The sequence below is a fragment of the Dinoponera quadriceps genome, unplaced genomic scaffold (assembly GCF_001313825.1).
Source record: "Dinoponera quadriceps isolate SergipeBrazil2010 unplaced genomic scaffold, ASM131382v1 scaffold1070, whole genome shotgun sequence".
Lineage (NCBI taxonomy): Eukaryota > Metazoa > Arthropoda > Insecta > Hymenoptera > Formicidae > Dinoponera > Dinoponera quadriceps.
Genome location: NW_014555341.1, coordinates 1254599 through 1398777, shown reverse-complemented (window position 1 = coordinate 1398777; position 144179 = coordinate 1254599). Strand labels below are relative to the sequence as shown.

The following is a 144179-nucleotide window of genomic DNA, read 5'->3' as shown; positions in this document are numbered from 1 at the left end:
CACGGCTAAGTTCAAAAAGCCCAGATAATTTTTTCCGTCCAATATCTGAACTAAATCTTAGAATAAATTACGTGGAACTTACGTAGAAGAAATTCTTACGTTGAAGACACATCGAGGTTTTATTTTATTCTAATTTCATTTTTTCCATTAGTGCGATTATTGATAACCTTACTGATCGACTGTAGCTTCGATTAGCGTACGAAAATATTAGTCTATCAGTGATTACACTACAAGCATCTTATCTCGAAAATGTTTCATATAAAACAGCAGAAGAATAATCTGAATTATAACAGGATACCGAATTGCTTGACTATATGTGTCTTTCAATAACGGAGCCTTTCGCTGAATGAAATGATTGAAATTCTGACATCAACACGTAAGGACATGGTAATGGCACAGTAGGGACAATAGATGTCCAACATCCTCGTCTTAGGTTTAAAGGTCATCGTTGCGGCTATAACGTTCAATTGTGCATATTTGTTTCATATCATTAATTTTTGGCTTGGATTTTGTGTGAAGAGAATCTTAGTCATAATTGAAAATCTCATAAGGACGAATTTTTGTGTTATGACATAACAATCAAGAATAACCTATGTAAGCGAATATTTACATCTGCTGGCTGTCAATAATCCAATGAAGAAAAACAAATGGAAGAAGTACTAAAACATGTTCTTTTCAATTATAGATTTGGAAGGGAGCACTCTGGAGTTATGCAATTGAATGTAACTCTTTCTGCATTTAACTTGTGTGACATTATAAAATTTTCAGAAACCATCAGTTATATCGGTGAGACATCGCAGCTCAAGTCACCGTCTAGAATGTGCCGGCGATGTTTGTTTATCGTGCCATTTCTTCGTGATAGAATTACAAAAATATTTTCTTCGCGGTCGCGTGGAGAAATAATTGCAGCTGCGATTCGGGTTGACGGGTCGTGGCCAAACAAGCAGATGCTCGTAAAAGGAGCATACAAGTCACAACAATGCCGCGGCAAGGCCGAAAACACGCTGTAGCGGACCCAAACCCCTTCGATTTTTAATTCAGTCCCTCTTCTCGCAGCGTTTTGTTTAATGGCGAAGGCGGTAACCGTGCACAGACCTGCCGACCAATGGCAGACCGGCTGGAAATCATACACGGGATCGCCGGCCGTGCAGAGGCCTCCGAGAGTGGAAGTGAGGTAAGGTTAGACGAAGTTGTGCTCGCTCCCCGCGTATCCTTAACTTTCGACGGGCCTGTCCCGGCACGGCATTGCTCTCACAAGAGGTGGGGCTCCCTCTCTTCGATCGGCGTTAGGTATTTCTTCTCCTTCTTCTACCAACTTCTTTGCCTCCCCCTCCTTCTGAACCGCGCTTTCTTTCTTGTCCTTCTCTTGCAGACGAACGTCTTCGAGCTCGTCGTCGCTTTCTCGCACTCGACTAAGCTCGTGTTCTAGGTTGCTGTCTTCGGCACACGCTGGGGAACTTATGTGAGGTGAAAATTATTATTTTAAGCAGAGAGAACAAATTTAAGCTTGGATCTTTTACATGATTTTGAAGGTAATTTGCAGATGTGAAAATTAATAGATGCAGCAGGAAAGAAAGATAATAGAATTTGTTTTATAATTAAAGGATTATATTAAAGAAGGAAACAAAAAGAAGAAATCTTCGAATTACGAGAATTTATGAAAAAAACGTCAAATTGGAATTTATATTTATTATTATAGATGTAAATAATTGATGGTTGCTTTAGTAATATCAATCTGAATACATGAGTAGTGCTCGTGAATTTGAATAACAAGCAGATATTCGGGTTAGATAGTCGGGTAGATATTCAGGTTGATATTCAGGGTACATAGTCGATCAGTTATTCAGATTCAGGGTAGATAGGTAGATATTCGAGTTGGTATTCAGGTTAATAGTCGAATAGGTGTTCGCATAACTACATAGGCAGGTACTCTCGGTTGGATACTTGAGTAAGTAGTCGGGCAGGTATTGAGATTAGGTATTCAATTCTCTCAGAGAATACTCAGATATACTCAGAAGAGACACTCGGGCAAATATTCATATAAAAACTCGGGTAGGTATTCATATATCAAAACTCATTCATATATTACTATTTGATTTATAACAGCACTGACGGTTGTTAGCGAGTTTTTTTGATTCTCAAGCCGAGAATCAGATATTTCATAATTTCCCCCCCGTGTTGAATTTCGAAATATTTTTGTTCAATATTGCCGCAAATGACGGTTATAGCTAAACTAGGTAATTAAAGTGCTATGTGGTAACATCAGCGGCCGATAAACTAATCGTTAATGTCGTACGGAACGTAACATTTAAACGACTAGCTAACAGAAGCTAACCGAGCTTCCTTCCGTTAATCCGTTCATACAACTCTTGACTATAGGATAATTGTGGCAGACATGTGCGATAAAAAGGGTTTTTCTCCGTGAGGGTAACATAAGACTGCTTTTTTAGCCTGCAGTTGAATAGATCACTGTCGATTATAATCGTACCGTATATTAGAATTACACACGTCACCACCTTTCGATCAGAAGTCGTTTCTGACGTAGTGCAGCGCGACTTAGATCGATCGTACTTAGAGCAGCAGTGATTTAACCTACTATAGGTTCTCTTGGTACATTTCAAACGGAGTTACACGGTTCGTGATGAGCAATTATCAGTTTGAGCCCAACAATATTATTACGGCGGTAATTCACTGGTTCGGTATCTTGGATACGGAATCTGGCAATTTAAATTATTCAATACACCTGTATCTTTATTTTGCGGTGATTCAATAAAAAGAGCGCGAAGTAATCGAAATAATAATACATCATCTAAATTATAGACGTTGCACAGTGTTGACTATTTAATGGTGATTGATGACCGACAATGTATTTATCAGCAATTTTTCACTAACACGAATAATATAAAATTGTATATACTGCAGTACGAGCACAGAGGAAAGCAACATCAGATTTTTGCCGCAGATCGCGTGATTTGCGTATCAAGTAAGCAATAATCATGTGACAATGCGTTGCTCGCGTGGCCCATCCCCGCGGCTCGATCAAGTCGCAATTCGATGAAAAGTCGCACTTTCGTCTGGCCTATCATCGAGTTGAATCATAAATTGTTCATGAGGATAAAATACTACTTCGATTAACTCCTCGTGGGTATTGGATTGATGATTTATCGCTTCCACGTAGTTGCGAAAATCATGAGCGTACTCGTGGCCGTGAAGGATTTTATCGGGCCGCGCGGAGTCCCATAACTTACGCGGAAAGCTTCAATCAGAAATTAAAAGAAGTGTTGTCATTGCCCCACGCTATCGGGACATACAATTATCGCGGATTAAGGATCGACCTGTGTGTAATCGTTAAATTAGGGAGGGCGTTAATTCATCACTCATTTATGCATTAACGCGCGGCGGAGCGGCCGGGGATAATAAATTCCACAGACGGTTTGTTTAATTATTAAAGTGCGCTCTTTGCGTGTCGTTCCACCGCGCTAAAACATTCTAACCGCGATTCTCATCGGAGGAATAAAGAGTAGGGCGGTTTATCGGCGGTCATTATAAATCTACAAAAAAGTGATGCGTCGCGTATATTATAAGGGCACACGCACGCGTTGAGGTCGAGTTTCGCTAGTTTCAATTATTTCGCCGCGGAATCTTTTTTTCGGTTCTTTTCCGGACGAGGGGAGAGGCGACACACGCATATACACGTAAGGTTTCTCGATCTCTCGGCGAAATGCGAGAGACGTCGTGTGAGCGAGTACTGAAAATTAGCATTGCCGCCATTGATGCGCCTGTCCCTGCTGCCCCTTTGTCGATTCTTTCATGTATTGATCGATGTCACCGTAATTTTCATATCGCGTGCCACATCACCTGCCACCTTTCCTTCCAGTGTAAACCATATCGTCTCGGACGATTTTTCCCTCAAAGTTGCATTTTCTTTTTGCCGCATGGCCGGCACGAGAGCCTTTGAACGCGCGCGCGCGCACCTTCGGGCGCGTACGATAATTTTCTCCCGACGTGGACGTGGACGCAAGACCGTTTTTTTCCCGAAACTACTTATATGCAACGTAGGATCTGATTAATTGCCCTGCGTCTCGAAGATAAAGAAATGTGCAATTATGGAGAGAAATTGCACTTAATTACCGCGCTGAGTGGCACGAGATATTAGGATGGTTCCTGAAACAATAACAATGTAACTATTTTTAAATACGCACATATGTATACCGTATAAAATATGTGTAATTTCACGTGATGAGGCATTCGTGGGAGATACACTTTCAGCAGAAGCGAACGAATTAATTTGATCCTCAGCCAGATAATTTGTACTCAAATTCCACATCCGTCGGATTCTCGGAAACAGGTACACATGCTCTACAGTTGCAACACATATCAAGAGATCCACGGTTATATATCTTTACTTAAATACAGCTATCCTTTTTGCGACCGCCCTATCGCCGGTATCTTCTTCTTTCCACCTTCTTTGCGTTTTGCGCCCGCTCTCATTCGGGGTCGGGCGTGCGCAGCGCCGGCATCATAATCACATTTCCGTGTTCTTTTATGTCGCAGGTGCAACGCGAGACAAAATAAGGACAGAATGGGAACCTTGAACCAATCGTAAATGGCGCGGAGTGAAAGCGGTCACCACGGTTTTCCCTGAAGAGTGCGCGAGTCACGAAATTATCGACTTGCAAATCGAACCGAATCTCGCTCCTTTTGCGGCAAAAATGAACAGTCGTTCATTCGCTAGTCCGGTAGCGATTCGAACACACGAAACGCCGAAAGCGATGAGCGTTCTCCGCATCCCACATCACAAAATCCCACATTACAAAACTGTTCGACAGATAATCTACGCCGTGTAGTTTATTCGTCGCTTACGTTATCGCGAAAATATTACTTTGTCATAATGTTTTCGCGAAATTTAAGATAACCCTTCTATTTCATCGAGCGTGTCGATTACCTAAATGAAAAAAGTCGGTTGCATCCACGTGAGATACTTTGAGGAGAAACTGCGGACGACACGTCACACTTTCGTCCGAGAGACGAGACAACACGGTGACACTGCACGGACAATACTACGTGACTCGCACGATTATACGCGAGCACAGCTTAATCACCGTAATAGGGCGGACATAATGGCTGATACGATCTGTATTTGCTTGTTAGATTCGAACTATATTTCCTCCTCCCGCTCGACTCGTACGAAAGAACGTGTATCGTCTTGTCTGCCCACGTGCAAATGAAAATTCAGCTATATATTTGTTTTGTGTTCGTATGATAAACTTGTGTAAGCATTTTTGTACCATGATATATCGTAATAATGAAGCGACATGTGAATTAAACGTTATAGTTAATATCAGTATGTATTCACATACATTCATTTACTCTTCCATTCTTATCCCGATTATTTAAAGGACTGGTGGTTTAACATTCGAAAAATTGCATAATATCGATGAAATATATACATCACTCGCACTTAATTGGAATATAAGAATATAAAACTTTCCAAACGGAGGGAAAGAAGTTTCAAGGTAAAGGGTAAAAAGTAAAGGTGTTACGCAAACACAAAGAATATCGTTATTTTAACACTCCCATTAATATTTTACATATTGATACTGTGAAATAATAATTTTCTCCTCATGATCATCGGGAAGCACAGCGAAGTACGACGCGTTGCAACAGATCGACTGCGAAATGTGTGATACTGAAGGCGTAAACGGCGCTGACACGCGTAGGTTTCGATTCCAAGGCGCCTGAATTCCACGGGCACGTCGTCGTCTAATTGAGTCATCGTGTCATTAATCGCGTAATAATCGAGCATCGTAAGTAACCCTACTGCCTTCAATGGAGGTGGATCAGAGTCGCGGAACAGACAACGCGGGGCCGAACGTCGTACGTAGATCGATGTCCAATTAGGTCCAATTACACGCACGGATAATCGACTACGATCGGTGAAAGAAAGATTATTCCTCGAAGCGAGGCGGTACGTTCACGGGCGACAGGTTTTGCAAGACAGCTTGCGTCGATGAAACAAAGACAAGACCAATCGTTCAATAAAAGGTATTAATCGAAAAGCTCTTGCGAAATTTACAGCTGTTTGCACTTCGTCGATGTCACAAACATTAACTACGTAATAATAAACAGTCAAGTGTGTGTTGCGTTGAAGTTGTAATGTGAATCAAATTATATGAAAATTTCACTTATTCTTTGTGATGCAAATTTTATGAAGTACAAGTCCAAACAATTTCTCCCATCTTGAAGTAAACGTTATTGTGAAGTAAAACATGAAGAAAAGACGTGCTTAAAAGCCGAGCGATTTGTGCAGCAATATTGTTAATATAACCTGAGTAATTTTTATTTTACCTGGGTAGAAATCCGCAAGTTTTTACTCAGGCATTCTCAGCCAATACTCCAGACGAGTATCTGCGTACTCGAATCTAGCAGTCGTGAGTCATACCCGAGCAATATCTACGTTCAAATAAATATTTACTATAAGCTTTACTATATTAAAATATACTTGAATTGATAAAAATATTATTTGACTTAAGAGTCTGCAAAACAAGTCATTACATTTATTTAATTCTGGCAAATAATTCTTTTCGCAAATTTTGGATGAATAATATCGAGTACTCGAGTATCCGTCTATCTAGATGTTCGATTATTCTGACACTAGCATTTTATAGATAATTGCTGTAATATTTTCGTGAAATGTTATACGTATTTCTTTCCTTTTAAATTATATCGAGTTTCTTATTGATCACTTAGCTGGAATTCACAGACGGCGCTGACTTTGCTACAAGTCGTGTGCCAGAATCTGCCTGGCTTAACCGAGTTCCCTCTTACTGGAATCCGAGCGATTGCAAAACTTTGCTCTAACGGCCCGGAACATCGCGTGCAGGCCGCCAAAATATTCCGGGAATATGCTAATTACCAGTTAGTCAGTTTCTTGTGGCACTGCGCCCATTTCTACGATCGGCGGTGTCCTCTTTAGCCGCTGGCCGTTCTCGTTCCTTCGCTCTCGAAGCTTAGCTTCCCGCGATATTGCCGCTCTTTGTTCACCGCAATCCCGGGCAGTCGCGCTTCGTTAAACATGCGACGGATCGCTCCTCTTCCGTTACCTCGGACTTTTGTTCTCCAGCGACATTGTTTACCGAAAGACCGGCCACGGTTTCGTGTCTTCTTCGCGGACGCGGACACGCGTCAGCGGACGATAACACCGATCGTTTCAGCGTCAAGACCGAAATTTCCCCGAAGACCTCGAGCAGCACGAGCAGGCGCTTGAATTTGAGAAGGTGCACTCTAGTTGCGCGCAAAGCGAAGGCCACACGTAGGATATATCGCGTGTAAACGCGAGCGTATTCAATTAATGCAGAGCGGATGTTGTACAGCGCGGCGATACAGCGCGCGCAGGGGACGCGCTTCTCATTCTCAAAACGGGAGAGCGGCCGTGTACGCGGTGGAGTTAATTAATGGAAGTGAATAGGGAACATGCAGGGCCGTGGTGCAAGAATGGAGTGAGACACAGCGTCGGTAAGGTACGGTGGGCCCTTGGAATCATGACGAGCAATTGCAACGCCGCGACAAGCGAGAGTGGACGTCACGCCGACTGCAGAAACAGATCTGCATTACCAATCCGTATATTAGCCGCATGGATCTTAGAATCGTGACGAATACGACTTCACGCCTCACGATTAGTATATAGAACACCGTCCGGAAATATAAGGACAGCTCCATTATCGCCCGGAGATCTTATACGAGCTAGCCGAAGTTTCATCGCCGCGGAGTTCCAGGTATAGCAGTGTGTTGTTTTATGGTGCAATCATCGGCACCGGTAATAATCATTAAATCCGTTGAAGGCGAAGCTGAGCGCAGCCGTGGGCCATTCTCTCCGACTATCTCGTCTTTAATGTCGCATTATTCGACGAATTTGTTCTGCGATTGTTTACGCGCTTTTACGACGGTAAGTTCATCGGCCTTCGTTCAAGATCCACCGCAGCGTAGTCAGATCGCTCATTCTTGTTAATGCAAATCAGATATGATTGAAGTAACGAGGAGAATGAAATATAAATGATCGAGTCCATTTCGTAAGCATTGCGGCGGCTCCTAATCAGATCAGCAGTACACGGCTCTTCATGATAATTCTTGAGGAAATCCTTTCCTCTCTCGCGCCAATTAAAAGCCATCGGCCAGGTTCATTAGAATTTGCAAACTTATTTGCGAAATCACTGAGCCACGGGCGAAGCGTTACCCGTGATTTTGATCTGTGTTCACCTTTAACTCGCACTAGGAGAGATCGGGTGAGAAAGAGGCTGGCGAGACGATGGCAGAGAGGGTGAGAAGATCGGCTGAAAAAGTTCGTAATCCGCGACGACGAAGCGGCGGTTAGTTAGCGTCGGTTATGGTAGGTATAATTGCGGTTATATAAATATATACGATACACACGCCTCTCTCTCTCTCTCTCTCTCTTGGATCGAGGTGAATGGCGAGGCCTTCCAAGGATTTGAAATCATGCGACGCGTACATGCGCCCCGCGGAGAGAGTTTTATGGCCGCTGCTTAATATGGTTTATGGTGTTTCGTCCTGCTTACAGGACGGCCTGCCGCGGAACCGGAAGATTCCTAATGATCAGTCGTGGCCTCAGCAGGTGACTCCTAAGGATGCTGAAGACCCGGTTACGTTGTTGCGCCAGTAACGAGATCTCATTACTACTCTGCTGGCTCACGGATCGAAACATCGTCGTCGAAAATTATGTAAGGTGTATGTTATGTATTTTTTTCTCGATGGAAGTTAAAGTGTAACAGAGAAGAAATCATTGGTATTGTATCAAATATTTGTCAAAAACATTGGACGTCTTTGCTATATACATTTCAAGGATCCAAGATATATATATATATATATATATATATTCATATGTTAGTTTTTATTTTTTAATAGATATATTGTATATATATGTGTATGTACAAATAAAATATATGTGTTAATTATTACTATTGGTTCTTATGAATATATTATATACTCGACAACAATTCTGTTTATACTAACGAAACGATCGTAATGACCGCTTGACAGCATTGTCATAGTACAGTCGTCGATAGCACACCGTCCGATAATTAACTAAATAGGCATTGTGTAAATGTCCTATTTATCTAATCTATCGCGTTTTTTTCTTTTCGAATAAGGACACGCCGTATCTTATCACCATACACCAATTACGAGTTTCAAGTCCACCAGCGTAAGTTGCGATCGTAACATTGTGCCACCACTAGACGTCGTGATCGGTAAGAAAATTATTGATAATATTATAAATAATTTTATTTCAACCACTTTCAGCGTAAACACACACATATATACACGAGAAAGGTTAAATAGCGAAGTAATGTCGTATACACCAAATAGTCAATATGCGAACATTAAAAGATAAACTAACATGAATCAAACCAATTACATCAAGCGGTTTACGTTCGATTGATGGGGTGTAAAATAAAATATAGTAAGTATATTGCGCCATTAGCATTGCGCTACTTTCCAATAAAATTGCGCAACATATCCCATGTATCAATCTAAAATGAAGATGTGTATAATTTGCTTATCGTATATAATTTTCTTCTCTTGGCGGAAATTTCATTTTTATCCTATGTACTCTCAATTAAATTACACTGCGCGAGCAATAAAAAAATACCTATAAGCCTAAATTGTAAGACGCATGTGGATAACGTAAAAATTGGACGATGTGTCAGAGGATTGATACGTGCATATAGAAACGTTTGGGCAGAAGGTACATTGTTACCGATAGTGTGAAAATCTTGTCCACATTTATGGCCAATTCATCATTTATGGCTAATAATAAAATTAGCGACAAGGACAGCCTAATCGATTCATATTACCATATGGCCGTATAAGTGGCGCTAAGTGAATAGCCTCGATTTCGCGTGCATTATCGGCACTGTAATTTTGGTATACCATAACACCACCAAAAGACATCCCCTCGACCTCCATTGATTTCACAATAAACCGATATTCTCGCGGTTCTTTTTCATATTCGTAATAAACGCGTTAATAACGCGCAAATAACGCGTTAAACCCCGCCGGTCGCGAATTCCATGAGCGCATTAACGAGTGTGGCATGCGCTAATTCCGCAACATTGAAAATAAAAGGACTCTAACATCTAGTTATTTTTATTATTCGTCTTAATAACCCCGGCCGGTTGGAATATTACGACCGGCTTAATCAGCGACGTACCGACTGTTTAGCATGCGACGGGATTTGATAATTATTACACCGTCATGCAATATTTAAGAGACAGGTTGACAACGTTGATAGTTTGCGGCTTAACGGCCATTACTCCCCAACGACTGTTATGATAGTCTAATAGTCGCTTAATGTTAATACACTTATAATCATTTTACCATTTACGAATTGTACGTTATCGTGAGTGTTCCTTTCGCTAAAACTCCGACTTCCTTTGCTATATAATTCCGCCGACCATGTTTATTCTCACCGTGTAATGAGAAGCTTTGTGTTTAACTTTCTCATTAACCGGCATTTCAGCCAATATCACATAATCGTGACGCGTTTGCTGAGTTTGTACTCGCGACTCTTCGCTATTGAACGGACAGATTAAACGGGCAACTGTGTTACTTCTATCTGCGCCAACCTTTTTATCGATATACACAAATACAAAAATATAAACATATAAATATATACTTTTTCCGACATCAGAGCAACCGAGTATTCGATGAAAAGTCTAGAATACGGGTTCGCGTTGGGCCGTCGCAATAATATCGTAGTCCCAGGCGTCGTTTCGTAGTGCGTTTCATCCTGTCGTCGTCGGCGCGTTGATGCTCACTGCAACTGTTCTTTGTTCGCTCGTCGTCGTCGGGAATTTTGGAATCGAACCAGCTCGGGCACGAGCCCAGCTATTAAAGTCCGACTTATTTTCCCATAATGACAGCTCACCGCCGAATACACACGGGGCTGAAAGAATCCCTCCGACCTTCCTAAGTTCAACACATCGTGATCCTCATTCGCGACGTTTCGATCTAACATATGCACGATACGCAAATGAAGCTTCGAGTCGGGAGCGATTAACATCATCCACGCGCTACATTTTGCATCAGCCCTGTCTGAAGCACTTTCTCAGCCCCGGTACGTCTGCTTAAGCGTGAAGCGCTCAATAATCACTTGATCAGATCGAAAAACTGGGAATCTCTCCTCTCTCCGCGCGCAGCAAGCTGATGACCGTTTGAACAGCGTGGCAATATTTACGCCGATTTTTCCCGCCGGTAATACCGTACATCGCGGTCGTTACACACTTGTGGCGTTGTGCGCCGGGTAAAAAGGGGAATTCTATAACGCGTCGTAGAAGACGCATTAACCCTCGCTGGTAATCGTATTACTTGTCCTCATCTCGCCGGTCTTCATCCCGATGCGCCGGGAAACGGTTGCGCGCGCGACAGGAAGAATGCAGCCGGCGCGATAAGAAGAACGCGAGCCGCGCATTCTTACATAATAATCGCGGCTTGTAAACTGCGCTGTATCCTGGAGCCGCTCGCGTTCGCGACGAGGAGAAAAGAAAATAAATGAAATTTATGTTCCTTCGGCGTGCAGCCGTGAGCAGCAGCGTGTCCCGCTTGTTTCTTCCCTGCCAAGCGGGGCAGATGACGCGATCGATCCGACGGAAAAGCGCGCACGCCGCTTCGGAAGAGAGGCGAGGCGCGCGCGCGCGCGCGCGCGCTCGAGTGCGTATCGTAATGCGGGTAAAAACGTTTCGCGGAAGGAAAAATACGCCACGCGATATGTATCGTGCCGGACGTATCGCCGAGGAGTTCCGGATGCGGATCCATCGATCGTCGTAGCCTCGTTTTTCATTCTGCGTGACATACATGCATAAATAATCCCGCAATTGCTTTTTCTCATCTCGCTCGCTTCCAACTCGGCATATCTGCAGTCGCATAATATTATAAGGATTGGTGCGCTCGTATCTACCAATTATACTTGTTAATAATATTGTCGTTAACGGTATGCGTGCAAGCTGAATAATTGTCACACATACCGCATACTGGAGAGAGAATCAGCGATATAAGATCGAAAATATTGTTATCGCAGCTAAATTTATTAGCTGTTTGAATTAAAGCGCCACAACGAACGATACAGTTATATCTTGCAGCTAATGCATTTTATCTCTAATAGCTAATGTCGTTGTTACCGCAGCTAATATATTTAGTAACATTAGCTGCTCCTATTTTAGCCGCCAGCCTAGATTTTAGCTCCTACCGCTAATTCTTTCTCTGCGCGTGAATATCAGAGTATTTGAGTACACAGCAGATATCGATACTACCATTCGTTAAATATAGTGAGCAAGCTTAAAGAGTACATTACTTCTAGAGAGGAAAGGAACTGTTACGTTCTCTTGGCGTAAGACTGAGCGAATTTGGCTGCAGAATAGTTCAGTGAAACAATTAACCCTTGCCCTTGATCAAAGCTCAAATCGGCTATTGTATTCAAAGAATCCTGATAGGAATTAGTGCTTTCGATGTAATATTACCCGAGTATTCGGGTGTTACGCGGATACCCAAATTCACAGTTACTACTTTTTTACCCGAGTACCCGGTATCCAAAATTGCGGATACTATCCGAGTACCTAAATAACAGCCGAAAGACTCAGATACTTTGTAACATATGAGATACCTGAATATCCGAAATTGACACCACTGCACAGAAAAAAAATACTAATTCAGGTAAATAATTATTCCAATACTTCTAACAAATTTTTACTTGGATCAAGTAATATTTACTTGACTAAAGTAAAATATTTTCCAAGTGAACGATTCAAATAAAATTCATCTAATCCAGGTAAAAATTTGCTAAGAGGAATATTGGAATAATTATTTACTTGGGCCTGACACTTTTTTTCTAGTAGTACTAGCTTTTGCAACTCGTGCAGTGCACGCCATCCAGTTGAATATCACATTGCCGGTCGATATCCGAGTCATCCGTTATCTTCAATCTACGATTGTGTCGTTTGTTCATTAAATACGCTTCAGTCAGTGTTACCATATTTGAAATAAGAAATTTGAAATAAGTTAAATACCGAACTCTGAAGTTTACGTTGTCCTAACTCTGCGGCTGCACTGGCCACCTCTTCATACATCTTAATTTTTATAATATCGCTGTCTGGCCAACAGCTGTCCCTCCTGCAATGTCCACCTATCCGACGTTAGTACGTCCGATTCCCACAAAAAAGTTTCTGTCCGCAACAGGACAGACAATACATCCGCAATGTGTCTATAACCACGAGGACACGTATCCTCGATAACTTTCGCCGAGTAATCTTTCTCGCGGTGAGCGGCGAACGGTGCGATCGATGCCAACGGAAAAAATGCGGTCGATGCTGCGGGAAGGACGCGACGTGGACACGCTCGAGAGAGGGTGCAATAGCGTCGGTGCTTTCCGTGAATGCCGGCGGCTTCGTTTGATGCTTTTTACGCCGCGGCTCTGGATACCGGGCGTTCCTGCAGTTTGATTGGGTCTTTCCATAGATCTCGACTGGTTATTGGTCCTTTTCGGCTGACACTTTCGTGGCAGTCTGATCATTTACGTACAACACGTACAATTACAATACATTATAATAAAATATTGATTATGCGCTTGTCGGATTTTATTTATTAACTTATTAAGACCGCTGTGTATATATTATGGCAGTAACATTAACTAATATATTCTAATGTATAGTAAAATAGCAAGTATATATATTTTAAAAATTTACTCAGCATTTCTTAGATTGAGAAATTTGTCCTATCATATACAATAGAAGAAAAGATAGTATTATGGTTTTTTTTTCTCCATTTATATTATATAGAATATTTTTGTTAATAATCAATATTTTAAATGGAAAACTTAACAATTACATTCATCCGAGTACTCAATTGATTCGAGACTCAAAGTTATGAAATATTTATTATTTAGGATGTTATTTATAAAAAAAAATATTGCAACACTGCATAATAGATCGAAGAGAAACGGTGGTGTTAATGTGGCCTTCCATCAAAATAGATTTAAAAAACTGGTTTGTTAAAAAAAAAACAAAATGTTTTGTAATAAATTTATATATTTATTCAAAATATATCTCTCTTAGAAGGAACAACAATGAATATTGAACTGTGAATTTTTAATGCAGGTACTGGACTTACTTGTCAAAATGTAGATACAAACTGACAAAAGGACAATTTTTACAAAAGGCTTTTAAACTTAACTTGAATTATGGACTTGTCGAATAATTACTTCGATATGAAAGCCTCGAAAAACAGGCCGTACTGAATCTATTTTAGTGGGGGATCAAATTAGCGAAAAGCTACGTTATTGCTTAATTTTGCATAACTCTAAATATATATAGCAGAATAAAATGTTAAACAAAACAAATGTACATATATTCGTATGATAATATGGTCAAGTTTTTAAAATAATGAGGAAGTATGTGTAATTAAATGCTATATCCACCAAATAATAATTAATACTCTTTATGAAGCTTTTTACTGTCCGAATAAATCTTGTTACTGTTTCAAATAAATCTTTTGCTGTCCGTATAGTAACTGAGAAATTTACCGTGCCAGTAAAATATTTTTTCCGTAACATACAATAACGAGCACAAAATAAAACTCGTTGCTGTCGGGAAATCATTAGTCAATTTGAGCTGGCTAAATTATTCTTGCTGCCCTCGCAAAGTGAATCACTTCGGTCAGATTAACTAGGAAGAGATGAGAATTGAGTACGGAATGTTTCACACGCGATCATTTGTGATACCTGATTTACATCCTACAACCACTCACACGTAATGTTTCGCCGTCACTAACCGATCCTCATATTCACTATAGTTTGGTTCTCCACTTCCTGAAGAGATGGCGCCACCGGGAATACTATCTTCAACGTGATCGTAGTGTTAGGCAGCACGGTCATCTCAATTTCTACCTGTAATATTCTCCTTGCAAGGAAGCCGTAAGGAAAAATAGGACGAGAAGATAAAAATATACCAATGTTTACATGTGTGCACATGTTTTTATCATTTCTTCGGACAATCACGGTACAATATATCCCGAGCAATTAAGATAATTACTAGCAATTAATTAATGGAAAATTCACGTCGATGATGAAAAAAAAAAAGCGAGCTCAAACTCGAGCTGCGAGCCGTCGTGAGAATAATTGATTTATTTTCAATTCTCGCGAGATCCCAGTCGCGAAGTGCTGAACTAACAGTTCGGTTAAACGGTCGCGGACGATAATCTACCGTGCGATAAAGCGCGTGTAACGTCGCGCAATAAAATCGCAATCACCGCGATCGCGCCCGACACAACGAATTAACCACATGCTATCCCTATTTGTAGCGCGCGTCGACGTATCAGCACGGCGATTAATTATGCATGTGGCGCTATTATGCTGCGAGCAGCCGATGGCGAGCGGTACGTGCGAGTTCGAGTTTGAGCCGAGCGGCTGCGGATTTGCGCAAATTGGGCCGGCAAGTAGTTAACGCTCGTTGATGGGAAGCACCTTAATCGTGATTACTGGCGTACGCTCACTGGTTAACTCCACCACGACGTGGCGCTCGAAAGAATTAGCGGTGCCGGTTTGTGGGTGCGAACGGAGGGACGGAATTATACGGCTTGCGAATAATTAGTCTCGCGCGTACATCGCAATATTATTGAGAGGCTCTTATTTAGATATCTCCTTTATGAAGTTATCGAAAAATCCGAAGCATTTAATCAGATCTCACGTGTGTTGCTTGTTCTTTTCAACGTTTGTCTGGTACGCGAGAATAGAAAGTAAAATTTCTCACACGGAAAATACTTGATATACTGATTGAAAATTATAGGTAGTTTTAACCATATTCTCTAAGTACAAAAACAATCGGAAGAATCGTTTCTCTAGTAAGTGTTATTATAGTATCAGTGATAATAACTTCCACATGTATGCGTTGCTGTTAATGTGAAATATGTTCGGCACCGAGACAACTATAATTTTCTATCAGGGTGGACTTGTCGCCTTATGATACTTGACGAAGCGAGCTACTGTTGCTGATGTAACATCGGGTCAGAGGGACTGCGTCGGCAGCGTCGGCACACGTGGAAACTGCCAAAGTCGAGGTGGTTACAAAACATCAGCCGCAGGAGGTAGAGGAGGGGTCCCCTCGCCGTTCCTTCAATTCAATTGAATTCTATTCCGGCGTGCAGTTGATATCATTGAGGTCGCCACTTAAATCTTCATTGTCGTCCGTCGCTTATTGTTTCACCCTTCGTGTACCAGCGTACATGCATACGTACGTTTCTCTTTCACATCCGTACCCGCACCTCTAACCGGCCGAAGGAGAGCAGACTGGAGAGTCCGTCGCAGGGCATCGGCAGCGAAACAGTAGCTGATACTTCAACAATGCCATCTCCCAATTGAGAATTGCGCCACTGCGCTCATAAACTGCTCGGCCTGCACGGATCATTTTTTTTTCATATACGTGGAACGGTCATTTAAATTACACAATTAAAGTTTCGGCAACAATTGTTTCTTCCACGGACTTCTTCGGTTTTTATACCCGGAAATACAAAAATGTGTTTAGAAAAACTCAGATTCTGTTAAAACCCGCTACATTTGTTTTCTTTCTGTAGAGGAAGAAGAGAGGCCGGAAAAGTCCGCGGAAAAATCTGAAACTATCATTCAAATAACTATGTGTCTCTGCTTAACAATTCGGTTGCTGTATTCACACGCGCACACACTTTGCAACGGGAGTCTAACGTTCCCGAAGGTTGATACCTTGATAATATAGGGGGGAGGGGGGGGGCGCGACGCGGAAAAACGAGATTAGGAGAAAAAGGAACATAGCGAGCGTAGAAGGAGGAACGGAGCGGCCGGTCGACGTTCCCATGTATTACCACACGAGGTCGATCAGCACGGTTTGTTCGAGCGAGCATGTGGGCCAACAATGCCCACTTCGGCAGAGCGACCGCGACGCACTTCACTCCGTCCATTATTCCGTACACGTTTTCATGCGGCCGCTGCGGCGGCGGGGGTATTCCCCGTCGCAACGCTGTCGACAGCATCGAAGGGTGCTCCACCGGTCGTGGTTGAAAGACGCTGAAGAGCACTCGTGAAAATTCGCAACGCGGCAAGTAGCGTCGACTCGCGCAACACGGGACTCTACCTGTGCTTCGACGGTGAAGTCGGAACTGAAGTTCCCTCGGCAACGGAAGTTCGACGGTAAAGTCTACACGCGACGAATTCAACCGAGGATTCTAAGTAATTGCGCTGTGACCCCCGCACGGCCGGAATAATCCACGTGACTTGCAGGACACGGACTTTTGTTTTCTTCTATCTAACGCGATATTGAAGAAATTCCGCGCTGATGAGTAATACGATCTGTTAATGCGAAAGATTGGTTGAAACAATAGCGGCCTTTTTCGAATGAAACCTGTGCGTGGCGAATGTACCGTGCTGTACGATATCGACTTCTATTATTTATCGCTTGTAGGCGTCGCATTATTCAAGAAGCGAGCGATTATTAACAACAAGCATGATGAATTTTATTAATTTTCGCGATGGCAATAACGCCGACGGGGAAGCGCCGTTAATGCGGCTTTCGCGCAGAATCGAGCCCGATAAATATCATGAATGCGGAGGAGATACCCCGCGATACCCCGTGGCGATCATGTAAAGTGAATTATCCCATCAGATTATATCGTCGTTGTCATTAGGGCCCGATCTCTATCGCCTTCTCTTCGTCCCAGCCACCTACGGTGCCCCCGTTAACAATTCCACTTGATTCCGTCATTGGCGACGTTGGAGTTCCTGAATGAGTTCGTAACGAGATGCACAGCTAGAGGGCTGGCCCACGTCGGGGTTGCCAGCACGTGTCCTCAATGGACCAATCAAAGCTCACCCTCTTCTCGTCGAATCTCTCCCCGGCGTCCTCTGTTTCTCACTCTCTCTCCCACTCTCTCTCTCTCTCTCTCTCTCTTTCTCTTTCCGTCTATACGACCGGCAGCTTATGCACATTAGGTTAATAAGGCGCCTTGACTGATCTCTGTGAAGCCAAATTTGAGTTTCTCCTAATGAGCAATCAGGAAATACGCCGCTCTGACTCCTCCCTTTCCGGCGAGATAAGTCGACATTTTCACTCGCAATATTTCCTTATCAGACTATACTCTCATTTCGCGACTAATAAAAGCGACAGTGGCAGCAATACCAATAATTCCCGACAATGAGTTAAGAATCTCTGCGGTCGTTGCAGTTGTTCGAGCGTTTAACGAACCGATAGCGATTACGAAAGATAGTAATGAGAGAGCAGCGGTGCGCCTTGCTTTTTCTGTATTTTAATTTACATAATGGAACCTCCGGCGCGCTTCGATTTTTTGGGTCAGTAAGAATCACTTCCAGCAGCAAGTTCAAGAATTACTGCGGTCGGCACGGTGGTCGGTTCTTGTGTCGATCGAACGAGATCGAGGCGCGCAGTTCGTCATTTTCTCGGCCGAGAATCCGTCGCCTGACGGTTAACGACTCGTAAAGTCGTAGTTCGTAATTAATCATCGTAATGCTAATGATGTTCCTTAATGGTGAAATCTCTGCGCTTGCCCTTAATATGCGGCTGGCTTGAAAAATGGGATATCGAGGGCACCAATGATTCCAGCTTCGTTCTCGTCCTGTCAAATTCCCCGCAATTAACGGTTAATAACGAAATATTTATTGCCTACAGTGTTGTTATTGTTAACACTTGTCTCGTAAGTCACGTTCAATATTGATCCCAGTGATGACGTATTACAATTGTCAAGAATACTCCTGATATTTTCAATCCTTTCAATTTCCGTTGCCGCTCGTAAATTGTACAGTCTGGAAAAAAATTGACATTTACACGGAATAACACTTATACATTATTTTGTTATTTATAGCGACACGCGTAGATATATTTATACCATCGGACACGCGCAAATCGTTTGTATTCTTCTTTCTTTTCTTCCTACGAGATGCGTAACGAGGGGTAGCTTAACGCAGCCTGTTGAACGACGGTGATTCGAGGATCAACGCGCGCGTTGAAGCGGACGGAAAAGGCGCGAATCGCGCGAGTGTGAACGGACTCGATGGAACTCGACCGATTTCGCACGTTAATCAATGAACCATTTAATTGTTAGGGTTGTACGGTTTATTGTTAACGTTACGGCAACAGATTTTGCAGATTAAGATCACTTGAATGGACACGATTGGATGAATGTCAAGATAAATGACAGAGATTCCTTGATATCGAATCAAAGCGTTCTGCTTGTTACTTCAAAATCGACGCTTTCCGATCAATAAACTGACGTTAGACCGCGGTGAAATTCGATCGACCGTTGTCTTTAAACTGTGGGATTCGTAGTACAGAATTCGTTAAACAAAGTTAGAGCGGGCCCTATTAAAAAAAAAAAAAAATGTGGGAATCTGTGTAGGAAATTCATATGGAATCTCATGATCGCCCTTGGGAATTTGCAGAAAAAATCCAGATCTTAGGTCGAAATCCATGTAGATTTCTATATGAATTTTCACACAACATGTGGATACTTAAATGGGTTTTTATTATCCTATATGGATTCGCATGAGTTCCTATGAATTTCCATGGAAATCCGTCTGGAGGTTTTCAACAGGGTACCCTCGGTAACACTCGTTACCGAGTGCAAATGTTGTAGATTCGTTAATTGAGTTAACTCAAGCGGATCCGGGAACTCACGTTGTTCCAGTCCTCAGACTGATTTCTGATGTGTTCGAGTCGCGAGATCATGTGTGTTCGTCAGCGAGTATGCATTTACGGATGCGTCAAAAGCACACGAGTACACAGGCATTACGTTCGGAAGATTACAAAAATACGCGAATGTTGCGCGATTTGGCGCAGTCGCATATTGTCGATGGCTCGCCGACACGACGATTGCGACACGACTTTTAACAACCATTCTCGACATCCAAGAGAAACTTGTGACATCAAAACTTCGGCCGGCTCTCGCGATTGCCGCCGACTCGGCGATATCTGAAGCTCGTCGTAAGAACTGCCGCGCTCTGAATGCCCGGGCGCCAAATTGTCCTCCGTGAAGAAACCGTCGTTCTCTCATTGTCTCGGTACGGCCGTATTACACGGAAGGCCCCGGGAATCACGTACTTTACTCGATTAAAATCTGAATGAGAAGTGCACCGTTCGCCTCGAAATCGAGGCATCGGTTGCTCGTGAGCGGTGAGCGATGAAACGTCGAAGAGCTGCAACGAGTTAAATTTCAAAGCTGCAAGAAGGTAAAATAACGGTTGTATTTATATGTTAACTTCAAGTAAAATCCTTGTGCGCACCTCTTCGGTTTTATAAAAGGGAGTAATTAGCAAGCAGAACGCGCGATTATACCTTAATATTTTTTCGCGCATGCCCGATGAACCATTGGTTACCCGCAGGATTTTGCCAAGATCCTGCATAGATTTTTTATGCTTCTATCTAATAGGGATCTACCCGTATGTTATATGATAAACAGGTGGAGTTTTATTGATTTGGTGGTAACGTGTATCGGATATTTTATGGATCATGCGGTCTGCTCTTACAGATTAGATTTTTTCACGAGAAAGCCAGGTGCGACCAGTCATTTCAACCTTTTGCATTTTATTTCGGATTCCATCATGGAGACAAGTTTCGTTATTATAAATTGTTATTTTTAAAACAGCTATTCAAAACACTTAACGGATTACTCGCAATATTCAGACAGTAATACGTCTTTTATCGTTGGAAACTTGTAGAAACGTATGAAGCGGCTGCAGTTCTAAGGGAAGAGAAGGAAGACGCGAGATGTTACTTTGAAGAGGAAGAGTTAAAATATTTTGACGCGGAAAAGGGGAATGTTGTTAGAAATTTTTTATTTTTCTGTGTCGCAAAAATCTTCGAAAAGTCAAGAATCACCAAGATATTTGGAGAATCAGCGTTGAAAAAGTGCGGAGCAAAATGTGACGAAGAAACGTAATGGTTCGATAAAATTGCCGAAAGTCGGGTGGGATTGCATACATAGATACATACAGATTTAGAACAGCAGAAACGTTCCCACATACTTCCCATCTAATATTACATGCAACGTAAAACATTGTAACGATTCATTTGCACATTTACAACCGCACGCTCCCTTCGAGAGTCGTAGGAATATTAATTCGCCCAATTGGTCGCATCTGTTGACTGGTTACCGGGTGACCTCGGCTCTTATCAAATGCGTCGACGCGATAGGAGTCGAAAGAGTCGTTTGTTGTACGTCGACACACGTTCGAGCAGAAGCAACGAGGCGGCGTGATGACGAACGGAGAAACCCGATACTGATTGTCCGTCGTCTGAGGCCTGACCCTTCGTAGGTTCTCCATTCTTCGGTGATTCGATGCCGCGGCGAATGGTCACAGCAATTAGACAATTAGCGGGAGAAAGTCCTTTGAATCTCCGCGACACGCTGGCTGACCCAATGGCGAGCGAATCATCTTCGAGGCGCGTGTGGGCCCCCGAGGTCGAATAAATTAAATTCGTCTCCTTGTGCCGATGCGCGCGCGCGCGCGCTTGTCGCATAAGTGCTTCGTGGGATTTGTGTGTCGCGGTTTCGTCGTGTGGGATTCAACGTGCGTCGCGGAAACTCGTTAGACGCGATGAGCTCTGCACTATTCGTCCGCCGTGGGCCCCTCCGCCGTCGTAAAGTGGCGGTTTTGTTCTTGTTACCGTGCGCTCTTCCATCGACCGTAATTTTGGAGATTGCGTCGCGCCGGGTTGACAAAAAATTCAGCAGCGCGTCGTCCTGCTCGGCACGGCATCGGGGTTCGATAGAGAGCTCGTCTCTGCTCTTGCTCCCGGTGATCTCAGAATGGAAAGCGGAAACTAGATTGCTGGCGCAGTGATTACTGTGAAGGGAAACCCGACAACGATTTAATAGAATTACAAATTAAAAGGCGAATCGAGACAATGTGATAAATACGTTTTGCAGTACAAGTACATGTATCGAAAATATTCCTTTTCGTATAGATATTAATCTTGCGATATACGTACATATTTTGTAGGTTTTTTAAAAATTAATCAGGCTGTTGACTGGCGACGGTCACTGTAAATAAACGCGAACGTCGAGAAGAAGCTGAAGTCAGCGCGGTTGATCGAGGAAATTCGGTGAAACCGTAATTAGCGGCGGCGATCGTCGTTATAGCGGCCACGAAAGTTTGCCGGACCGGCGGCGGCCTAATGAACTTGTTACATATTTACACGTTGTTCGTGCCTACCGAGCGGCCTGGTGAGCGCAGAAAACCACATCGAATTAAGAGGTCCTCTCGCAAATTGCAGACGAGACACGAGAGAGCGATTTAAGCTCATCGATCCACGACCGACCTCTGAAGCCGCTTCGCACTCACTCGGCGCTAATGATACCACACACAGCTCGATCACCAAATAATTTAATCGGCGTAAAACGCTCTCTTGCACCTTCTGCGTTCCTAACTTACACACATATTGAACACTCGCGTGTGCCTCGAATAAAATAATTACGGCTGAAGCGAATGTTCATCTCGCGTGTGCAACTCTGACGCGTCGAGATAATCCACTCCGTAGCGAGCGTTTGTTTTAGTAATTCCCACACATCAGCCATTCAAAATACCCGTTTCAGCCGGCGACTTTATCGCATAATGAACGTACGAACTGCGACCATGCAAGGATTCCCCCCCTAAAACCGAAGATCAATCATCGCGCCACGGAGAAAATCCGTACGTCGCGCGTGCATTCACCAGCTAAGTACCGGCTCTCAGCCGTAATTATCAAAAGTCCGCTAATAATCGCGCTGCTCGGGGTCCGCTTCTTCAATGAACGTCGCTTTTTATCTCTCCTCAAATAACACGCGAGAAGCTATGCGGAAGTAATAGGCGCCGTGACAAGCAGACAGCTTCGACGCGCCTCGCGGGGTGGTTTCGTGCCGTCGAAGTTGTCGTGGATCCACTCTGTCGTCCGGTCTTCCGAGTTCAAGGTCACCGAGTGCTTAGGAGGGTCGCATGTCCAAGAACGAGCGACGATGTATTGGCGTTCAGTGGTCGGCCACATGGTGAATTAAGGGTCAGCCCATTACCGATTTGACCTCGGATGACCCGGCAGTGTATACAGAGCTGGTTGCGTGCTGCTTGATTCAATTAACCCCACGACACACAAACATTCACGTGCACACGCATGCGGCGCGCGGCGTGCATACGCGAGAGCGTTTGCGCGTGTGCACTGCGCGTCGTTCAAGAGAGGCCCGACGAGGCGACGAAAGCGCGTGAGATGTGGCGACTAATCGATGGCCCTGTAGCCACCTCTTCGGGCATTGAATAAATGCGAATCGGCGGGCGCGTAACTCGTCTTACGGAAATCCAGCCGAATCGAATTGAGCGCGTGCGCCCGCCTCCTCGAGTATTATCAATCGATACCAGTCTCCTTTGAATTCGTGATTAATATCCCGCGACTTCCATTCTCCCCATCATCACTTCTCACGTCGCGTCACCACCCGTACGCGGCCGGCTACGAATATTACGCATAATTACCCGTTTCCTTCCGGCATCATTGATCTTACCGGAAATGCGCGCGTCTATCGCGTTTCCTAAGCCGCGGGAGTCGAGTGTGACCAATATTCCTTGATTAGAAAGCCGCACGGCGCATCGGATGCGAAGGTGTTCGCGGCGAAAAAGAATACGACGGGACGGAGGAGATGAAGAACACGAGAGGAGGTAAAGAACGGGGGGATACTGGCAACGCACGCTGAAGAAGAGAGGAGTCCCATCTGGTTCGCCGTGGACCACTCGTAGAGAGGATCCATCAATCACACGTATCCCGCACACCTCTCGCCGGTAGCAAGAACCTGCAGAACCTCCTCGCTCTTACAACGACGTCGCCGAGGAAGTCGAGTCCCATCCTCCGCCTTGATCGTCCTGAGGTTTCTCGCGTCCGCGCCAAAAAAAGGCGTAATAATCCACGGACATTGCGCCCGCATCCGACGAATATAAAGGAAATATCGCGCGTATTCCCGGTTCGCCCAATCTCTGCGACTATTGACAATTGGAAGCTTCCGTGTGCCCTCTCCGCGATGCGGTGGCCGACGCTTAATATGCATTCGAGATATTCATTCTGAGATCACCACGTGTTACCACGAGGAAGGTAAAAGGACCACGGTTCCGGTCGATATATCGTCGTATTTAGTTTAGTTGGTTTATCGTTACATCGCGCCTATACCGCCTCAACCGTTCCTCTCTTCCCGCCTGACTTGTGTTTTCACAACATGCGTCGCCGGGTGGAACGGATTTTTATCCGCCGATCAAAATATAGGAAATGCGTAAAGAGAAAGTCGTGGATGCTGAGGAGCTCGAGAGACTAGGACGGAAGAGGAGAGATTGTCCAGCATGGAAAGAGGACCATGGGTCGGCTCTCTCGGAGGCGAGATTGTGTGTTAATGTATGGCTGGCATTCGGACGACAACCGTGACAAATTGCTTTATTAGGTTGGCAACCCGGGAGCCTTTCCACTCGTAGCTCGCACCTCAGGGCCGCCACTCATCGTGATTGTATGCTCTATTCTCCTCCGCCTCCTGTTCTTCTCCATTCTACTTCGTCTTCTCCTTTCGGCACGCGGCGCAAGACAACGTAACTCACGGCTGGATGAATGGATGAACCGGGGATGCGCGCTGCGGGAAGCCGGTGCTTTTTTTGAAATCGAACCGATCAGCGTGGGTCCCCGCGGACCTACAGGATCACCTGCATATCGATCCGACGCTATTTGGATGCTCATACGCGCTCTTTAATCATCCACCGCCAATTGTAATTCTTATAATCTCGCGTCGGGATAACGTCAAGCGATGTATCGTATTAATATTACGCGAGGTACGTTAAATAAATAAATTAATGCCGCGTAGCGCTCCGTCTAGCGTCCTCTCTCAAGTGCGTCTCGCTGGCTGAAGATTACGTGATTCTTTTAGATCAATGTTATGCGTGGGCGTGTAACAAACAAGCGATTACGGATAGCCTTTGACGTAAAAACGGTACGATACGTAAAAACGTATCAATAATAATTCCAGACTTTTCTGAATCAATCAGAGTGCGTTTGAGATATATTATCTTATCTCACATCGCGGTTATCTCGCTGGGCTTGTCTCGAACAACGACATTCTGAAATTTCAAGAGCCCATCGGTCCATTGATGTCAATGTTAAATGTGAAATATTTCCAATTCCACCCAATTTCCATATTCCCGATGCACTGTCCATTTATCGATGCAACCGGTGCAAGGAAATTTACGTTTTGTTTCAGATCCGCGAGAGTTCGTGACTACACCGGCGATAATGATTCATGGGAGTACAGTTCTGGTGGACGTGAATGCCGGTGGGTTAATGGTTAATTAACACCGTAATGCGCGCTTGTAGCAATCCAGCGTAACCAATTTCAAAGAACCTTTCTTTTGACACGTACCGCGACGCATCATATATCTATAACACGTACGCACCTCTGATTATACTCAGGTGTATCAATTCCCGGCTCGTGTGTCCTTTCGCATCGGCAGTCGCTGCTCAGCGACGCGACAAACACCGTGCGAAAACCGGTGCGCGGTCAAATCTGATTTATCGATGCCGCCCGGATGAATTACAAAGTGTGATTAGTTTTGACACGGCACAAAAGATGCGGCTACCGCGCGCGAGCCCGCTTCAGGAAACCAATACATCGTGGATCGGCTACTATTACGTCACCTGGGCAAGGTTGCTACCTTGCAGCTCGCGCGACCACATGGCAATCCGGGCGAGAGAAGGCGCGGATTATTAATGTTCGCGCTGGCCCGTTAATGGATCGGGGTCTTCCATTCGAACACGGAGGAGCGTAGTATGCGGGTCCAGCTGTGGACGCGTTATAAGATCCTTTTTTGCGAGGTACAATGTCCTGGCGACTCCCGGATGCGGCGTCATTAAGTCGCCTCTCGCCTTCTCCCCGCCGCCTCTCTCTCTCTATCTCGTCCTCGTTCACCGGTTTCTCACAGGCGAACCCGGGCGTCACTGGAGACCAGCACCGGTGCCGAATACCAAAGCTGCCCACCATGCGGCTTTTACGCTCTCGGCTAGGTTATTAACTCTAGATGATTAGCTTTCGTTACTTAAATCAAGTCAACTGTCGGATAATCGATCGTCACCTTCGCCGAAATCGCTCTTCTTTCAGCTTCGGTTCCTCGTTTCAGGGGTCATTCTTGGAGTCTCCGTGAGAGATGTACGTCGCACACTTACAACCCGTACTTGTGCAAACAAGATATTCTTAAGGATACTCGGTTTCACAAGTCGATACAAGTCGGTATCAACCGGTTATTGACGATATTAATAGGCGGTGTCATATTTAAGTCGAATCGATTAAATGTATGTATTAACTTCTGTGAATATGATATGAATTGGATAACGACTGGATCGTCAATATCTACATATGATATCTTCTAGATATCGTGATGGAGTTTTACAAGTATCAAATCGAACATTGACTTCCACATGATTTCGACTCAACTTCGACATGATTTTGACCGGATTTTTCATCGACACGTGAACCCGGGTACGCTTATACGTTAGTGGAACGTTACATACGTTAGTAATAACGTTTAGGGATTCTTTCCATGAAATGACTCATTTATTTAAAGATTGTTAGAGATGTCTGTATCGACAAATACACGCCTTAATGGACGTTTAGCGGTACCACTGAGCTTCTCCGAGGAAGGTTTAATGAACGTCAACTTGATGTGTCCAAGGGAATGATGCAAATACACTTGTAGAAGTCTCGGGTAAGGGACTTTGACGGGTACGATTAGTGACGACAAATCCGATGAAGCGGGCATCCAGCGTTGAAGAGAGCTTCCAACCGTATAAATATAGAAATGTTTGCGCGCGAACGTTATCGAGCGTAATGTTGACTCCGGGGCTATCAGACGTCGTCTAAAGTCAGACGCGTGCGATTGGACCAAATGCCATAAGTGGAACATGGGAACAGTCCGGATTTCTGGTCCACGATCACGTCGGGCACGTCGGGCTCGTCAATGAATAGATAACGAAGGAGAATGAGCTAGTTGAGGCGGTTTGATACATCGGCGACATCGCCGCAACATTCATCTGCATAATTCATTCTTATCAGTACGACTCCCTCAAGCAGAGATTCTCAACCGGCAATGTTGAATACCTGGAGAAGTGCGCTTTTTCTTTCACGTGTATTTTTCGACGTGATTAAACAGACTCGCAAATGACATTACTTTAATGCACGGTTGAGCACACATGCTATAGTACATACTATATGCTACGTACGGATGCTCTATTACAGTACCTATTTTATACATTGAGTATTTAAATATAATATATATGGTTAAGAGTAAAAATTAAAAAGTATCGTCAGGTTGTTTCTTGCAAAATGTATTCTTAAAACATTGGGGTCTTAAGAAATGAAAATTTCAAGAAATATTATGTCTCTAATCAGAATTTCTCCTGCAACAATGCGACCCATTCGGCTACAATTGTATTTTAGGCATCACTGGAAATTTGAGCGAACAATATGTTGAACGTCAAGATTTTACCTTGCGATAAATGATAAAAATAGTTTTTCAGATGTTATCCAACGTTTAATTTCCACAGTTGTCAAGATAAGTACGTGTTACAATCGAGAGAAAGAGAGAGAGAGAGAGAGAGGGAAGGAGAGAGAGAGAGAGAGGGAGAAAGAAGAAGAAGCGACAATTTTGACGCGATGGCGCAATATTAAGCGTGGTTCACAGGTCGCGCGGATCGCGTTCTCTACACGTAAGAACAAGACGCCCACCGTATTTACCCGCTCTGAATTCCTGAGTCGTGGTTCGCCCCCTCGCGAATTATTGCGTAGCGCAAACCCAAACTCTTAACTTTTAAGCTCGCATGACTCGCCGACTTAACCATATACTAGGTGCTCGTAAATATTTGAATGATGTATCGCAAGAAACAACTGGCGAATTAATTGCATTTGCGAAAGCAAAAATGCTGAATAGTCTTCCTTTGCTGAAAGATACAACATGATACAGTTTGCATGTGTGAACAATTATTATAACAATTACTCGGACGATAACAATAGTACGTACGAATTTCAGGTGAAAAGCTGAGGAACGTGCCGCTATATTTCCGGCGGCATAACGCCCGTTTATGATGAACAACATGCGCGAGCTCTGGCATCGGCGAATATTTAAATTGAAGATAGGAAGTGAGCTCGTGAAACGTGCGAAGACAAATCGAGGTACTTTAAGAACACCCTGTACTTATACAGATGTTTAAGAGCTAAGCAACTACTCAGAGCGAGTGAGTTGATGCGAGCCGCGTATCACGAGAAGGAAGTTCAATTTAACCCAATAAAGGACAATCAGAGGCCGACGGCGACCAGAGACGAGTACCTACTACTCTTCTGATGGTTAAACGGATCTACCGAGGGACTTCGCCTTCGGCTGTTTTCCATCAAAAAGACGAGAAACTGGTCGTTGACGAGGAATCACACCATTGAAGAAAATATCGCGTCATTAGGACTCGAGTTTGCTAATGATAATACCGGAAGTACACTACACATTCGTTTGATTTCATTTTGAGTGCAATCGCGGCTTCTACGAAGTGGATGAAGCTTATCAAAATTAACCGTGGACGATGTTGGTTACATCCTCGTGCGTAGGACTGAATGCAAATGTTACGACGTCACAAACTGCGATTGACACCTTAACATAACCGTCAAAAGACGCTTTAGATCTATGTATATATATTAAGGTAATGCGAAAACGTTGTTAGTCAGATAAGTCTTTCATTTCCGCGCGCTGGCGCAAACGATATTCCTACTGAGATTCTGCAATAACAATGAGAGAAATGTTCACTTGACGTGCCGTGAGGCTTCTCCGGCTCGTAGAAGCGTATTATGGACTGGCACTCTGTGCGAAAATGGAAAAGGCCAATTCCATCCATTCTTCGAGCTCGGCCTCGTGCGAACGAGGAGGTACGCGGAGCTCACGATGCACCGAAGCGTAAAACCGGTGACATGGACCAAGTGGGTTTTCGTGCAGCAAATTTCTCACAAAAGACCGCAAAAAGGACGCGCGTATCGCGGTGGAAGTGCGGCCGGCTAAAGGCCGCGGGAAAGGGGATGCGACGAAATGGCTCTCAGGATACGCGGAGATGTATCGATTATATCGGTCCGCGATTGATCGTCGGAGTAATCCTTTCCGACGTGTACACCCGCGAGTGGACGAGGGAATGGAGATAATGTGCGATGCAAATTCCTTTCTCGGATACGTGACGTATGGAATTTCATGATATCAATATCTTATTCGGAATAAATTAACTTTTATATACTTGCTTACGTTTCTGTCTGATTATCATTAAATACCTGGCCTCTACAATTACGCGACTGTTGTCGCGCTTAACGAGAATAACAACTTCGTAATTGTTGACGATCGTGCGTGACGAACGAGTTTGGTTGAATTTACCAGACAGTGAACGATGCAAAGGCGTTCTGTCTGGAGGGAACGGAGAATTTCCGGATCTTGTAAGAACCGAATTTGGGTAAGAAGAATCAGAATTCCGCTTCGCTCGCCGTATGGTAAGTTCGATCAAACTTTTCTTCCCGCGTGGAGATACAACAATACCGTACGGAACGCTTCGCAAACGCGTCATTTTACGCCGTGGAAACACTGCCCTGACTTTCGTCACGTCACGTATCGACGTTTATCTCATGCTCATGGTATATGCACGAGAGCAGTGTCGGCATCGGGATCTCACGAGGTCTATTCGGGAGCTGGTGATGAAAAGAGCGAGAGGTAGCTAGTAGATTAGCGGGGGCTCACCCTCTGCTCACCCCTCCGCAGGTTGGATAAGGGGGTTCGAGCATTAGCGATTATACGCACCGTGGCACCCATACATCGGGTGTCTCCGTGTGGAACTAAACAGGCAAAATGGCCACGCTCTGGCTCACCCTCGATTCCGTTTTCCTTTTGCGAGAGGCACTCTCTTTCTCGCTCGTTCTCCCTCGTACCGTCTCGTGCCAACGAGAGCGGTTGCGTCCAGGAGGTATTCCCGCGAGAGGGAAGAGTCACGAGATTTTCGAAAGTGCTCCATGTTTTTTACCGAAGAGATATGCCTCTGCGGATCGGTGGAAAGCGCGGTGGCTCTTGCGCGTCATGTTCGCCGTTATTGTTCAACATCCTCGGTCACGCACTTGCAACTTGCGGAATTATGGAAAACAACGGTTCGTGCTGGCACGTCAGCGTAACGCGTCGGAAAACAATGGAGGACATTAACATATAAATAATAACGTTCAAAAGTTTAAAAATTACGCGAAACATCACGTGCAATTACAGTTATGCCCGTATTTAGCTCCCTGTTATTTCTAGCGTGCTGTAAAAGTATCGAGAATTAAGAAAGAAAACCCTTGAATAGTAATTATTTTACGACGATGTAGACTGAAAGATCCATTTCATTGAATTGACGGAATTCTTGTCTGGACATGGGCAGGTACATTTTTTGGTTTTAAAGACCAAGGTTCGGTTTTCCGAGTCAGAAAGTTCTTTGGAAATTTCCAGAAAAATCTCTGAAACTTCAAAGAACCGAACTTTCCATTCGGAGAACCGAGTCTTTGTTCTTTGTAATCGAAAAGATTTCTTCACGTACATACACTCAGTGTATGTATATTATTATTTATGATTGCCAAGATCGTCGATTGATTCAGGATTCGATCGGTATTTGTTACGCGTAATTCCCGACGGGGAAAGGACATTCCAAGCGCGGACGTCAGATTTTCCGCTGGCTGTCCTTTGCATCTTCGCCATGCGACAGCTGCGAGCTGCGGCCTCGTTTCCGGGCTCAGCGTCCTCATCTCATTGTCAAGGACATCGTAAGAATGCCATGAGATCACGCCCCGCGTCACGTACCTCTCTCTTTCCCTGCGGGAGACCGGCGGGGTGCACTCTTTCGTGTGCAACGGATATATGCACGCGGGTAATCCTCTTTCCATCGGGACCGGTAAACATCGGCCATTGAGGAGGCCACTCGACGGCCCCCCGGCAGATTTCGGGCCGCGTTTAACGCGATTATTTCGGAAATCGGATTTGGAGGTATTGTCCTCGTGAAAGGGATGACACCGATCTTACCTTCTATACGTTAATGCTGCTCTACTCTCGCTTACTGATGCACACCGCAATACGGTGTGACAGTGCTTCGAGGAGCGGATCGGCCAGCGCGCAATGAAGCGCGATGGATGCGGGTATTGACAATAAATAGCAGCAGGAGGAGATATCTTTCATCTGCGACAGCAGAAAACGAGGAGTGTACAGTTTAACACGGTGCGTATGCAAATGCGACCGACAGGCTCGCTCGAGCTGTTAAAACCACTCATTTCCTCGTTTTTCATAACTCGCGCGTTTTCTGCCACGATCAAAAGTCAAATCAGATGACGGATTGTCCTTGATGCCGTCCGATTTGCAAGAAAGGCCAGGCGAATCGCGAGAAAAACCGTTACCGTCATCGCTTGCGCAAGCCGTGGTTTTTTCTTTTTTTCATAAACGAACTCGCCTTCGTTCGTGAGCTAATGCAATTACGGGCTACTTTATGAGAGCCCGAAGCAAAGTGAAGCAAAGGACGTATTGCCGACAAAGATCAATTATAATATGGCGTTTAATAAAGTGATTACAAAGTTTCCTTCGCGATGCCTATCTCTGTTTATTGATCACCGATTGATAACGGTAATAACGATGTTTCATTACCCGTGAGCGCGCGTGCGCGCGCGCGATAAACTTTTCCAGCCTGCCTTTTAACCGCGCACACCGCGCGCCGTTGTGTTTGCTCTTCCGTGACGCGCGCGCCGAGTGTGTTTAAATTTAAATATAAATTGATGGAAGCTGCCGCGGAAATAGGTGATCGCGAGATTACGAACTATCACATCGTTTCTCCGTGTTCCACGACGCGAGGCTGAGAAAACGAACGCGGTTGCGCGGACTTTCTTCTCGCTCGCTCGTTCACGGCGGATTTATATTTATCGATTATTTATCCATCGGAACACGCTCGGATTCTCGCAGCGAGAGTTCCCCCGAGTCGGACGCTGTTACGCGATCATCCTGCATTATCGCGTGGTGTGACCGTCAATTGCGTAGGCTCGCGTCTTTACAGGCCGTTTCCGACCTTCGAAACAATTACGCGCAATTAAAGTCGTCGTGGCAAAGGCTGAAGACTCGTTGCCTTAATTCCCGTACGAACTTTCTCGGCGCGAGGGAGAGGAAGCCGAGTGATCGAGCTCATTCCGCGAATTGGTAACCGAAATTATCCAGACAGTGCTGACCGGTTTTCTATTTCTTTAACCCTTCGATCGCACTATGGGTCAAACAGATCCGATCGTGTTTGAAGAGCTGCAGCGAAGAGAGGTGCGTGATTTGTGAGTTCTCTCCACTTCCGAAAAATCGTCAGAAAATCGCTCTGTCTGTTAGACGTGGTGCGGATCTGATGAGTCGATTAATGCGCGTTTGAGAGCCACGCGAATTGGACGCAGGATCAGTTAATGTGCGTTGGGAACTATAATTTGACGTCACGAGTGAGTTTTTTTGTTGAAAATTTATGTGCGAACGTAAGGAAGTATTGTGATTACGCGTTTTTTCTTTTTAATAATACATAATGGTGTTATATTAGGCGTGTCAGATGGCGTGTAATTTACGTGAACGCGATCTACAAAACGTGGTTCTAAATAATTTATTAATTCTTTAAACAATGCGTGTTACCATTTTGCAAGTAAAAGTGAACTATTTTTAATATTTGCACAGCAAGTTTTTCTCATCAAAAACACCTATTTTTGACGCTTCAAAGTATTTTCTTTTCAACTGCAAAAAGAAAATATATTTTTCGAAGTCATATTTTTTTTTCTGTTACAACTATCTTTCAACTTTATTGTTCTACAGTTGCAGACCAAAATGGTAAGAAATAAAGAAATTGTGATTCTTTAAGTAAAACATTATCATTCGTGAGACTACTGTTTAAATTCGATTTCTTTCGTTAACTTGAAACTTAATTTTCTATCCCAGGTAACATTAAGATGTACTAAAACTTTGTAAAGATGTCTTTTAGAGAAGATAAGAACGTCTAAAAGACGTCTTTGAGACATTTTTAGACATACGTGTTGTTTGGATATGAGTACGTGAGCAAATATTAAAGCGGAAGACTGAAATTTTATTTTAGAATTGTGTCAACCTCCTTCCCTTCACAGTTTTTTAAATATGGAATGTAGATATCGCACGCACGCACGATATGACCCTGTTTGCGGTGTGAGCGACTTTTCAAAAGTGCGCGATCGAAGGGTTAATTGCACGCTTGTCGCGTATCTGTAACGAGGAAAGTTGTGAAAGTTGGGTCGTCCGAGTGACGTTGACAAACGTACGTAAGTTCTGTTATAATGACGCACGGGGGCATTTTGGAAGGCAAGTTAAACAGATATCTTGGACGGGAATGTTGCTATTACATTCGCCCGCCGCGTTGCCTTCGAGTTATCATAGTTATTACAGAGTCTAAAGACCGCGAGTGCCTCCGAAGAGTTTATCTTGAAAATGTAACTGCGTTATTATTTCGCGTAAGTGCCCTTGTTCCTTAAAGCTCTAATAACTATTCGTGGTGGCTATAGGACGGTGTGCAACGTTTGGTCGGCGCACGAAATAAATTACGGTCAATGCAACTCCTGCGTAACTCCTGTCACGATGGGAATTATCGTGTCATTATATTGAGAGAACGCGTAACGACGGTGGTCACTTCGGCTCAGGTTCAGAAGCTGCTCCCTCTCAGGAACGTGCGTGGGCCTTCGATGAGTGCAGAATGGTCAAGCGGGACGGAAAATAGCCAAAATGTAAAAAGCGTCAAGATGGCACGGCAAGCATCGCCAGTGTGCACGGCGCTTCGTGTTCCTTCATTCTCTTCAATCCCACGACGTTGTCGAGCGAACCTGCGGAGACTCCAAGGTCACCGCATTTTGTGCGTCGCGCGCAGTTGTAATTTGGCTTTCGGCCATTCTCATTTCTGCACGAGATACGAGAAATTCGTGTGTAACGCGCTCGTGACAGCAACGTGACTTGCTTTCTACTCGGAGTTCCTCTTCTGCCAGTAATCTAGTCCGATGGCGCGCTTAAACCGTAGGATATATAGAAAAAACCGAGCACTGCTATTGGAAGGATAAAGCCAAGATCGAAAGACAGAGATACGTTAATAATGATGCTTTCTTTGTCACATAGTATTGCAAGAGGGACGTAGGAGAAACAGAAGAGTGCGAATTGACATAGCAAAGGAAAAAGAGGAGTAATGTGTATTTGATTGTGTTGGAGTAGGCACAAGTACTATCCAGTGGAAGTACTCAGTCTATTCTACACGTCTGTGCACTCAATGGGCTTGAACTTCTCGACGGAATTTTCTTATTCACATTACCCAATGACGATTGCTGCGCGGAAAGAGTCGAGAGTGATCGCGAGGACGAGTTTTGAAAGAAAGTAGCGTCGCTTTCGAATATTATTTACTCTTAATAAACATCGAAACGAGGCACACGACGAGACGGCGGGACGCTCTACTTTTTACCATTGAGCTCGGAATCAGAGAAAACGTTTTCCCTATCGTTAAAATGATATGCACGGCGCACATATAATAACGACGACGACTGGGCCGACGAGTAAGTAACGTTAATGGCGTACATTTAACTGTACAGTCACGAAGACAGCCACGTCGACTCGGCTCGATATAGCCGATAAGCGAGTTCACGAAACACCTTCGTGAATATCGTAGTGCCGGAAAAAAAAAGAGCGAAGTTTAGTCTCACTGTATTATTAACCTCGCGGAATTGCCGGCAATCCGAATGTTAAGCTCGATACGACGATCAAAACGCCTCTTGCGAGGAAAGGAAAGAAGCGCGGACGAGGAAGAGCCCGAGGTGAGGAGAATAAAATATCTTTCTGAAGAACTTCACGGAATGATTTTCATACTCATTTCCTGATATGTTAATCAAAATACTCCATTTGAAGAAGAGATTATGTGTATTTTGCATTTTTAGATTTCACGAAGACTCTACTCGCGTCTTGATTATATTATTTTCAACTCTGCATATGCGCTCGAGAAGGATTATTAACATAATAATTAATTGAACAGCATGATGGTGTTTATTACAAGAAGTTGGAGGAAATATAGATTGCTCAATCAGATTATATTAATCCCATCGGCCGCAAGACAGAGCGTCTCATTAGTACGCCGGGAACTTTGTTTCCGCGCGCACGCTGTAGTATAAATTAAATCTCGCTGGAATTTGATTATATCTGAAGCGCGCGTCATACGGAACGAGTATGAGAATCAGGCATTGTTTGGAATTTTCATAGACATCACGGAAAATTCCAGGCTTACAAAATGTGATCATCAATGAGACGACACCTTAATCGCATATCCGCTTTATTTATTTAGGATAACGAACGTTAATCCCGACATCATTCTTCACGCCTTAATCAACATCTCCACGCCACAAGTAAGTAGTAGCAATCGGTGGACGAAGAATACGTGATATATCTCGAAAAAAACGTGTACGAAGGCCGCAAGGCAGCGGGTTTCCTTCTCCGCTCATCAGCGCGCTAGTCAGGTATAAGCCGAAGGGATTCTGGGATTCATTAGCGTAATTAACGGGCCCTCATTAAGACTATTACAGAATGAACGGGCCGCGTCCTTAGCAGCGAGACGCGGCCAGCTTTCTGCAAACCGGAATCACGCGTCAATTACATTCGAGTCGCGTGCTTCTCTTTCGGCACCCGCGATTCTCTATCGGCGAAGTTCCTCTTTGCAGGAAATTCATCTCGCACGAGCCAAAAGACTTGTCACACTCCGCTACTACGGCCAGGGAACACGTTCAGGTGCGCTATAAGCCCGGCTTTATTAATTAACGCCGGAAGATGGGCGAATCGCGTCTTCTGTAATTATGATTTTTCACGAAGCACAACTTGGAATAAAAAATGTACAGAGTATTTTACAGATCTGATTATTCCACGACATTTTTTATATCGCAAATATGGGTCGTAAAAAAATTATTCTGGGAGAGGAGAATCTCGAAAGAAACATGATGCAGGAAACACAGAGGTAAGATATAATATGTTTGTAAGAAGATAAATCTATTTTCATAATGTAGAGAAAATGTTTTCGACAGCACTTCTTTGATAATGACGTGAACAAAGCACTTACGCAACGCAGTTGAATGTTGACTACGTGCGCACTTGAATGTTAACGATACATTATCGAAAGAATAAAAAAGTACGACCTTTCCGTCCGGCACTTCAGCCACGAGCACTTCGTACACTTCTTTCCGCGACTCATTAATTAGTCTCTTGAATGATAAGATGAATCTACGCATACGTATACACACATTGCCATAAATATTCTCGCTTGTCCGTTTTAATATTCCACAATGTTCAATAAGAATGTTAATAAGCATGCGCAGCTATACAAGCTACGCGCAACTATGTGGAATTATAAATGCAAATGCCTTACCTAGATTAAGTACTAGATTTTATCCACATACTATTCCATTTTATATGTTATTTTATTTTACATGTGCGTTTGAAAAAGGTGTATAAATAATTAATTATTACATTTCTAATGCAATATTGTGTTGAAGGATTTGAAAAATAAATGATTCCAATAAGGAAAAAACATGCGTAAATGATAGATAAATAACCGATTAGATTAATTAATTTAAAAATAAGAAAAATAATTTCATCTCGCTATTATTACATTTCAAATGAAAGTAAATAAACAATAATGCCGCCACCTTTGATGTCTTTATGTGTATCGTAGCAATTTGCGCTTTAATCTTGTTAGCTCTTATATTCGTAAATACTAGACCAGGGGGGTCGCGATGTAAAACGAAGCACGCGCCGCATGCGTGCGACAAAGGCTTAGAGGCCCAACTTCTTCTTTGGGGTTGACGCGTGCCATTCGACCCTTGAAATCGGAGGCGATGATAGGTTGAAACAGTGATCCGACACCATTCTTACGAGTTATCAAGCGACCATAAGGGTGGCTATTTCTTGGTCGTCAGCTTTTAACCCCTCTGGCGAACTCTTTCATTTTCATATTAAAATAATTCTCTCAATACCGTGTGTTTATGCAATATATTTAATACCACAAAGTAATAGCTATTATCTTAACAAATTCGATCTTTGAAAAAATAAACAAAAAGTGACACATATTAGAAATATATTAAATAATTTAATAATCAGTCGATACCAATTTTCGGGAAACTAATAACTAACGGCTTATTATTATATTATTGTAACTTTGCATTGTGACAAGTTGGGTTAGTATAAATAATTGAGATTGTTTTTACCCGCAATTAAAAATAATAATCTCCCCTTCTCAGTTTGAACGTGTAGAAAATAGAACAAACGTCTGTTCTCCACACACGTCGATCGAAAGCTGATCTCGCCGCCGCCTGGAAGGGCGTGTTCGAAAGTGGGGGATAAACGGACGGGTGTCGCCGCGAATATTTTATAAATTAATGTCAATGCGCCCGCGCGCGAGCGTTCGGGCAATATCAGATTACACCGGAAGTTACCCGGTACAATAAAGCGCACGTACGACTTGCAGTTGGGAGCTCGCAAGGAAAAGACACAAGACGGCGAGGGGAGAAGGACAGGCTGGACGAAAAAAATGCTTTCGATCGTACGTGAATTTCCTCCCACATTGTAAAGTAAACCCCCATGCACCCTTCGTTACGGGGTGGCTTTTTTTATCGGCAATGCGCGCCGCGCTTTTTTCTCGCTGCTCCCCCTCTTCTGACGCGACCCTCTCGCGATTGTATCCGAGACACCGGGGGCGTGAACTCTGGCTGCCACGAGTAACCTCGAGGCGTTTTTCGCATTTGCAAGCGCCGCCAAAGTTAGGCCTTGAAAGGGACCGTTGAAGTTTACGTGCAATCCAGCTGCTAAATCTTGGGTGAGCAAAACTAACATACTATAGATTTCGCATTCGCGCTGGCGAATATAAGACAATCACATCTTCAAATTGTCACATTTTGATTTAACCAAGAATGCTTTCATTAGTTTTATTCATTTAGAATTGATATGTCCATACCAAACATTTTATAGTAAGAATTTCATGGTAAGAAAAATCGATGAATCAAATTTTATTGTAAGTAACAAAATTTTGCTGTTTAACTCTTTTTTGCGCTAAGGATTTACTTTTATATTAAAAAATAGCAAGAAAAATAAATATATATATATATTTATCATATATTGCGTGAGAATTATATTCAGTATATTTTCAGAGAACTTGATCAATCTTTTCTTTATAATGACATGTTGCAATTGTTCTCGTACAGCCACCGATATTACCTTCGTAATTGTTGACGATCAATAATTTTTTGCTTATTTGAAAATATGACGAAACATCGAATCAGCGGATAAAAATTATTTAATTACACGATACGTTCTGATCTTGTGGTCTTTCGCTAGTAATTACTAATAAAAAAATTACACCAGTCTTTCCCGCCGATTTCTCTTCGACGATATGCTCCTCTAAAAACGCAATCCTAAACCTTAACTTCCAATAAATTATTCACTTGTTCACCGTGCAGCATGCTCGCTTTTTCTCTCTTCGTCCTTAGGTTTACATTTCAATCTGCTTCTACTTGAAAGATATAGTTTGAACTTGAGAGATAAGTGAAATTTTTCCTTACAAGGGATATAAAGTTACCTTGTTCAGGAAAAAATCTACAAGATTATCTACCCTCCGAGAGAACGTTAAAATTATTTTGTAAACATCATATTTGAAGTCGAAACTATCGCTGCTTGCTGACGTAATTTTTTAGTTCACTCGATCTCATTGCAATTATGATGTAACGTTATATCGTTTGATTAACACTTAATAGATAAATACAGAGTTCCGATAATTCACGCAGATACATTTTTGCGCCTGATAGATCCTTTAGATCTTACGGTCAGTCGACTGATACGATCTGTCTTCGTGTCTAGACGTTAGATAAGATTTAAGGTTACGGCGCGTCTGTTAATGTCAGATTAGTGTCACCAACCTTTTCCCAAAGTGACTCGTTCGAGAATGGGTCAGAGGGTTGGACGCGCGTCTGTCGTCCAACGGACTTTACGCTTCCTCTGTGCCGCTTCATGGTTTTACTTTATCATCGCCGTCGGACGAGGACCGAGTTTCCTGCAAATCTGTTTATTTTGTGTGGCTTTTACCTGACAGGTAGGTTCTTGAGAGCTGACCTGAAGAGAGACGTTAGGCTCGTGTCGTTCCAAACTTTCGAGAGAGTTGGCCGCATCCTCGAGATTTGCACGTTAATCCTTTGATCCTCTCTCATTGCCAAGGATTCAAAGGAACCTTTCAAAAGTACTTTTACTTGACTTTATAAAGTTACAGCAAGCCTGGGCATTTGGGCTATTGAAGTAATAATACGCCGAATCTTGTGCTTAATTTGCACGCGGATGGAATCGATCGATCTCGATTTTAAAATTTACTTTTTCATCATATTCTTTATTTTGTTTTAGAAGGATTATCATATTCCTTTTTTTTTCATATTTTTTTCATTTTTATCATATTCTTCATTTTGTTTTAGATGTTTAGACTGCTTAATTAATAATGAATAATGGACAAAATCCTTTTTGATTAAGAAATATGAAACGTTTGCATGTAAAATAAAGAAAATAATTACCAATATATACATATACTTTTATATAAAAAGAAGTTTAGAGTTCGTATATTAATCGCTTCATTAGATGATAAAAACACGCAGATGGGGATTCGATGTATTAAAAAGAACCTGGCGACAGTCAATAAAATTATCGCCGGTTTCTTAATGAGCGTTAATAGCATACGATTTCTTAATTATTTTAATAGCTTAATTATTTTAATAGCGGTTATAAATATACCGAAAAATAAAATACGTTCAGCGGAATCGACAAACGAATATAACGTGTCATGCGCGCTCTTAATGACGTCACGTTTACCTCGAGTCATCTTGTACTCGTATATGTAAATACTGAATATTTTCAACAACAAAGCAACATTTTCATTTAACTTTTGCACAGTTTTTGTGAAATATTCTATATATGCATAAACATGCGATGATGCTTTATCAAGTCTGTCTTCCCTCTCGATTTCTTGGAAACAAGATGTGTCGTGCTTGATATCTGATATTTGATCGCTGTAAGAGCACATTAATATTAACGAATTTACCCTCTCACGTCTATACTGAACTGTACAAGTTCCGTTACTGTGCACGCGCACTCATGTGCCACGCGCGCCTGCCTGCAACCCTTATGAGACAACTGATATGTTGGGCGGAGTTCCGCGCCCGGTTCCTTTCGACCTTTGTGATTCTGCACCGTGCAAGTCCACCACCTGGAACTACAGAAGTTCGGCCAACCTTTCGTTACACGAGCCGTTGCGTAACGTTCGTCTTTAAGAACTAATTTTTAATGCGGAGAAATCTTTCATATTTTTCTAACGAGAGAAAACTAGATTTCAAAATGAGGACGATCGATATATATGCGTTTGTAAAATTATTTCTGCAGTTATAAAGCTATTTTCTTACGGACTTTAATATAAGCGATTGTAAGGGTTGCTGAACAAAAAAATCAGTTCGGTCGAACTTAAAGAGACATGTCGTAAAATACATATCACGTTGTGCTTATTACAATATTCTCGAATATAGCACCATTTTTTCTTATATATTAAACTTGGCTATTAAAAAAAGATACCATGTTTACTTAATAAACAGTTATACGACTTAAATATGTGACAGCATTTGTGATAGTGATTACAGCATAAATTCTTGTATTCTAATATGATTATATAGCTCGTTTTAACACAATTTTTAAAGATACGATTCTATGAACAAAGTTAAGAAAAGCGTGTCTTTTAATTTAACCTACATAAATTAAAACACTTCACGTCAAGATAGGCTTGTAACAGCTCGACCAACAATGATTCTCAACGCGCACGCGGAATGTCGTTGGTAGTGGAAGGAGAGAGAGAACGAAATAATAGAATTAGATCGACCAGACTAGGAGACATCCTCACTCGTCTCGCTATAATACGAGCTAAGTTCCGTCACGAAGACCTTAATCTCCGCCACTTCCGCCGCCTCCCACTCGTTCGTTTGTTTATTCAATATCGTCGGCCGTCTTACGAGGTCGAGCCTCGTCTCTTCCTGACCCCTTGCGCGGTAATATTATTCTCTCTTATGGCGCTACGCGTCCGCTCTAATTGATTTATGAAGTAACCGATGACATTTGCACGTAAGAGAGAGAGAGAGAGTTGCTGAAAATACCGAAAAGGTAATATAAGAGGAAAGCTTGCGTGACGTTACAGAGAGAAGATATTTAATAAATATGAATGCACAGTTTGTCAGATTTGACGACTGCAAAAATGCAAACTTTCCCCCGGGATCCTCGAATATTCTCCCAATTGTTTCGCGACGAAAACATGATCTCGCGTTCCGCCTAGCTCGGCGGGAATTTTAATCTCGGTCACGACCGATAATTATTATCGTAATTAGCCAGGAGCTGTTCCTTGCTCCGGATAAAAAAAAATGTCTCGCACACGAAAACTCCGTACGTCATCGACGTAACACAAACTCTCGGGTCACGAGAGTCGTATTGTCTGGCGGACGAATCGCTCGCGGAGCAGCGAGCAAGAAATTCGATGTGGGTTAAATGCTAATTGCTCAAAGTCGGACAACTCCAGTCGAGCGGCGAATCCCTCGGGTGGCACGATCTGCGGCCACGATAAAGCGAACTACACGAAGTCCGTGCGTTCTTATCCACACTTACATTGGGAAGGTTAAGAGGAACGTGTATGCGGCGCTGGATTTCTGGGGCACTTTGGCTTTCGTGTGTAGTGATTGCGTGCTGTTGCTGCACGTTCCCCTTGATCGCCGCTCGGAAAAGGATTTTCTACAATGCTGAAAATAAAAGTCATCGATATTACGAAGTTAATGCGAGACTGTCCAATGAATAATTCGCAGCAAATCATTCGTGTTTCGTGGAAAACGGAAATTGGATTCGTTCCAGAAGGAGGAAAAGGTCATACTTCCGAACGTGTCATTACTATCATGAATATTTATCATATTATTAACATATGCAACGTATGAACAAAAATGGTAACGTTTCATAATACAAAAAAAGGGGCAACTTTATATCTCTTATGATAATATTGTGTTCCGCATCTTGTTACTTCCTTTCCACGTGTCGCGTTTTTTTTTATTCCTCCGATAAAACCAGCGCGTAAGAATGAGATCAGCGTGAATAACATTACGATATACCGCGAAATGACACGTTTGACGTGCAGAACAGATTACTATGGTCGTAAACGGTAATGCTGCTATAAATGGTACGAATCTCGGCTGCCTGTAACGAGGTGGAACAAAATTAAATCTGCGGAAACAATCGGCTGATAATTTACCGCGTTATCGTCGATCGTTCAAGAATAGATCGGAACACGCTTATATCGCGAGGAGATACTTGTGTGCAATAGCGGATAAGTACACCTGTGCTAAATATGAGCGTCTGCCGTTTAACGGCTTTCGCGTAATGCGATAATATGACGCTGGAAGTGCGCAGTGACGGACTCGTTAGACCAGATCTGCCAGTTTTATCGAAATCTGCCGCGCGCGCGCGCGCGCGCGCCGACAGCTAGAAAGTGTCCTGGATCGATCGTACACGGCTCTCCTCTGTCTACTTTCCTGAGTAAACAAATGACGTCGCAGCTCGAACAAGATACCGTGTAGAAAATGTACCGCTTATTCTCCGAAGGTGCGTTTAGTCACGTTTAATCGACATCCCTAATTCGATACAAATGTGTGAATATATTTATCCCGATATCTCGCGATAAAATCATTATTTCTATTTTTCCTTCCGTGAATTAAGTGGAGCATTGATAAGTTAAGCATGGTTTTATCGAATCGAGTTTGACGATGTCGTTCGTCTTCGAGGTAGCCGAAGGCAAATAAACATCCACTCGACGTAATCTTTTTGAAAACTCACCGGGTCGAGTGTAGGCGCCAGCCGAAGGACTCGAGCGAGCTTTATTGAGCATTGTGTCCATTATATGGTTTTTGTCTGCTCATCCTCTCTCTTTCGCCACGAGGTTTCCCGTGAGTCTCGAGCGAGAGACTCTTCGGCATTGTCATACCGAGAGGTGGCCTCCACCTTTCTCTTCCTCTTTCTTTCTTTTCTCTATATATAAGTTTACGTTTGGAAACCACCGGCTCACAAGGCCCTGCGGTATTCATTCCCGGGGCATACCTTTTTCTGCCGCATAGTTCCCGCACGAACGGCTAGATCTAGTCGCGCGTAGCGAACGACGGGCCTCGAAATAGAGATACTCCGGTCTCGGAGGAGCGAAGCCGCTTTTACCCAGCAATTCCTGACCTCCTAGATGAGCCTCGAATAAATTTGTCAGAGAACGAAGAATTGAATTTATCGAATTAAGGTAATTTAATTTCAGTTCGCTAACGCGGCTTTTACTTAAATCTATTTTCCCCGTTTGATAGGCAAGAAACGAGAAAGAAATATATAAAGGAAAATGTATGCTAAGAAAGAAATGTACGAAATAATTCGCGAAACGAAGGAGTATGAATTTTCTTGAAGATACTTTTTCTCCTTAGAGAAAAGTCACCGCAAAATCATGCAACGCGCGCGGTTCCCGCTTCTGAGATGTTTTCTCCGAGACATCGAGTAGAGGCTCATGAGAAGATGCAGGATACAACGTGCCTTCGCTTTGAGCAAGATAGGAGTACAGTTATCCATAAAAGTAGAGCGTGCGTACGCTGGCTTTAGAGCGGCAGGTGGCTGTCGCTGAACAAAGAGAGAAGGAGCGGAAAAGAGCTCGCCAGCACACCGTCATCCATCGGGAGAGCGCGGAGAGAGTACTCGTTCGTTCGGGAGTGATTGAATAATTGAGTCAATGTCCGTTAATTACGCGAAAATGCGGTAATTCGTGGGAGAAGACACACGACGAGCGTCACATTAATCTCACCGCAGAGGCGCGTCTCGATCCGGCGGCTTTTATGTATCTTTCTTATCTCGCTCTTTTCCTCATTCACGACGCAATTCGACGGAAATCGAATTATTCACGACCGCGAGAAGATTTGCTCGAGGACGGGGGGATAGCCGGGATAGGAACACAAGCGAGATATCACAAGGCGATGTTTTAAATTGAATTAATTAGTTATTATTTATATTTTATACAATAGTAATCATAATTAAGGTATTTTAGTTCTCGTAATATTCTATATCCGTACAAGGATACCTGGGTAAAATCGTTAAATCGGGGTCTGCCGTGTATATCCTATATGTATATAGACGATTTGCTAGGCCTCTCTCTTGATTTATCTGTCTTTCGTCCTCGTACCTCTCTCTTTACATTCTTATCACAATATCGTATTTTACACAGATCCACTTACACGCTAGAGGGCCCCAGTGCAATATGTACAGGCGTTCGGGGATCGATCTCTCAGCTTAGTCGACGAGTTCGATCGATCTCCGGTGACTTGCACCGAGACTAGTAACACTAGTAAATTCTACGGACACTTTTTACGCTTTTTACCATTCTCGTCCTCTCTCTCTCTCTCTCTCTCGCAAGCATACACACATACATACGCACATGCACGCATACACACGCACTCTCTTCCTTTCGGTCGCGTTAAGTTCACATTCGTCCTCGCGCGCGCACGGTGTTGTCATAGTCTGCGTATTCGATGAAAGCGTGGTAAAGGTGGGACGCGCCGCGTTGTTTTGCACATTGTATCTCATCGATGCTGTCGGATTCGACGTATTCTTACGTCGCGGTAGTTGATGCCATTATCTCTCGGAAACTGTAAGCACGTCGCTTTCACATCGACAAGTATACGTATTAATTATCTTTCGACAATATCTCGTGTGTGTACGAGAAATTACTGTAAAATTAATCTTCGCTAAATTCTTCGGCGCGGAAAGACTTCTTTTTTTTTTTCCCATGATGCGACTTTTCTGACAAAGTCAGCGGCAGTCTCGACGATTGGAAACGCGCGCCGCCACGTCGACCATGCTCAATTGTTTCACGCTGTTTTTCGCATTTTCGGCTTTACACGAAATTTAGGAACTGAGGGGAGTTTCGTCTTAAATTATACACGCACACGCCTTCTTATTGCACCGAATCAAAACGCAAGAACCCGTCCGAGAAGGCCGTCCCGTGCCTCCTAGTTCTCCACAGCGCGGTTTGCGGTTAAATCTAACGGCACTTATTATTATACACGGGAACACGAATCGTCGTCGTCGTCGCACCGTCCGCGCATCTTTCGCGTGCGCCGACATCGTCCCGACGACGACGACGCGGAGCGTCACGACGTAGGAATTCTGCGTCGCAGCGACATCGATCCCCGGAACGTAGCCTACCTTCCAGCTCGGCTCCCTTTTTTCGCCGCGAGGCTTTACGTAAACTCACGTGACGCAATAATCGCGTACCAGCGTTCAACAGCTAGCGCGACCGACAACACGAGCGGAAGGGCAGTTTTTTCTTTTTTTCTTTTTTTTTTAGCTAAAGCTAGTTTTGTACTGTCCTCTTTGTGCACCACGGGGGTTGACCCCAGCAGCTTGATCCGCCGCGAGTTTCCGCGCCGCGGACTCGCGCGCGCTGCTGATGTCCTCGTCGATTCCCGTGGAATCGGGGAAACCGGCGGAATTGCGGGTGCATTACGTGAGATCTCGCATACTATCTCGATCGTTGAACCCCGTCGATATTCGGGAGGTTCGGACGTACCCGTATGTCTCTGATATCGCGAATACGCTTTTGTCGTTTGCTTCATTTAATCCGCGAGTACAGTGTGTGCGGAGGACGATAAGTAAAATAAGCAGCGGCAAGTAAAACGGTATATTTTTGTAGTTTTCGAGCTGCCGAATCTGATTCCGACCTTTAAAAAATGTTAATTTGTCAAGAAAGCATTAAAGTCAGCATATAAAGCTATGAAATATGTAAGAAACTATTGTGAGAATAATATGAAAGCGTAAAACTGTAATAAAATAAATAATATTAAGTGAAAATCGGCCGATATGAACGACACAAGTTAATAAATGAAGAAGACAAAAAGGATTTCGATGCTCGAGAATATTTTTTGCGTAAATCTTGTAATTTCCGATAGTGAAATATTGTTATGAACGGAAATCTATATATTACACATAGAAGAAGAATATATAAGAAAGAGAGAAAGAAACAAAGCATTGAGAAAAAATAAATAGTCACACATGTCTTGAGGATGTGACTATAAAAAGGTTCTATTGTACAGAGCGCACGGACGTGGGCTGATCCGAACACGGCTGAACAGAATTACGGTATTAAATGTTTAATGGTTTCATATGCTGATTTTCACATTTTCTCGACAAATTAAAAACGTGTAAATGTCAGAATCAGATTCGGTAGCTCGAGAACTACGAAACGTAACGTTTTGACTTGCCATTTCGGAGGATAAGATCGGCTCGTTTTGCTTATTGTCCTTTCTGGATGCCTTAATGTCGAGAATTCGGATTAGAAGATTCATCACGGAAATGATGTATGTTTGAGAGATGTTGGGTAATGGAGATCCGAGTTGGGATGTGCGAAAGCGAGGCTTGGCGCGACAGCAGCGTACGTCGCGACATGTGCCGAACGGTAACATCAATCAGAGCGAAGGAAAAGGCAGAATCAGGAAGGAAAGGGACCCCGCGGGACTACGCGTTCTCATGAGACGACGACCATTGTTGCACCGACGAGACAGTGGATCTGGGTCAGCGGTGGGGCCCGCCGACCCTCCCAGTTTCCCGCGGTCGCAAGTCGCAGCCGTTGTTTTTGCGGTTTGGCATCGTCTCTTGGAAAGCTAGATATTGCGCGACGCAAGATGGCAAGGGTGACCCAATATGGCCGACGGAGAATAGCAAAAGAAGAAACAGCGTAAAACAGTCCACCGCTTCGCTCACCCGCAACTTGACCAGCTTGTAGCGTGACGCTGGATTGTCGCCAGAGCGGCGGAAAAGAAGACCGTTATTTAGAAAAAGATCTCGACGCTGCCACCATTCCAGAGAGGCGGCAAATCCTGTGTTCCGTTTAATTTATTATTAATTTATCGAGCTTTCGTCTAGATTATTTATATATTAACGATCAGCTATATCCCACGCGAAATTTATATTTAACCAAACTACGCTTTTGGTAAAAAGAGCGAAGGTCTATAAATAAATAAATATCTTGGGAACTATTTTTAACGCAAAAATGTCCGATGGGAGAGGTTGATTTGCCCGGTATAAAATACATCAGAATCGATGGCGGTTAAAAAGGGGCCGCGTGTTGGCTACAAAGGGGACTACGATGTGGACGAACCGATCGGTGCCGAAATCCAAGCGACATTTTCCCTACATTTCCGAAGTTCCTAATGAGCTCAGACGTCGGCAGCGTCCCGCGCGTCGCCGGTCTCGAGCTAATGATTTTTTTCTTCAGTTCGTCCCTCGAGCTATCGCTCCTCCGTTCATCTCTCGCGTATTCCTCTCCTCCTCGGAGGAGGCCCCCGGCCGGTTGCCTCATCCGGGAAGGAGGGACCGGTGATTACAGCGAGCCACCGTGATTGCCGAGATCGTTTGACTCACGAAAATGTCATTAGGATTTCATTACTTCCAACCGCCTTGAGGAACGACTGCTCAACGAGTTTATGCAACGTTGTTTCTCTTTCTCCCCCCGTCCTCCCCCCGTCTACCGTTTCGCGCAACTTCGCCGATCCTGTCGTTCCTCTCTGTCTATCACGCGAGATCCAGCCCGCGCACGAAGTAGGCCGGCTGCACTCGCGGTTGTTGGGTAACTGTCACAAAGGATCGACCGGCCTAACCGTCATCGGCAATTGACATTTGCGAGGAGATGGAAATGGGTTTTTAGAGATGCACGATCGTGCCGGACTGGCCTGGTTCGGAAAGGTGACGAAAATATCGCTCGATCGAGCCGCACTGGAAAGGATCCCGGCCTGGTCCCGTTGCTCGCCCGGGGTTCGTTAAGTTCGTCCGGGGCACAATTACCAGACGAGTACCGGATGTAGGCCAGTGATCTCAAACTTGATCTCTTCGCGTTCCCTTCCTTATTTTCAGACAGTGACTTTCTACGTTTCCCTCACGTCGGGAAATTCGCCGGCACCGTTACCGTCGCCGCACTCTGGCGCTCGTTAATTCTCTCGTCGGCGACGTTAAGTTTGGGAATAGTTGGGAGTTGTGCGAGTTTAAATGTTTCGTCTCTCGTCTAAGTAGGGCAGAAAATAATTTTTTATTTGTCACACTAGTAAATTCTTTATTCGTCAACACCGACGTAGAACCGAGAGAGAATCCGTAATTAAATGGAGATTACCCGAGCGGGGAAGTTAACGTGGAACTATTCGAGGAGACTTCTGACCGGGATCCGTTTTGCCGACTGTTTTGCCGTGAAGATTCGTACGTGTCTCTTGCACACGCATACACACGCATGACTTCCGCTGTAAAATTCCTGTGGCTCGAACTTTACGTCCGGAAGTGATATGAGCAGTTGGACGCTCGAAGAGCGCTCGATAATATCTCACACTTTTCTACCCGTAGCCATCAGAATTCACGTCGACATGTTTTCCGATGAATATACCGTAGAAAAATACCGAAAGATGTCGATATTTATCCCGTTTCAGCTCAATCAAACGGAAGCGACTAGTCTCGTGTCACGATTGCAGAAGATCGCTACCACTTGCTCGTTTAATCCGTGGTAGGCCAATTTAAACAGAGATTTACGATACGGGCAACATCGAGGCCAGAAATTCGTTAGTCGAAAACTCGCGTTTTCAATCGAAATTGCAAATAGTTCCATGATAGCTCCCCGAGAATCCTTGATCATCGGATTTTGTCGATTTGTTCTAAAGATAATTGCGACTGAAGATGACAGCGACAATGTAGATCGGAAGTCTCAAACTTGACGCTTTGAAAATCTTCCGAGCACAACCGAAAATAATACCAATTACCTCGATTACACAAACGTTGAAACGTCGAGTTTGCAATTGATCGAGATTTGTGAGAAAATATTCTTTTCTTCTTTCACAGCTCATTACAGGGGTTTGAGGCTTCTGACGTACAAATACAACCAATTAACACCTAATAATGACGATCGGATTACTTTTGGTAACACGTAATTGCGATGGCAACGTCACATAATTCAATATTTCCTTCCTAGAAAATAATCATATTGCGTAATATTTCATTTGATTAACAATTAACTCGAAGCGCGAGTGAACTCGCGGTACACAATTCCACGCTTGACGAACGGCGGACAACAACATTTCCACAATGAAAATAATTACTCGGAGGCAATCGTTGCTTATAATTAACCGTTGTAATCAAATTAGATCCGATGCACGCAATCGCGACGGTCGGCACGAACGGACACAGAGGGACGAGCCGGTTTTTATTCGATTTCCTCCGGAAAGAAAGATTCCTCGCGCGATTCTTACTTCCGCGACAACGATTACTTGCCAAACACGAAAAGCGTTACAGTCGTGACGATCACTCAATCATACGCGTAGCTCTACAAGTGTGCTCCGATTCCGTGAATCGAACTTCAAGATCACCAACGGCCGGATCATCAATGAATGCGCGTCGCGAACGATCGCAGGTCGTCGATTTTCGGCCGAACCTCGCGTCGCGACCCGCTGATTACCTGACGTCACTATCACTTGACTTTCTTCCCTTTCTTTTTACAACGTCTACTTCACCATGCGGCGTGACGATGCTGTCGTTCCCTTCTTCCAAACCGACGTTGATTCGCAGGACGGATCAATCACACACACACACACATCCCGCGGCACAACGGAACGATGCGCGCACCAAAACCACGTGTGTCACTTATCGGTCAAGAGTCACTCGATGTGGGCGTATCGTTCGTGACTTCTGGTTTTCGGCGGCGCTCCCGTCGATAGCCAACGTTGGCTGGCGCACTCGAGTGCGTCGGTCCTCTTCGATCAGCTTTCAGCTTCGCTTCATTGAGAACGCACACAAGCACACACATCGTTGCCGATCCAGGATCGGCACTCGCGCGCGGCTGCATCATCGTTAGTATTATTATCATTAATATTTCGCTAAGGGACGTGTATTACGACGTCGCACTGTTCTCGTACTACTCTCACTTCGAGACGGACGGCCCGCACGGAAACCGGCACGCGGGTTTCGTTAGAGACGATTAGAAACAATATTAACATTCAATTTTCCTCGCGAGAGGCGCTACACGTATTCACACTTTGGGGTAGGAGCGCTGGTATGTCCGCGGTGCTACGAAGAGGTGGTTCACTTCAACTCAGTTCGATGGACATCTTCGTTAAACTGCTGGCCATACCCTGCAAAACACACAAACGCCCGCCAGGGTTAGTGAATGTCGACGTACGGTGGGGGGAGGGGGGAGGCGCGCGCGATTCTGCTTTTCCGGAGGATCACGCGATCTATTCGGCCGGGACGGTAAATGTACTTGTCCGTTCTGCGTGAATATATTCCGCGCGTTTTGCGCCACGGTACATACTCTTCACGTCGAGTCTCATAGTTATTATATTGTTAAAGAGATACAGGCGCGATAACGCTCCGAAGCGTTTCCGGAATCACCGTGCGAGTATTGCGGCGAAGCGAAGTGAAGTGGTAAATTCGTCGCGTCACGTTGCTTCTCAATGAATAGGAGATGTGTCCAACATGTCCCAAAGGGACACGTGACTGGCAGTACCAGTTTACGTTGAGGCGCGCTGATTGACGCGGCTCACTTTGATTTCAAATTGAAAATGTCCGCGATTAAGCGTAGAAATACCAATTCAATTTTCCTCCGCGCACGAATCAATGGTCGATGTAAGTCACGACCGCTGCAATGACGTAGCTGTATTCAAGCTGTGGGCATTTAAAAAAAACGCCACTTATTCTTCCGCTGCACACGAATGACTCGAACACCTCGATAGGCGCTCCTCGTACGGCGCGTAATTTATCTCAATCTGCCGCGTGCGCAGCTCATTCCAGAAAAAGTTAAATACTGTTAAGTTCCCTGGTGGAAATTGAACCTCTGGCCGCGAGGTGGTAAATTTGTGTCTAACGTCGCTACTAGTCGGTAATGTAACGCTCACTTCTCCCAGTGGCTAGATAATGTCTAGATAAGTGAGTTAGCTGATGATTAAACAAGAGATATTACAGTTACGAGACAACGAGTCGTAACTAGTCGACAGACAGTAATGTAACGCTCACTTATACTTCTTCTGAGATTTTTATGAAACAACGTACCCTCAATTTTGATTTGCTCCGCATTTTCAAATACCAGCGGCAGGTATTTCGTGATAAGATTATATTATTTTGACAGACAGGCTATTTATTCTATTATATTTGATATCTAATGGCTGGACAACAGTTAGATCACAAAACCGATTCTAAATTTTAATGAATAATATTAGTCAACGTAGAAATTATATTCTAGATCCGAACTGTCGATTCTAATTAATTTTGTAGTGTGTTGATTGCAAATATAGCAATTAAAAGCAAACTTGACTCTAATATGTATCATGAAGTAAACAACAATCGAAAAAGAATTTGATATTTGTTACTTTTCTAATTTGAGGTGGTATATATAGCAGGCCTGTAAGAGCGAATGAGACGAGCGTTTTATTGTCTCGTATCAAAATAAGACAATTTCTATTTTTTCGTGGTAACATTTCTTTATTTTAAGACTATTAAAAGACGTTTAATAACATAACATTTAAAAAGAATTTCAGTTTTTCTGATAATATGAAACATAAAAAAATAAAAGTTATATATAATAAAAATATGTTCCGCTGTTTTATTTTCATGCGCCTCTCATATTATTAATTTACAAAAATTAAAATATAATCTATATTTCTTCAATTATATTTCTTCAATTATAACTAAATAATTTGGTTATTATCATTTTTTGTCTCAATACGCAGACATAAATAGAAAAAATTAAAATTCAAGAAGGATACAATTTATGATGCGAAATTTGTTGACCGATGTGATCAGCCAGGAACGAACTAGCTTTTGACTCAGGACGACTAGATACATTTCTACCAGAGCTCTCATCAGTTCCGCAATAACCTCTCTCTCTCTCTCTCTCTCTCTCATCCTTTCTCTAATTTCCAACGTGAGAGCCATTTCCGTGCAGATTCGGTACTTACGTGAGTAGTCCGGGATTGGGATCCGCCTGGTACCAGGAATACTGCGGCATGTAACCCGCGTGATGCGGCGGCGGTGGCGGTGGTGGTGGATGATGTCCAGGCGTATGCGGATGATGATGGGTGTGGGGTGGCGCGTGAGGATGCGGATGGTGCTTCATCTCGCCCGGCCAGGAGGGTGCTGGTGGGCTTTCGTTGTGCTGAGGCGACATCTCACTTCCGGGGCTCGAGCTCCCAGGGGTGTGACCGCCACCCCCGCCGCCCATGCCGCCGAGATAACCCGTCGTTGGGCTGCCCGAAACGGAACTTCCGCCCCCTGAAACACAACGCGAACCGAGAACCGTTTCAGAGTGCTCCGGATCTCGGCGGGTGTGCCGCGGCTCTACCGTCGTCGCCGTCGCATTCAGCCGCGCGCGTTTACTGCACATGCAGCTGCGTACGCCTGAATGGGACCGGCGTCGTAAATTGTATTAATCGCGCGGGGGAACTCTCTCCGCGCGCGGCATTGTGCGCTAATGCATCTGGTGGTGGCTGCTTCGGGACGGGAAAGAGTTTCCAGGACGATCGCGCGGCATTCGATCCCGCAGCGGCGTCGACGTGTCGGCTGGTTGGCTTTAAAGTCGGGAACTCCGCTCGCGGAGCGCGCATATAGTTCATCTCCGACTCTACGTCAGACTTCCGTGACACTCCGCCATTTAGAAGTGTTCTGATTTTTATCTTTCCCGAAACTCGGTATTTCACCTTGGCGCTATTCTCTTTTGCAGCGCAGACCGCGGTGGGGAGTTTTGTGCTTTTAAATGCGTTAACGCGCGTTATAAAGAACGTGTTTCGTCATGGTCCGCCTCGCGATTTTGACAACGTCCGAACAAAATGTTAGAAAAATGTTAATAAAAAATGAAGACAGAATATTAGAAAAATCATGTGAAAGGCCTTATTTTGTACATCAGTTTGTGTACGGTGAAGGGACGTGTGAAAATTGTCGATCTGAATCGTGACCTGTCTCGGCGCAACGATAAATTTTATTACACGCCGAGCATGGCAAGCGCGAGAAATTTCTCAAGAAGTCAATTATGTCGGTTGCGTCTTTCGCGGTGTGCATTTCCGAAGAAATAACTCACATGGCAGATTGTAGATTACCGTTAGCCGCAGAAAGAGATCGCGAAAGAGAGCAGCGGCGCGGTCGTCGGCGACAGCCGACACGGGCGGTGGCGGAGTATCCGCGAGATGGAAAATACGGCCCGCGAAAATTGCATCGGATCATTAGTATTGTAATTACAGTGCGAAACGGCGATTGCGGAGATTGCTACGGTGATGCGGTAAGTGATGGAGTGGCCCCCGTCAACCAAGCAATCATCACGCGCCGTTCGCCGGTGACATTCAATTAACGCCCGTAGACATTCGCTCGATTAAAAATGACCGTCCGATCGGGCGGATGAAAATAGACCAGTCGATCGTGAGAACGATTCGATCGATCGGTCAACGTTTTCAGAAGCCTCTATAAACGCGGTCTCCCGAGAGACACACTGGGTAATCATGTCTCAAGAGAGATTTTGAACTGTCTCTCGGATTTAATTCACCTGCGCATTTGACCCGTACAGTGACGATGGACTCACCTCCTTGCATGAGACTTCCGGGTTGCCCGGGCTGAGGGGATGGTCCGCCAGGTAGAGCAGTCCCACCTGCTAAAAGGCTGCCGTGTTGCCCACCGCCGCCACCTCCGCCCTGCTGCGCCGCTTTCATCATCTTCTTGTATTTACTCCTCCTATTTTGAAACCAGATCTTCACCTGTAACGAGAAAACACGACGTTTGAGACGTATGTTCGTGGGTGTGGGAGTCAGAGTAATTGCCTTACATCCTACACTTTTCTGACAATGTCTGCAGTTTCACTAATAGTAATAACAGATATGTAAGTGGCAATATCATAATTGACGCACCATCGTCTCTCCTGTCTTACAGTGAAGGTAACTTTCGCCAACTTTTCAAAGATATTAGAGGGATAAGAAAAGTGGAGAAGGAATTCTCCTTGGTGAAAAAATATTATGAATAAATATAAGAGGATAGAGGAAAGAGGGGATAGACAGGAAGGCAGGAAGGGAGGAGAGCTCGTTATGCTTGCAATGTTGAATATTTATGCACATTAATATTCGTTATATTTGTATTTTCATAAGTATTCAAGATTTCTTATCGTCTTATTTTCTTAAGACCGTCATCGTACATACATTTCCATAGCGATAATTAATTGATAAACTCGTACTTGGACTCCAAAATTTAAATATTCGTAGAATTAAACGATCAATAAGTCATAAAATGGTCATAAGCACCATAAAATACTTTATTGGCTTCCAATTTATATTTTACATGGATTATCTCGCTCCTCATATTTTCAATATTATGTTTGATTATACGTATGTTTGATTAATCGCAAAGTTTACAGCGCTGGTACATTACAAATCCTTAAACGACGCGTATATCTAAAAGATGTCTCAAAGACGATTATTAGACGTTTATTAGACGTTTTATTATCTAAAAGACATCTTTACGACATCTTAGAACGTCTTAATGTTTTATCTAACCTACTATATAAATGACATAATAATTATCGCATTTATTCGTATCGTTTCTTTAAATATACTTGAACCGGGTCATTTTTAAATATTACTATGGGCGGAACCGCGACAGGTCTCGCCGAGATATGATACAACAACCATCTATCGATCCAGTCGCGGATAGAAATATGCTTCGCAACTACGATGCGCAGGTATGCTTCAATCTAATCTGATGCCTCGCATCATCGCTCCACACTGCCGGGTTAGGCTCGGCGGCAAAGACGGAGGTAAAAAAACAAAAAGAACGTTCGTCGTTTCGTAATCGCCGTTTCTTTTGCCTCTCCTGTGCGATGCATAGAACCGCAGCGGCTTCGTAGTCCTGTGGCGCGGATACCGGTGCGCGTGCGCGACCGCTAGGATTGCACATGCGGTATTTTTTGTCTCCGTATCGCATACACATGCACGCGCGTGCACGTGACGCGCTGCTCAATCTTACGTAACCTTGCCTCGCGGAGCTAAGTGTATACGCATATAGGAATTACGCGAGGTACATTCGCGTTTCGCACGACAGCCCGAACCGAAGCCATATGTTTGGACGTGCATACCGCCGGAGTTGTTTCACCGCGAAATAAATCCCACTGTTCAAGACTCCTTTCTATACTCGACCCTATCCCGACGGACTGATATCTTTCTTTCGTTAAATGATAAGCGTTATATTTCATTTCCTTTAATTTCGCTCAACTTTGTCTGGATTCGTCAATATATGGCGATCTTTCTCTTTCGTTATTACTGAGAACGTCGAGAAGTTCAGTGATGTGCATTAACAGAAAGAGAGAGAGAGAGAGAGAGAGAGAGTACTTCACAGCAGATTGCTCAATAGTGGGAACAAATTTTCTCAAATTAAAGATTACTCTCTCTCTAGAGGTTTGATCGATTATTTTTAGTATCTCCGCATATGTGCTCACGCGCCTAGTCCTGACATATTCGTGATTCCCGTCATTCTCCAATGCGATGTGAAGATGGTTCCGGCTGTGCCGGAATGACTTGGCCAAAAACAGAGAGAAATACCTTTTATTAATAGTACACAGCACTTAATGACTTTTTAACGAGCTTATGAATTATAGGCAACCCGGGCCTATACTCGATCGGACTTGATCAGACTCGATACTCCATCGCCACGTCGATCAAGCGCCGCGAATGAAACGCAAGATGACGATAGCGAATACCCGCCTCTATTCACCAGCGCCACAAGGAATATTTTTTCATAATTAAAGATTACCTTGCTTTCACGGTAACTCCGGGCCCCGTCGAACAATACATCCGCGTGCAGTGTAAGAATGTAAATTATAACATAAATCATACCGCCGTATACGTGCAACGTATGCGGTTGCCTATTAATTATCAAGTGGACAACAAAGAAGTTCTACCTGCGTCGCGGAAATCAACATGGACAAAAAGGAATGATTAAATATTCCTTTTTTCTTGATTATTCGCATTTAATTAAAATGATATTTACCCGATCAATCTTCGAGCGTACGTTGTCGGTATAACTGGTTAAACTACTAAGAGCAGTTTTCCGCAGAAAACTTAAGGGAATGCTGCGTAAGCACGTTTTTTGGAATTAGGTGAGCCTGTTCTTTACTTTTAATAAACTCGTTTCTATATGATGCTGCGCTGCTTCTCAGTGCGCTTCCAACCACCTCCTCCCCTCCCCCCTCCCTTTCCATCTCTCGGCATCTCCCCTCTCAGATGAAGGAACTGACTTAGTTAATTAAAGTAACCGTCTACTTTTTTGATTGACGTCCGAAGCGTAAAAAGTCGACGACATGAGAATATATATATATATATATATACGCGCATGTTGTTTTAAAGGCTGTTGCGTAATAAAGGAATTGCGAGTTGATAAGATGAGTGATGTGGATTCTTACTAAACGTTTGTCTTCGATTATTTACGATGGTTCGACATAGTTGATTGTCAAGTGGATGCACAGAAAGGACAATGATAGGAAAATTATTTATATCTTTCGAGTTACGCAATATAGCTTATGCATGCGTTAAAATAAACGAATCCAAGTTTGCTGCTGAAATGTGAAAATATGAATAAATATTTGCACGAAGTTGTTTGCATCGAAAGAAGAATAAAAAAATGTTTAACTAATAATAACAGCAAAAAGAACGCGTGCATAATAATAGAGATTTTATCATGCCGATTCAGATTTCACTTATCGTCTGTTTTCGTCGTCTGGAATTCGGCAGTGGTGTTGTCCAGGACAAATTAAAAATCGGTGCGGGTCTAATCGGTAGGTACAGCACGACACTTTTGCATTATACATGAGCACGAGAGGAAATCAGCAATAAACTACAGTTCCAGTTTTGCCGAACACGCGTCGTCACGCTCGGCAGTGGCCTCTTCATTAAAAACACGGCACGAGCTACCGAAAGAAATACAATGTACTCGCGACATTGTTTCACGAATGGCTACTTCTGACCGACACAAACTCACACATCTATGAAATATACAAGGTGCCCAGAATCCACGTCTTTGGCTTTAACAACGTCTTCGGTATCGATAATTCCGATGAGTTTCGCACCGGCATTCCCTCAAGTGAAATATTCTAATAAAGTTTGACAAATTTGCAATTTGAAGATCAGCTGCAAGGATAACGCCGGGAACGGACGGATTCGCGGCTGATGCCCGTCTTCTCGGAATATTCACACGAGAAGAACGATTGACCCGTGGGCAAATCCGCTGTTGAGATTCCGGGACACCCTGTACGTAAGCGGTACACATCATCCCGAAAAATATACTGCGGCAAGAGGCATCAGCATGAACTTCCTTCCAGCCTCTGGTCTGCGAGCGTGCGTCCAGCGTGCCGGCACAAATAAATCTCTTTCTAATTGCTCGCTGAAAAACCCGACCGCGGTTGCATCGAGTAAGAGATGGCGCCCGACAAAGGCCAGCAGCGCTAAAACCCGGTCCCGACGTGCTTTATTTCGCCCGGCCGGCCGGTTAGTCGGCGAGCCGGGCGAGCAGACCGCGCTCGCCGGCACGGCGGTTTGTTTATTGATATTTACAGCCGGCGTTGACAGCGTACGACGCGCATCGACGGTAAGGGATGCGCCTTCTCGTTCGCGAGGATAATACCGAGGGATACCTTTTTTCCAAGCTGCGCCGACTGCTCTCACGCGAGCGAGCGAGCGAACGCGGCATGTGGGATATAGTTACGCGCGTCGGCACGCTTGGCGCAAAGCTTTAATTAATATCTTTTTTCCAGGTGTCGCGCGAGCGCGCGCGCCTCGGAGCCGCGTCAACCACATTCGTACAAATGGTTCTTGTCGGTTTCTCTACTTGGAGTATGAAATCACACAGGTAACCGTGTCTTATCATGTGAAGTATCTAAAGGCAAAACATATCCGCTTGTTCCAGGCGTGAAATATTTTTGTAAAGCTCCCAACGGTTTTCTAGGCTATTAGGGGAATTAGTGTCTCACTGCTTTGCCGATTGACTATCTCGATGCGAGTAGTCACGAGGAATATGCAATTTTACGGTTTGAATGTATTTCAGTTGGTCTAAAATAACGCATAATATTAATGTTACGATACCGTTAAATTAATGAATAAATAACGGTGCCCTCGGGCGTGTCTCGTCGATTGGGAGTCACGTGGTCTCGGGAATAAAGACTATGTTTACGTTAATCCGGTTTGGTAACAACAGTAGCCTAGTGACTTCTTGCATCCGATTGGTATTGATATTCTTTTAGATCTGAAAATACGCTCCAGTTAAAGTTAATTTTGCGACTATTTATTGATTGTTCGAATAAAAGAAAAGTGCTCGGGCAATTTTATAAGTGTGTTGAATCGATCACAGGTGTCATTTTGTGGGAATATTGTTTTATTTGAACGTATAACGTAAGAATTCTTGGCATGTGTTTTCTCGCTTTTGACGCTCATCAGATAAGGAAAGTTGCAACGAGGGACCAGAAGCGTTAATAAATTTATCTTGTGTAAAATAACACAAACAAGATAACAAAAATTTCAGTGGATTGTTTTTAACACAAAATTTCTTACTGTGTAGTTGTCGAAGAAAAATCGTAAAATTATAACGATCGCAAAAGATTAATATGCTTAAATCTATACGTATTTTTTTTCCCGTCAATCCATTAATTATCATATCTAATCTGCGATGTTAAATTTTCTGTTACAGAACTGCAGCAGAATATGGCCAATTCTGAGCTCTCGATATTTTGGTGAGCCAGAAACAAAGATTTTAAGTGATGGGTCTGATAGTAGTTGTTGTTTATAAGAAACCAATGTGATTTACTCAACAAGTAGAATCTTGCATGTACACTGAGAGAAAAAAAGTCAATGTTGCTACAAATTACCGTCATTTTCGACGTCGGACATACTTTCTATTATTCTAACAAAAAAGTAGCGGCAATGATATGAACAGGAAGTTATTATCCAGATATTAGCAGTACTTAGTACAAAAAAAAAATGGCTTTCCTGACTAACCCTAATTATTTCGCTATATAATTACAGACTCACAAAAACCAAACACTTTTCTCTCAGTATAAAGTTTTGCGTGTGTTTGTCCATTGAAATACATTGCTCAAGACAATCAAAGGATATTTGTATAACCGGCTTACACTTACTAGAAATTTGAACTTTTATTTAATTCAAGATACTGCATTATTTAACAAAATTATTAATCTCATTGCGATCTTTTAATTGTGCGTCAAGCGGTGCAAAAGACGTATTAGAATTGCGCCTCAGAATGGGGCATCAAAATTGCGCCTCAGAATGGCGCATTAGAATTACGTCACGACACGCGGAATTCGCGATTGCTTTGCCCACAGCAAATGTTGCGGTCATTGCAGTTGTCAATTTCCTAAATGCCTCATACGTAACGAATTACAATGCCATTTCGGTCGAAATCAAAGTTAAAATTGAAAGTTAGAAAGAATCGAAAAGTCAGAGTTCTCTTTTCTTAAAGGACCTCGTTTTTTGGACAAAACATAAACGTCCACTCATCTTCTTTCTTATTCTCGACCTCGATCTCGTCGAAAACATCGTGATCTCCGGTTCGCGATTTTTACCACGTGTTTCGCCATTCGCGATTGAAATGTTCTTGAAATCCTGCAATTTATCATGCACTCTTCGTTGAATCGTTAAGCGCCGTTAAAACAATTGCGAGTGCAGTGAAGTGAGGGAAGTGAGTGAAATCAGTGAAGACCGACATGGGACGACGGCTGGACTGGCTGAGGAGACTGGACGGGTACGGAGCGATGAGGCCGAGATGAGGCAGCCATGAGCTCCATCGGCGAACCTCGACGGAGTTGGACGTCGTTGGATATCAAGTGGTGAGTGTACAATTTAAGTACACGAAGCATCATATTATGTAGTGCATGTGCGTGTTTAGACGTAAATCGCATTGTAATCACCAATGAGGAAAGTTGTCGCGCCAAGATTGAATACTTTGGCCATATTTTGGCCACGAGGTCACTTGGGAACCAATTTAGGACCAACAAATTAGGCGTGCGGTAGCGCGCATTTTTAGAGCGTCTGAAGGTCTTTGAAATTAATTTCATATTTTAATTTCCGCACAACGTTATCGCACACTGTTACGTTACATGTTTCGTCGCCGTATTGATATATTACGTAGAGAATTCCTCCATTCCGGTTGATAAGAGAAAGTCTTGGGAATGCGCGTGTGAAAACGCGTAGCTTCGTGAAACGAAATGTGGTCCGAGATAATAATGATTGTTCGCGGTGGATACGACGACAGGCTCGGCCGCCAGTGATTTATTACTCCTTGCGTTACTCATTACTCTGTTATTAACATTCTTCCTATCAAACCTTTCCCACAATCTGCGTACCGTTGAAGCGTGCAGTCCCGTGGAAATTCAAAAATCGCGCGCGTACCGACGAAGTCTTGTCCTAGATACGGCGCTCCCAGACTCCCGTGAAAATTCGGAGTGCTAATCAATTAATTCAGCGATTATCACGCTATTTGAGAGGCCGATCGTGACGTCGAAGTGTCGCCGGAGGATCTAATAATTGATCTAATAATTAACATGGCTGTCGAATTTACGCTTCCAACGTTTATTTAAAGGAAAAAAAAACCCGACACTTACGGTAACACTCACCGACGATCATTTGAGAAACGAAGGACGGGATTCGCAAATTGAAGGGAATATGATCGGGAAATCGGTGCCGATGTCTGCGAGATAACTTCATTCTTGCCTACTGTGCTACGATTTCCGCGCCTCAAGGAGAAGAATCAATCAAACGGCGCGCATTGCACGAATCTCTCCTCGAATTCTTCGCACGTAACGATCCCGGCATCACGTACGAAGAATCCGAGCGGACTTCTCGTATATGGGCCGCGAGAAAGAAAGAGATAATTCCCCGACGGATCGCCCGTGTACGAAGAAACTACCACCGGCCGTTGTAAATAATTGAAGAAATAAATCAAATTACATTCCGAGTGAGTCATAGAGTCGTCTGGCTGGCCGCGAGGCGGTAATCAAAATCGCTTTACTCTAGCAACATCGCGCGAGCGAGGCGTCGAGCGGAATCCTCTCGCGGCTTTGCGCGTGGTCGCGCGAGTGTCGGTAAAAGAAGCACACCGAACGGACGAAGGAACGAGCCGAGGGATACGAATGCACCCTGACGCCAACGGGCACCGGCAGGCACGGTGGCAAGCTGTCGTTATCTCCCGGCCGGACTTAGATGCGCGTGTTACGTGGCTCTCTGCGCGTCGAATGGCCGTCGGGCGCGGGGCGCCCGAGCGGGCAAAAATTGCGCCGGAGCAGCCGGTGGTCGCCTCACCTCGCATCGCCTCTCTCGTCAGGGCAAAAAGAGGAGGTAAGGACACGCTGTGGCTGCCGCGCTGATGTTGCCGCGCGACCAGCAACGGCTTCCGACGTCGCCGCGGGCGAGGAACTCGGTAACAGTCCGCGCGCTGTCGATATCGCTGATGCATACTCAATGAGCGACGGATCGTCACCCGGCGGCGAAGGGAGGCACGCGGGCGGCCACGCTGCCGGGCAAAAGGGAGGAGGAGGAGGGTGGTTCGACCGAGCAGACGGGAGAGAGATTTTCTATGGAAAAAAAGAGCGCGCGCGAATCGAACGGGAGAGGCGAACGCTGTTTAATATGTATGAGTGGCATCTAGGAATAATCTCTGTATAAATGGAAACGCTCCCACCAATTCGATCCGCGTCGGAACCGCATCCTTGGATCGCGATGCAGCTCGATGATTTGAAGTCGCTACTCCTAGCAGCGACCGGGGAGCAGCAGAGAACGGGGGAGGGAAGCGGACTGTGCGGAAGGATGAGTCGTTAGAAGTTGCGACCTTCTTTTTGGATGGCTGAAACTGCGGATGTGACGTCAGGTCTCAGGTCGTTACCGAGAAATGTCTCGGAGATTCGACGACGACGTCGTTCGCTCGCAAGACTCGGGGTCGTGGAAAAATCGAGGCCCGCGGCTTCGGTCGTCGCGCGTCCGTCGTCGTCGTTTGCATTCGCGCGGTGGGCCGCGATGAATTACGGAGAATTACTAAGAAACCTATTCAGCTGGCTTAAATTAAATTCTTGTTCCGATACGACAATGAGAAATATAAATTGAAAAGGCCCCGTGAGAAACGAAGAGAATCAGTGTAGGGTCGTAAAAAAGCCAAAGCACGGCTATTAGAATGCCGTGGATAAGTTGAATAATATATTTATTTTTTAAGCATAACAATATGCCATTACGTAAGAATATTCATCCGAACGTGATGAAGAGTGAAAAAGATTTCGTTCGAAAAATCGAACCTCGGTTCTCATACCCGAAATATTTGTTTGCCCACATCTAAAAAAAAGAATTTCATTTAAGTCTACTAAATGGACTTCTCAATGCGACTGCGTCCCGATATTCACCGCTAGCAGCGAAAATCTGTATACGTAACACGAATTCTAGATTTTCAATACCGCCAGGTGAATATCTGGACTCAGCCGCTATCGTCAGGGCGCGCGAATGATACCGAGCGCGTTTGGCTGTTCGCGCGCAAAATTGGATGTTATATCGCGGCGGTGTGTATCGCACATTGGATCGAGTTACTCCCGCGGTGGGTCGATCCCCTGTCATACAGCGACCCCCTCCGGCACGTTCTGAATGATCCAATCTGTGCCCGCACAATAAATAATCACGCATATCGATACGGCCTACCTGCGGTACCGAAAGCCGTAACAAACTAATCCACCGCCGGTGTACCAACGTCCGACTGCGCCTCGCCCCGGGATTTCAGCGTGGGCGTCAAAGTACGACGAAGAGGAAAAACCCGGAGTCAACTCACGCTCCCCCGGCTCTCTTTTATGATCTACATATCCGAAATAAATGGCGCACAAATGAGCGTCCGACAGCGTCCGACAAATCAACAGGGTCGATTACCTGTTCCGATCCGACGTGGTTGCTCACTGCGGAAACCCCGAAAGATTCTTGCGAATAAAGCGATCACTCTCACTGGAATAACGTAAGCAACTTTCGCATGGCTGTGCTGAGAAAAAAGTGAACATTTATTCGCGGCATATAAGGTTTATTTCACATAAATAAATTTGATTTCTATCAAATAAATCTTATATCCGTCGCAAATAGGCGTTTAAATACTTTTTTCTTCGTGCATCAAGGCGTCTCGTCATATTCCGTTGAATCCAAAACCATATTGGCGTTATCTACATCGTATGATCAGCTACGAAAACATTGCAACACTTTTTTCGACGAGTTTCACAATACATCTCGTATCCAGTAGGAAAATTTTACTGAAAATTACTAAAAAAGAATTCTACTCGACACGGGATGTGTCCCAAAACCAAGTGAAACCAACAAAAATATCGCAATCTTTTTGTGGCTGATCACGCTATTCTCTAGATTAAAATTTTTACTATTACGTAATTGTTAGCCTTTCACGTGTATACAAAGGTTGAAATTCGAGTCTTGTAATTAGAGTCATTATAACTCTATCGTTACAACCAGAGTTACTTTTGCGATTTTCAACTTTACGCGTCGTGTGTGAGGTTGAAAATCGCGTAAATCTCCGTCCGAGGAATAGTACGTCATAACGCTAACCGCAATATACGCAATTGGATAACGCGTTGCATTGCGTATTTTGAGGAAAAAAGAAAAAAAAACCGTCGCTCGGACACACGGCGGTTATCACGAGCGCCTACGTTTCCAACTATCGGCCGGCTGAAGAGGGTACGAGGGAGAGAGGTCAGGGAGAATAATAACAGCCGTGTAAATGCGTCACTAGGGCCCCGTTCGTTCGCATAATGCTATAATGCCTTTTTTTTTTCATTTCGCTCGCCCGCTCACTCCCACAATGCAACGTCGGTCCCTCCGCCTTTCTGCGCCCCTCGTCCCCATCCCGGAGCCCCTCGCTGCTTCGGCGGTTCCCACTTCCTGCCTGGCATCGGTGATGCGCAGTGCCACCTTAACAACAACGAAATTCCCCAACGTTGCAACGGCCCTCTTTGCTTTTGTTTCGTTCACGGTTGTTCCTTTTATTTTATGTATGACTGCTAACATAGCGGGAAAAGGCTGCGCGCCGGGATACGGCAGGCGACGCGATACAAAAGGAATTAATAGATATTATCAAGCGCCGCCATTAGCAAGCCGATTCGCATGTCCACGTTTCAGCTAAGTTATGGTTATCCCGCACTTCAATCCCTCCTCAACATCTCGTACGCAGCGGATTACATCCTCATAATCCGAAGGGCGATCTTGATCTTTCATCATTCTTCGTGCCGCGCTCACACGCCATCAGGAGGCGCATTAATCAAGTAGCAAGCGTTGCCGGGACTTCTATCTTTCAACAAAATGTAATGAAAAAGATAAGCAGCTATCTCGCTACCTGACTTGAGCCGGCCGATTCTCTTCACGCTCACGATGCGGCTCGCCGCCACGTCGACACGCGCGAGTCTCGCTATTTTTCCGCCGCGATAATAGAAGTACGATGTCGCTGCTGTGTCGCAGCTCGCCGTTCTACAATGTCGCTCGCGATCGCCTGTGTCGTTTTGTCGGCCGCTCGCGGCACAAAGCCGCGCGTGCTAGCTTTGTCCGGTGAAATCTTAATCGGAAGCGCGATTATCACGATATCGTTATTATACGCTCCGCGCATTCCGCGCCGGTATGAGGTCGCGTCAGCAGCATCGAACCGCACGACGAAAAGTGGTTGAAATCGAAACGCCATTTCGTAGTGGGCTCACGTGCCACGCACAACGGTGACACCGTGACGAGCGGAATACGCGCCGCACAGACCGGTACACCGTCACTGTTCCTTTGTAACGTCGCCATTTGTTATTTTGTACATATTCATAACGGCGTTACATCACCGCCGCGTACCGATGCATTCTCTCGGTCGCCGATGCCTCTTTTTTTTTCTCCCGGTATTTTTCCCTCCTTCCCGTTTCCACGTCCACGGATACCAATCAGCGGTTGTCATCCATCAATGTCCGTTGCGTTCAGCGCGGATTTATTAGGTCTCTAAGAATATCACGCGAGCGCGAACACAGCGTCGCAGCGCGAATCGAATGCCGAGCGATGATGCGTGTCTCGTGACACGTGTGTCGGGCAAACCGAGCCGCGAATTTTGCGACGAACGTTCTCACGGAGAACCGATACTCGCGAGTTCCTCGGAGAAGAAGGTCGACGTCACGTGTGCTGTGCCATTCCCCGGACGGAGAGTTACACGGTTTTTAGTCTTGCATATATAACGTATATGGTTGAAAATCGCGGGAGTAGTTCCAGTTATAATATAATACGGTTATAATGGCTCGAATTATAATAGTTTCCATCTTATGTGTTGGGGAAAGTAGGGTAAGATAGCGACTGTAAGGTTTATCGATTTTTCCTCATTTTTCTAATGACGTAAAAATAATGACCATGATTTCCTGAGCGGTAGAGTCTTGCCTATCATTTACGTTCAAACTGACAAATTTATAAATATATTCGAATTTTGTTTGATTTCAATTTTTTGAAAACTCACATTTCGTTATGCCTCTATATATAGATGACGAAGGTTAAAAATAAACTTCTTACGCACGCATTATGCATACATTTTACTCGTATATGATATTCACATATGATATATCGTCTTAACTCGTGGGTATTATATTTATTTATTCGATTCGGAAAGTGTTGCAATGTGAGAAATTAAAAATAATAATATGTTATTGTATTTTTCGGTATACCACACAGTAGTTTTACAAAGAGAATGAAAATGTTTATTACAATTGTGTAATCCTTTATAAAGAAATACTACAGAATTACATATGGATGTATTCAAAATACATTTCTTATTATATTATCTACTGTCATTGACAGACTGAATCACTATACAGATCATTTATTACTATTATTAAAAGCATTGAATAAGTTAGACACCGATTCGTTATTTGTCATTAGTGTAACGAATTCATCTTACTTCCTTTCCCCCACACGTGAAAGGCTGAAAGGATTGTGCGGAACAGTAAAAAGTTTTAATACAGAAAATAGTACAGCATATATGACGCTGACTGAACATTCGTCGTCGCGAAATATACAGAGACGTGCGATTGCGGTTGTCGAAGGAGCGTGAATCGATTGAACCGAATTTTCCAGCAGATCGCTTCAAACCGACTCCGGTTAGCGTTTCACACCTCGTAACTTGCCTCGAAGAAAGAAACGGAATTTAACTCCCGGCAGAAGCTATAATTCTTCAATGCCGGTTAACCTTCTCTCGTAAGAGCACGTGTTCCGCGAAAGCAAGCGCTGTCCAATTAATTTTCCATAATTAGTAATATTTCACCCGGGAGGAAGTGCGGAATGTTTTCCCTCGCGAAGGAAACGCGAGTACTTCCCCTCGCTTCCTGCGTAGGGCGCGGATAAATTGTCTTTATCAGCTGCGCGTCCGATCAATGCGGTCCCGGCGAACAATGAGCATCGGCGCCGCGGCGCGCTGTGCCACAAATCTCGATTACGTTTCAAGTCGCTTCTTTCGAGCTCCGTGCGAAGCATTACGCGAGGATCAGCGGCGCAACCTGCGGTCCTGCGTTACGTGAGAAATCTTCGGGCACCGTTATTGTATATCGCGCCGGCTGTCGTTTGCAAGATACAAAGACCCTATTCATCCGCATGCAATTGCATGCGTAGGAACCGATCCCGACTTCCACCATACTGCGCATCGCTTCGCGCTATCCTCTCCTCCGTCGTTGAATGCATCCTCCTCCTCCTTGCTCACTCAACCTCGTTACCGCGTTACATCGCGGCGAAGAAGAACCTCGCGGGTGCTGAAAGCAAGACATGTCTCTCGACAAACCCGGAGTCTCTTCCTAACAGAACGCAGAACGTTGAAGCTGCGCGGCAACACGACGTCAGCCTTAATGTCTGTCCACCGTGAGGAGACTGCCGATCGCGATCGTAAAACCGCGACCTGCTTGAGCGCTTCGTTTATTCATCGTGATTACATCGGTAGGAATTGCCACTGTTTCTATTATGTCAGAAAGATTAATAGGACGGCCGTATTTTTATAAGCCGAGCCATTAGTCTCGCGAGGCTATTAATATTAATTAGCCTTATTTATTTCTCCCGCTAATTGAGATGCGAACGATTTGCAAACGGGTCTCTCGGCGGAGGCTGAAATTATGCGCTCTCACGTCAAAGTTCAAGAAAAATCCCGACTTCTTTTGCCGCTATCGTGTTCGAAGCGTTCTCGAAGCGATGAAAAATTCGATCGCGGTTTACGATCTACTCTCTTGATGTGAAAAATTGCAACGTGTATTGGAAATGTAATCGCACATCGGAAGGAAGTAACGAGGATAACCGAAAACGAAAACGGCGGGGCGCGGAGATTTCAACGGGCGGCCCCGAAAGGCAGCGCTGCGTAGGATCAGGCCGCGAGAGCATTTGGGGGAAGGCGCTGGCCGGAGACCGCGGATGGGTCCGTAATTTTCGCGAAGCTCCCTCGCGAGGCTTGACGGACATTCCCATGTCCGTGTTCTCGCGAGTTTCCAACGCGAGTCGGAATAAGTCCTCGTTTGTAGGTGGGTACCTTCGTCACGGTGAGCGGTTCGCAGCATGATTTACCGGACAATCGTGGTGGACGCGCTCGAGGACGATGAGCGGAGACAGGACAAAAGAGAGAGAAAGAACGAATCGGAAGGAGGGAGAGAACTAGAAGGAGAGACGGAGAGGCTCGAAGGAAAACGGAGAAGAAAGAAAGAGAGGGAGGGAGAGAGAGAGAAGGGACCTTCTTCTTGGTAGCGGCCGCGAAGGAAGAGAGCGAGAGACCATCGTGTACGTAGAGACGCGAGAGGGACGAGGAGAATGTCGTGCTGTGCTCATCGAGGTGTAGATCCTCGTCCCCTGGGTCGTTCCTGCACCGTGGTCAGCGTCCCACTAAGCCACGGTCACGTTTACGTTGTCGCTTCAACCGCGTCTAAACCGTTGTCGTATGTGGAAATGTTAATCTTACTCGATCTTACGCGATCATCGGGATTTGTGCCGTCCTTCCGGTGAGCGACCGGTTTCCCGGAGTTGTATGATAATGCGTGATGATAAAATTTCAGCAGATACCGTCGGCTGTATCACCCACCGTATAAATAGATTAATAGCTTCATGAATGTGAAATTATTGCGGTCATTATTTATTAGAAGCGCGGAAATATATCGGTCACGTTGAGAAATTTCCCCGAAGCCCTCTCCGCGAGTGCAAAGTGTCGGGGACGACGTCGTTCGGCATCTTCGGTGCAAAACTCGGCGGTAAAATTATGTCCGACGCGATTACGAATTTCCTAATATTCCTTTTTCTCTCATATTTACATGACAACTATGCCATCACGCTGGAAGTTCCATTCCTCTCACGCTCGCGTTTCAGGAAAACTTGGCACTCGACTTGCTCCTTCCATTAAAGTAACAATGAGACGACTTTCGACGACGACGAAGCGGGACAATGCGTGTATCCCGATTTATCTCTCGGTACCCAACTAGAGTGGTTCTTGCGCGAAATACCTACGGTATCCCTGAACACGTAGTCCTTGTCGCGCGATAAAATCATTGCGCCGCGCCAAGAGTTTCGCTTCGGCGAGCGCCTCACGCCTCGAATCGCACCTGGCGCGAGTTAGCAGGTTGCCGAGCGGCTGTGGAGTCGATTGGTGCGACGAAACACTGCGGAGGAATTAATATACCGACCGCTACTTAAGTCGAGGGAATGCTATTATAGAATGAGAAATGATGAACCACGTAGGAATCCAGAATTCTATCCTAATTCTTGAAGGGTTACGAAACGACACTCGTAACTTTGCGCGTTGCAGAGTTATCAGGAGAAACATTCGAATTCCAAGCTCAGATAATCTCTAAATTCTAATCAATATGCGACATATTTTCCGCTGACGCAATTTAATAACGTCACCGCCATGTGCTCTTTTCATCTGTTCCTCGTTCAACAATTGTAGAATGAGAAATGATGAACTATATAACGAATTTCAAATTGTATCCTGTTTCTCGAAAAGTTACACATCGATATCGGAATTTTAGCTATTTGCAGAGGTGCCAATCGAAACATTCGACCTTTTCCTGACCCAAAGAATCCCAAAATTCCAGTCGATGTATCACACGACACTTTCCGCCGACGCAATTTAATAGTGTCACCGCCTATTCTCATCTGTTTCCCATCTGAGCGATCAGAGAATGCGAAATGATGGACGATGGTGTGAATTCCGAGTTCTATTCGAATTTCCCGAGCATCACGACTGGACACCTCAACTTTGGCATGACATCAAGATGTTATCAGCCACAGGAAACGTCCAAGATTCCAGCTGGGAAGAATTCTGAAACCTCAATCGCTGAGCCGTGCAAACACTAACGGCTTTCCGTCGATTCGACGGTGTCACCGTCGCTCTTATCAGTTCCCCATCTAATCTTCACGAGGCGGTCATCGCGCACATCCACCACCTCCGCGTCTTCGTCGCTGATGCGTCCGCCCGGCCGGCAAGCTCGTCGGTAGAGCTTTATGATCGCGCGGAAGAGGAAACGCGAGCGCTCCGCCGAGCTGGTCGATATCTCAATCTCGCCGCTTTTTTTTCGCGCACCGCTCGTGTTCGCATATACCTGCGCTCGCTCGAAAGTGTGCCCGCGTGTACTTTACGGGTTGGGCAGGGTCGTTCGCCACCGTGAGCAGCGCGCACGCTGTACAAGGCACGCAATGTGCCGGCGGGTCGCCGATTTCCGTAAAAGTCTAGGAACGCTCTCGCGGCCCGGCGGAGCGCAAAGCCTCCCTCCGCAGCTTCTGGCTTCACCTAAATGGACTTTAGCGCTTCCACGAAAGCGAACGCAAAGACGCGCGCCGTGATCTATACGGGCGGGTTGCGCTTAAGGCGAATCTTTTACATCTTAATCCGTGCACGTGCAACCGTGTGCGCGCGCGACCCACCGCGAGAGAGAGAGAGAGAGAGAGAGAGTCTAGCAAACAGGTGTGAAATGCGCCGCAAGGTAGCGGTGGAACTAATGTTACCGCGAAACGCTTAACATGTGCATATATATTCGAACTCATTCATTATCCATTGTGCGACCCGGACACCTAAGTAGCGTTCCCTTGTTCCTTCGGAAGATCGAGCGGGAGTATTCTCAGGGAAAAGTGCAACTCACAGGTGTCCCGGCGAGCGATATCAACGATCTTGTTATCGCACGACGACCGCCGGTCCATTTTGTGAATGACACTCTCGACGACCGCCGTCAGTGGAAGGAAACAGATATTCATATGTAGCACCGCAAGTGAACGCGAAGAGAATCAGGAAACCTAACCGGAATTAGAGGCGACAACTGTCCGCGAGTAGTAGCGAGAATCTACTAATTAACGGACTTCGCACCTTCGTCTATCGGGAAAGATTCCACGCGAAATTATGTCACCGCAACCGGACGCGGAATCGTCAAGTCGCGGCGCAATAAATCGCTTGTATTGAGAGATTAGCTCCGCGTGCCACGCATAAAAATTCCGCGATAATAAATTCCCGCGCAAGCGGATGCGGCATGTTCAAAGAACGTTAAATCATGCCCTAAGAGAGAGAAAGAAGGAGAGAGAGAGAGGGAGAAGGAGAAGAAGAGAGAGTAAGAGAGGAAGAGAGAGAGAAAAGCGTTTATTTCAATCCTACAGAGAAAAAAATTAGTCTTATACATAAAGCAATGATAAATATTCTCACACATAAGCAAGAATATTAGAATATTCTTAGAAGATTTTTAGTTTTAAATTAAATGCAAATAATATTTGCATTAATATAAATTCAATCAAATCAAGACTAAAGTTCTTTGAAGAAGATTATACATAACATTTTTGCTTATGCACGAGAATATCTGTCATTGATTTAAGAGTAATTTTTTTCCGTGTAGGACCTCCAAAAACTAATAAGTAAGTATTTACATGATCGGAAAGCAAAAAAAGAAATGTACAATAGTAAATAACAAAAAATACAAGAAGAAAAAGGGAAAAGAAAGGTGAGAGATTAAAATAAGGTAAAATGAATGACGAAATAATAAGCGAAGAATTATTTGAATTACTTAAAATTATAATGGATACAAAGAGCGAGAGAGAGAGAGAGCTGCATCTCTCGACGCAGCTGTGCCTCTCGCCAATCCGGAAAAGCGAGTCGCCGTCGATTACGAAGATTTATCTGCAATCGCGAGCCGTCGAACTGTCCGGCGCTTCCGACGCGGATGCCCCGCGTATGCAAATGCGCTGGTGTGTGGAAAAAGCAGCAACGGCCGTAGCGGGTAGACCGGCGCGCGTGTTTACAGCAGTACATTACAACGAAACGGACGGGAACTCAGTGAGCGAGTGACATAGCGGCGCGCTACCGCGCGGCCGCAGGATGATGAAGTAGATTCCCTCCTGGCGAGGATGTGCATTATATCACCGCGTATACGACCGCCGCGGTGCGCATCGATGCGCCTGCACGCGCACCGATGCGGCGCGGCGGTGCAACGTCGTAGTGTGACGCACTCGGCGATAAAAGCTTATCTCGTTGCTCGGCACGCTGTTGAATCGGCGTTCTCTTCGTGCGGGATCCGCCATCCCGGCCGGGAAATCCCGACGATCATTAGCATAGGAGCCGCTACGTGGAAGAGTAACATTTCCATTCGCGATCGCGGAGATCACGGTATACTAACCCGGTTTGTCTCCCTCGCCGTCCGTCGCTCGGATCAATGGTAGCGATCGGCCGGAAGTCGGGCCGCGTGTCGGCCCGGGATTTACAATTTAAAGCGCCGGCGATACGGGAGGATTTACGTCACGTGAAAATCGCTCGGGGACACGCATCGAGCGCGCGAGAAAGAGAATGAAACTGACAGCGAGCGAGCGGATGACGCGTGTGTGCGTTGGAACCGCGCGCAGTGCGGAGGCTCGGTGGAACGTGCGTGGAATTTAGGGCGCGCGATATGAGATTGTGGCGTAAACTGCGTTGTGGCGATGAGGGAAAAATCGATATACACAAGAGCAACAACAACGCGGCTGCGGTTTACGCGGAAGGTCCCTTACGGTTAGATGATGGAACGGTACATTGTGTTAAACCGCCGTATGTACCGCTGCGCGCTTTCCAGGCACCTTCCACGGTAACGGCTGGAAACACTCGCGTTCGACACAGCTTTCAGCGCGGCGTCCTTTCTTATAAACTCATCGCGCGTTTTTAGCATCGACACTTTGACAGACGCGCGGCACCGCGCTCGGGGATAGACCGGCGAGGAAAAACGCGCCACAACACATCGCAATCACGCACGCGGTGTTCCGCGTTCGCACACGCGAACACACGTACACCACCGCACACTTACTTCCTCCCTGAATTCCTGAATTAAAATACAAAAAGCGAGAAGATTCCTGCCGTCTGTCCGTCGTTTTTGCCGGGATCACGCGGTGCACACGGTCGCATCGAATGCCGGTTTTTGCGTTTGATCGACGCTTCGCTATTCGGCGCACGCATTCGGAAGAAATATTGTAAATAAAAATCACCACCAAAATTTTGCAACGCCGGACCGGAATTATGACTGAAATTGTCACGTGCGGTGGTAATCTTCGGCGATGTGTATCATGTGCGCACATAATCATTTCGATAGTAATTCCGGTATATACCAGCATCGCAAACTTTGATTGTAATTTTTGCAATGCACCTATATTGCACTATAATATCCGTGTACAGGCTCTTACAGGTCGTTAAAAGACACTGATCCTCGATTGAATATCAATAGAGCTGTTTGATACGTTATTTTTACAATAATTTAATTATAAATTTAATAAATTTATACATTATATAATTATACATTTTAATACATTTTTACAATATTTTCTGCGTACATTATATAGAGCTCTGTCTGTGTGAGGCAGTCTGAAAAATCCGAGCGTCGGGCATCCCGGGACAAAACCCGTAACGTCATCCGCTAGCGTGCGCAAATTCCCATCAAGCTCCGGCGCTCACGCACACACGCGCGAGCGCGCGCTACACACACACTTGGGCGAGAAGCAGGACCCGTAAGCCGCAGCCGCATTATCCGGAGTACTCTTCGGCGCATAGCGGGCACATGCAATTTTCGAGCGGGTTCTGCCAGCTGGATGTTAGAGGGAAAGAAAGAGGCAACGGCTACGAGCAGTAGGAGATGCGCAAGGAAGAAGCGGCGGCGGAGAGGCAAGAGGGAGAGGTGTAATTTTACCCCGGTTGCCGGTAATTTCACGCTTTTACTCGGGCAGGTTAGCAAGGCGCAGTTCGTTCTCGTGGAAAATGTCGTACCCGTTCGCGAGAGTCCTCTCCTCTCCACCCTCTCGCGCCGCCCTCGCTTTAAAGGCCTGCCAGCTCACGAAAACGCGGAGACGGTACGGCAGATAGTTACGGGACATGAGTTCCTCGCTCGCGGGATTTTATCGCCCCAGAAATCTTCCGGTGTGTGTACATACGCCGTGCGTGCGTGCGCACGCACATACGTGCGTGCGGGCGGACGAACTTATCGTCGGTCTAGATTCGCGACTGTTCACTTATTAGCGCGCGTTTGTGATTTATCGTGAACACGAGCTCCCAAGGATTAAGCAGTGCGATCCTTAACGCCGGGTGAGGGATGCGAACGCTAAACGGAGGTTATCGCTGGCTGTCGTAATTATGCTAGTCTGCGAACTTGAGGAAGGTTGCGTAAGCCTCTCACGTGTGGCGGTTAATCCCGGTCACCCCGATCTCCCCGCCTTTGTTTATATCATAAACAAGGCTGCGCGCCGCTCGCAGTCGATCCGCTCAGCTTCGTCAACGCGGATTGCCGACGCTCGATCTGAGAATCAGGCTGACGGTCAACGCGAAAAAGAAGGAACGTATATCCGAGTACTCGCACTAATATAATCCGCATACTCATTGCGGATTATTACACGAGATCATTATACGAGAATCGCTGTAATCATCTCATTCCAAATTCCGCCCCCTTCCCCCCCCCCCCGGTCTCGAGGATCTCGTTCCCCCCTCTGTGTAATAGCATCGCGATGATGATTAAAACTGGTTTCGTTATTTATGCATACATAAATTCCGCGCCTCGCACGAAAGAGGAAGCATACTAAAATCACGTCGGTCGTATGGCTGATTTGTATCATTCGCTCACGCGCGACGCATACGATCATCGCGTCGGAACGGCGATGCGTGTCTCTCGAAATCGATATTAACGCGAGATTGATGGAGGATGACCGGAGTGAGACTGGCAAGGAGATGTCGATGCCTGGAAAGCGATGCCGAATAGTGTGAGTGCCGCGACGAGAAGCCCCGAATGGAATAAATATTTGTACTCTTTATCTCCGTTGCGCTTCTCTGATAACCCCCGTGAGCGAAGATATCGGGACGCCATTAAAACAAAGCGTCACTAATACACGCACACGCACGCACGTACACACGCAGTAGCGCGGGCGGATGTGCTTACGCGAGAGAGGAGGATTCCAGAGTCGGCGCGTCGGCTGTTCACTCCTCAGAGACCCAATATGAAGGAGCGATCGTTGATAAGCGCATAGATGCGTCCCGAAGAGTAGGCGTAATAAATTGTTTGCTGATTCTATTGAGCCTACGCGATGGCAACAATGGAAGAAGTGAGGCAGAAAGAGGGAGAAGGAGCGAGAGGGTTGATCAGCGAATGAATAATCGCCCAAGAGGCGCCGCACGGGCTGTCGTTGTCTTCTTGCGACTAACCTACGGAGCAAATTTGAATTCTCAACACTCCCGGTGGACGTTGGGCGTAGATGCGCGGTTTTTTTTTTCAACCCTTTCTCAGTTTCAATTCAAATTACGTACTTGTCTCGCGCAAGTGAAATTACGCAATCGAAAAATGGCCTGGATAACTTCGACTGGTTTGCGTGTTTTCGAATTAACGTGAAGGAGTGTATCAAGTTTAGCGCCCCTCGTTAGGTATGAGTAAAAATAATGAGAAATGGAGATATCTTTAAATTAATAAGATAAATATCCCCCGTGGAACGTATCAGATAGTTAATTTATCTCGCGATACACAACTAGTACTGGCCGAAGTACTTTCACCGATCAGCACGTCCCAATCTTATTTCGTACAACTTCGCTCTCTACACGTCGATAACACGCCGCAGTAATGACGGTTACGTGTCCCGTGACTAATTTCCAGCAATCAGCTGCATCGGCATCCAATGCAACGCAAGATTGTACGAGAAAAACTACATTTTTTATACCGCTTGGAAACAGGATGCGAATATGTTCGGATTTCAACATGTCGAATCTTTTTACCTCGTCCGTGTCAATTATGTTTATATGGAGCGGCCGATACCAGTTTCCTTGATTTAGTTTTTGTATCGTCTGTTTCTTATATCTTCGCAGTTGATCTTTGACAGTACCGATACTGTGTATGCGCGTCTGTGTATTAGTATTATATTGCGGATATGTCGATAACTCATATCTTGTTCCTCACATTTGCTTTAGCATGCGCCATTTCTATGTAGCAAATCGCCAATGTTTTCTATATTGCAACTTAAAAAATACTGTAACACGCACTATTGAGATGCTGACTTATTTTCATGTACCCGCATGAATAATTAATAGCTTCATATATTTTTATCCTAGTCTCTCCCTTCTTCTCTCTCTCTCTATTGATGGTTTGTTTGCGTTGCGTAATCTATCTCACCTACTATGCGCTATATTTATCTGTCAAGTACGCACGCTACTTGCTCTGCCATGCATATATCACTCTCGTTACAAGGTAAGGTGTTGGGATCATTAGCTGCGTCATTAAGCTAGTCTCGCGAAAACATCGCGAGGATTAATAATATTCGAGTTAATAATTCCGACAGGGGAATCCCGACAGCCTCTGTCAAGCTGTGAAATCGTTCTTTTTCCGCGAAGGCCAATTAGACATCGTGACAGTACTGTGCCTTCCGATGCCCGCCAGTATCTTCGGGCTGCTCGTTAGCCGTCACGTTCCCTGCCCTGCCGATGATTCATTAGCGAGTGTCCTCATCAAAAGAGCCGAAGCCACCACGTCCGTATTCGGCTGGCGGTGTTTCCAGGAGTTATGCACCGGCGAGATCGCGTATCTCCGACATCTCGCGCGTTCTGCGTCTCATGTGGGACCATTGTCTCGTGTTTTCGCGGCAAGGTGAGATAGTTGCGCAACTTTCAGAAAGGAAGGAGACGAAGATGATATCGCGAGCATCGTGGCTCTGAGCCAAGTGTGACTAAGTTACCCACGCGTCCCGCTTTTACACGGTGTGTCCCACCGCCCACTTAATGCTTAAAATATAGCACTTTTAACGATAAACTCGTAATCGTATTTATAGCTGAATATTAAACCTCGCAAGGAAAGCTAGAACTAATAAGAATATTATAAAAAAAAGGGTTTTTCCTCTAACATATCTGCTTGTTCTCTTCATATCAACATCCCATGTTGATCGAATCTTCGATCTGATACATGTTGACAAAAATGTACATGTACTTTTAACAGTTGTATGGTTGGTCTTGATGACTAATGGTACACGTTCTCAAATGTATACGTGCTAACATTACTAACAATTATTCATTCAATATTACGATTTTAAACTACAATTTTTTCATTACCGTTTGAAACCATCCCATACTTACACCCTTTCCTCTAATATAATTAACAAACGTCTTGCTGGAAGTCATGAATGTCATAACTCTGCTTTCCCTTTTGAGAGTTAATAAATATTTCCATGTTTTCCAGACGATATTCTTTCAGTATAACGCGATATCCATTATAATTCTTCTTTTATGGGTAGAGTGCGTTTTAAGCGCCGGAAGAGTCCGAAATATATGAATGATTTACTCGTGGAAAATAAAGAAAGTTTTAACGTTCACCCCAACTATAATGTTTTCCGGCTGTCCGCGTGCTTGTTTCATCGATGGTCCGTGGTCGAGTCGCACGCAAGCCGATTTTTCAGTGAACGCGATACACCGTCACCTCGATTTATGGATGTCCTATACAAGTGTCGTGCGTAAATCATCGGCGAGCGAACGACGAGGTGGCGTGCGAGGAAAAGTGAGACGCGTCGCACGGACGCGAACCTTCGACGACCGGCGAGAGTCGATTTACAATTGCAGTGACATTTCGCTTCTACAAAACTCCGATTGTTCCCAGATGCTCGGCCAACGCTCGAAATGTTCGATTTACTTAATAACTCTTCCGTGACCGGGCCATTAACTGAACACAGTAGTTGTAATGACTCAACAAAGCGATTTATTTCATCCTTATTTGCCCAGGTGGAATATTTATTGTCACAGTGTGTGTGTGTGTGTGTGTGTGTGTGTGCCATGTTTGCATATCTAAAATAAATACAATGCATATCCATTTATAAGAGAGGCTGAATTAAAGTTCAGTACACAGAGAAAAGTCTTACTTATACTGCGAAGGAGAGCAATTATTCAGTTTATTTTTCTTCTTTTAAGTGATGTTTCTCTTTTAATTTAATATTCTTGACTAAAGTATTAAACTTACTAGAATTGAAAATATATTTTGAATAAATTTGATATGCTTATGACGGACTTATGATATATTTGTGGATATATACTTGTCTTAAGTATTTTATAAGTTTATATATCTGCAAATATATCATAAATTTATTATAAACACATCAAATTTATCCAAAATATAATCTCAATTTTAGAAAGTTTAATATTTCAATCGAGATCGTTCAATTAAAACGCTAAAACTAAAACTTCAGCTCACTTATTCGAATTAATCGAATTTAACTTGTCTTCGATAAAATGTACAATATACTTGAAAAAAATACATATTCTTCTTTTGAGTAAATGATAATGAGTTTTTTTTAATAATGACTAATTAATGACTAAAGGTACGTGTTCTCAAATGTATGTGCTAACATTATTAATGATTGTTCGTCTAATATTTAGATCTTGAACTAGTTTTTCTTTAACATTTGAAACCGTTTCTTATTTACACCCTTCTCTCTATTATAATAAATAAACGGCTTGCTGTGAGAGATAATCACAATATGATGAATGTATTTTAATACTGTTATCAAGAAAATATTCTTCGTGCAAATGTAACCATTATTTAAAACAAGAAAGATAAATTGAGTAATTGCTTTTTTCTCGCAGCACAAGTAATATTTTTCCGCGTGTACGCACCGCTTTGTTATGAAAAAGTTAATAACGAAGGGGCAGAATGAATTAGCTGTTTTCTTCTGTGCTTACTTATCTCGAGAAGCTCACATTTTCGACTCTCGTCCGTTAAGCTCGTTGCATTACCTGTAACAAAAAGAGGAACACAGCTTTTAGTTTTATTGCGCATATTGTTATCAGTAAATTACAGTTCTCGCGCGCGTTATCTGATACTTCCGTGAAAATCGTGTAACACGAGCGGCGAATGTATTTTACTTAATCACATGGAAACGTAACGAGTAGATGCGATGGCAATCGTGTTGTAGTTGAGGTTTAATCGGGAAATTCATCTGCTTGAAGCGCGGCGCGCCATAACGCGTGAGAGTACGTTTTAATTACTGGGTTCTTTTAGCGAACGCCCCGGCGCTTATTAAACGTGTTCCTAAAGGCACAGTTTTCGCACAAGACAATACGCTGACCTTAGGAAACTCGCCGTTGTTTTCCCGGCGCCTCTAAGGCGCACGCTTATTAATCTCGATCGGTGAGTCACAGCCGCTGAGAGAACTTTCATCGAGGCGTGGGCCTCTCCAAGAGATCCTACCGGGCGCTTTATCCTTTGCTGTGCAATATTTCTCTAGCGAACGAGCGCGACAACGAATTACCGGCGCCATATACGGCAACGTTAAGTAACGTATGTTCTCAGCCATCGTGTTTAATGCCGTTGCCGCTACATAATTAGGTTGTTACGTAATTCGAGCGAATTCTGAAGGAAGAACAGCCATATTTTGTCGTTTCCCGCATCTTGAACGTGAGATTTGCTTTGCGAACGTGTCGTGACCGATCGATGAAAGATTAAGCATCGGCGAAGTAGTACAAAGTGCGCGTCACCGCGAATCCTTCTTCATCAGGCGCCAATTAATCAGAGGCTCAATTAGAACGCGTGCGCGTCGTGACACGAGGCCCCTCCAGACGCGGCATGCCCGAGTCGTCCCCGTGAGGGGGAAAGCCGTTACAAGGTGGTGGTTGGGAAACGGTTAATAGGACAAATTACGCTAATAAAAGGTAACAACGTCGGCCGTTTTCACGGTAGAATAACAATGCAGGCCTCGCAGGTCCATTTGAATATTTCCCTAATGCCGGCCGGCGGGCCGGCGCGACGGACATGCGCGCGCTTTTTCGTACGCATCAATGCCCGCGAGTCCGTTCGTCGTCTGTCGTCCGGAAGGGTAGGTCTCCGAAACTGTTTCGAAACGCAGTTAGCCTCCCGGGGGAGGCGGCCGGCGTGTCGGCATTAAATTCGTTCTGCCATCCTGATCAGCCATTCATCTACGTTGCCACGCTCCTCAAGCGAGTCCGTAGAATTTATCACTCCTCCTTGATGCATTTTTACAGGTAGCCGTGTTTTTACGCGTCGCCCTTACCTTCCTCGGCCCCTACCGAGCGACCGGTTTTAACGTTACTTTTTCATTCTGCTTTTTGCTTTCGCAAAACTGAAATATCGCTGGCAGCGGGACACACCGATAGAAAATTGTAATCACTTTTGCTGCCAACCATACCTACTTTTTTTATTTTAACCATAAAAATAGTTGGGAGAACCATTTTTCTAGTAAACCTTACTATAATGTCAATGATAATAATAATAATGATGATAATAACAATAATCTTACATACATGTTGTTTCTTCTATAAAATATAGTAGGCGTCGAACTGTAATTGTAATTTTCTATCGGTGCAGAAGGAAATATTCTTCTTTTAAGCGCGCCATGTTACTTTATCACAGGGGGTGACCATTTTTTGTTCTGGTATTGAGGAAGGATCGATCGACGACGGTCGAGGGGATTCCCCAAATGCGGAGCTGTGTTAAAAGCGCGCTTAATTTCACCGTGACACGGGAGTATCGGGTGCCGGGCAATCGGGGCGTGGAGCGATGACGCAGTGGAAAAAAGAGGACGCGGCCAATGGAGCTGTACGATCGTCGGGGACCAGCCAGTCGATAGGCTGTGCCTTTCATGCATTTTAACATTCGAGAGCCGGCGATGGAACGGCAAAAATGGCCCATAAATCGCGCTCGCGCGCGAATCGCGGAAGCGTTCACAAACACACTTTACCTGCTGACTTTCTTAACGTTCGCGCGATATAAGCGTTCTCCGCGATGCGCACGCTAGATGTTTCACAATAGTACTCTCTCTCTCTCTCTCTCTCTCTCTCTCTTTTAACCCTTAACGCGCTAACGACACTTTCTATGACGATATATACGTAAGAGTCTCGCACTCGCGGACGCGTTACGAATTCCTGCTACGGTTCCTAATAGAAATCTTAATAGCGAATTATGCAACAACTGTGATTGCTCAGAAGTGTGCCGACGGTAACGCAACGATTCTCGAGACGCGAGATAAAACACACGACGGTGGATTGTGTTTCGTCGCTCTCTGAATGAATTTTGGAATATCAGTGGAATGATAAAGTACTCCCACGCCGCTCGCCCCCGCGTGCGGTGCGGCGCTGATGCGCGAATTAACCGCTTCAAATAAGACGATCTGATGGTGCTTAGGTAAATCTGAATTACAATGTATCCTTAAATGCGTTATTCTCGCAGCGGCGAATACACCGTCTTGCAGATCGTTAATTCCGAGGGTATGCGCGGCCGATGCGAGAGCGGCTCGTTTCCAGGTTACACGTTTCACGAGCTGTTCGCTTATACGTTTAAAATTCTGAAGACTGCTTGTTATGACGATCAGGTGTTCGCGCTCCCCCTTTCTCGGCAGCAATTATATATACATATATATAAATTATCGTGACGGATATTACGATCGCATCAGGCCGCCGGTATATTTAAGTAACATGCGGTGCGCCTGAAAATTTTGTCATTTGAATAAATCGGTGGTTTATATTAAGAAGAGAAATAATGGATATTTGCTGATGACACACCGGGAGAAAAATATTACGGTATTTCTAATCTATAAACATCATATAGCGAAAGAATTATAGTCAGCAGAACTATTTTTCTAGTAAGCGTTAGTTGTACAGTAAAACATTTCGTGTTTAAAACGGTCCGCTGAAATTTTCTGTTATTAACACATACCCCATATTAAAGTAACACAAAATTTCAGTGGACCGTTTTTAACACGAAATTTTTTTACTCTGTAGTGTCAGTGATAATTTTACGTGAATATTGCTACTGCTATTTTTGTAGTTAAAACTAGGGCTAAAATTATACTCGAAGCTTCGGAATTTCGAATCTTTCAACCTACGATATATTATATTCGAATAATGGAATTTTGAAGTGTGAGAATTCGAACATTCGGATATCCGAATATTCGAATATTCTAATCTTTAAGAACTGGAAAGTACGTGTGTTCGTTTCGTAGGCAAAGTAAATAGTATTTACTGTCCTAATGAATGTAATTTGTTTTATATTGCGTTATGCTTGTTACATATCATAGTAAAATTTGCACTTAATTTAAAATAAAATTCATGAGATTTCTCCTTTATTATTTGCGCTTCCTCCATTTATTTTGTTTTAAACTAGATAAATAACAAAATAACAAATCTCAGATTTGAATTCAAGATATTTATAAGTATAAAAAACCCGGTATATTCTCTAATTGCACAGTATTTTGTTGCACTCTCTAAAATTAGTTTTATTAACAGCTTCGATATTTCGAATCTTCAAGCTTCGGACATCGAATTACCGAAGTTTCAAAACATCGAATATGTCGAATAATACTACCCCTAGTTAAAACCACAAAAAGGCTATATTAGTAAATAATTGAGATTGAAATAACTGTAATTTCTCTCAATACCAGTCCGCCAGGAAGACATCATTTGCACTTCCTCGCCTTCTCCACTTCGGTCGCTTACATAATTACACGCGTATTCCATAAAACGTAGAATATATTTTAAGTAGATCAGAAAGTATCGCCGGAGAGAGTCGTCCGGTGACAATCCGCCCAATAACCGCTCTGGAGGAGAAACTAATTCTCAATACGTGTACGCTCGCGCGAGCGCTCGCGGCTTAAATACGCAATTTCCAAGCTTGCGGTCGTTAATTCCGTAGTGCGGATGCGAGCGCGAGGGAGCGAGGCTCGTTTCAGGCCACTTTTCACGAGCCGCACCCGCTCGCTCGCTCGCTCGCTCGTCGTCCACGGGTTTGCCTCCGCTACTATAACGGCGATCAGGTGTCTTCCACCTCCGGTACTTAGGAGCGACAACGGCCGCGCCGCACCGCGGCGGGAACGAGGCGGTGCCGCGCGGCGAGTCTGAGGCGCGCGCGGAGAGTACGTCCGCGGAGAGAGAGAGAGAGAGAAGCGTAACCATAAAGTCGCTCCCGTAACTTCGCGCGGCCCCGGCAACGGGCAATAAAAGCCGGCCTGGATTTCCATGCTGCGGCTGAAAACGAGCGCGCTTACGCGCCCGCGGAACGTAAAATCGCAGTACGGAAAGCCGCGGCTCTCGCGTCGGCCGTAAAACGCCGCGCAGCCTCTTTCCACGATCTCCCCGGGTGTTTCCTTTTGCTTCTCACCTCGCTCCTTGTTTCGGCCGCACGGCGGAATGCTATTATTCCCCTCGTTTCGGTTCCACGGAGGACTCTCCGTGCGCGAGAGCGCCGCGCCGGTAATGTAGCACAATTCCGTGGATTTTTCCACGTGTCGATCGGAAAAGGTCGTTGACGGAGAACTACGGCTGTTTGCGCGGTGTAAACGGGGTATTACAACGTTGTCGCTTTCCCGAGTTCGAGACTGGCGGGGAAATGTTTGGCGTTTGTAACTGTAATCTCATCGTGATGGGAGAACTCTTTTCAGGAGAACGAATTTTCCGCGCGGGAAAAGCGCCGGTTTCAAGTTAATTATTACTCCAATACTTTTCAGCACATTTTCATTTGGATCGAATCAATTTGATTTAAATCAAGTTGATATTTTACTCGGATAATTTACCGGGATGAAATAAACGTTACTTGATCCAAGTAAAACTTTGTATTAGTATTACATTCGTGTTGTTACTACTATTTCTGTGGTTAAAATCACGAAAAGAGACTAGCGGCCGAAAGTAACTATACTTTCTCTCAGTGCGTAGTTTTATTCTTATCCGTACTATAACGTTGGATAACACGTGCTTTATCAGTCAATCAATCAAACAGACGAGAGAGAAAGAGAGAAAGTTTTCACGTAGTGTGTTTCGCAAAATAATCATATAAGTCATTAATTATCCGTAGCGTTGACCTGGCCGTTCGATATCTAATAAACAAAGTGTTATGATTATCAGCGCGGGAATCTGTGCGCGGGGAATAGCTGTTACCGAACGATTCCGGTCTTTAATCACATTTCTATTGACACGTTGTAGCGATCCGTGGTACACGTTGAGGCAGTAAGCCGGAAATTATACGCTTGTCATCGACACCGGTGGTTTAGGAAACAATGCAAGGAGCCGTGATAAATCTGTCTTACGACACTTCTGGAAAGTATCAGGAGCGCGTAAAAGTCGCAGGGCGCACGGTGAGTATTACGCCTCGCGGCGGTTGCGGAGCGAGTTCTTTACGGTGCGCGATCCCCACCCTCTCTCCTTTTGCTTCTCACCTTGCCTTCTTTCGACGTTTACCAAAGCGCTCCTATTTCCTTTCCCGCGCTTTTTGCCCGCACCGACGCACGCATTTCGCCGCTGATGAACGCAACGGTGAGCCTGGTGTACATCGATCGCATCTAAACGGCTGCCATGATAAACTGCTGCGCGCGATTCAATTTTTTCCACTCCCCTACTTTTCAGTTATCCACGCATTCAAGCGGACGGCACGTGGAAAAACGAAAGCGGTAAAACTCAAGCAGTAAGGAAATTGACCGACCAATCGGTATATTTCAACTGGCCGCTCGACGAAATCCTAGTTACTTCCGATTAAGGCCAAATTCACCGTCACTTCTATCGTCGTTTTGGAACGTATAAACTTAAACCTAAAGAAATATACCGATTGGTCAGCCAATTTTCTTACTGCTTAAGTCTTACTGTTTAAATTTTACCGCTTACGTTTCTCTATGTGCCTTCACAACCTTCACTCGTCGAGTTCTATCTAGAGTTCTGGTTATAAATAGAAAAAAGCGACATTGAATTCGATATTTATCGATAGTTGCTCTTTATACGTCGAAAGTTGGTCATCTTTTTTCTACGATGATACTTAGAGCGAGTAAGGAAATGAGAGTAGGAAGGATAAGAAAGGTTAGGTTGCAAGAAAGAGAGTAACCTCAATAATTTTATAATTTGCGTAAGGATGTTCTCCTCATATTTTGTAGCCACTCGTTATAACTCGACATATTAAAAAAAAAACTTCTTGAGTCATGATATAATGATAATATACTGCAATTATAACAAAAATAACAGAATTCTGAGAAAACATGACGCTCGTGTGATTTAGGCCAATCAAGCCGATCCCGCTCAATGTTGCTTCTTTAATTTATATCCAGGACTCTGACTCTACCTTTTCTCGAGTCGAAGCGGAATAATTTTCGAGACAACCGGTCGCAATTTGAAAGGCTGAAGGAGATTGCTGAAAAAAAAGAAACAATGAATAAACAATGTTCCCTCGCTGCGACAGATTTTACAGGTAGGAACGCACACGCGAACGGCGTTTCTTTTTCTTCGTTACTTCTCTTGATTTTATTTCTTTTCATCGACTCGATAACCTTCGCGTGATAAACGGGGAGATAGAAACTGTCCTAGAAAGATAGGTCCTCGCGCAGTCGGAACTGGCCGAGCTGCGCGAACCCGTTTCTTCCTCCCGCCCTGCCGCGCTGACACACACGATGCAGCGAGGCGGCGCGCGATATCAATGAATGCGGCGGACCGGACTGCATGCGGGCGCGCACGCGGCCGGCGCGAGGTAGATACGATTTTAATCGACAGAACGTAACGAGCCGGCCTCATTAGCCAGTTGCCCTTACGACTTTGATAATTACCCGCGGGCAACCGGTCGGCGCGTATATCGCGCCAGATCTGCCATACCGCGGACGATACGGAAGAGAAACATTTTTTCGCGGCACCGAAAGCGGCGCCGCGTGCGTGCGTGCGTGCATGCGTACGCGCGCGCGCACGAGAGAGAGAGAGAGAGAGAGCGCGTTACGTCTACCGTGCTCGTCAACGTGGGAATTTCGCGGTCGTTAACGCGCGATCGTTAACCAACGGGGATTTTTAATCTGGAAAGGCGCGGAATTATACACAGTGGCACGAACGGAGTTGCGCGTAGGATCCTGCCCATTATACGATCCGCAAACATCGGCAGCTCGTTAATGCCTGATTTATGAACTGCGAAGATCCCCCGCGATGACATCCCCCGCGATTTGTTCCCGCTCGTGCATATGCATTTATGCGCCTTGCAATTATCGCTTTAATGGAATTCCGAGCGGTGAGCTCGTACATCCGTGTTAAGGGGATGCCACGCTTGAAAATTTCACCGGCAGAATACCGGTGATGTTTTTCCAGCAAACGTTTGCGTCTTAATAATCGCGCGGAATTGTAAATGCTTTTACATTGTGAAAGTACGCGCGAGGATGAATCGGCGTATTGCCCGGCGTGTGCGCTGAAAACGACCGAAAATTTCAAAGTGACCTTTTCAGTCAGTCAGTACGAAGGTTTATCTGATGCAGAAGTCATGCGGTATTGTATGTATCGAGTGTGTCAATGAAATTTGGAAAACAGTCGTAATATCAAAGATTAATATACATATTGTAGTTATATTTTAGAATTATTGATCATTCTGTTTTGAAAATATTGGACAACGGAAAGTTCATAATTTATAGTAATATTTGAGATACATGTATATATGCAAGTATTTAAATACTCATACATTCCTTTTTACTATCTGTGTATTTGTATTAGATCAACTGATATGCAAATATAGCACTGACGACAAAAATTAAAAAAATAATATTTTCATATTTGTAATATTATGTGTACGTATATTTACTTCAGCTTCGTTTCAAATTAACATTTATTATTTAAATAGCGCAATAAATATGTAGAAACGTAATTTTACTTGATGAATAGTAAATGTATGAAAGGCCTTCTCGAGGTGCCGCTGAAAATGCGGCACTCAGCGAACGAGCCTCCTCAAAAGCAGAAAACTTATCAGACAGATACAACGAGTGGTTGTTTTTATATTTTATTCCCAAGGTATGTAATTTCCGTTCCGACTAGTCTGCACGTATTTGTCCAGTGATCGATCATTCTGCATCTCCCGCGGGCAAAAAAATGTTCAAACATAATTCACGGACAACATAAATCCTCGATATAATTTCCTCCGCGAGCCGGTGATCTAATCATAAATATTCCACGCGATAAAGTCTAACGAGTTTGAGCGACTGGCAAAAAGGAGGAGAGGCAGTTCGTGACGTTGACGCCCGTGTCTCGTAGCAAAGACCGAAGCAATCAGTCAGGATAAAGGCCCCAGCTACTGCGGGACCGCAGAATCGCGGGATCAGGTGACTTTACGACTCCTTGGGCTCTCCAGCACTCTGTATATATACGAATCTGTACCGTGTGATGTCAAACTACAAACACCGTAGGAGGTCATTTTGGCCCTCGTCAGAGGGTTAAACACACTTGGCCCACTGGAAGTTCCGCTACGGCGATGACTCGAGAATGGCGTTGCGCTACGCGGCCTCGACATGAAAGTAAGATAGCGATCCGACAACTTTAATTAACTTTGACATTGCCGCTGTAATTACGGGCGTCATTAAAAGCGTCGGCATTGTAATTGAGTTAAGAAAAGCGATTTGTACCGCGAAACAACGGGGAAAAGTCTTGGCTCGGTCTGACTTCCCGAGGTTGCTCGCTTTATATCCGCTTGTGCCGTTTATTCCCCGTGAAGCCCGATTTTCGGGCTCTCTTATTACCGAAAATAGGATCCACGTTATTTTGAGCAAGTACTGCGCGCCTGCGTGTACAGTTTTGCAGAACGATGTATCAATAACACATCGCAAACATTTCACTTCGCGAGGTTCAATTAATTAATTAGTCATTTAATTTCGCAAACATTTTCCAGCCATAAAATATCCGTCTCTCTTGTCATCTTCGCTCACTCGCGAACGTTTCCGTATGCGAGCCCGTTGTTTTATACCGTGTCCACGCTATCCCAATCCTCCCCTCCTCCCCCTCCAGATGTTCCTTTTATCGAACATTTTTTTTATTTGTGCCCACTTGCCGCCCACCACAGACGCACTCGCGTGTATATATATATATATATTGGCGAGAATCGTGCACGTCCACCGGTGTAGGAAACGCGCATCCTTCAATGCAAGACCGCATCTTGATTTGCCCGCACAGCGCAGAGCTCTCGTCCCCTCTCGCGCCGCCCCCGGAGCACCTTCAGCGTTACCCCGACAATCTGCCTCCGATCTCGCGGGGTCAAGAGGATTATTTTATGAATATGCATAGGGCGCTACTCATACATATACATGCGCGAGTAATTCATAATGGTCCACTCCCCCTCCCGACGTCCGACGTGTCCGCATTAATATCTAGTTTATTCTCGCGTTTCGCCCGGGCGTCTCTCCGCGGGGTGGAGGAGAGAGTTTTAAGTGGCTTGTCGACACTATGACAGAAACACGGTTACCGCGGGACCGATGTAACGTTGTTTTCGGTGTAACGTCGCTTATGAATAGTTATCGCACGCGGAACGAAGACGGATCAAAAGCCGGCCGCGCGGATGTGTGCGGTTATATATACGCGACGTCCGTGCATGAGACTCGGTATAATAACCACTGTTATTTTATTAGATTGTTGATAGAGCCACGTTTCGTAACACCTTCTTTCGGGTTGCATGTCGTGGCGGGGAGTCACCCTTATCGGCCAATATCACGTCCATTGTGACGAGCGCGACCAGGTGAGAAAACACGTTTCGTCGGAAGCACAGATGCGTTCGTAAAAGTGTTTCTACAAAGAAATAGAAAGAGAGAGAGAGAGGAAAGAATAGAAATAGGGAGAATGTTCATAGAAAGAAACAGTCGGAAATCAATGATAGATATTCTCATATATAAGCAAGAATATTGTAATATTCTTGGAAAATTATTTTTAGTCTTGAGGACGTGTAATACTTGTATCAATACAAATTCAATTAAATCAAGACTAAAAATGATCTAAGAAGATTGCAATATTCTTGCTTGTACAAAATGTTAGCGAAAATATCGAGGGATGTCATTATTTAGAACTTTTCAGTCTTTAATATATCTTTCTAGTCAAGTTTTAAATTAAAATTCTGTTAAAATCCGCTTGAAATAAATCGGAGAAAATAATTTTGCCGTCCATTTGGTCTCTCGAAGTATAGTTCGTGAAAAGCTCCACTTTCTCAATCGCTTATATCTCGGAAACTATTGATGCCACGACATTTCCGTTGAGGAGAAGTTAACTTAAAATTGTTCAGAGAACCTCTTGATAAAGTTAAAGCCGCGAGAACTGGGACACCTCGGTATATGAGAATATCTATCGTTGATTTCATTATTTTTACGGACATCGTCGCCAACAGCCAAAATACCTGTTGGCAATATACGTGTTATGATTCTGTATGTGATAAGATTAAGGATCTCATCACGGAAATGTAGCAAGTCGCGCGGGAGAGGAGCGACCGAGCGTACAAATGATCGCTATGTTATGAGCAGAAATCGGACACGAGCATTACGAGATTGATTTATTGGACGGGGGAGCCAAGTATTCCTGATTTTACTTGAAAGGCATTCGTGCTGAATCACTCGCGAACGATGCGAGCTATTTACCGTATCATTTACCGCCTCGAGCCGCACGGAGAACACTGACGTAGAAAATAGAGTATCACTCGCAGCGCGCAACATCGGAAGCAGAAGTCTCTTGTAACGCCCGCTCAGAAAATCTCGCTTTTCTCGCGCGCTTTAGAAAGTGGTACGCCGAGGACCAGTCTGATCCGCCGGCTTTTTAAACACGCGCCATATATTTCCTAAGTTTATTTCGAGGGTCGACCGTGACACAAGTTGTGACGGCAGATTTAGTTGTGATTCACAGGCGAGACCGAGAAACTGAGCCGTTGCACGTCCAATTAATCGAGGTGCGAGCCTCTCGGGGTTCTTAGGCAATTCAATATTAATTCCAACGGGCAACTACGCCATCGTCCACAAAGTATCCATTTCCCAACGAGACCCTGCCTTCCTGGAGAGTAAACCTCCTGTAATTTCTCTCCACCCTGCCCCTCTCTCTCTCTCTCTCTCTCTCGGCCGACCAGTTTCTCGCTGCGATCTCCATCCCGTAATTTCTCGGATCTCAAGCCGGTAATCTCGGTCTTCGGCCGCGCATTCAGCCGGTGCGTTTCGGGCCCGGAAAAATCGGCGAACGGTAGCAGCGGGCCTTCCCTCGTAGCCGCCGGTGTCGGACGTCGTCCTGGTCGTCGTCGTCGTCGTTCATTACTATGAGAAGGATCCGCGCTTTCCGCATCGCACGTACGTGCCCCCGTTAAGTATACACCGCGCGGACGAGCGAACGCGTATCAGCGCGCCGCGCAAACGAGTTCTACCCATTCGTCGGGGTAAAATAAATAAATGGCGTTGCACGCGCGATGCGGCCCGCAAATCCCCTCCTCCCTCTCCCCCTCTCTCGTTCTCTCTCTCTCTCTCTCTCTCGCTCGCTCTCTGTAGCTTTCCTCCTGTGCGCCGTACGCATACCGGGTGTTCACATCCGTGAAAACAGGCTTCGTAAATATGCACGTTTTATGCATCAATACCGTGGCCGTGCTCCTTCCCCGCCTGTCCCCCTTTTTTGCTCTCGCCTCGTCCTGCTCTCCCGCTCTCGTGTGCGTCCGCCCGGCGCGATGCGGCTTAGTGCGGCTTGGTCCGGTACGCTGCGGCCGGAGGGTGGAGCGGGGCCATGTATAATTCAAGAGACGTACGTAATTCTTAACGATAATAGAATCAATAGTCGGTAGTTCGATTTCATGCAAATGGCGGCGGGAGGTTTCCTGCCGTGATTTCGACGGTCTTCTCGGGATAAGCGCGCGCCGGTGACGCCGATAATGTCGATCGGTTCATCAATCATCCGGCAGCGATTATCGTTTTTCAACAATTAATCGAATATGCTTGAATATTATTAAATATGATCCTCTCGGTATCTTCCGATCGCATTTAGAACGGCGTACGCCGATACGCCGCTTACATCAACGCAGTAGAGCGTTTCGCTTTATTTTTCTGAAAGCTAGAGTCTATTAAGATACGTGATCTTAGATGTACTCGATGATATTCCGGAAGCAAGACACGCCGCGGAATTAGCAACGCGTCATTTTTCATCAATCTGTCTGTATCGAGCGTGGAATAAAAAAAATTTTCGCGGTAGTGGCTGAAGCGTGTCGTGAAAAGAAACGTATCAATCTTGACGTTCCGCGTGATCGTCAATAATACGAATCGAATGTAATGACACGTGAGAAAAAAATCAGTGAAATACGTAACAATAATAGACATCACGCGTAACGATACATAATAAAACGTCATAATATCCGAAGCGATAATGACTTAATGTGCGTTGAATATAATTTGATGAATTAAGTATGCGGTCATTCCGCGCGATCATTGGAATAGCGCCGGCAAATATTATACGAATATATGTCGCATACCGGTAATCAGCGTGTGCCTCATATGTACGTCATGCTCCGCTTGCAACGTATTTAGATCGAACTTATATTTAAAATAAGATTTATGCTTAAAAACTGACAATATATACATATATATATGTACACGATATTATATGCGTACAACATATATCATGTCTTGTCATCATTTTTGATAAGCGTTAGAACGCAAACGTCGTGTTTTATGCTATCTGAGCTGCAGTTATTCAGCTATAATTGATGCCACGTACTTCCCTGTTTGATCCGAGGGATCGTTACCCGCAGCACAAACCGGCGTCGTTTCGTGCGTGCGAGTCGCGTGGCCGGACACGCAACTGGCATTTTCACGGGAATTCGCAAGGACGAAAAGTACGGGCGTCAGCCAGCCCCGCCGATGGAAAGCCAATAACTATAGATGTACATCCGCCGCACAGGCGTCTCATTCTCTCCTGATTCACGTGGAATTTTCTGCAATGCCTATCGTCCACGTTGGAATCGGTGAATTTAACTAACGATCGAGATCAGCGTTCCAGGCAAAAGTATTTCGTGACCATCGTAAGAATATCGTAAGAATATTGGGACGAAATACATGTAGAGAATCTATGACGGAGTGAACGACTGCTCTCCTGTGGTACACCTTATATACGAAACTATAACCGTAGCAGAGCTCCGATAGGAATTCCGCGCAAGTAACGTTTTTCTCGTTAAGCCTTTAAAAGCCGCCTGTCGCAATTTAAATTCCTTCCTTTATTTCGCCTGGAAAACGACGAAGACGAGGGAGATGAAACTTTGGGACGTCAGCTGGATTACTACGAGCCGGGCTCGAGTGCGAAGTTTCATTCTCTCACAAGGGAGAGAGAGGAAATAATTTTCAGCGCGTCCTTGAGGGAGGGGGCATTTGTCCTCCCACCCGCCGACGGGCCCTTAATGGGTTTTTAGTCGGGGCCGTAAAACGCATTAAAACTCGTACCGATGACGAAGGAGGAGGTCCCTCCTTGCCAAAAATCAGGCTGTGCATCAAGACTCCCCTTGGTAAATTCGTAGCACAGTGGTACTTAACGCACTTGACTCGCCCGACGAAGAGCAATCACGAACTTTCTCGCCGTATTAATTGCTCCGCCGCCGATACACATTGCTTCTCCGAAAATGGAATTTTTACGCGACATAATGTATGCATTTCACAGAGAGCGTAATGTTGAATATATGCAGATCGGTATATTTGCATGTATTTATAAATTATACACGCGACCCATAAACAGACGACAGATTGGGAGAATCGTGTGTAGATAAATTTGTCATGGAACGTTTTAAAGGCAAAAAAATTTCCCTCGATCTTGAACTTAGATTGCTGTTTGCGAGCAATGAAAAAATTAATCAACTGCAAGAAGTAAAGGTTAAACACTGACATCGGACGCGAAGTACCGACGTACTTATGCGGTCATTCTAAAAGTCAATGAATCAATCTCCACTGTAATTCCATCGCTCGTAATTTACCGTATAACTGATGAAACCGCCTCAAAGATTGCGAACGGTTAATTACACACAGTATGATAAAAACTATGATGTGCCATGATCATGCCGGGTCGATCGAGCCGCTGCACTTGCGGATATAAGATTAATTAGCGGCTCAAAAGATCTTGGTGTGTTACCGATGCGATATGCTCGGAATGTTGCTTTCAAGATCAAGATTACAACTTGGCAACCCAAAGGTTCATGAAGCGAGATAATAAGATGCAAAGGAATTGAAAGTAAAACGATAGTATCTTTTTGAATCGAAACTTGCACGATCTTTCAACAAGGCAATTCCTCAAAGGTAAGTATTTCAAATGTTAAACATTGCCACAGTCGTTATATAATGCGGCACAGCTGTGGAAAAACAGCACGAATTGAGAAACACTGGCAGGACCATTGTGGGCGTACCTCGGCAACATCCCATATACCTATAGACATTATATACTGCTATTCGCTTTTCGTGCTTAGGTGCAGTCCTGCGGCCCTCGCCAGTACCAAAAACTGCCGCTGTAAGGCGATACTAATTTTCTATTAGGACGTAAATGTGGCAAAAACTCCTATTATTAGGTAATAAAAATAGGAATATCGTCGTCGTTTTCACCCAAAACCGGCACGCCCGATGTCGCACTTCGTAAACTGAGAAATTCATGACGCGATGATCTCACTATTTCGTTACGCTATCTTGGCACGTTATTGCGCGACCCGAAAAATTTCTTCATGTGTTGGCATCTACAAAAAATTACACCTCCATATAATATCGTTCTCTTACATTTTTACATAACACATATAACGTAATATTGTTATAACATATATTTCAAATGTCTTGCGCTTTTTGTTATCGATATTCTCGCAATTCACAAAGATTCGCGCCTTATTGCTCTTTCCTGCGGAAGTGAGACATCGGGCTTGTCGAATTAACGCCTTCCTGGAAAGTGTGGCTTACGCATTGACATTTGGGGGACGTTCCCAAAGGGTATAAAGGAAAAAAAGTTGGTCCAGAAAATTGGTACCGATATCGGCGTCGTCTATTTTGCAGCGCACATGCTAGAACCACCGAGTCTCGGCGTACTATTGAATCGTTAACGTGCAATGTTATTTCAAGCGTTATTGACAACTCGTAATTAAGCGTGCGTCCGTTAACGGCTCGTAAAAATCAGCGCCAGCTTTGAATCACCGTGGCACCTCCGATCCGTTGCCTTTTGCCTTCGTCGAGAGCTGCGATGAAATTTCTTTCACGGACGGCGCATCAAATAAATCGCGAACTAAGTTTTATTGTTCGCTCCCGCCGAAGTCGGGACGTGCGGCCGATAAAACCGCAAGATCAGCCGTTAAAAGCTTTGTTTTAGCATAACATCAAGTTAACGAATTAAATTTGGATTTGGCCGTCTTCCAACTGTGACGGTTTACTTCACGACGCAAGCAATATTAAATTTTCAATTTTTCCTTGTATACAGCTCTGTATCATGAAAAATATAAGATCTACAATCTCTTGATATGACATGAAACTCGTCGAGGGAAACGGCTGTCATCAATGCGTAACGATCAATTAAATCTCGCATATGACACTTTCGAACGACACGCTCGTCGCGTGATAAACCAACTGTTCGATTTCCTTTATAAAGAAAGATCTACGGAATTTCGTCGGCGTAATGACGCGTACACGAGCGACCGAGGAGCTCCTTTTACTCTCTGCGCGGTAAAAGTTTACAGTTCCGGCCGCGGCGGAACAAGGAACAATGTGCGCGAACGTGCCGCGAGAACGTGGTGCCGCGCAGAGCCGCAGCGAAGTAGAAAAGGAACTCGCGTGTGCCCGCGGAGAACGTAGGCGGGCCGCAAAGTGCTTCGCCTCTTGAGGACCAGAGTGGCTTTCACCGACGAAAGAGGAGCACGGTGTATCGGTCGTTTCCTCATAATTTCCTGCAATGTTATCAGATCGTTCCTTCGTTCTCGTCGCTCGCGCAACGTCGCCGCCGAACGAGACCGAATTTCGCGTGTCCGGAAGTTACTTTTAGCCGCGTTCCGGCGTTCGTATAATTTTTCGGCGCGCGACGGATCGCGCACAAAGCGGATCAACGGGAGATCTAGGTTGAATCGCGTTAAATCGCGAGCCGACGAATGATCCCCCCCCTCCCCCCCATGCACGGCTGGGGCGTGACGCTCGGAAATTATTGTTATCGACAAATACGGCGAATAAAAGCGCAACTTTATTCCCGCGTATCGAAATCGGTATTTTAAATGGAAACGGTACAACCCCGCACGTACCTGTCTGACGTTACCGCGACGCTAAATCGATACTCTTCCGTCACTACGGCCATGCTTTATTCACAGCGGACTTAACAAAAGATACACCTAGCAGTAAGATAATGTGAGAGTACGGTGATACCCGTATAGTGACCAAAATAGAGCGTATCCGAAGCGAAGTCATTCTCGGCTTAGCGAGAGACTCGATGATCGCGGCGATACGCGGACGTAGGAACGGAAAAAAAGCGGACGATAACGAAACCTGTCAGAACCTTCGTCTCTCTTTCTCTCTCTCTCTCTCTCTCTTTTTTTTGTATAATTTTCCACCACGTTCGCGTACCGCAAGCGGCATTCGCGGCACTTGAAACTTGAAATTCCTGTTCCAACGTTGTATGATTTAACGGCATTTAGCCGCGCGCCACTTTTTCGACCCTGCGAGATTCTGCCGCTCCTGTTCTGATTTTTCAGCGCGAACAACGCGGTTCTAACTCGCGGTCGGCGCATTATATCACACTACCGTCCATTATACTTCAATTGTCCGACATTCGCGATTATCCGACGCTTACACATATGTATTATTTTTCACGCGAGAGATCCGGTACGTTGTCGCATATTATTATTATTATCGTTATTATTGTTAGCGCATTTTAACGAGTTTGTCGGAAACATAATTATAATTCATGTTAATACCGGTTTGGCGGTCTAGTGGAAAAGCCGCCGGCACGGAATTACATAAAAGTCGAGGATAGTACGAGTTGGAGCGCGACCGCGAATGAGAGAGGGAGCGAGAGGGCGTGAGGAGAAGAGAGAGGGAGAGGGAGTGAGGGCGGGANGGGGGGGGGAAAGTGCAGCAGAAACGTGTAAATTGCATCGCGGATCACCCGATAGTGATCTATTGCGGTTCTCTGTATAACGCCGATCAGAGCACGTACGGGCCGATTGAGCGGCACTGATCCAATCGATTCGCCTGTATAAATCAGCACGCCGCGTTGGTACCCCGGCACACATTAGGCCGGTAGTTTGTTTCCTTCGCGCGCGCCGACCGCCACATATTTTCGCCGTCTGCCTTTGTTCCGTGCCAATGCAACGCGATTTCACCAAAGTAGATTAGCCTCGTAATTCCTCTGATAACTCAATTGCCCTCGTGTGTGTACGTGTACACGTATAAATCCCCGTCTATTTAGCCACGCGATAGGCGCGATGGGCGCTCTCTCACACGTGATTGTTAAACGTAATATTAACGTTAAGCAACCGGATCATCTGGATTTAATGTAATTATAATCGAAGCGATTATATGCCGGCAATTACGGCTACACTCACCTTTGTCCGTCCTCGTCAATGCGCTGAAGTAGCGTTGGGCTTGATATCGGGATATAATCGGGAGATAAGAAACGCGACTCGATGTAAAAATAAATCTCGCAGATTGATATTTGATAATTATTAGACGTTGTACATAAATGTATGCCATATTAGTCCCTGCTGCCATATACTTGAATAGAAACATTATATATATATATATATATATATAATTAAATAGTATTGATAATTAATTTACCGATTGCTGATTATATAACTCATTCACAGTATATAATTTACTGATTACTGATTACATAATATAAATCACCTATGCAAAGTGAAGGAATTACAAGATTATAAATCGCCACTGCAACATCTCGGTGGTCTCATGCATTTGTCATATTTATCTGCAGCCACGTCCCTGAGACATCGCGAAATTTGAAATAACGATATGCAGATCTCGACGATAAAGCGAGAGGATAAATCATGATTTGTTTCATATCGAATAATCACATTAATTAAATATCCCCAAGAACCGGTGATTCGGTGAAATTGATTCATGGTTTAGGTGGTACCGATGCAACCGCGAGTGTGGAGTGTACGTATAGATTGTGGAATTATAATGCGCGAATTACAATTGCACGTGCGATACTCAACCGGGCGATCGTGAACGTATGCGGCGAGCGAAACGTATGATTCATGCCACGAGATATGATGCAAATTACACTCGACGTAATCAATCTGCACACTGGGATAAAAAAAATGATTACTCTTTTTCCCCTACACGGCGATTATGCGAAATTTATCGTTGCGCAACTTTCGCCCCGATCTCCACGCATAGAGAGCACACGAATGTGTCCTGTAGTCTTGCAAATATTTGCCTAGACGAGAATGAATGACAATGTAAAGATAAAAGTCACTCGTTTCCACAACGTGAAAAATTCAACGAGTATTAAACATTCGCGTTTACTCAACGCACTCACTCCGGGCGATCGATTACGCGCCGTGACGCTTGACAGAATGCGCGCGTATCCGGCCGATTGAGCGACACTGACCGAACGGGATCCGCGTGAGACTATAAATCAGAACAATCCATAGCGCCTGTATCTTTTCCAGAATACAGCCAATTTCTTGGCTCGTCTATACGGACAGGCCGCGGTCGCGGCAGCGAGAGGTCGGGCATAAATATTCACGCTCGACAAGCCGAAGTACACATGTGCAAGAGAACAGCCGGTAGAATTCGCGACTGGAGGATCTTACCTCCTCGCCGCTTCTGCGTCTCTATACACGCAGTTTGCGCGAGTGGATATACACTTTAAGCTCTCACTTGGTCGATATACCTTGCTCTCTCTCTCTCTCTCTCTTTCTCTCTCTCTCTTTTCGAAACTTGTTCCAGATTTCAGCTATCGCCTTTTGGAACTCACTTCTTTCCGAGATCAGAAATTCTGACTTGATCCAGCAATTTAAAGCAAAGTTCTCCAACTATTTGAGAAAGTTATCCACACATGTATATTCAAACTGTCTTTCCGTTATATATCACTTGCACATTTTCTTATTATAACACTGTCAAAGTTATCGGTTATTACAGTTTATACATTTTTTTTTCTTTCTTTACTAGCATTCTTAACAATTTTCTTTCAATTCTGTCTTTACAAACTGATCTTATTAGAGGGCTTACTTATAGATATTTACTTAGATACCGTTCTTGGAGGGCTTATTCTAGAATGACTGAATTAACAAAAGCTTCTCTCTCTCCCTCTCTCTCTCTCCTTCTTCCTCTCTCCGTATGCACGAAACCATCATATTATCATCATCATCATTTTTTATTACATAATTGTCACCGAATTTTCACAGTTGTTGAATCGTTTGTTCATCGTAACGTTTCAACTTCATATTCACACGCACTCTTTAGGGAACGATAAAAGATGATGTAATTATAATGTTAATTTTAGTCTAATGCGTTTTTTCTCGTTCCTTCGTTTAAATACTTTTGTCTTACAAATTGCCGTTTAATTTATTTCGTAATCTCCCATGAATATGCGTATACATGAAATAAGCGTATGGAAAAGAGAGAGAGACGCACGCGACGACGACAAAAAGAAAGGGAAAGAAAAGGAATCGTGAGAGTGAAGAAGCCAGTGGCCGGGAGGAAACGTCGATCGATTAATCGTCGCGATAGCCAACGGTTTAATTAACCGCCGGAGCGCGATTTATGCCAAGCCGTCGCGAATAGATACGAAAAATTCGTGTTATCGCGATCAGCGGATCGTCTAGTCGAGCGGACGTCGGCACCGCTCTATGAAAGGCGTTCAGGAAGCCAATTTATTTGGTCAGTATCAAATCATTGCGCGACCGTTGCGACCGACAGTGCCGCATGGGTCGATGTCAAGCGCTATGCCGAATGTATTTCAGCGAAAAATTCGCCCAGAGTCATTCATTATTCGCCTTATTATGCCGTTTAGCATGTATAACTTGTACTATCGGTTGGTACTATCAAAATTACTTAATTCAGTCGATTTTCCATTACATTTGCGCATTGAGATTAAATAACCATCGGAGTTAGAGAGATATCGGTGCCAAACAGGTTTGTGACTGTTGTGTTTTTGTCTCAATTTTATATTAATTATATGTAGTGCACCTGTTTGCCGAAAAAAAAAAGAAAAAGAAACGTGTGTTATCTGCACATAGTGCGTTACCATCATCTTTCCGATTTTACTATCGCCGGAATTATTATTCAGCAAATAATAAAGTCAACGCGCATGAAAATGCGTGAGAGAGAAATGTGCGCGCGTGCGCGATAATATTCCCGTATTATTTGTTTTTCTTCTTCTACACAATCCGGACATGTACACCTATCTCAATTACAGATCAATTTATGATTTACGCGAGTTTGCATTTCGTTCTATTTTTTTTTTTTTTTTATTAAACTCCAGTTAAATATATAATAATCTTATTATGTTATACACTATAATGTAACAATCTTATTGTGTTATACACACGATAATTTCTCTCTTAGAATTTTCAACACATGTTTAACGTCGCACCAATTCCGCCGGATGGAATAAAAAAGAGATTGAAAAAAGAAAAGATCACGGCAATGTCATTCGTACGTTACCGATCAAGTCAAGATTAATAGGCAGGACTTGACTGGCGATTATGCAATAAACGACACGTGTGCATTTTATCACGAGGGATGCCCTAACGGCCGTCAACGTCTCATTTCTTTATTACGCACATTTTTCCGCGCGATACGACGCGGCGCGTTACTCATTAGCGACATTACTGTCGCTGTTTGTCCATAATACGCGTTGCTCTCGCTTCCTTGCGTCATTACCGTTGAATTCTGCCTCGCGGTTAGATATTGGTCGATGTTATCCGGCTTCGCGCGCTCTCGACTGGTCGTTAGACTTGACGCACACAATATGCGATTTTCAAGAGAAGACCTTTCTCAACAAAAACCGATCACTTTTCACGTCGAGCGATGCAATTCTGATAAGCGCAGCCGAACATTCAAGTATGTATTCATCGTATCGACGAGTGTACTTTCTCGAAGCAAGACGGAGGCTTCGTCAGCTCTCTGGTTACGTACGTTGCTAATGAGATTTTGCGATATCACTTTAATTGGAACACTTTGTCTAGCCGTACGTACGCCGTTGCTCGCACCGCGCGACAATGATATCGCGATAAACGGCGACTGTTTATTCATCTAGTCGATATCAGACGTTGAGCTATCCTAGGGGCCACGAGGCGCAAGGAAGTCCTCACCGAGGAGACGAAAAGTGGGGGTAAGGGCTTTGACATTGGAAAATAGCGATTAAAGCGATTAGAAACGCGCCGTGAATTAAGCGCGTCTTAGCGTCTCCGCACAAACTCGAAACGTCGACGAGATAAATGATAATCCGCCTGCCGATGTATCGAGCGGGAGCTCAGGAAGTGACGCACAAATGCACCGTTGCCCGCGTGCATTCGCGTGGAAGCTGAATCGTTATGCATAGCATGCGGTCCGATCCTCTCGGTAGATGCGTGCAGATTCTCGCTCGCTTCTCCTCGTATTTCCTCAGTGGAACGTGATTTAAACTGTCTCTCGTTCTGAGGTATTCTTTTTTTTTTATACTCACGTTCGTGCGTTCAATAACGACCGGGCAGGAAGAAGAACGTTGCTGGTATCGCGTGTAATTTTTCCGACGGGCCGAGGGTCGAGCGTGAGCCGAATCAGAGCCAGGTGAAATTCGTTTCTCGACCGTCCGGCAATTAGAATTCGCGGCGCTCAATTGCGACGACAAAACGGCCGCGCGTCGCGCTAATCAATCGCTCCTTTCGAAACGCGCATTCCGAATTGCAAGTCGATCAAAGGACTTCCGGTCCTTCCTATCCGATGAGGCCGGATGCGCCGGTGCGGCTCGTTCGTTCGCTCGCGACCTTACGCAACCGCACGTATCTGCACGTATATACGCGCGCCACACGCACACGTGCATCCCGCACGCCTCCGCCCGCGTATCGTCTATTCGGATCGAGGGACGAGCCGACCATAGAAAGACGAGGAAACCACGGAGGACGGAACGGAATAGACTACGCGCTGCCGTGTCGCTGGTGGAAGCGGGGACTCGGGTTTACGTAATTTCTTCTTCTCGGAGCCGGACTCGGGTGAGCGGGTATGCGTGCGTGCAGGATGCACGCACACGCACGCACCGCCGGAGGCGCGTGACTCTTGCGTATCCATTATTTCGCAGAAATCTGACAACTGGTTCGTTAACGCGCGCTCTCCCGCCTCGGCGACCTACACCTATTGCGCCATTTCGGACCCCGGGACCTCAGGATGAACTTTTGCCAGCTGCTATCCCGCGGAGCACCGAATGTATCAGCTTTGATAGAAATCTTTCGAGTATCCTTCGGATATCTCCTGGGAGCTTCCGAGTGTTTCTACGTATAGAGGCTGCATCTCTACCGATGAATTTACTTATACTTATAAATTCTGTGTTGAAAAAGTTCTGATAAACGTATGTCCGCAAAAACCTAGTTTCTGAGATACAACCTTCAGAAGGTGACAACGATGAAGGAAAAATGTGTCACAATAAGCGGATTAAAAATATAAATACAGCAACTTTTTTATCGTTTACTGTGTATGAAGGTAATATTTATCAATTTTCAGATTCCTGAATATTAACCGAAGAATCGTTCATTATGATATTGATATTATTATCGTTTGTCGCGAGTGAAATTAAAAAAAACGTATTATTTCCCTTGACACCATTGACCAAAGGAGGCAGATATTTTGAACAACTTTTACAACAATACATGTCCAATTGTTTGTAAAACACGATTTAACGAATAAAATATATTTTCTTTAAACTGAAATTGCCGCAGCTATATTTCAAAACGAAGCGTTCGAGGACATATATTTACTAAGGCTTATTTATTTTTTCATACATTGTAAATTGGGGATTTATTCTGAAAAAAGTATCATGATATTCAAATCTGATATTGATGACTGAATATATTCTGAAAATTGCTTTAAATAACAAATATCATTGTTAGGGGATCGTCTTTTAATTACTTTTCTTTTTATAGAAATACAGCGCACATATCGTTCTTTGAAAATCATCATATTATGCAGTAGGTCTGTAAAGTAATCGATTTAGGAAGAGGAGTTTGCAACAACTCAAGAAACGGGGACTTTAAACTATTAGTCGTGCCGGGATGATGACACAGTAATCAGTCATTAATGTTACAATTCATATCATGTATGACTAGTATCCTACGCGATTCTTAAAAGAGCACGTACTGGTTCTCCTAGCTTTCTACCATTCGATGAATCCGATGAGCGTACCAGGATTCCAGTCATTCAGGAATTTATACCGCATACAATGCCGCCTCATTATTCCGCATTTTTCAGACCTCGCGCTGGGAGTTATTCTCGCAAGAAGCAGAACCTGGCTTCCACAAATCTCACTTGCAATTATTCCGGAGCATAAGATCACAAGCGCAAAAAGTGATTCACTGTCTCGACCGTGTTTTGATACACTGCGAACAGCTGAAACATTATTTCCTTTTCCGTGCGAGGGTTAAGTCGCTTGTAACGCGTTTAGTTAATCCTTCCCTCCGTAAATGTGCACTTTCCCTTTCCCTTCTCCACATTTAATTATCGCTCGAGACTTAATTATATTCACACATTAAATATGTATCTGGATTCTGATATCGCCGAATCATCCCGCAAATTCGTTCATTTCCATCGATCAGCCCTTTCAAAATAGACGATTCGCGGCGTAATGGTAAATGTATAAATGCAACGCGAGATAATGAGGCCTTCTTATGAAGGAAAAGAGGAGGACACGAGAGCGATCGGTAGCCGAGACGGAGATGTAACACGTTCTTGCAGAACCACCTGTAGCTGCTGGTGCTCCTTCCACGTGCTCTGTTCATGTTCTGCAACTCCATGACACGCAATGTCGTTAATAACAACGCGCCCGCTCACACGTTATTGAGTCTGATAACACCGTCTACCTCGGTCTTGAAGCGGCTATCAATATGTCGAATAAAATGCGACCCAACTACACCGGCTCTCCCGGATCGTTCAACTCCGGCATATGCAGTCGTTGTAGCACCGCGGCTCAAACTGGCAGCGTGTACTGCTTCACTTCCTAAGATCGATTATGCCCGACCGTCCTGTGCTAATGAAAGAAGAAAGTAGATCATCTGATTCCGATACGCCGATACGTTTGAGGATGCGGGCACGACCAAATTGACTTTACTGGTGTCGATAGGATATCGACATCCGCATGTCTGATGAATGATGGTAGATAATACCTGCATTTTGTTCCTCACAGAAATAAGGATATAATAAAATTATAATATAACACAAGTTCCGCGTAGTTTATATCGATTCATTTGTGCGGTCTGCGTTTGGATAAATTTAAGATATATGAGTAATGATACAGAGAGAAATAGTAGACGGAGAGAAGTAATTTTGCCGTTGTAGCGAAATCATCGTTGTTACCGCATATTGATCGTGACAGCGATAAAATTTACTTGGCAAATTAGCAAATTATTCGTAATTAGAGCAGAAACATAAAAAAGAAACGGTTCTGTCGTCAGGATAAAAATATCTTGCTGAGTGAAATTATACTTGCGTAGGACTCGTTGATTTGCTGTTAGAAATAGTATTTTCCTACATTCACAACTGGACTTTTTTGTCAAATAATTTAAAAAATAATCCAACGAATGGCAATTAGTACTCATAACAAATGCTGTCTGCATAGTAACTGGCAGATTTTGCTGCGACAGCATATAATTTGCTGCATCAGCAAATTATTTTTCTCCGTGTACACTGAGAAAGAAAAAACGGTAGAATCAAGGAAATTTTGCTTAGACAAGCAAAATTTATTCAAGCGCAACGTATTGAAGTCATACAATTGCTGTAAGTTATCAATCGATTCAATGATTGCGATTTGGTCAACGTATTATTGAGCCAACGTGTAATTTGTAATTCACCGTACGCAATATTATTTTAAATAAAGGTGACCGCCGATTTTGCCGAACCAACAGTTTTTTGTTCTCAGTGTACTTATCAGAATTTCTCCAATTACCATTATCTAACGAGAATCACAACGCTGATGGCACTCGAAGAGAGACTGTTTTACCGCTAAATGATAAATTGCGGAAAGTTATGATGGATCACAATCGGGCCCGAATGTATCGCGATGCCGCGCATAATCACGTTGCCCCACAGTCATGCGTTCGTAAGAAATCGCGTGGCGCATTAGCTGAAATAATTTCTCAAGTTTCCTAACAAAGAATTTATAGCAGTGCGAAGCAGGTAGGGAGGAACGAAGGCCGGATGAAGACAGGCGTGACTTCGCGTATCCTCCGTCTCGAGCCGGCGGCCGAGGGTCGTGGAGGCTGCAAGGAGGGAAATCCGTGGAAGACGTAGGTGGCGGTACTGTGATTACGCGAAAAACCTTCTACCTGAAGCTAAGATGGACCGACACGCTCGAAGGAGCCTCTGACGCGTCGCATCCGCAACTGTGCTCTTACGCAACGTTCCGCGCGGCACGTTTCTCGCTCCGCATTATTGTTACTTTCGTGCCTGTCGTCTGTTCCAAGTGTCGTCGTCGTTGTCGTGGTCGTCATCGTCATCCACTTGTCGTACCCAGAATCGCGATTACTCAGCAGTACGTCGTGTGGTGTCGGAAAACGTCGCGATATGCGGATATTATTAATGCCGGATAACGACACCCGGTCATTACTATTAGTCGTACACCTCAGGTCCCCGAAGAAGTTCTCGCGAGGTCGACCTTGAGAAAGACGGTGCCGGGTGAAGGAGGGAAACTGACGCCGAAGAAGTCTCGCCGCAGCCGCTAATTATCCCGGGTATAAATATCGTAAGGCTAGGCAGGAACACGAAAATAAATACAAGTATGATAGGAGTGAGTTAGTTTTTTCCTTTTTTCCCGGATAGCATCTCTATCCACGCGTGTGCTTCGACGTCGATCGAAATTACTCGGGGAGACTCGGTTCACATAATCGCGAATCGGTTGAGAGCCGGCAAGACGCGAGATGCGAGTCAAAGAAGGAAGAAGAGAAGCTGCCGGCTCGCCTTATACGAGGCGCGAATCTCGCGGCATGAAATCGCCGCGACGAGAGAAAACCTACGGGGCTTTATAATGGGTCGGGGCCGGGTGGGTTCTCAGGACGAGCCACGGGGAGAAAGAGAGAAAGAGAGAACAGGTGCGTGACGTCAGGTGGGCAGTACTTCAGGGCCGCGCGAATGAGGCCCCTCACTACTTTTCACTGAAACAGATCGCCGGTCAAACGGCGCCGCCGCGCGCACCTCAACGTGCTGCAACCTCGTCCAGTATGCACTCCGTTTCTTATAGCCGCATTGACTTCGATATCGACGATGCCGATAAAATTTTCGCAAAATTATATTGACACGGATTTAGATGGGATATAGAAATAATGCGGAATCTCTTAATTCACCCCCCCCCCTACTCTCTCTTTCTCTGAAAATTTCGAAACGCTGATAACATAGTTCTCTGAAAGATATTAATTTCACACGGTAAAAAGTCTCTGTTAGAAACGCTCCATCCAAATTTTTGTGTTACTTTAACAAAGTAAATATGTTAATTCAACATATTTACGTATTTTTCAACATATTCCTTATGTTAAAATAACATTAAAAAATTTAGACGGACCGTTTGTAAAACCAAACCTTTTACGGCAGATTAATCTAATCTAATTCTAAAACCGACAGAGTTATTAGAAATTATTAGAACATCAGCTGAAATCTCTTCTTCTTTCATGCTGTGAATGAAAGGAAAATACCGTTGAAGTTCATCGATACGATATCTCGGGTTATTCGGGCGGTAACAGAGCCGGGGGAAATGCGTCAATGAATTTCGAAAGTAACGCATTAACGTGCCGTGAAATCGATTTATTTCGATCTGTCTCGGCAACAGTGTGACACCACCTTAAGGGTAGTACAGACAGGTCGAGGACGCAGAGCTGGAAGAATGCCCGTCGTAGTATCACGCGGAGGGATACGCGGATACGCGAGTGTATTGGCTAGTGGGGGAAGGAGGCGAAGCTGCGCTTGTAAATTATGTATGAGAGTGTACTCACGGGGGATTACATAATGGCTTGTTTACGGTCGAATGTAAACAGCGATCAATGGAACGGCCGCGATCGCCCATCGGCTCGCCACAGGATCCGCTCGCGACTTATATTCCGGATGGCCGTGAATTACGCCGGGCAAAATCGAGTCGGGACTCCGATCGATGGAAAATGCATCGTGCGGATCTCGGTTGATGGCTTTATTAATTATTTATGTCGATCGGCTTCTCTCTCTCTCTCTCTCTCTCTTCCGAGCGAACCGATACTTGGACGCGACACGCGACTGCCACTCGACCGCGATCCTTTTCTATTGATTCCGCCATTGCTTCCTACCGATGTCATAGACGTGAAATAATATAGTTGAAAGTCACTATATGGATTTCCCGGACGGTTAAACTTCATACAGCGTTGACCCTCTCTAGAGTTATGAGAAATGTTTTTGAGAAAAACCATGGGGGTTACTCTGTGACTGCCCAACCGGGTTTCTGCTTCGTAATTATCGATTAAGCTGTTACCTGCTGAAATTGCTCACTTGACTAGAAAATAATTCTTTGTTTTCGTGTCATTGGTATCGTCAATCTTGCGCGGACGACGGCATATGGGCTTTGCAGGTAAGGAATACTTTGATAGTCGTAACACTTTCTAACGCTACACCTCGGACACAAGCAAACGGCATGCTAGGATTGCAAATTACATGAATTAATATGCCGGTTTCTGCAGTGCTGCCTACTTAGAGTTAATGAGCACTTAACACAAAGAAGCACGCGCACACCGATCATTAACTAGGCTGATGATGCGTTATTTTGTCGCAACATTCCAAAAAGGGACACACGCACTAACGACAATAGGTCAAAACGGAAGTTGATTAACCTTTACATTTACTTGCCTGACAATATTCATATTATTCAACTCCAGTATACGCCCGAATTCAACATGCGTTTCTCTTCAAACCCTAATCATTTATGTATGACGAATTTGAACAGAACCGCGAAAAAATGTAATCGACACACGTGTACACGGAGGAAAAGGTCTCTTCGGACTTATACGGAGTATACGTATTTGTTTGCCTTTGGGTTTGTTTAATATAAACCACATAACTTAATATCAGATATCATTTTGTTTGAATGAGAATGTTTTATCGGAGTAAACTATGTCTGACAGAACAACAATATTATTTAAAGGAAATATTTGGTTTTCAATTTAAAAACATTTATTTTATTATATACCAAACATTGTTCCCGCTGAAATAAAAAGTTCTTTGATATTTTCCTAACATAGTGTTATTTTTCTCAAATAATTTATTGCTCGTGACAGCCGTAATAATGTTTGAATGAAAATACAAAAGAAATATGATATTTAACGTAAAGATATTTGTTGTTTGAAAAACCAAACAATCCCGTTTGAATCAAACATTCGTTGGTTTGCTACATTCCAAAAGACAAATTTGTTGTCAATTAAAGAAATTTGATTGAATCCGAAGGAATCTTTCTCTCTGTGTACAGATACAACTTAGAAGTGAAATCAATACAACATATGTATCAATTCAAGGGAAAACATTTTAGCACGTTTAGGAAAAATGCGCTTTGAATACGGTAATCGAAGTGGGAAGGAGTCTTTCGAATTCATCACCGGCTCCGGTGAGACTCACCGCTTCGCTCGCGGGTCGATTAATCATTTTCGCCGGTTAGGCGGAAGCCGCGCCGCGTATCGACGCAGAAAACAGTGTATCGATCTCGCGCTAACGCGGCAGCGGATAATCGGCTTGTAACATTTTTCTTGCGGGAGGATCGCCTCATGCGAAAGCGGTAGCTTCTCGCGGATTGCATGCGCGCGCGCAATTCCATCCGTGATGCGATTAAAACGCGCGTTCGCCTTCGGAGTATAAAGAGAAAGGAAGTCGCCTGGTAAAAGCGGCCAATTCCGCGAGGTAGCCGCGCGGACTAACGAACTGTCGAAGAATCGCTCAGGATAATTTCTCGCCTGGCACAGAGCCGGTGCAACCGGCTACCGCGAGGTGATTAATCATTACAGCACATTTACACGGAGGTCGCGCGCTTGTTTGCAAATATTTCCGTGCTCATAAGCGCGTAATTTATATCACGCACGTAAGTGGACCACGCACTTTCGAAATTTGAGGGTCGCGTCGGTCGTGCGCCTCCGCGCGCTCGCACGATTTAATCGCGATCATTCGAATAATCGCACATGGAGAGAAAAGTACGGTTGAATATTACTCACTAGACGGTATTATTTACTGGACGGTAAACGAAGCTCCACGAACGCGCTTTGGCCGAAATAGAATTTCTGGTTCTCACGATCCGGTTCTGATAACCAGAGAGATTCTGTTTCCCTCAACCGAAACGCGTTTTATTCGTTCGCTGTCTGATCAATTCAATCAAACTTTTTTCCCGCGCACCACGCCACCATCGTATTCGGATTATTCAATTCGACCGGTCTTGTTCTCTCGTCTCCCCTCTCATCTCGTTCTACACCGATAGAAAATTATAATTATCATTACTTTCGACGTCGAACGAACCCCCTTTTTTTTCATTTTATCCGCAAAAAGTAGCCAGGAGTACCATTTTTCCAGTAAGTGTCAGTGATAATAGCCTTGCACGCACGTTGTTACTGCCGCAATATATATTTGGCGCCGAAAATAACTATAATTTTCTATCGGTGTACTTAGAACTGATCGTTCCACTCGTCAGGTAACCACCGATGACGTCCGCCGCTTGACGCGCCGCTCCATGAACATTTTCGCGTGCAAAACAAACTCGAGCGAAGCCCTGCTCGCGGAAACCGCTGTTAATAAATCCCTAACCGCTCGGCACGTTGATTACACTTCGCTCAATCTCTCAATCAATATTAATTAGATGCGTATCCAGCGCCCGTGAGATCGCACACTTTTCATCGTCCGGTGGTGACACGCGCAATGAGACTGCGAAGTTAATCGACGCGCGTTTAAATATCGATCATTTTTCAGCGGGACGGTGGTGTCTATCGGCGTGCCGCATCGCACCGGCGAGAAATGAAATAGTTGCGATGCAATTACGGTTCGTCGGCCAACGACGATCTGTTTACACGAGGCGCGCTGCGCGCCGGAGAAAAACGAGAGACGCGAGGAAACGATCGGCCGTCCGTTCGATCTCACCGATTTCCAAGTAATAAAATTAGAGCGCGATCCGGCCGGTACTCTTCCTGCCTCGACCGGACTCTTCGTCACGTCCGCGCAACAATTTCTCAGCTGGATCGCCCGGTGCGTATCTCTTTTCTTCTTCCTCAGGCCGCGCCGGTACCCATGGTGCATACCCGCGGTATACCGGCCCGTCTTTCTTTCTCTCGGCTGTTGCGATGCAAAAATGTAATTAAAGGCGTGCGCGAGCGCGCGCACATAATGAAAGTGGATGGCGACCGGCGGCACGGCCGCTGCGAGTGAATGACGCCCGAAGGCCATGGCGGTGTAACGTGTGTGCAGTCGCGCGCTGCGTGTGAGCGAACGAGCGTGCGCGCGCGCGCGCGCTTCTCTACGAGGGTTTTCTTCTCACGGAAAGATGATGTGTCGTGACGCTATTGTGGCGTTTCATAATTACGAATCGGTCGATGGAGCGCGCTTACCAGCCGTTATCGCCCGCGCGGACCGTGGTTATTTTCAATATATTTAACACGCTGCAGCGCTTTCGCGTTAATTATATTTGAAGCAATCAATATAAGCGTGTTATTTGCTTCAGAAAAGCAGCTTCGCGCGAAATCATGCAAACAGCGCCTCGAGCGGCACCGCGGAATCTGCATAATGCGCCGTGCAACGTGCGTCGCGCGCTCGTCGGGCGAGCGTTCCTTCTTTTTTTCTTCCTTCCCATGGAAAGACAGAACGGTGATTCGCCATGGAGGCCAAGGGAAAAGAATTGCGCGCCGACGTACCTCGTCGATCGCGATTGCGGCGTGAAAAATATTCCGGGGAAACGCGGACGGAGGCCGCGCGAGCGAATCGCGTGCCGAGAGGAAAGGGAACTCGGATAGCGGCGGATGGTGATGCACGAAATTCCCGCCTGTGACGAGAAACGGCGGTTACGCCTCGTTGAGAGTCGAGATGGTATCTCCACTTTCCGCGCGCACCGAGTCGCGCGATAGATCATTTCCTTCTCGTCGATAACCGGGACTTTTGCGGGACGGTAGCCGCGAAAAGTTCCCGACTGTCAGCGCTGTGACACTGTAAACGAGTTTGATTTACTTTTGCATTACATTTAACCAACACACAGGATGCACACGAAGTGCAATTAATATTTTATAGTACAGCCGGTCGGGATCAGACTTGATAACCGGTCATCATGGCGCAGACTGATCATTACAATGTCTCAACAAAATGACACTAGACAGTAGAAAATATTTTGTAGTCGTATCAGAATAGGTCCTTGTTCAATTTTTGCGTCAGGTTTGTATTATACCCTCGTGTTAATTTACCGTATTGCGTTTGGCTAAATTTTCTCCACATATTTTGCGTCGAGTCCATATTTAACGTGTTCAAATATTAAATCAACACATTTTACACTTCAATTAACATGTTACTGATGTTAATTATGCGTCAATTCTTGACACGATATTTGTGTATTACTTTTCAACATATTTACCTTCTGTCGAATTAACAGAAAAATTGGCGTGGACCGTTTGGGATATGTGAAGTGTGTTAAATCCAATACACAATTTTTCACCCGTGTATCCCCGTGAAGCGACGGTTGTGGCTACCTGGAGAGCGCAAAACGAATTTTCCCCATGATCGGAACAACAATTCGGAGCGATTGGTATATCTAGATCTTATTTGAGACATAAGAAGGGAAAAGTACAGAGAGTACACGACGATACGTTAAACTTTCTCTCTCTCTTTCTCTGCCGGCAGAAACCTCGCGCCTTCTGGAATCGCATTAAGCGGATGGTGATGCAGCCGGGACACCTGCCGGTCGGGGAGTGAAAAGATCGACGCGTCATCAGCGCGAGTGGGCAGCAAAGAGACTCGCGTTAGACTCGCCTCGTTTTCGGAGGTCGGAGAGAGAGGAGAGTGTTGAGCAGCACTAATTGACCTCGGGGGCCCGACTGACCCGGCGCGCGTCCGAGCTGACAGAGCGGACTAGCCGACGATTAAACTTCCCGTTAATATTGCCCGCCCGTTCTCAATCTTGCTCTCTCCCTATCTCCTTTTCCTCTTCGGCTCTATCATTCTCATGTCTAGCTCCATACCACCGCTCGGCCGTGCCCACTCTTCCCTCCCTCTCCCCTCCCTCCCCGTGCCGCTCTCTCGGACTCTCTTCTTCTTGTCTTGAAGCTCGCGCTCTCTTGCCTCTTGGATTCACCTACACTTCGAGTTTCGTATCCTATGAATATTTATGCGATCTGTAATCTAATACCGCGCGCGCGCACTCGGCAGAGACGGAAGGGAGATGTGTACCCAGCCCTCTCGTCAAATTCCCTCCCTCCGACTGTCTACGTCGACTATTGTCGCGACATTGATCGTATACAGCGCAAAATGGTAGAAAACCGAGCGAGAAATCGTTAATTGTCATTATATAATCGCGTCCTTAAAACGATTATAGGAAGTATAGTTTTAAATATGTCACTTTTTTCACATTTTTCCGCGAAAAGAAAGCGAAGATATTCGTGAAAAAGGGAGACAGAAACGTTTCTTCACGTTTTTCGTGGAAAGAAACCGAAAAGAACCGCGGAAAAATGAAAAAAATCAGTTTCCCCCGAGCCTTTAAAATTATAATAGAAACTTATCAAACAACATACGCACATCACGTGTATATATCTCGAGTGTATACACGAGAAGGGTCTGTTAATTAAAATAGTAATGTAAATAGAACTATGAAAGAGAAAAAAATCCGCTGAGTTCGTAATTTCCTTCAATGTCTTTAACAGTGCGGGATTCGGACTCACGACTCGTTCCAATAGGAGCGTAAAAAGAGATTCTCACGAAAAGGGGGCTCGAAATCGATTCGTGCGCGAGTCGGAGAATCGCGAGTGCTTCCCTAAAAAGAAAGTTCGCCTCTTCCGGTCCCATTTATCCCCGCCACCTTTCCGTCTCGCGTGGAGGGCCCCGGCGCTGCCGTTTCGGGTCGCGACTTCACGGTTCAGTCGGCCGGGCGCAGTCTTCGAGCGACTCTTGACCGACTCGACAGGAAGTCAGGGCCAGGTCCCTCGAATGGCTGCGAGGCGTGTGACTATGCGTCCGCGCGCTCGCAGAGACGGGGTGATTTAGTGATGAAAAATTTTCGCCTCGCTTCCGGATCTGCTTGTCAGGCTGGTTGAGGACGAGCGGGCGAGCGGACGCGAGGGGCCCTGTCATTATTTCCCACAGCCGCCGTATGTTTCTACGGTTCCGCTAGGCTAACCTCCGCGAAGAGGGGTCGGGATTCACCGAAAAAAGGAAGGAAGATTCCTCGAGGGGCCCCGTGTACAACCTGTCGCGTCTGCTTTGACAAAACAGCGAGACTGCCTCGGGGGTTGACGTTGCCTGCGACGGCAGCGACGACGGTAACGGTAGCCGCAGCTACGATGTCTAAAGCCCCGTCTACGTAACACGCAGAACGAAAGACTCGCAAACGCGTACACACAAGATGACGATTGGCGCGAAATGCAAGGAGCTGATCGTCATCTCGAGTCTACTTTTGCGACCTGCGTATTGCGTCCGACGAGCTGCGGTAGACGGGGCTTAAAGCGAACGCTGCTGCGTCCGCAGAAGCGGCGATGACCGCTACGGTAAAGAACTGCGGCATTCTTCTTTACCGACGCGAAAAAGCGAACGAGGGTATACGGCGGCCGTTTTATGCAAAACTTGGTAAGAAAGAGATAGAGAGAGCCGAGCACGCTGGACTTCTGTCTCTTCGTTTAACCCTCTCGAGTACACCGTAGGAAGGTTGGGCCGTATAGACGCTGCATACGTTCAAGGAGAGTCGATGCGAAGTATGCAGGTGAGGGCAGATATGAAAGTGAAGTGAGGTTATCGAGCTGCACGTAGGCTGGCACGCCAGCGGCATCCTGCCTTTGTGAGCGTACCTCTTCTCTCTCTCTCTCTCTCTCTTTGCATCGTTATCTCTGCGTCTTTTTCTGCTCCTGGCGCTGCCCCTCGTGTTACCGGCGATCTCATCGCAAGCACGTGAGCGATAATCGCGCGGATCAAATAAGAATCGCGAACATGTGCAAAGTATTTATTGGATGAAGATATTCCACATGAGTAATGGCCATGCGAGATATGGTATTTTANTTTTTTTTTTCCCCCCCCCCCCCCCAATCTCGTACCGTTTAATTTGTTTCGAGGAGCGGCCGAAAGTCTCGCTATATCGTGTCTCGCTAATATCATTTGCGAAACGGTGAATTATTTACGCGTGCATTTCTCTCCCTCGCAAAAGTCAGGTACGTACACAGGTCCGAGAGAGATTTGCGTAATTCGTACGTATGCATCATCAATCGCAGAGGATCGGCACGCGGTGTCTAAGTCTGGTATGGCCGGTGTATCGACCTAGTATGGCGCGGGTTAATAATAACAAGAATCTAGGACCTGATTCGCTGTCGCATGCCACGCTGGTGCGCAAGGGTTGCAATGAAAGAAAGTTCTAATCGTCAACTGCGCGAATATCGATCCTCGTCATCGCCGGCGAAAGTTTATCGTTCGAACCGTCAGCTAACTTCGCAGATGCGAGGTCTATAGTCACATTCCGAGATTCGGCAGAGTTCGGCAGAAGGATTCGGAGTTTACCGGTGAGCCTAGTTTTGTGTGAAAGCCCTTCCTGCAGTCCTGTAATCCAGTTCCGCGCGAAATTCGTTTGAAAGTCGACGAACGTTTAATTCATTATTATTATCTTGCTTCTTCGGGCATGAATTTGGGATGCACGTAGTGCAAATTAAACTCCAATGCACGTCAGAATTATAGAGATAACAGCCGCGCATCGTGCAAGTTTCATTCTCATAACCCCGGATGCGGAGGTTTAGGTCGAGAAAAATTCACATCCGAGCTTCACGGAGGTGAGGAAGTTATGCTACTGGTACTAACATGTGCGGCAGGTTGATATAGATTCACGGAGGAACGGGTCGGGAAAGTTATAGCTTCAGCAGGGAAAGCTGCGATTCTCAAGGTATGACTGAAAGAAACGGCTACAACAGGAAGCACAGGTGGCCGGTGTAGAATTCACGTTCGGGGTGCAATATAAATTGGAGATATTTTTATCATCGCGGATATTTTCTAGAGTAACGCGCTCAAGCTCCGCTGTACAAGGTAAGGTAAATTACATCGGTCAAAGACATGTGTGCCTGTATTGCCTGACGTCATAGGCTACGTGACATCATATTACCGTGAACGTAACGACATAAGCCGAGAGACATTACCAGCATCGCTCGATCATTACCGTCCTCGTGTAACGTTCTGTACATGGAAGTTACAAGCCGCAAACAACAATAGGGCAATCTCGGTGTGTTAATTATACACGAGGCGACACGAAAGCGACGTTATCGGCCCTGTGGTTTTTCGCCGATAAAAATGACAACCGGAAGAAAAGAAAAGAAAGAAAACGGGAGCGACCGAGCGAGATGTTACACGTCGATCGAGTCGTCGATCGCTCATTTCTTCCCCTCGCTCTGTCCCCGCGAAAGCGCGCCCGACGCCGCTGAATTATGCCAAATTAAACGTTCTCCTCGGCGAGATGTTTTTGCACGCGACCATTACCCCATAGCCCCGTGTCGTAACGGCGATCTTAACGATCCGTGAAACCGACGCCGACTGAACTCGATATCCAATGCGAACGCTGATTTTCCCGATCTAGGCTACGCTCGGACGTTGCTTTATAACCGTCGCGAATCCTCCCGAAATTATAATTGCCGTAAAAAGTGATGGAATTTACGGGATACAAATACGCTACGATGCTTTCTCCCCGGGAAAATATTCGGGACACGATGGATAGGACACGTTACGTAATCGCGAGAATGATTCGAGGTAACATCCGATGACAATTAACCGTCGCGTCGTGAAGATACGTCCGTAATATATGGATCATACCGCGTGCGGGGCAGAAATTGGGGCTACGCGGTTCCGCCGTCATCCTGTTTGCGCATATCTCCTGGAAGGTAACACGATAGTACCTGCCGCGGGCCGATTTATAAAGAGGATCGATCGACAAAGGGCATCTGATAGCGGGATCCCGCACTGAATGGATCGCGGTTGGTTCGTGGTGCGGGTTTACGCGCGCTCCCAAACGCGAATGGTATGATACCCGGGGTGTAGACCTTTAAGCCTGGCTCACAATATTGCCCAGGCTGTTTCAATTACAATACTAAGGAGGCGAAGCGAGAATTGAAACCCGTATTTATGGGTTGTGCTTGAAACCCCGTCTTAAGAATCTACCGGATGAAATACCCAAAATGGACGGATTGGTGTGTTGAGAGGCGAAGGGTCCAACAGTTGCGTCTCGATTAGAGAGACCAACGGATGTACACGGTAGTTGGCAATTGGCAGGGATCGTGCATCAAGGAGCGCGCGAGAGCTGCTTCATAAGCGGCCGATAAACCCCGAGGGATTCGCGTCGGCGGAAAGGAAAACCCGAGCCGTTTAGCATGATCGTTGGAGGATTCACGGAGATTTCGACTCCGTGTGAGACCGGCTTAACCCGGGGCCCCGATCCTAAGGTTTTGGAGGAAGAGTACAAAACGCAAAGGGCTCCGAGCAAAGACGAGACGGTGGGCGGGGCGCCTCTCGGGCTCCAAGGCGATCCACTCCGACCTCTACTTTCTTCTTACTTAGAGATATAGGCGCGCATCAACGTGTTACATCTTTCATGAAACAGCAAATGAGAGTTAGAGATTACAGGAAAAAAAGGGGGGAAAAGAGGGGAAAAAGGAAAGCGCGCCGAGACGGTGCGTGTGTTGGGGGGCCTCGGGGACCGTGCGTGCTTGGTGGGCACATACTCAACTCGCGGCAGCTGGTTGATAGCATCGGCAAACTCCGGTGCGTGGCTGATTTTGACGTGGCATTAAAATCCTTTCTTTCAGCCGCGCGCGTCTAAGGTTATAATCACGGTGCAACTATGTACGATGAAGTGACACGCGGTATTCCTCGCGCGTCCGCATTTGTAACCGGAGACGCCAGGATATCGGCCGCCGCCGGGCAAGCATGCGCGGATTATGATTGGCGGCTGGGTCTATTCGACGAAGACATATCGTACCGTATTCTATCCCGATCTGTGATTCGCTCGTATCGATGGAGAACCGCTTATCGTTGGCTGGTCGCCGGAAAGATCGCTCGTCGTTAGTTCGTCGAAAAATTCAACAGCAATGGTCACGCAGCCGATCCCGTCGGCGTGATTTCTTCTCTACTTTACGCGGACCAGACGAATATCCGGTTGTAAGAACGGGAAGATTCCTGTGGGAGGTTTCTACTCAGTCAATCGTCCTCAGTCGTCCCAACTGACGTTCTAACGCGGCTCAATGTTCACGCGAATGTTCTCAGTCGCTATAACGAAAAATATCACCTTCCCGTTACCGAGTTTTCGCTTCTTGTCATTGAATTCCCACCGGGTCCCTGTTCCGTTACAGGAACTGAGTTCCATTTTCCCGTGTGAATGCTGCCGCAGACCGGGAGGTATATTTAAAAAAGGACTTTTGTAAATACTAAAATCCGGCGAATATTTGTCAACCAAAATAGCTGATTATCGCAACGAAATAATTGATACAATATAAATATATAGTATACAATATATAGAAATATATAGTATACAATATACGGAACTGAATTGTTTGGTAGCAGTAATGAAATATTTCGTCTGCGAATATTCATCAAATTTTAGTACTTATTATCAAATTCTTTCTTCGGTGTACCCGTAATTTCAAGAATAACAAGATGTCACCGAACGATATTTGGCGCGCGCTTTTTCCCGTCTCTCCGTTTGAGAGCTACAGTGTACATCGCGGCGAATTATTTGAACGCCGGCACAACGTTCGCCGCTTCCACGCGCGGTCGTTGGGGACGCGCAACAAATGTGAGCGGTAACAGATAGCTTGCACGAGAGCGTGCAAAGCGACGGATTCGACGGTATCGGGGAAGTCTTTGAGAGCAGCAGCCACGCGGATCTGGAAGGCGGTAGGTAGAAGAAGACGTCGACGATCGATCGGCAATGCCGATTGAGACGTTCCTGAGCGAGAGAGAAAGAGAGTACCCGCCGGCTACCACCCCGTTTCTTTTTATTCTTTCCGCAGCTTTGTGTGCAGAAACGGATTGACGTACGATGTGTCAGCGGTGACAACTGGCACATGCGCAGCCCGAATACGAAATGAACCGGCCGTCCATTCGGCTTTTATAGCAACCTAACTCTAACCCTTCGTCCTCACCTGACCCGATCTCGCCGAAGGCGACGAAATCCTCAGGACTTCCACGAATGAAGGATCGGCGCCGCAGCGAGTCAACAACTTGTCTCGTATGCTAAAGAATAGTCTTATCATCGCGCTGGGAATTCTGCACGCTGACGAGCAATTTGCTGATGAACAACGTCGAAATATTCAGTCCCGAATAAATTAGTCGGAATGTAACGCGACCTCTTGTCGCCGTAGCGATCCGCTAACGAATGAGTGATATCTTGCGATTACGGGTGATCGTTAAAGAGAAACCGTACTGATTATAATATATGCACATCAATTCTCTCTGTCACTGAAACTTGGAACCGAGTGTTTATAATATTGCACCAGTTAATGGTAGCAACGACTACCGCTAGCGCGTGCTGGAAATAGCAAATCAATTACTCCGACATTGATATATTAAGGTCGGCGAATGCTCTCTTATATATATGTATTGTTTGATTTTTCAGAGGATATTAGAAACAAAAATCACAAAGACTGTAGGAAATTCCTGAAAATCCTGATCCAAGCGCACCAAGTACGGTTGAGCGGATCTCGTGCGTGGCAAGCATGTCCATCTACGTATTCTTATTGCATCTTTGGTTCTCTAGAGAATGCGAAAAATGTGGAAAGGGAGCGAGCGAGAGAGCGAGAGAGAGGTCGATGGAACACTCTCTCTGTTCTTACAATCGAACCGCGGACTCTACCTGAGGACCACTGTGCGTCCCTGAGAGTTCTTTTCCCGAGTATTTGATTCTCTTCTCTGTTACGTGATTTTCGTCGTTTTGCCGCCACTTCGGTCGTGCCTTTCTTTCTCCCAGCTTTGCTTTCATACTTAGCGGGAGGTCGATATCAACTCGGTAGTTGACTATACTAGATGGAAGAGTCTGATTTTTTAATCACTTACTCCGATATGCTGTTGTAGCGAGAAAGGAGGAGCGTCGGTGATATAAATGATCAATACGGTTGATCGATCAAGGCCGCGCCTGGTCTCGCCTCGCGGAAATTCTCACGGTTAAATTCAACGTCACGCAGTGAAATTGCGTAATCTATGCTCTGTTATTCGCAGTGGAGATCGTGCCTGATACTGTTACGAAAAAAAAAAAAGGTAACCTATATGCATCTAATGCTATTTACAATATGGATCAGCCTGTAGACTCATTCTGATGTTACATCGACTCCGGGATGAAAAGCAAGGAGTTTAAATCTACCAATATATTTATAAATTTCACATATGCACAAAGTATTGACGTTAATATTCAGGTGACCGGATATTAACTATTACCTAAATATTTATATATCTCGGATATTTCCCGAGTACCCGGATATTTAGTACATTATCCTGCTATTTAAACACCGCGATCGATGTAGATCTGTGGTAAAGCGTCTCGGAAAAACAAGAGGCCGAATCTGAAGCTGATGGATATTCTTGATTCCGAGCACCCGGGTACTCGATTATTTCGGTTAATACCCGAGTATTCGGATAGTACCTGCGAATTTGAGTACGGAATGGATATCCTCGATATCCGGGTAGAAACTACTCCGTTTGTACGGACAGCCTTAGCATGAGATACCTAATAGAAACGTTATGTACAACGGTCGTCGAAATATCCACTGGATGGACGAAAGCTAGGTGAGCACCTTGGAGGTCCATACTTCGCCACGAAGGCTGGACAAGGTTGTAAAACGATGCCCGGGCCCGGAGCAATGCCGCAACTACGCTGTACGTAGGACCCCGAAGCTCGGCAATGGAGGGAAAGAAGACGTTGAAGAGAGTGCGAGCTCGTCCGGAGAAGGCAAAAGGAGATCGAGAGAAAGAGAGAGAAAGAGATGATGAAGGGGGGAAGAGAGAGAGAGAGAGAGAGGGATAGAAAGAGAGAAGGATCGTCGACGGGTACGAAGGGAGCCGCCATGAAACAAACGAATACCGAAAGGGCCGGCCGTGGCTGTCGCGGTGTGCGAGCCAGAGTGGAGGGAAGAAGGTAGGAAGGCGACGGTAAGAAACCCGAGAGAGCAAAAGTGCGGGGACGCCGCCACATCAAACGGCCCGCGCATGCGTCCTTCCTCCCGTCCTCCTCCCTGCGTGGTGCCCACTGCCGGCGATGTGGACTAGGGCTGAGAGCATACTGCGAAGAAGGAACGAGAGAAGGAGATAGAAGGCACCCGGGACGACTACTCTGGATTCCTATAATTGTTCATTTTTGCAAATTCCTCAGTTTTTGCCGGCCACCGCGAAGTTCGGTAACCTCCGACGGGAACCTTCATGTCTCTCAGGGTGCGTCGGGTGCGCCGTTGTCTGCGCATGAATAAGCGTTGCGTACGGAGAATGATTCTCGGTTTAGCGTTTCGCCCACGGTTAATTTCATTTTTCCTTTACGCAGTTGCCCATCGCATGATTTAGGATGGCAAATGAACCATCACATTGCTTCTCTAAGCACCAGAACTGTCGATACAAAGTACCGAGCAGTTTCTGTATCCGGGTAATTTAATTTACCTTATGCTCAGGCTTGCGATTATTGCCTCCCGTAGTGGTCCCAGGGATATTCCAACATTTCGGGGTGTCTCCGGAATGTCTTTTGAACATTCGCGCTGTATAGGCCGTGTATTCGGATACTAAAAGTATCGTGAAACAACACAGGCTGATAGAAACCCAAAGGTAACATCCGAAAGACTTGGTTACTCAGATAGTACCAGAGAGTACCCTAGTACCTAGATATTGACACATCACCGCTACATACTCCGGTAACTATAGAAAGAACACGTCAATAAATCAATACCTCTAAGACCCGGTGTGTATCACACGGATGATGGCCGCACGATAAGAAAAACACGTGAAACGTATACACCGGGTTATTCCATTCTCCCGAGTGAGCAGATGAGAGTTCAGGATGAAACGTCGCTTGTAAAAGCGAGCGCTACTCATCTTTAGACAATAGGGTTATCCCGTTCCCTCTCCATTTCACGGTGTCGGGTCTTGCGAGAAGTCCGCAGGTAAATCCGAGTGTTCGAACAAACGTCACTAAAGGGAACACCGCCGAGGAGGAAGAACGATGCACGCGTGCACACGCGTTCCCATGTCCCGCCGATCACAAGCGGGGCGGTTTCTCGGAGTGTATCGTGCGAAACGCATAATTCGATCGTTACGCCGTCGTTAGGACTTCCCCGTAAGTGTTCCCACCGATCCTGACACGAAGCTTCTTGCGCCTCCTCCTGTCCTCCTCCGACTTTCTCGTGCCTCCTCGGACCATCGCGTTTCCACGAAGTTGTAGAGGCAAGCGCGAGGTGATACTCGGGCCGGACGCTCGCGTGCGAAGCGCGAGAGAGTTTCGAACTGGGACGCCTCGTTATCCGCTCGCGGGACCGACGAGTTCTCGCGCGAGAGTCTCTCTCTCTCTCTCTCTCCCGGTCCCCCAGTCCGTTTGGATTCGCGGAATCCACATCACGGGCATAAAGTAGCCCGAACGTGGCGGGTCTCGTGGCACGTAGGTCGCACGACGGTTCTCTTCGCGGGGAAAGAGAGAAATCCCGGCAAATTATAGTTTTCGTATCACGAGAGCGACTCTCTCTCTCTCTCTCTCTCTTTCTCCGTCGGCTCTCCGCACGCTTCGGTTTTCTGCGAAAGACCGAGCGAGCGAGTGGTCGCACTGTCGTCTTGGTGGGTCCCATCAGACACGCTTGTCGCAGTATTTAAGATGCAGCTTGAGCAAACAGAAAGCTCTACGACATTGTTGCGGCCAACCGCGCGGTCGAAAGGTTGTAATTATTGCAATGCCGATTTATTGCATCGTGACGGTACCGCGTGGCGTTTCTTTCCCTCCGAGCGCTCGCGATGAGGAGGCTACTATAGAGAGAAGGTATGGGGATAATAAACTAGTCACCGGGGCTGTGCGGAGTTTAAAGTGGAATGTAATTACCATGGTTGTTTACTCATCGTTTGAAAGTTTGACTAAAATGTCCGCCACGCCAGGCTACGCACGCTTTCGACGCGTACACGTTGGCCGAGCAACATCGAAGACCTGTTTCTCAAGTCTCCCAGAGAGGCGCAAAGTCCCTCCGCACGATTAAGAGACTTATATCACTTATAACGGGGGGGGGGGAGGTGGGCGATAAATCAGTCGGATATTTAGAAAGATGCGGCGCATGACACGCGCATCGAAAAATGGACTTCTGATAGGCTGGTAAAGTCCTAACGGCGGACGCGCGTTAACCGGAGCTCGCAAATAAAACTCCACAGGTCGAGGCAAAAATTAAAGATCGTCACGACAAGGTACTGTCGGATGAGACGGGCCGCGTGTCTGCCCTCCCCGTTGCACACCCCATCTTCTCCACGGCTATGCACGACTGGTACAAGAGGGTTCGGATTTACCGGCGAAATGTTGGATTTATTAGATCGAGATACGCGTGGGCGTGCCTCGCCGCTTCCCCCCGTCTACCTTCGCTCCACCGTTCCTCCGACGTCGACCTTACCGTTAGGTTACGTACGCGCGCGCAGGGGCCCTCCACCTAAGCCTAAACTTAACCTAGACGAGAGAGAAACCGACGTGGCGCACGCACACGCGCAGAGAATCGAGGAGGATCGACGCAGACGTACCGTCCTGATGGAACTCTTCTCGCGCTCCTCGTCTCGTTCTGGGAATCGAGGGACGCGGGTATCGTGAATTCGATCGTCGGCGCCGAANGGGGGGGGGGGGGGGGGGGGGGGGGGGGGGGGGGGGGGAGTGAGGAGCCGGAGGAGGTGGAGCAGGAAGAGGAGGAAGGAGAAGGAGGAGAAGGAGGAGGAGGAAAAAGGGAGGAAAGGCTGGGAGGGAAATCGAGGGAACACCGGCGGTTCCCGGCCGTCGCCGGTTCCGCCGGTGCGAAGATTCATGGGAATTGTCGTCGCTCCCGTCAGCCGGCCTTCCACGACGAGCGCGTGGATATCCGCGGAGACGATCGAGAATCCGACGGAGCGATCGATCGCGTGACGACCTCGCGAGAAACAGCGAGAGCGGCGGCGAGAGCGTGCTGATGGCCGACTGCCTCGAGTGTCTCTTCGGTTTCGTTGTGGGAACCCAGGGTGGTTTTTACGGCCGGCGAAGATTCGTGATTTATCGCCGAGAGGAGGGAACGGGAGCAGGAACGGCAGAAGAGAGAGAGAGAGAGAGAGAGAGGGAAAGAACTGTGCGGGATTCCACGCACACTTTTCGAGGCCCGATGCCGAGAGCGTTTGATGTCCCGCTAAGCCAACTCCGCCGATACGAATGAAGTCCGAGCGGCGAGCAACATGCGTGTTTTGGAGCGGAAGCCGCGCGGCACTTCCGGCTCTCGGAGTCGTGCAGCGCGCCTCGTTCTAGAAAACTGGGCCAGCTCGGAGTTGTCAAGCGAAATGGTACGCCGCGCTGCGGCCCCCTCCGAAATCGCCTCCTGGCAAGTGCGAACGTCGGCGCGACTCGCCAGGTTATTTACAGCTTCTTGGCATGGAGAGGCGAGCGTGGTGCGGCGCGGCGCGGCGCCGCGGCGGAGCCCGGGCGCTGCCAGCGAGGAGGAAGTAACGATGATTTATATCCGCTGCTACCAGTCCTGCTCCCAACCAGCGATAATACCAATCATTATCATCGCTTAATAACAGGCATTACTGCCAACATTGAAATAATGCGTGCATGTGTGTGTGCGCGCGCGAGCGCGTCGGCGAGTGTGTGCGCGCACTTCAAGCTGCTTCGGCTGAACCGCTCTTACCGCCCCGCGGAGGGTGTTGCCCCCTCCCTTATTTCTTCTTCACCACCCACTCTCTCTCTTTCTCTCCCCCCCCCTCCTCACCCCGTCTTTCTCGTCCTTTTCTCCCTACGGATTCGCTGGTGCGCTGGTATTCAACGACGTTGCGGGCATCATCCACGATGCGGACCGTGGCGGCGTCAGCGCGGTGAAGTCAGGTGCGAACCAGTGCCGAACGAAGCGCAGCGTGCGCCGCCGGTGATCTTCCTGAAAGATCTCGACGGGGGAAAGCACGAGCGGGGGCGGGGTGGCGAGGCACAGAGTTCTCTACGCCGCGAAGGGATTCCTCGCACAAGGGAGGAAGGAAGGCCGCGCTCCCGCCGCTCGAAACCCCTCGAGCCTGTTTTGCGCGAATTCTTCTATGCTCGGCCGTGGTTCTCTTCTCGAGGGACTCACCGGCGCGATTCTCCTCAAGGACGCTTTCTTCCCCGCACGGATGTTTGAGAAATCTCCGACATGAAAAATATCCGCTCTCTTAGAGAACGGTGATTTTTTTGGGAGGTTGTTTTAATACGTATCTTCGGTGGCGTAGTAAATGAAGAAGAAGATGTGTTTAACACACGTTGCGTCATAATATATTGAGAACTGCGCTGCAACATTGACAGCTGCGTATGCCGTGGTGAGCAAAAGAGTCGATGGAAAGGACAATTTGCTTCGTCGTAAGTTGAACCTTCGAAAGTTTTATCGTGCAAAAACTTGTGTAATTCTGTGCGATTGATACTAAAAATAATCCGCAAAATAAATGGCATTCAGTTGGTAACGCGAACAAGGTAACGATTCCATTATCCCCTTAAAGATAAGATCATTTTCTTTTCTTCTCCCACCCCGCCCATGTTCATGTATCGCGCTTTTAATATCTCTATTTTCTAAACTTGAGCTCTATATTTTTACCACCGACTGTCACGCATTTCACGCGTAACGCCTTGGCTATATCGCGTTTAAATGCGTAGTGTTAGGTGCCATAATTTCAACGGAACACGTGTCATTAAAAGGCATAACGATCCGTTACACGTATCCTTACACGGCTTCGTGGAAGGAGGATAACGCGGCGAGTAACGGGCAGCAAGAAAGAGCACGGGAATCGCTTAGGAGACGCAAATCGTGTCGAAGAAATCACGATCTATGAGAACCCTTCGGCTTCTCGCGTCCTTATTTTTTCCCCCCTTTTTTTCCCCCCTCATGCGGAGGTTTCGCTCACACTAAGTCCACGTGTGTAACGGAATCGCAACTCGGCGCGTTGTTTCTGCAAACGTCGAACTGTGTAATTATTGGCATTTGAAGCGCCGTGGGAGGTATCACGATGCACGCCATCGTCCCACGAACGTGGATACATGTATGAGCCAGTGCGTGAAAATAATTATTAGCCTCCGTTTGCATGATAGAGAAACGTCACGAGGAGGCAGAGCCGAGATGAGACGTCGCTGCGTAAAAAGGGACGAGTTTCCGGTACTTCGTTCGGTTTCTTTTCCTTTCTCCTTTCGTAGCGGATAATATGCCGCTGTCACGTGGACTTTTCACTAGTCAAAAGCACCATCTCTCAGCGATTGTCTGTGCCTTATCAAACCGAGGTACGCGCGGTGGGCATGAAAATACTATAAGATCAGGCGCTACTTTTGCACGGAGGCACAATTCTCGTGATCGTACTTATGTTCACGGTGCGGTCCCTTCCAGTCGTAGGAGAAGATATTTATATAATTACGATCTCATTAAATATTTGTGCACCAACTAAATATCAATTTCATGATGTTTCCCGCTATAATTAGCAGCAACAACGGGAAGCGTGCAGACACGGCCTCCAGCATCGCCATCGCGACGAACGTACGTCGACAGGTTGACACGAGTTTTCGTTGAATGCACCGAGGTCGTGACTCGCATTTCCATTGTCTCCGGCACGTATTAGAGAAATAATCAATAAACCCTGTCGCGCTCGCGTCGTCAGCCGTACAAAGGCGAAAGTGACGGAAAATGATGGAAGTTGGAAAAAAAAAAGAAGAAACTCGCTGCCGGATATACGAAGAAATGCGACTATAGTTTCGCACTTAATAGATTTTACTGGTTATAATCCAAGGATAATTTCTTTTGCGACGCACGTGTTATCGTCTATATAATTGCGATTCGACACGGCTTTGGTGGATTCTTGCTGTCCACGCCGCGTTTGACGCTATTAATTATATCGGGCAAGAAATCAGCCTGATATCGCGCGGCGTGCTTGCGTCAGATGTGAATGACACGCGCGAAATACCCCGGGAGATTTCGTGCAAACTTAGAAAAACTGGCAGCACCGGATCCGATATCGATCTAAAGAATGGCTGGAGGTATGTATATTCCCGATAACTGATCGTACCGAGCAGCGACGGCGCGCGGAAAAAATCGTCGTACGGTAGTCGCGCCGATCAGTCATAGTCCTGCGGCAAAACGTTACTTAGCTTCCCTACCACCCGAAGGGAAGTTTCTTGGTACGCCACCGCAAGAAATTAATGTGCGTGCTTTCCGAGAAACCGAGTCAATCCAACGCATCGATAAACAGTGTTTTTCTTTCTGCTGTAACACGAGTTGGAATTTGACATTTTCTACGCGGACTAGTTCCTAACTAATGCTTCACGATGCGATTTGCCTTTGAGAATCCGTGATCTTCATAAGTCGTACCCGCCTGATTAATCACACGGAGAAAAATCATTTTTGCTGTGTGCAGCGAAGCCACATCGTTGTTACAGCGCACGTTCGTTGTGACAGCGATGAAATTCCGTTGGCACAATCGAATTTAACGAATTGTTTGCGGTTAGAGCAGAAACAGCCTTGTCGGCCGGGAGTAGAAAATATTCTGCCGAGTGAATTGGAAGTTAGGACACCTTATTTGCTGTTCGAACCAAATGCTTTCCTACACTTACCAATTTGATTCCGCAAAATATGTCCAGCGAATGGCGATTAACAAGTCGTATTGCTGTCTACGTATTAACTGACGGATTTTGTGTGTCGATTGTGTGACGATTTATGCGACAGCATAAAATTTGCCACGCCCGGCAATGACTTTTTCCCGTGCAAATTGAAGAAAATTCAAATATGTGTATTGAGTTCTTCTCATATCGAGTTACTACATACGCTACCGCTAACTAGCATAATTTTTCAAAATGTACATATAAAGAATACACACGTATAAAGAAATATACATATGAAGAATAACGCAAGGAAATTTACTCTTGCGAATACACTCGCTCGTTCGCTGAGTATTTGTCAACACGGATTGTCCGGAGTTACACGCGCGTGCGCGAGATTTATTGCATAATGCTTTTCGGCGGGATAATTCATGAAGAAATCGTGACGCATATGTTTAGGCGCACGCGAATCATTAGAATAATAAGTTGTGTATGCCGCATCGGGAGGATTGCGTGTGCCGTGAAACTTTCCCATTTGTAGCCGGTGGACGGCGATCGACAGATACAAGCCGATAGCGACATGTCGCTCGAACTTCTATTAGTTTTATTGTACATGTCGATAATGGCGGGGGTGGGCTGATGGGCCCGCGTGCGTGCGCGAAGCAGATCGCGCGATGGACACATCCCTATCTTGACACGCACAAACCGGCCGATGAGATAATTTCGCGATAAGCAGGATCAATGCCGGTTAGTCGGTTAGAACGCGAAGAGATCGAGAGAGTGAACAAGAGAGATCTAGAGAGAGAGAGAGAGAGAAAGGGAAAGAAAAAAGCAAAAGAAATAGATTTATTACTCTGGGCCAAGACCTGTCGGAAAATAAATATTACTAAACGGAATATGCGTAAAAAGTAAGGCTGAATATATTAGAGGATGTTGCAGAACTAGCGCATTTTCTCTCGACCATTCTAGAGGTCGGATCTCAAGCGGAATGATGAGGTCTCAATACCGAGCAATATGTCGGTAGTCTCTTTAAACTATGAGAATTGCGACAACTAATTGACCCCGTGTAATTATTACGTCCATTTCTATGCGCGCTGATGACTATTTTCATGTTTCTCATCGTGTTTATTTGTCACCATTTAAACACGCGTTGCCCGCGATATATTCAACTTCTCCCTTTCTATCTGGTTTTACAGGCGTGAAGCGCGGACGAAAAGTGTTTTAATTAACTTGAACGAAAGAGAGGAAGGGCGAAAGGGAGAGACACACAGAGACCGGTGGGTTTTCACCTGGGCGAACTTCACGACGCGTCAAACACGCAGCCAAACCTTCCGCCGAACTTTGTAAATCTCGATTAAAAAGTTTACACGGCGATGTGAAGTACGTTATTTTTCCGAGTTCCGAAAAGCCATTAAATAACGAAGTTGTTCCGCACTGTTATCGATTCTTGCCGGCGAGCTTAAATTCCCTGGTGACTCCAATGATTTCGCACTTATGTGCGCGAGTACTGTTGACACTTACCTTATTAGAACGCTTAATTAATTAAGGAACCAATTAACTTATAGCTGCTTACGTAGTCCGCGGCCCCGATGGAAATTGCTGCCTACGTATCTTGGAAAATACTTGTTCAAACATATCAACACTTTTAAATACCGCTCTTATTTAACGTCCTGCGATATCGTTTCACCGCTGAAGCTAACTTTTCGTTCGATGATTTATACGATCGGGCCGACGGAGTCATCAATTATTCGGCTCATTGTTTCTCGAGGAGAAATTGATTCCACTATCTTCCGCATCTGCTCTAATAACGGCACGAGAGATCGCTATAGCTTTCTGATCGCTGATAAATTTCATAAATTCCCAATAACCATCCGCGTCTTCTTTCTGCTCGTCGAAGCTTGCGCATTTCGCGACCGGCTCAAGCTTTTCCTATTTTTTTTTTTTTATTAATTTTTACAGATATATACAAAAAATATAATCACGTTCACCGATGAAAACTGTACAATAGTCTTGCCAACATCGGGATACCCGTGTCTTCTGGGTATTTCCCGGATACTTGAGTACCCGGTTATTATGTAAATCCCCGGATGTTCGAATGTTCAGTAATTAGTGTAGAGCGGGATAGAGGATGCCTCGGGAAAATAAAAGGCAAAATCAGCTGATGCAAAAATCGCGAAAATCAATAAATAACAGGTAAGAGACGAATATCACTCGGGCGGTGAGAAATTTAGGAATATATGAGGTAAGCTTAAAGCGCATCGGGATGTAGACTGACATCGCATACACATCGGTCGCTCCTATATAAAATAAATTGCCCGCGCCGTTTCGTGCTTCGCCGCATTTATTCAATAAATAACACTTTCATAAATTCAACGATTTATTGCAGGGCCGACGGTGACCCTCGTGATCCGATACACCATACGCCCGTGATTAATTATCCGATTCATTGTTCTCCCCGGCGAGAAACTATGCCCGCTATCTAACATATCTGGTCTGATAACGGAACGAAAGGCTTATTGGCCGTCGGTGTACGTATATGTGTATGTGTGTACAGTAACCACACTGATAGATAGATAAATGGACGCTGATAAATGTGCGGGAAAGGTGGACGAGGGAAAGGTGGAGATACTCGCACCGAACGGAGACACACAGTTATCGGCGGATCGACGTCCGCTATGAAGACGAGGACGACGGAACGTTTCGCAAGTCGTGGTTGCGGCAGTAGTCAGAAAAAGGGAGAAAAACCGTGTAATAATTTTAGTTGGAGCAGAGAGAAAGAGAGAGACGAAAGATTGGTCAGAGACTAGATAGATCTGGGGAACACGATCTGGGCTAATCCGCTTCTCTCTTTTGCTTGCCTGAGACTGATCCGGTCGATACAGAGGCCTTCGGAATCCAATGCCGCTTCTTGTCTCATCTGATTTTCGCTATAGTATGTTTAGCAATTTTCTGCGCAACAAACTAGAGATTTTCATAAAATATTCTGTGATACGATGGTGTGTTCAATCTCGGACTACAGAAATCAAGGGATCGAACCATTTGGAAGCTACTTGCTTTTTATTAAGTAAACGTAGGCTTTTTGACGATTTAAGAGAGTATTTCGAACGAATATTATATTTCTCTTTACAAAATCTAATTAGAAATTGTTTAGACTTATATACCAGCAAAAATTAATAACATCGATATATATCGGTATTCTGGAACGGAGGAAAAGCCATTTTATAATGAAAGATTATAAGAATATCAATATCTAATACTATAATCATATACTTTGATCTCTTTCTAATTGTAGATGATACAGATTGCTTTATAATTGCAAAATTTCGATTGCAAATCAACTCGAACTAAATAAGACTGACTGTAGATTGGAATTTTGCGAAAATCTGACTTACAGCTTTTTGTAGTTTATATATCACGCAGCTTTTGCTATGTCAATTTGTTAATATTATTTTTCTCTCTCCGCGGTTCTTGTGCGAATATTCCGACGTTGAGACAACGATGAACGGTGGCGAGCGATGTACGCTACTCTTGCGTTCGTGCGAGCATTCATGCATGAATAATAGTTACTCGCGCGTTCATCTACTTGCATGAGCGGCGTTTTCGATGATGTTGTGTGCGGCACTTTTCCGCGAAGCTGTATCGCGTGCTATCCGGCTACGTGACGGTGGTTAGATCTCCGAGGACCTTGAACGCGTTTTGCGCCAGCTTTTTTGACGCGTAATTTCTTTCCGTTCGAAAATTCAAAAACCACGATCACAGATCGCGAGAAGATATTCATCGAAATCAGTTCTACATCGTACTCCGCATTTAATTAACGCCGCATACGACTTTTTACGTGAAAGTTTCCAAGCAAGAGCGGAGCTGAATATGTGCTTTGCAAACATTTGTTTTCAATATTGTGAGAATTTGTCCATTTAGCGTGATAATTCCCACCGATTCGCTAAGTAATATGGATGAGCTTTGAGAGGAAAGCTTCCAGAATCCCTCCCAACCTCTCAGCCATTTCGGACAGTTGGCGTTTGACTTCCCGCGAAACTGAGCGCAGATCTGATTGCAGGGTATCACGGTAAAACGATTAATTTTTCATCAAAACATAGGTAGCAGTGTGGATCGGGTATCACGTGCGCGAATAATTCGATTAGGAATTTGTGCGGTGTGTCACTCGGTTCATTGTTGTCTGTGTGAATCGTGCGGAATTTGTGGTACGTTGAGCCACGCGGACAAAATTGAAGTTACCCCGTAGCAATCGGTTCGTATCTGAACCGTCCGTTAAAGAAGACAACGTTCGTGCCGAACTGTGTGCATCATCCTTTCTTAAGAGATTCAAAATCCTGATCCGTTAGTTCCTCCAACTTGAGAATCCGATTAACGTGTGGTTTGATCGTGTAACCCAACCAATAAGGAGAAGCGCCGAAAGAAACAGTGGGCCGTATAATTCTACGCATGATTAGAGTGTCCGGCGGATCGACCCGCTTTCACTACTATTACTAGTAGCAACAATAACAGTCAACCCTCGTTCCGGAACTTTCATATGGGAAAAGTCAAATTCGATATTAGACGGTCGCTTAGAATGCCAAACGCGAAATACGAAATACGAAACCGATGAAACCTAACTACCAGCTCCGATTGGTCCGCGAACAATTGATATACGCACAATCGGGAGAGTCCCGATACGAATATGGACACATCGCTCTCTCCTTCCTTTAATCGATTTTGCACATGCCTTGGCGCGTCTTATTCGTAAGTTTCCACGTCTCGAATCAGCTCGACTGTCTCCGAAGTTGCAAAAGCTACGAAGGGACGCTAACTCCGCATCCCGTGGTGGAGCGGCACAGTCGGATTTCGAATTCACGTCGCGTCCTCGCGCTTCCCTCCCGCGACTTTCGAATCTCGCTTCGACGTGTTCGCATTCCCGGGGCCAATGAGGAGAGATCGGGCACGTTAACCGCGGCGAGGAGGAAGAAAAAGGAAGCACCACGCCCAAGGTACGTGGCAGGAACGCAGACGGGCGTGTTGGTGCCCACGTCCCTACGTATACGTATCCGCGCGCGATCGAGAGCGTGTGTCCATGTACTTCGCGTGTGCAAGTACTCCCTGCTCCCCCCCCCCCTCTGGTTTGCTCGAACTCTCTTCGCGTACCTCGTGTACACCGGCGGCACGAACGCTACCACGTCCTCAAATTGAAGTCCCGGAGAAAAAGAGATGCGTGGCCTCACCTCGATCCTCACCACTCCCCTCCCCTCCCCGCACCGCTCTTTCGCTCTTGCTCATCTGAGGCTGAAGGAAACGAGGAAGAGAAGAAGGAGAATGGGGAGACTCGGTGGGGAAATGCGAGGGGAGATTGCCGGGGGGACGACTTGGTTGTCGTGACGTGGGGAAGGGAGGGGACGAGGAAAGAAGAGAAGATGGAAGAGTCTGAAGGCTAAGGCGCCATGTTGGTGGCGATGACAAGAAAGCCAACGCGACGGTAGCAGGGCCAAGAGTGCAGAGGCAGAGGCGCTTGCTCGAACGCGCCTTGATTGGGCGATTACTGATTATGCACGGTGCCCCCTGAAGAGCTGCGCCGATCGCGCGGCGAACGTTCTTCGTTACGTAGCGCGCGGAGAGTCTCTCTCTCTCTCTAGCTGAAGATATAAGTCATTCCCCTCGTTTTGTAAAATCTCGGTACGCTTCACGCCGGTGTCTAATGTAAAAATCCAACGAATCTATCGAAGCATTTTTTCTTCTTTCCTAACTCTTGGAGAGATCTACAAATTGGGGATCGTTACGGGGGAAATTTACTCGTGACAAATCTTCATTTTCCTCAGTTTGCACCGTTATTTTGTACAACAATGTTCGAGTAACGAGAAGTACGCCGCGAAGAGCGTGGAAGAGAAGACGGAAGACGGAGGATTTTCCAAGGGATGATTATTTTAATTTTCGACTACCGAGCGGCTACCGCTGACTTCGAGCGGAGATGTTTAGTAAACAACCTGATGGCGGTTGCTCATCAGGTTGCGTTGTGCTCGATTCATTCGCTCACGGAGGGAGAGCAACTCCTGCGGTGCTCCGACTAATGAAATTATCCGGTCCGGGACCCCCTGCAACGGCATCAACTAGCTACGACAGCCAGTTATCCCGTGATTATGCGATACGCAGTTACGCGCTGCACCATACGCGCTACGATTGTGCACTTCTTCTTCGAAGGGTGAGAGACGTACAAAGAGCAACCGCGAAAATTGCTTCATCTCTCGTATCGGAGAGCGAAACGCGGTAATTTTGTACGAAAAAGCTTGCCATTTCGCCGGGGGAGTCGCAATTCGATCGAAATACCGGCCACTTAAGTCATTACGGCGTTCCGCTGTTTACCAACAAACGATCATTGAATATGTGAAATCGCGCGCGAGCCGACTCGAACACATTTCAGTGGGTTTTCGCGTTTCAATTGTCGCCTCAGTTTTCGGATCGTCGGTAAATTGTCATGTCCCGAGCGACCGATGGCGGACAAGGAGGTCAGACCCAATTAGTTTCCGACCGTGTAGCTCAAGCTTCCTAATAAATCGTTAATTGGAGACCCGTAGGGCGGATAATTGGCGGAAAGTTTTTCGCCGACGAGCGTATAAAGCTCCCGCCCGTGTGAAAAGCCCGCGCGCGCGAAACCTCGCGATCGCCGGGAGAAAATTTATGGCCACCTCGTTAGTCCGCGTAAACTTGCCTCTCGCTCTCTTTCCCTCTATCGGTACACTGGACACTGGACGGCAACCCTATCCCCGACGTCCAGGGCGTGGCGAATCGGTGATTTAGTAAAGTCATTTGTGCCGATAATGCTGACAGATGCCGTCCATCGGGGATCCTATTACCCTGGACCGGACGCGCAACTAGATCCGTGCGTGACGTTGATCGAGAAAGTGCGTCGCCCGCGATTCGCCATTTCGACTGAAAATTTCGAACTCGCCGAGACGCGCGATCAATTGGCAACAACGAACTTTTAACGCGACGCGTTATTATTCGTCGCACGCGGAATTCATTGCCTCACGAGGTTCGAAAGGTTCTTTCCGACGGTATTTCCTGATAATGCGTATCGGGCAGCGAGGAACCTGTTTCTCACACATTCGCGGGAATATATATATATATATATAACAGGCATTTTATCCTTCGGCCGTACCGCTGGCACTGTTCTATGCAGGCGATTAGGCTGCTTACGAATCTGAAATTTAAATTCGAATTCCTGCCGAAATCAGGTTGTCATGAGAAACAAATTTTCCTATCGTGAGACACGCCGCACACCCAAATGTATTGTAATAATTTTCACGTTTCCGAATAGATATACAAGGTGACCACCGTATCTGATCAAATTAAAATATTAAAGCCTAAAGTCGAACGAGGAAGAATTTGTCCAATAATTCTCGGTATATTTATCGTTATACCGATACGACATTCTTTAACCGGTCGAAGTTTAAGAAAAAGTCTTACAAGCACTCTGCATGATTTATTAGCGCAATTAAATACAGGTTAAGTTTAAAAATAAATAAATCCAATAGGATTTGAACGTTTTCAATCATCAGTTTATAAAACCGTTCCTTGAATAGTTGAAGTAGACTCGTCTAATGTCTGCGTTGGTAGCTCGCGAACACTTGACATCTAGACGTTTTCTTTCTTTTCCTTCTTAACCGTTTATCATAGTCTATTTATGTCATTAATACGCCTGTCGCTCCCACCAAGTAATATGAGCGTTATCGTTGCAGGACTTTGTCATGGGAAGTTTCTCGTCATTCTACTTTGCCGGTCTCAATGTTGTCGATTAGAACTGACCTGTGTTTGCGTGAGTCCGAGACTAGCCGCGAGCTCTGCTCTCTCTGGTAGCGCGAGGTATTGCGTTCTCTGGAACCGCCTGTTGAGCTGCTGCAATTGCAGGCTGCTGTAAATCGTCCTCGGTTTCCTCATTTTCTTGCCCTTGCCGTTCCTGAGGGAACCGCCGCCGCCGCCGCCGAGTTCGTCGACGAGGCTTCCGCCTTTATCACCCAATGGCGAGAGGTCTGCGAACATGCACCACCCTAACATCAACTTTCAGAATCCTCGTCACTGCTCGCGTACGAACTAAAAATAAATTCAACTAAAACCTAACCCGCATTTTCAGAAACCGTCGCGGGCGATGTCGCGACGAGCGGGGAAGCTCATCCATTCTCGTGATATCGTTGGCATCGATGAGCTTGCGATAACGAGGGAGGCAGAACTTTACCAAAATGACGCGATATGAGAAAGTACGAGCAGTCTCGATATGATAAATATAAAAGGAAGAAATTAGATTTCTTTCCCCGAAAAAGACATCGGATCAACAGCTATAGCTATAATCGTAATCAATGTAAGAAACTGACATAATAGCGAAGCGTTGCACATTGATTATGATTATCCTTTACGGTTCTCATTTTCACGACGAAGCGTCATCGCACATTACACGGCTAATTGCAAGTTACTCTTCAGATCGGAAGAGTCTTACACCGGAATCCGTGCGAAAAGTAAAAGGTGCTTAATGAAGCGTGCGCTAAGAGTCTCATGGAGTCGAAATTAACGGAAGTGACGCGGCCGGTTTCTTTTCTTTTTCTTCATTTTTTTTTTTTTCGAAGAACCGGGAAAAAAGAGCATCGAAATAAAAACAAATACTTCGGAATATTTTATGCGCGCGGGCAATTATCTGATAAGACAAATGCATTATTCGATGCGTACAATGTATTGTGATAATTAGCACAATGTAGAAAATGTGTGCCCTCGTTGCGCCGGGAGAGAGAGAAAGCCCTACGGTGGTGTGTTAACTGCGCGGTAATTAATTATGGAGCCATATATCAATCTTAGAGCGATGCAATGAAGTAACGTAGGTCTGATAGAGGCGCGCATCGCGCCAGCGTCGCCTATCTTCCGCGGAATCTGTTTCATTATTTTTATATTGCGATTACGATGTTGCGTGTTTTCATCGGGGAGACGCGCGCTCGCGTCCTTCCCGGGAGAGAGAGAGAGAGAGAGAAGAGAGCCCGTGCGCGCGCGTACACATGCATTTTTGTGTGTTATATAGACGACAGGCGCGTTTTGTTGACTGATTTTTCATTCGTCTCGCGTGAAATAGCACAAAGACGCGCGATCAACATCGGGCCGAACAAACTGAGATATCGAGAGACGCCGCAAATTAGCGAGGCGACGCGAAGCGAAGCGACGCGCCAACTTGAAGCGGGAGCCTTCCGCCGCCCCCTCCCTCCCCTTCGCCGCAACAATTAGCTCGACTATTAATTAGCGTAATTTACGACGAGCCGGCGGGCGAGCTCACACGCGTGTGATTCTTCGTGATTTATACATGAGCGTGTCACACCTCGTCGGCGAGCGAAAGGGGATTGACGAAACGCGGATCGATGGAGAATCAACGGGGAGACTTTGATCGCGCATAAAAGAGACAATAATGATCCTCCATAAACCTCACCGCCGGGTTACATCGGCGTCACGGCGATGCAATCGCGTGTTTGCGCTCGTGTTTTTACCTTCCCCGTGTAAAATCCCGAGGCGATCCCCGAGCGCGCGCGCGCGATCTTTCAAATCGGCGTGAAAGACCTCTTTCGCGTAAATAAGTCTCGCGATATGAAAGCAACAGATTACAACGGCGATATATTGTAATTTTGTTCTGCATTTCTTGATTGAAAATATTTCAAAACCGACGACGATATGTAAAATAAGCCATGTAATATCTGCATACGGCGAACATTGCTCGGCCGTATCTATTCGTATCAGGAATTTCTCGCGCGGTAATGAATGCAACTAGCGTCGGGCTCGAAAAGATGTTAGATAGAAGAGGAGGAGGCAGGAAGATGCGAAGGAGTAACCGTGGCCCATAAATTGTCATCGACACGACGCATGGATATATCTCGTCATTGATTATTCCCTTTATCGGCCGCGTTTTTACCCGCGACCGGTGATAGTTAACGCTGTCGCGCGGTGCATCGGCGCGTAACATGGCGGGCAATAAATTTTATAGAGGCGTTAGCGGCGAGATTACGAGCTCCCGTTGTTAATTACAGCCGGTTAAGGCGACGCGATGTCGAGCGGGGGTAGAGCGAGCAACCCTGCACGCGCGCGCGGACGCGCGTGAAAAGACCGCTGCTTTATGGGCGCACTTTTCTCTCGCGCTGTTCAGCTCCGAGAGAGCTCACGCTGCGAGGGATAGGATAGGGTTATGGTTGTTAACACCGAGGCGTATGCAAAGTGCACGCCGCGGCAGAAACTGCCGCAAAGTGCTACTTTGCGGCGGTGCACGCGCGTACACGGCCGCCGCCGCCGCCTCGCATCGCTGAAGGTTCTTTGGAGTCGCGTAATCAAACCGAACCGAACGTATGATAATAAGCCTACCGAGCGATTAATGCGACGTTGATAATCACACGGTAGGCGCGCGGCTCTCAATCCAAAGAACTCAAAATTACAAGGTGTCCGTCTCTGCCCTAGGCTGGACTTAACAGAACCTGTCTAACATTGTCGCTGAACCGACATCTTATATTTCCACATCGCGCTACCACACTGCGCGCGAGCAATGATGAAAAAGCTCCTTGAATTCCTTTTTGTGTTCCGGCGTAACTGGAAACGAAAATGCTCTTTTCTGCGGACCGGAGGCTGCGATCGGGGGGATTTCGTAACCAAGTCGGTGGGGTGATCGGACCTCGAGTTATCTGACCCACAATTCTCGGATAAGAGCTGATCTATGGCGACCATGCGAAATTTCGCGTCTCTGATTACGTCAGAATTCAGTTTATCAACTGAACCAGAGATAGAGAGAACTGAGGGCTCACTTGCGCTCTTGATTTGGAAATAATATTTGGCTTTTGTCGCGCGTTGTTTGATACTGTCTAGTCTCGAGAGTGACATCCGCGATTTTGACAACAGTATAAGTTCCTCAGGCCGACATCGCGGGAACAATTGTAAAAATCGTGATGTTTGAATTTTTTGAATTACTTACGTTTATTAAGTTTATGAATTGATTTCGATTTATTGTTTTTGCAGACTGTTCGCCGCCAGAAAATCAATTATCTCAATGAATCAGGCTGACATTAGCGGCGATCTTCCGTAAAAAAATTATTATACTGCGAAAAAAAAGCAATTATTCAATGTATTTTTCTTCTTTTAAGTAACAGTTATCTCGAAGAACATATGCCCGATAATAATATGAAAATACACTCATTGTAAATATAAGAAAAGCTTATCATCACTCAAAAGAAGAGTGTTTCTTTCCAAGAGTATTATAAACTTTTATCGGAGAAAAGTTAAAATCGGTAATTGAAATAAGTAATCAAGTAGATAAGTGAAATAAGTCAAGTTTTCGTTCTGGTGTTTTAATTTAACGACTGAATTCTCGACTGAAAGTACTTAAACTTACTAGGATTCAGAATATATTTCGAATAAGTTTGACGCTTATGATGAACTTATGATGTACTCGTGGATATATAAACTTGCATGAAATACTTGAGGCAAGTAATATTTATTTGAATGCGGCATGTAATTTTCTGTGTTCATGGATCCAACTTTTTTATTTCCGAGAAATAGGAGCGGGATATATAGCGTTTGCGCAAAACGTGGAAAAGCGAAGGAAAACGCGTGCAGGCCTCGTAGACCTAATGTTTACCGTCAGAGATAATGTTTGTATTTCACGCAACTCTCCGAAGAAGAGGAAGAGTTTCTCCACCTCTTCATAGAACGAAGAGAATTTCTCTCCATTCTCTTCCGATTATCGGAACCCCGATATTCTTAGTTGCTTCGGAAACCCGCATCACCGGAGATCGCTGAACGATATCCGAATGATGCGCCTTGAAATGCGTCCGTGGGGGAGAAAACCGCGACTCTCCGCGCAGATCCGTCCGTCCGAAACTGCTCCGAAGTGGCTCAGGATTCGATCGTGAGTACGGGAGTGGAGGAAGAACCGAGACCCGAAAGAACCGGGCGGTGCTTTCCAAGTTGATGTACCGGCTAATCCTTGTGAAAACAAGCATTTAATACCTAATCCATCACTCGGGGGTACCGGGGTACGCATTGTCTTTCGGCCTTTTCGGATTAATTCAGGCGGCGGTCGGGCGTCAGGTCAAGTGACTGATGCGAGACATCGAAGGGACCCTTGCTAATTGGATTCGGTCGCGTCCGTTCGTTCGGAGGGCAGAAAGACAACGGGTACGACGCGGAGGACGAACCGGTTAATGGCCGGTTCATTTGTCGCGACGATAAGATTGGTCGGAGGGTGCGCGAAGACGGCGAACACACACACACACGCGCGCGCCGTGGACACAGCGGATCCTGACGGCCTGCGCGGACAACCCCTTCTCTAGCCGTTCTCGCGGCTCGTCACTGACGCTCGTATAATCTCGGACAGCTTCATTAGCGTTGGTCGAACTCCGCTCTAAGAGCATTTAACGCCACGAGTAACCGCGATAATCGCGACGCCGGCGTTGAGACGCGCGACTTCTATGTCTGAACGAACTGATTTTCATGGAAACACTCGTAATTGCAGCGACGTTACGATCGCGGATTTCTGCGCGTTGATTGCGAAGAAACGTTGCCCGAAGTAGCGGCCTCGTTGTTCGGGGGCTCTCTCGGCGACGACGCACGTCGAAGTGGTGACAAAACTTGTTGACATTATCGAGGACGGATGACACCGATTGTCCGATAAATGGCGCTGGATAACGTCCTAATGTGCTCTTAACATTGTGGGTTTTGTGCGGGCTTATCTAAGCGTGACCACGCGGCGATCGAGAGATCGACCTCGCGAATGTCGGGCTGCGAAAAGCGCGAGTGACTTCACTGCAAATCACTTTTGTTCGGCTACGCCCGGCTACTGCCGTTTTTGTTCGGCCAGAACGCCGATTGTATTTTTCCCTCTGACGGAACGACAGTGTTTGTTTGTTCTCATCTCCGCACTGAAAGAACCAAGCGCTACGTTCAACTTAACAATTACTCCAATACCCCCTGGAAAATTTTACCCGAATCAGGTAGACGGTTTCTTGAATACAGCGGAAAAAGTACATTCGAGTAAACATTTTCTGAGAAGCAACGAAGTAATGTGATTTATTTCAATGCGGCACACGGAGAAAAAGTTTCGCTGGAACAGCAGACTGCTTGTTAACGCAATAACTGCGCAACAAGATTTGTTACACGAAGAAAAATAACCTCGCCGTCGTAGCGAAACGTTGCCGCCACTGCGATAAAATTCAGTTGGCACAGTCCAAAATTAATACTCTTAACAAATCCTCTCCCCATCCAGACTTTTCGCTGTCGCCATTTTGCTGTTCCAGCAAAATTCTTTCCTACGTGCACTTTTCCTTTCGGTATTCGCCTATGTGTTATCGGTGTCTTACTTTATTCTTGTCCGCCAGGCAAGATCGACACCGAAGAGACGACACTGCCACTGCCTTCGTTCGTATCCCTCATTCGCGCCCCGTGCGCGGCAATCGGCAATATTCACAGAACGGTTCTCCTTTCGGCGAAATTTCGCACAATTACACGACAAATTGGGGACTTTAAAGGAATGAGATTCGCTGCCGCGAATCGATCGCGCGTGAATGCGCGCTTGTTACAGCGCGCGCGCGCGCTGCAAACTTTGCGCAATTAGCGCCCGCACTGTTATTTTAATCGGCTAATCAAAATCATTCTGGACCGATCAACTTAACTCGGCGAGTCCCGCTCGGACGGACAAATGACGGAATTGCTGTCATCCTCCGAGCGGAATGCACAAACAGTGGCGTGTCCGTCAGCAATTAGGCGGGCCCCAATTGTAATTACATATTTATCGTTCAATTAATTGAATTAGCTCGCGCATACACGCGCGCAAGACCGGGATTAACCCCGCATTGTTGCGTGCGGCGGATTCTCCCGCGACGTTCGCTCACACACGGTCGCTCGCGAGAAGGTTGCGACACCTTTTCTCGACGAGTTTCGCTACGCGTCCGATAGGAAAATGTATCACTGGAAAACGAAATTTTCCGGCATCGGGCACGGGGTGCGTTCGGAAACCGTAAAGGAAATGTGGTAACTGACTTTCTGCGACCGGCCGCGCGTCGCTTCCGCGCGCGTGCAGAGAAAGAAAGAGAAAACTCGCCGGAGACCGCGGGCGAGTTTTAACGACCACTTCGCGGACGATGCACGACGGTGTACGACCGCGCCGACCCTACCGGAATCCCGGGTGAAACTTTTCCATGGAAATACTAAAGTTATGCCAACCCTTCGGCAAAGTTTTCCCGCGGCTCGCGGCGCGGGGGTGCACGATTTGTGTGAAAAGCGAGCCGCGTATGCGAGAGAGAGAGAGAGAGAGAGAGAGGAAGAGAGAGAGTGTATATGTGTGTGGGTATGTGTAGAGGAAAATGACCGTCAATTTAAGGGCAAAACGCATCCGAGTTTCCGAGAGAGCGCAACCCTCCGTGAGAATTCAACCCCCTGACGAGCGATCGTCGGAGAGCCCGATCATCCGTTCGGCGAGCGCCGCGAGCAGAAATTGCGTCGCGCCCGGATTCTTCCCGTCGGTGGAAGTTTTTCCGAACCCTTCCGCGCGGCTCTCGTCCTCGAGTGCTCACCGGTAATTTCCGTAAGAGGTGCCGCCTCGAAAATTGCCTACGCGCTTGATGCGAGGGGGAGGGTGAGGGGGTCGCGCGGTAGATTACACGCAGATACGCCGGAGCTTCAGCTCGGCCGGCGATGCCGCGGGGGTGGTGGACACGGGTGCCGTTACGAATTCATGGAACGCAGATGGAGGGTAGCGAACTGTCGCCGGTGCGCCCGGTGGCGACTATGCTCCTGCGAACGGTTTGCCTAAGCGCGTCGACGGAGTTTCCTCGTTCTATACTTCGCGCGCGCGCGCGCGTGTCCGCCGCGCGATGAATTATTCGCCGAATGTTGCCGCGCGCTCCGGGATATTTCCAGCCGGTGTTCGGACTATATTTGAAAATGCGATCGACCAAGAAGCCAACGCGAATGTCACTCGCATGGAGCCTCACGGCATGCGGACTTCCTCGGGCGAAATAAGTTATCTCGATCACGCGATTCCGCGATATGCGCCTGGATACGTGTGTGTATTCTGTGTGTGTGTGTGTGTGTGTGTACTGTCGTCGTGTTTGGACTGCCAACGGTAGGAACTGCGTCGGGACACATGAAACATGCGGCCCGGCGATCAAACGATAACGCAATTTGTAGCGTCGTTGAAGGTGAAACAATCTCGACGAGCGAGAGCTCAGCGCCTGTCGCGGCGAGGATTCTTCCGGATCGGCTGATCTTGTCACGGGAAACTGGACCTCGGCAGTGACCGTTCTCGAATTAAGGCAGTTTTGTCCGGCGATGTTTCCGCGATGAAATATTCAGGGAGCAGCCGCGCGACGGCGGTCGGAACACACGCCTCGGGCGATTCTGCGATCCGCGGCGCGAACCAGGAGCGTCCGATAATGATCGCAATTAGCTGACTGGCGATTTCGCGAGTGGGACTAAAATCGCGATTATAACGTGCCGATGCGATTCCGGGGAGAATAAAGGAACACGTGAAAGGAGGAGCGACATGACCGAAGGAGAACATTTTCGAGTTGCCCGTCGCTGCGACCGCCGCTGCAAAGTGCTTTCCGAGTTATTCCGCTCGGTTTGTTTATTCACCTTTGTTCGTCTTCCTCCGTGTGAATCTTTCGCCCCCTCCCCCCCCTCGGGATTCCCCGGTCATACATTGTATTTCTTTTCGAAAATATCGTGCCGTTAGAATGTACCGCGAGACTACTCGCTGCTTCGGAAATCTCTTTCGTTTACCTTTCCCCGTTGTTGAGGATTCGAAAAAGAAAAGAAAAAAGTAGAAGAAACTCGGAGCGAGTGAAAACGTGGTGGTGCGAAAAGTTTCCCGAGTTTCGCAACTCAAAGCGTTAGGGTCTCGCATACTTGATGGAAAGTGTTGTGCGTAGGAAATAACGATGTAAACTCGCTAGTCGGGACACCGAGTTGAAACATCTACGACGCGAGCGAATCGCGGCAGCGAGGCGGCTTAAATTTTCATGCACAACGGTGAAAGAACGGATGAAGATACGATACAAGTCGGCCGCTCGTACGGCCGAAGATTACTCGGTAAGCGGCAATAAAGCTCCTACGGCCATGGCGATATAGCCGTAACAATAAAGCGGTCGTCGCGATGTGAAATACAAGTGGCCTACCGGAAATGCCTGTCGCCGTCTTATTTGTGCTCCGCGTCAAAGTGACCGTATCATTCCTGACAAATGTTACGTCGCCGGCACGATATTTGCTTTTCCAACTCAAAGTCGGCCGAGTATCGGGTTAACAATAGAGGCGCACGCGCGTACGAGAGAGCTTATTTGTCTAACTCTTGAAATAAAAGGCACAAGGCGTGAATATTTGATCTGGTTTTAACTGGTTCGGAAGAGGCGATCTCTCGAGTCTCTCTCTTTCAAGACGGCATCGAAATTCCCGATTCGTCGTTGCCGGATCAACGGTCGGGCCGGAAAATGTGAGAGATCCGAGCAACACCGTGACATTTTTCCGACGAAAACTCGACAAGAAAAGGGATCACTAATCGCGGCATCGGCAATTGTGACATCACCAATTGTACGGCGCGCACTAATCACACGCAGCATTCTCGCCTTGAGCCCTTCGATGGGTATCTCCGTTCCGTGCGGGTACACTCGCGCAAACGTCACTGCGGGATGTCGGCGACGAGCGCGATCAGTTTCCACAAGTGGGCCCGGGGAACGGAGATCCGGATTGTAACCTAGATACGTCTAAGAGTAGGAATAAAAAAGGCTGCGAATACATACAGTTGGGGTACTCACCGTCCTTGGGCGGCGAGGGGCATTGGGGGGCGTACGATCCCAGGTGATATCCGTAGGCGTTGTGCTGGTGCATGGGCGCGAACGGATATCCGGCGAGCGCGGACCTGGGACTGGGGAAGCCCGCGTCCGCGTGCTGCTGATTGCCGCTGCCGGGCCCGGAGCCCTGGTGCGCCAGCGAGCCGACCTGGTGCGAGAACTGGTGGGCGCCGGGCACGTTGTGCCCGCCCGGATAACCGCCGCGCAGGCTCGCGGGATTGTAGAGGTTGTTGTGCTGCAGCTCGATGAAGGCGGACTTGCCGCTCTGGGAGACCGGCGTGCTGGACGTCGTGCTGTCGCCGCCGTTGCCACCGGGTGGCCCGGGCGTCACCGAGCCGAGACCGGCGTGATGAAGATGCTGCTCCATGTCGGAGCCGGCGCCACCGGTACCGGCGGCACCGCCGCCGCCGCCTCCGCCGCCACCGCCGCCGCCGGTCGGTCCGCCGCCGCCCGACATGCTGTTCGGGGTCGGGGTACTCGACGGACAGGGGTCGCCCGCCCCGAATGGGCTCCCCAGATCCGTGAAGTTGAGCGTCGTCGTGCTGCCCGGACGCTCCACTTTAGACGCGACGTCGATGCCGCCGCCACAGCCCAAGGCCCTAGCCGCCAAACTCGCCGACGACGTCGTCGCCGCCGCCCGCGCTCCGTATGGGGCCCGAATTTTGGGAGCTCGCCACGAGCACACGGCGACTAGGTGGACGGAACGCGGCGAGTCGTCATCGGGAGTCCGCACCGCGGGCTCGCACCGTTCCTCAGTATCCACACTCGTGATCCGTCTCGATCGGGCTCACTGCGCCGGAATATTCACTTTCGGTCTCTCTGTCGCACGTATCCGTCCGGATGTTTTTATCTCCCAGTTCGAGGCACCACTTGTCACACGTCCACTGCACACGCGTAGTCCTCACCGTGGAACGGGCGCGGAAACACTGTACCGACCCAATGAGAGTCCCCGAGCGGTGCTACTGTCCGGTCGCCGTGCGTCACCTCGTCGTGGCCCGGCTTCCAAAGGGGATCGCGTCGCGACCGCATAACCGAGTCGTCGACATGTCGCTCCTCCTTGCGCTGCAACCGTCACTCTCTGTCACTGCGACGCGAAGCGGCTGCTGCCACTTCGGCGGACCTCACCGAACACTGTCGCGCTGATAGTCCGCGGACACCCGCTGCGCCGACGGTGGCCGAAATCCTCCCCGGTTTCGCTCTCTGTTCGACCAGTACCGATTATTTGTTACGTCGTATCCCGACACTCGCGTTCGATTTAATTGCACACGCCGTGCCACACGCGCGTCCTCCGCGTACCTCCTCGTCGACGGCGGTGTGCTTTTTACACGCGCCGCGCCACGATTACTTAGCCGATGAGCGTATCGTGCACGCTCGGTGTGTACGCAAACCGTACCGGCCGGGCGAAGAAGGTAGGGAAGAAGAAGAAGACGACGACGGCCAGGGCGTAGAAGAAGAGAGAAAAGCACACACGCGCGCGCGCCTGGTTCCAGTAACTGCAGTGCACACCGCGCGGCGCGGACCGGTATAATGATACATAATGAAGCCAGAGCCTCTCCCCGGAGCCCGATTCACCGTTTCTGAAAGTCGCCGCGGTGGCGCCACTCAAGGCCACGCCTGTGGCGGGCACCGCGCACTCGCGCGATTGGCGCGCCGCGTCTCCCCCTACCACCGGCGCGTGACGTCAGCGACGGCGATTGGCTTCGTGGAGGCCATTATGGTACCTACGTGGGCGT

The 144179-nt window shown here is 45.9% G+C and overlaps 1 protein-coding gene across 3 annotated transcripts; it reads right to left on the bottom strand.

Annotated features, from left to right (window-relative positions):
- Positions 1-44275: 44275 nt before the first annotated feature.
- Positions 44276-143920, bottom strand: LOC106743931 (homeotic protein distal-less). Of its 3 annotated transcripts, none has more exons than XM_014618281.1 (5): positions 142396-143920; positions 133403-133626; positions 53823-53994; positions 52213-52525; positions 44276-50391 (listed from the first exon to the last, which is right to left on the bottom strand). In XM_014618281.1, exons 1-5 carry the CDS (start codon positions 142901-142903, stop codon positions 50373-50375), a joined length of 1236 nt encoding a protein of 411 aa, XP_014473767.1. In that variant the 5' UTR covers positions 142904-143920; the 3' UTR covers positions 44276-50372. The 3 variants fall into 3 exon arrangements, with proteins under 3 accessions (XP_014473767.1, XP_014473768.1, XP_014473769.1); XM_014618282.1 differs by having other exon boundaries at positions 142411-143920; XM_014618283.1 differs by lacking the exon at positions 44276-50391 and having other exon boundaries at positions 52209-52525.
- Between the last annotated feature and the right edge of the window lie 259 nt (positions 143921-144179).

Bases quoted from the DNA above. Each gene is read 5' to 3' on its own strand.
- LOC106743931 (XM_014618281.1), bottom strand. From the start codon at position 142,903: ATGTCGGGCGGCGGCGGACCGACCGGCGGCGGCGGTGGCGGCGGAGGC. The intron at 133,627-142,395 runs GTATGTATTCGC...GCATGTTCGCAG, and splicing joins GGACGGTGAGTACCCCAACT to ACCTCTCGCCATTGGGTGAT. The intron at 52,526-53,822 runs GTGAGTCCATCG...GTTGTGTTTCAG, and splicing joins CGGAAGTCTCATGCAAGGAG to GGGGCGGAAGTTCCGTTTCG.